Raw genomic sequence first — 144,179 nt, 5'->3', positions numbered from 1 at the left:
GAGGACCTTCTTGGGGTCACCTGCTTAGAAGTAGAAGAATTGAGGATAAGACCACAAGTCTGAGGTCAAGGTGTCAGCAGGGTTAGTTTATTCTGAGGCCTTGCTTCTTGGTTTGTAGGGGGATGTCTTCTGCCCACGTCTTCACATGGTCTTCCTTCTGTGAATGTCTCTGTCCTAATCTCTTCTTATAAGGACACCAGTCATATTGGATTAGGGCCCACCCTCATGACCTCATGTTAACTTAATTACTTCTTTATAGATTCCATCTCCAAATAGTCACACTCTGAGGTACTGGGGGTTATTACTTCAACATATGAATTTTGGGGGACACAATTCAGCCTATAACATATGGTCTCAGTGACATGAGGGCAATTGGCATGAGAGGCATCAAAGACCAAGAGGTCCTGTGAGGGAGCCTTGAATGCTGAGGCAATGGAATGAAGATGGGTCAGTGGAGGTGAGACAGCAGAAAGGATGTCTCTGGGTTAAGGGGTGCCCTCCTTATGCACATATTTCCTCACAGAGACAGGCAGAGTTGGGAGTTTAGGGAAATCTAAGACTCACTAGTACTGGGAAAGGGTAGGCCCTGTCACAAGGGGGCAGCAAACACCCCATTCAGCCAGGTCAGTTCACCCCTTTCTCAAGACAACCCTCCTATCAGAATTGGAATGACCTCAAAGACACACAGACATCCTCCCTCATTTAATCGATGTGGATCCATTTTACTGATGTGGAAACTTAGGCCTGGATTGGGAAGTGGACCACTCAACTCTCCCAGCAAGTGGATAAAGAGTCAGGCTGGGCCTGGGTCTCCTCCCTTCTAGTTCATTTATTCAATTAATATTTATTCAACACCCACTGCACCCTATGTGCTGTTCTAGGCACTGTTGAATAAAACAGGCAAAGATCTCTGCCCTCATGAGGTTACAATCTAACGAGGCGAGATAGGTATTAACACAATAAAAAATATACAGTGTATGAGATGGCAGAAACTGCTACGGTAAAAAGAAAATGCAGAGAAAGGAGGGTGGGAATATGAGAAGGAGGACTTTTACAATTTTATATCTTTTATATTGGGTGGTCACAGAAGCCTTCACTGAAAAGATACTATTTGAGCGAAGATCTGAAGGACATGAAGGAGCAAGCCAGGGGCATAGCTAGGGGAAGAGTGTTCTAGAAAGAGAGAATAGCAAATGCAAAGTCCCTGAGCTGAGACTGTCCCTGCCATGCCTGAAGGACAGCAAGGAGGCCAGAGTGGCTGAGGTAGAGTGAGTGTGGAAAAGAGCAGTAAATGGGGTCAGAGAGGTAATGGGTAGGGCTTGCAGATGGCGTAGGGTCTCTCAAAAACTGTAATGAGGATTTGGGCTTTTCCTTGGATGACCTGGGGAAACATGGGAGGATTTGGAATGGAGGAGGGATAAATCCGATGTAAGTTTAAGGGTTCTACTGGCTGCTGTATTGATCGACTGTGGAAGGGAGTGGTGACTAGGAGGAAGGGCGCTTAACTGGGGTTGTGGATTCCTAGGACACTATTCTAGGCCCTAGAGAGGGGAGGGCGGAGACAGGAAAACTGCACCACTCAGATCCTCCTTCAGGGTCTTTTTAGGGGATCTGGAATACGGACACACACAGGAAACATGTGAGGGCGGCTTGAAAAAGAAATATACCACAGGGGCAGCATTGGGATGGGGTTTGTTGGGTTTAGGCCAGCCAAAGAGGCCAAATCACCTCTATAGAATAGAGTGGGGCGAGTGTGAACCCAGAGGGGGCAGAGAGCCTCATGGGGTTGGTAAGGAGTGAAGGCTTCCTGGGAGAAGAGAGGTGATCCATAGGCTCCGTGCAATTCCTGTCAAGTTCCCAATGTTTTGGTGTGTGGAAGTTGACAAGCTGTTTCTCAAATTTATATGGAAAAGCAAAGGCCTAAGAAGTCTTAGAGAGGAGAAATAAAATGAGAAGCCCTGTTCCACCAGATGTGTAGTCCTGTTAGAAAGCTGAGTAGGGCTTCCCTGGTGGCACACTGGTTGAGAATCTGCCTGCCAGTGCAGGAGACACGGGTTCGAGCCCTGGTCTGGGAATATCCCACATGCCGCGGAGCAACTAAGCCCGTGCACCACAACTACTGAGCCTGCACTCTAGAGCCCACAAGCCACAACTACTGAGCCTGCATGCCACAACTACTGAAGCCTGTGTGCCTAGAGCCCATGCTCCGCAACAAAGAGAAGCCACCACAATGAGAAGCCTGTGCACTGCACGAAGAGTAGCCCCCACTAGCCACAACTAAAGAAAGCCCGCACCCAGCAATGAAGACCCAATGCTGCCAAAAATAAATAAATAAATATATATAAAAAAAAGAAAGCTGAGTAATTGGAACAATGTGGGTATTTGCTCAAGAACACAACATTAGACCATCAGAGAACCCAGAAACAGAACCCACGTCCACTTAATGGACTCTAGAGGTGGTATTGCAAGCCAGTGAGGAAAGGAGGTACTGGTGAATACATGATGCACGTCAGTTGGTCATCCAGAGGAAAAAAATTAAATTGGAGTCTGTTATGGGTTGAATTGTATCACCCCCTGCAAAAGCTATGTCGAAGTCCTGACCCCTAGGGATCTGTGAATGTGACCTTATTTGGAAATAGGGTCTTTACAGATATAATCAAATTAAGATGAGATAATACTGGATTAGGGTGAGCCCTAATCCAATGACTTGTGTCCTTAACAGAAGAAATTCTGCCTCAAGATGGCCATATCAACTCATGCCTGAGTCTCTGACCTGCTGGCCTGTCCTACAAATTTTGGACTTGCCAAACCCCACAATCACCTGAGCCAATTCCTTAAAAATAACTCTGTCTGTCTATCTATGTGTCTCTCTATCAACTATCTGTCTCCTATTGGTTCTGTTTTTCTGGAAAACCCTGACTGATAGAGAGCCTACTCCACACCATATTTCCAGTAGTATTTGAAGTCAGGAGAGCGGTCATCCTTGTGGGTTGGGGGAGAGAAGTGACTGGAAGTGAGGGACACAAGAATAGCTTGTGGGATCTTATGAATATTCTGTCTGTTGATCAATCAGGATGCTAGTTATAGGAGTTTGTTTACTTACTCCTGTAAGAGGTAAATAAACCAAGCTGTACACTTCTCTTTTGCGCATTTTTTGTATATATGTTACAGTTTAATAAAAAAAAAAATGTTAACATGAGAAGATAATTCCAGGTATATTAAGGACCAAAATGAGAAAGATAAATATCTCTAACTTTTAAAAAGTAGATACAGGAGAATATCTTTACAAAGTTGGCTAGGGAAGAATTTCTTAAACAAGCAATAAAAAGCACTAGCCGTGAAGGAAGATCAATAAATTAAATTTCACTTGAGTTAAGAACTTCCGTTGAGCAAAAGACATCATAAAACACAGGAACCAACTTAAGATGCTTCACCTGCCAAATTTGAGACAATTTGAGCATCAAAATAAAATAAGGATAGTAAGAGATTATAACCCATCAAATAAAATAATACATGAATTTATACAGGTTTAAATAAATAATTGTGGGAGAGGACAAAAGCTCTTCTCTACAGTAGAAAGCCAACTACTTGATGTACAAGGGAGGATGAGATTAGAAAACCACTGTTCAGCAACCACGATATTAATAATTCAGGGAAAACCATCAATGGATGTAAAACTAATGGACTTGAGAAGTAAAGTAACAGGTTAATTACAAAGACCCATAGTATCTCCCCACATATACTTATTATTACGAAGGGAAAAATAGTAACTTTATATGGAGAACCTTGAAAGACCTCACCCTAACCTAAGGGATGAAATTTACTATCACCAGCAATGGGATAAACATACATCATGTACCTCCTGGTATGATGCACTGAGAAGGACACAGCATCAAAAATTACCTTAATATAACAGTGAATAAACACTAGACAAACATAAGCTGAGGAACGGTCCAAAAATGTTATGAAACACAATGATATACTGTTCTAGACTAAAGGACACTAAAGAGACCTAACAACTGAAAATAACACATGATATGGGATTTTCTTTTGCTCTAAAGTTCATTACTAACACAGATGATGAAATCTGAATAAGGTCTGTACGTCAGATAATGGTAGTGTATCAGTGTTAATTGCCTGATTTTGAGATTTGTTCAGTGGTTATGATTACATATAAGAGAATGTTCTTGTTTTTAGGAAATATACACTGAAGTATTTAGGCATAAAAAGGCATCATTCTGCCCCCATCCTTTACTCTCAAGTGTCTTGTGGGGAGGGGAGGGGAGGAGGGAGAATATGTGTGTGTGTGTATTTTATATATAATATAATATAACATATATATATATATATATATATATATATATATATATATATATATAAAAGAGAGAGAGAGAAGAGGGGGGAGGGAGAGAGAGAAAAAAAACAGATCTACCAGTCTATTGGGGAGACAGACAAACTAGGACACAACAAATAATAAATTATAAATAGTAATGAATCCTGGATAGGAAACATACAAGGTGCTATTATTAATAAACTTGGAAGAAGCCACCTTGCAAACTCATCAGGTAAAGTGAAAACTTGACAATCAACAATTGGCAATTGATATTGTGTGCGTGTGTGTGTGTGTGTGTGTGTATATATATATATATATATATGAAAAAGAAAGAGAGAAGAAAGGAGGGAAGGAGAGAGAAAAGGAAAACAGGAGGATGGAAATGTGGTAAAATGTTAACATTTGGGGAATTTGAGTAAAGGATATGAAGGAATTCTTTGCACTACTTTTGCAACTTTTCTGTGTAAGTCCAAAATCATGGCAAAAGAAAAAAGTTAAAAGAAAAACACATAAAGAAAGCAGAAAGATAAGACCAAATTGGGAGAAGATATTTGTGAGACATAAGCAAGAAAAGTTTACCATCTAGAATATGTAAAAACTCTCAAGAGTTCTCAAGAAAGACAAACAACTCAATAGAAAAATGGCAACTTGTATGCCAACTTACAGAAACAGCCAAAAATGTTTGGAAAGATGTCAAACCTCATCAGGAACCAGAAAAACCCAAACCCAAACCACAATGAAAGTTCACTTTGTACTCATGGGATGAATGAGTGTACATTAGTCAAAAATAAGTGTTGGTGAGGACATGGAGCAACAGGAACTCTCATCCTCTGCAGATGGGATGTAAATTGGTGCCACCACTTTGGAAAACTGGCATTATTTAGTCGTGTTGACACTGTGAACAAAGAATGTCACCTGCCAATTCAGTAAACAAAGGATGTTGTGGCCATAAAGCCATCAGCCACTGCAGCCCCCAACTGTGTGCCCTGAGGGGATTCAGGATGGAGAAAAACAGGATACTGGCCCTGGATGATTAAGGTGCCTATCAAAGGAATGATTTCAATAAGCCCAGACTTTTGCATCTTCCCATACTTAGAGAAGCCCTGAAATCATTAACTTGAGATGTGTTTTTGTGACTAGCAGTAATCCTTGGATGTCCTACTGCATGTTTTTTCCTCAGCAAAAACTCCTATGTATTCTGGCTTCTCTCTGGAACAGTCCCTCAGAACCGAGAGGCTGTATCCCAGGCGTAAGTCCTCAATAAGTCTGCTGAATAAAACATAATTCTCAACTTATAGGTTGTGCTTTTTCTTTCTTTCAGTCGGCAACTCTATACGGCCTTTGTGTCCCAGCAATTCCATTGCTGGGTGTCTGTATAGCCTGGAAAGACTCCTGCCCACAAACACCAGGAGGCATGTCCAGAAAGAAGGGTCATAGCCACCCAAACAGGAAACATGGAGCTCTCTCCCGCTGCCACCTTTCTGGGATGCGAATCCAGAATCACTGCATTACAGGTGGGGAAACTGAGGCATGGAGAGGGGAAAGAGGCTGCCCCAAACACCATGTAGCCTCTGAGGGAAGGTCAGAGGAGAAGTCTGGTGTGGCCGGGGAAGGGAGTTGGGGAGAAGAGTAAAGGGGAAGAGGGGAACTCACCTGGTCTCAGACCTGGTCAGCTGGAGGCCAGAGCTGGAAGAATTCCACTGTATCCCTTCCATCTCAGCCAACATCCATGTTCCTGGAGCTTGGGGAGGGAACTCTGGGGTGGCCCCCCCTCCCTTGGTTCAGAAAGAGGCTTCTATGGGAGCAGCAAAGAAGCAGCTGCTCCTCCCTCCAGAGGGTCCTGGGCCCTCCAGGAACCCTTGGAGCATTGCTTACTTTCTCCCTAGAAAAGGCTCCAACAAGACAGGTTCGCAAATATGAAGAAGGTTGGGGATCTCTGAGGCCCATTCACAAAACCAGCACCCCTCCCTAGCTCCCAAGTCACTTGGCCAGCAGGTGGCACCAAGGCCACAGGGTTGTCACAGCACGGCTGCGATCCTGGGGGTCATTGGCTGAACAAAAGCCCAGCAGATTTGAAATTATGGGTTTTTTTGTTTGATTTTGCTCAGAACCAGGTTTAATTCTTGGGGGAAGGGGGCCCTCCTGTCCCAGTGTCTGTGAGCAGAAAGAGAGCAACGGGGGATTTATTCCTCCCCTGCCTAGGACAGACACCCTCATTCAGGCCTTGATAGGGAGGGCCTCCAGGGTAAATGGTGCCTTCGAGATTTCCCACATACACCCTCCTGATTGCATGGTGCCAGGAAGTGAGCAGTAGCACAGCCATATGTGGCAGAACTTTGAGACGTTCTGGCCTTTGCAGTGAAAGCCTGGAGGCTGGGAAGCACCCTAGTTGGGGGTGGGGTGGTGACAAACCTGATGGGTCAGGGCTGAGGTCAGCTTGTGGGAATTTCCGAGGCCAGGGTCTTCCCAGCTGAGGTCTCTGTGTCTATGGGTAGTGTGGGCAACTTGTGTCCACACTGCTGGTTCTAGAACATCAGGTGTGTGTCCCCAGGGACCAATGTGGCCACAGCCGCTTTCTCCACACCCTCGACTTGCACAGGCCACTTGGGCAAGGGGCTAAGGGTTTCTGAAATCTGTGCGCCCCCTCCTGACCACCCCATTATAGCAAGGAGGAAGCCAAGGCCCGAGAAGGGCAGAGCTTGCCCAAGGGCCCACCAGGCTTCTTTCTTCATCATTCTCCAGACCTTATGAAAGCTTTTTGTTCCAACCATCTTTTCAAGGAGGTGTGGGAGCTGTGGGGTCATTCAGGAGAAGTCAAGGGCCCCAGCTACCTGGGGTGCTGGCTGAGCAGGTAATTGCAGAGTGGAAATGCTCACCTGAATGGGATCTCTTGCCTCCTTCAAGACATTTCCCTGGAGTGTCCACTTCCTGCTCCTCTACCCCCCAGCCACCCTCCGGAGCTTTACCCACACCCTGCTCCAACCTCAGGCCCCAGGGTCGAGTCACAGGCTGGGTGGAGAAACCTCCTGCTGGACACCTGGAATCCTGCCCTCACCCTCTGCAGCTCAGCTCCCAGCAGCTGGGGGACCAGACACAGCCCCCACGCTGAAGGCAGAGCAGCACGGTGGATGACGCTACCTTGGGCTAGAATCCCAGAACCTCCACTTACCAGCTCTGGGTCGGGGCCCAGTTCGTAACATCCCAGTGCCTGAGTCTCCTCATCTGCAAAATCAGGTCTCCCGGTCAGAGCCTGGAGGGGTAAGAGCTCTGTGTTTCCTAATGGTCTCAGCTGCATCTCTGAGCCATCACTGCCCTAGATAAAAGCCACCACACCTGAGCTTCCTCCACCCACATTAGCTTTAATCCTCTCACCACTCTTACAAGGTAAGAATTGTTATCTCCGATTTACAGATGAGGCACACAGAATCCCAGAGAGACTGGCCAAGAACCAGTGGGGAAGTGGCAGCGGTGGGATTTGAACCCAGGTCTGTGGAGCCCTGAAGCTGAGGCAGGGCTCACAGAGCTGTATTCTGAAGATGCTCTGGGTCAATTATCAAGCACAAGTTATTGATTTTTATGTGGCTATAACAGAGTTTGACCTTTGGAACTCATACTCTGTAAGGTCCACCGGTCAAAAAAAAAAATCCCACCAGAGCCCCCAACCCAAGTTCCCGGGCCTGATTACTGCCATCCAACCTCAAACCTTTGGACATGTCATAGAGTCTTATGGTTTGATGAGATTATAAAGGCTAAATAGTCTGTCCCCACACCTCTCTATCAGATGCCTGAACCCTACATTTGTTGCGACATCATGTTGCAAGTAACAGAAAAGCCCATTCAAACTAGCTTAAATAGTAACATCCGGAGGCCCTCCACCTTCAGGCAAGGTGTGACCCAGAAGCTCAGTGATGTCATAAGGATCTGTTTTTCTCTCTTTCCTCTCTGCCTTCTGTGGTGCTGATCTCATCCTAAGGGGCCCACCTCACATCCTAAGATGTTTTCTTTGTCACATCTAGCCATGCTTCCTTGTTTACTTCCAGGAGGAAAGAAAGTGCCTAGTATTCCCACCAAAAGTTCTGAGATGTATTCTAAGTGGACCAGCTTAATCAATCACCAGTGGTGGTGGAGAGATGGAAGGCATTGCTTGACTTAGACCAAGTCGAGTTTTCCTCTCCCAGAGCCATGCAGATCCTCAAAGGGGAATTGGGGCCTCATTGGAAGGGAGAAGGGGTAGGGCAAATGGATGCTGGAGAAGCCAGGCATCAAATGGCCCCTATAGTCTCCTACAATTTCCCTGCCAAGTGATCTTCTAGACTCCCAGGCCACCTCTGCCATGCTGGACTCCAGCTATTATCAAGAGACCTTTCTTGGTTTTGTTTGTTTTGTTTTGAGAACTTTCTTGTTGACATGCCTCCCCCTGGGAAGAACAATCTGGTCCTCTTGTTCGTGGCAGCCTTTCGGAGACAGCGCAGGGAATCAAGGTCTCCTGGTCAGTCCTCTCCTCCAGGGAAAGCTTCCCAGTTTCCCATCATTCTACACAGGACTCAGCTGTGTAACTTGGACACCCTTCCTAACTTTTCCAGGCCTCATTTTCCTCATCTATCAATGCTGGGGACAAGCTGAGCTTCTCAAACTGATGGGGAGCCATGTGGTGGGGGTCTACAAAGTCCCTGAAAAACTACTTTACACATCTAAAGCCTTGATTTTACTGGAGGCTTTTTGTCCTCCAATGGAAATCTAAAACATTTTAATGTTAAAACAGTGTTTACAACTCAACAATATAAGGACAAATAACCCAAAGGACTTGAATAGACATTTCTCCAAAGAAGATATACAAATGGACAATAAGCACAACATCACTAGCTCTTAGGGAAATACAAATCAAAACCACAATGAAATATCACTTCATACCCACTAGGATGGCTATAATAAAAAAGAGAGGCAATAAAAATCATTAAGATGTGGAATACCACAGATTGCTGGAGGGAATGTAAAATGGTACAGGCTCTTTGGAAAATACTTCGGCAATTCCTCACAAAATTTAAAACACAGAGTTACCATATGACCCAGAAATTCCATTCCTACATATAAGCCCAAGGTAACTGAAAATATACGTCCACATAAAAACTTGTATGTGAATAGTCATAGTGGTATGATTCATAATAGCAAAAACGTGAAAACAACCCAAATGTCTATCAACTGATGAATGGATAAACAAATGTGATATATCCATATGATGAAATCTTATTCAGTCATAAAAAGGAATTAATCCATAACATGGATGAACATGAAAACATCATGCTAAGTGAACAAAGCCAGACACCAAAGACCACATATTGTATGATTTCATTTATATGAATATCCAGAATAGCAGACCCATAAAGACAGAAAGTAGATTATTGGTTGCCAGGGGCAAAGGGGAGGGGAAAATGGGGAGTGACTGCTAATTGGCACAAGGTTTATTTTTGGGATGATGAAAATGTTGCGAATTGTACACTTTGAAAGGGTAAATTTTATGATATGTGAATTTTATCTCAATAAAAAGAGTTCCATTGAACTTAAAAAAGTAGTTGCAGATGTGGAATAAAATGTAGAGTCCATGTGGGTATTTAAAAAATATTTTTGCTGTTTTTGTAAAACAAAGTTGTTTATTGTAATTTTTTTTCAAATAATAAAGAAAAGTTGAAAGAAGGAATCAAAATCCTTTGCCAGCTCCATACAGAGAAAAACTGTATGGATACATATTCATTATATTCATTATTAATATTTTAGTGAACATCTTTTCAGGCACCTTGCTAGTGATACTGTTATGGATATTGATCAGTGTACAATTTTCTGTACAAGGAATCCAACCTTACACTGCAGGCTGCATTGGTGAGTTTTCTTTGGTCTGTGCAAGCCCTCTCTCTGCTTTTTTTTTTCCCCCAATCTCATTTCCTGCCCTCTCAACCATCATTCATTCTTACCTTTGCCTTGTGGGTGTTATAAGATGTTTATCAGTTTGAAGGATGTATTCTGATGTATTCTCCATACATATAAATGGAGAGAGAGAGAGAGGGAGGGAGAGTTGTTACACATCTCATTCTGTTTCTTTCCTTTGTAACCAAGCACCATGTGTTTAAGATTGATCCATCTGGTTGCTCTGTCACAGGACTTCTCAACCTCAGCACTAGTGACATTTGGGGCTGGACCATTCTTCCTTGTTGGGGCTGTCCTGTGCATTGCAGGGTGATTAGCAGCATCCAGTGGCCTTTATCCACTAGATGTCAGTTGCGCCCTCTCCCCAGTTGTGACAATCAAAACTGTCTCCAGACATTGACAATTGTCCTGGGGGGGGGTCAAGGGGCAAAGTCACCCCAGTGGAGAACCACTGCTTAACTGCTGCATAGAGTTCTACAGTGAGCACCCACCATCCTTCCTTATTCACACTTCCTATGATGGACACAAGACCTGCTGCAGCAGAACCCTCATTCTTCAGCTAAGAACCTGTGATGAACATAATCACCCACCAATAACTGGACCTGTATTCCAATAAGTAGTAGCAGTATTCCATAGGTGGACATATCACAACTGCTCTAATAATCTGCTCTTGAAGCACATTTATTTATTTATTTATTTTTATTTTTTGCTGGGTTGGGTCTTTGTTGCTGCGTGCGGGCTTTCTCTAGTTGCAGAGAGCAGGTGCTACTCTTTTTTGCTGTGCACGGGCTTCTCATTGCGGTGGCTTCTCTTTGTTGCAGAGCACAGGCTCTAGACACGCGGGCTTCAGTAGTTGTGGTTCGTGGGCTCTAGAGCGCAGGTTCAGTAGTTGTGGCGCATAGGCTTAGTTGCTCCGCAGCACGTGGAATCTTCCCGGACCAGGGCTCAAACCCGTGTCCCCTGCACTGGCAGGCAGATTCTTAACCACTGTGCCACCAGGAAATCCCTTGAAGCACGTTTAGGTTTTTTCTAAGTTTTCACCATTATATGCCATGGCTGCATGGATTTTATGAGACTTGGGCCTTTGAAGACCTGTTGGGCCTGCGGAGGACTGTTCTGTGCTCTGCCTTCTCTCCTCACTTCTGGCTCCGACCTTCTCAGCTCTACCCTTAGCTTTTGGGGAAAGTCATGATCTGCTCTGTGCCTTGGTTTCCCCACTGGTGGACTTCAGTGGAAACACCCGGTAGTTGCTCTCCTCCTCCCCAGTTTCTGAGTCTCCTGCAGAACAGGAGCCCCGCAGCCAAGGAAGGGCTGGGAAGTTAACATGCAGACCCCAGTAACTGAGGGAGTCAAGGAAAATGGGAGCCCTCAGAGGAAGGGGAGGCCCTTGCTCTTCCTCTTGTGAGCTGCTGCCTGGGGTTGGCCGTGTCAGCAGCCAGGAATCCCTGCCCTGATCCTGTTGGGGACAGCCTCCCTGCAGCAGGGAATGGCCTGGGGGAAGTGGACAGCGAGGCTTTCCCTGGAGAAGTTGCTGACGTCACATCCATGAGGGGCTGTGAGCCACGCATTGTCAGATCTCATGATTTTTTCAAAGTCAGGCATCCAGAGTTTTAAGGGTTGACAATCAGTATTTTAAAACGTACGTAACATGGTAGGTGTCAGCTTGAGTACAGCCTCAGATTGGACTGTCTCCTTGTGCTCTCAGCTGAGGAACTGTCACATAGAGTTCATGGATCCCAGACAGTTGTTTCAGAATCAAACCAGAACAGCCAGGCAGAGACGGCACAGAGTCCTGGACTGTCAGAGGTGGCCTCCTCGTGGCACAGGTAGGGACACTGAGGCCAGAGTGAAGGGACTTGCCCAGCATCACACACATCTCCTGCCCCCAGCTCAGGGCTGCCTCACTCCTAGGCCCTGGACTATAACCCAATCCTACTTGCCTCTTAGTCATTGGTATTTTGGAACATTGGCTAATACTGGGTGCCTAGCGAAGGAAAGGAGAGGCCCCTTTCAGGAAGACCCCAGCCCTGCATGTCATCAGCAGCCCTTGGGCAAGGCTGCCCGAGTAGCACCTAAAAGGGGCTGCAAGTGGCAGTGGATCAAAGAAGGGACAATGGCAGGGGCTTGGAGGGCACTGGTGCTGGTGGCAGGCTTGGCAGCAATGGCCTGTGTGGCCCAGCGCAGTCTGAGCTATGAAGAGATAGTCATCCAGGCCCTGCGGTTCTTCAACCAGGGGCGACAAGAACAGCGACTCTTTGGCCTGCTGGAAGCCATCCCACCACTGCCTAGCTTGGTGAGTGTTGGGGGCTCAGGCCCAGGAAGCGGGTAACACTCTGCCTTATAGCAGCCTGTGAGGACAGCAGGCAGGAGAGAATGCCTCGCACAGGCACAAAGTGCTTGGTTGACATTAGCTGCTGTTCTTATTATTATAATGTTTCTCCCCTCAGAAGATAAGACAAAGACCGTAATTTCTCTTGGGCCTGACAGCTGGCTAGCTGGTCAATTCCAGGCTTTGCCCAAGGATGAAATGTGGTTTCTGGGAGTCCAGCCTGCACCCAGGCCCTGGGCTTGTAGGAGCAAGCAGGGCTGTTTCAAAGGACAGACAGGAGCTGGACTGGTCTCACCGGCGCCTCATCAGGGCCTTCCAGTGTCCCCTTCCCACCCCATTATCTCTCTCCTGGCAGCTGAGCATGCGAGGCAAGTATTCTAGTTCCTTTGTCACAGAAGAGGAAACTGAGGGGCAAAGATGGGAAGTGACCCCTCAAGGTGGTACAGCCATGAGGTGTTAGCCTCGGCTAGTTTCCAGAAGCCCTGCACACCTTAAATCTCTGCTCAGGCCACTTGAAGAGGCTGCCTCCTTTGGGTGGAAAGTGCAGACCTCGGCTAAGCCCCTTCCAACTTGGAACTGTGAACTCTCTCCTCCTTGCCTTTGTTCCCTCCTCTGTAAAAGGGAGACAGATGATCATGAGTCTTCTCTTGATTTTTTAGAACTCCAACACCATGATCCCGCTCAACTTCAGGATTAAAGAGACGGTGTGCTTTTTGCTCTGGCACCGCCGACAGCCCCGAGAATGTCCCTTCAGGCCGGGCGGGGCGAGTCTCCCATCCCCTGGCTCCCTGCCCCCATGAGCAAGAGAAGGACCTCCCCTCTCTCCCTTCTCCCGGAGGCTGTATTTGCTTCCACCCTCCTCACCTTGCCAGGTGAAGTTTGATTATGGAAGGCATTTAAAAAAAAATAATAAATTTACTTATTTATTTTTGGCTGCGATGGGTCTTCGTCAGTGTGTGCTGGCTTGCGGGGGCTACTCTTCGCCGCAGTGCGCAGGCTTCTCATTGCAGTGGCTTCTCTTGTGGCGGAGCACGGGCTCTAGGCGCGCAGGCTTCAGTAGTTGTGGCACATGGGCTTAGTTGCTCCGCGGCATGTGGGATCTTCCCGGACCAGGGCTCAAACCTTTGTCCCCTGCATTGGCAGGCGGATTCTTAACCACTGCACCACCAGGGAAGCCCAGAAGCCATTTTTAAAATTGGGTTTTTCCTTACTGGTTTTTCTTACTACATGTAAATTATCAATTCTTATTAGAAAAACAATACATGCTAAAGAAATGACTAAATATTAAGAGAAAGAGGAAGGGGACCGTAATGCACCTAGTGATAACTGTTTTTCTAAAATTAGGAAAATAATATTTTGTTATAGCAAATTAACAAAATGTGGAGAAGCAAACTAAAAAACAAACAAAAACCCCCTGCAACCCCACTACCCAGGAGGAGACAACATTAACCATTGGTGAATCATCTTCTGTATCTTTTTTATGTACACACGAGTGTTTTAAACAAATATAGCTTCCTCTGAGGCTAATTTTGGAGGCCTTTTCCCGTTTAATATAACTTGCATGAGAGTCCTTAATTTTACTGGGTGTTCACGGAGCCCGCCCGGGTCCCCCCAGCGTTCGCCGCTCCCGCCTGGCTCTGGGGGGAGGATTAGGGAGGGCGCCGGCTTCGGGAGCCTGGGTACCTGGGCAAGAACGTCAGCCACCGCGCTCCTGTGCTCACTGACCCGCAGGAAGAGCGGAACTGCACGGGCATCTTCTTCATGCTGCAGCACATCCTTCCGTCCCTCAACCATCCCTCAACTGCCCTGGGGACCCGGACCACAAGCGCGAGCTCAAGCCGGAGATGAGCCCCTATGCCCGCGCTGGCCCCAGTCTGTTTCCGTCGCGGGCGGTGCTCTGCCCGGTGACCGCCGATGACCGAGGGGCCCTCACCCGGGCCACTGACTTCGGCGCGTGGGGCCTCAGTTTCCTCCTCTGGAAACCGGGCCGATCGAGCCCTTCTAAACGCAAGTCGTCGGGAGGGGAAAGGCTTGTGGAGTGTGAGGCGAGGTTGGACCTTGATGACTGCTAGTCGTTTGGCAGGAGGGGTGGGGAGGAGAGACTGGTGGTTGAGGCTAAGGGGCGTCCTGGGGGTGAGAGGGAGCTCAGACTTCACAGGACACTGGCTCTGCTCTGGGCCCTGAGCTCTGGGAACCCTCCTCCACATCCCACATTCGGAAAAACTGAAGCCGGAGGTGCAGCCTCCCAGCAAGTGAGTGGAATAGCCAGAGAGGAAGTGAGCGGCAGAGTTCAGGCCTTCCCAGGCCCTCTGGGCTCCGAATGGAAGGGCCTCACTGGGGACCACCTCCAGCCCCATCACCAACATCACTTTCGGTGCCTCACATTCATCCCCACCTGGAGAGAGGGGCCACAGGCAGGACAGGAAAGGGGGCCAATCAATGAGGGTGATCACGTCTGCATCACTTCTGCAGGTCTACCAGGTGAGGCGTTCTGCTGGGTCCCCTGGAGCGGACACTCCAGGAACTGAGAGCTCCCAACTGCCACCTGCAGTCAGGGACCTGTACGAGAAAGCCAAGCACGACATCATCACCAACATACTGAGGAATTTCTAGGGCTGCGGAAGGGAAGGGATGCCCTGCAACCCCACCACAACCTCTTATTCCCACCCATTCTCTTCCTCTGCTACCCTCAGCACTCCCTTTCCTGCAGTCTGAGCCCACCCATACTCCTCTGCATTCGCATACCTGCTTCCCTCTGTCTGGAATTCCTGCCCATCCTGTGTCTGTAAATCCTGCTCATCTTTTAAGGCACAGCTCCAAAGTCACCTCCTCCAGGAAGCCTCTCTGTTCTTCCCTGGGCAGCAGAAGTGTCCTTCCCTCATCTGTGCATTCATGATCCCCAAACCATTACCTGGCATTACCTGCTGTGTCCCAGGCTCCGTAGCACTGTATTTACTCACAGCTGAGCCCTCCTCAGCCAGCTGCAGGTGGCTGGGGAATGACTATCTCAGCAAAGTGCTCCTGAATCCTGGGAGGGCAGTTCCTTCTGTGCAGGACCCTGAGCGCCCTTGTTCCCTGCCCAGTCACTGTGACAACTAAATGTCCCTTCATATATCCAGGTACCTCCAAGAGGGGGTCAGTCCACTCTCTGGTGAGAGCCACAGGAGAGAAACTCAATGAAACGTTTCTAAAATAAATGATTACATGAATGTGAATGAATAAGGTGTTAGAGCTGGGCCAGCTGGACTTGGGGTGAGGAGACAAATGAGACAGGTCCTGGGGGTGATTCCACTGTGCACCATGGGAACACAGACTCCCTGAGGTCAGGGCAGGGACAAAAGAGAAACACGGGTTGGGGGGGCATCCAAGGGCTTTCCTGGAAGCTCAAGAAGGCAGAGTAATCTGCCCCCAGCCTCCTCAACCACCTTTCATTCCTTTATGCTTCCTTCTTTTATCTAAGCTCCAGCCAGAACCTCTCCCTGAACCCCAGACTCGCATTTCAGATTGCCTCCTGGACGCCTCCCCATGGATGTCCAAGGTGTGCCACACACTCAGTATCTTCCCTCCAAACCATCCTTCCTACAGCCCACCCTAGCCCAGCTGATGGCAGCCTCCATCCAAGCACCTGAGCATCTGGCTCTCTGCTGTCTTTCACAGCCACATCTGGTCCACCAGCAAACCTTGGCCTTGGTTCCTGATGCATCCAGCCCTGACAACAGGGCCTGACACACTGCAGTTGCTCAGTAAATACTTGTTGAATGGATGAATGCCCTTTTCTTCTCACTAGTAGGCTCCTTTTTCAAGTCTTTGCTACAGAAATATCTGTGGGAAACTCTCATTTGAGGGGCCATGGTGTAGAGCCCCTTGGGGAAATGGGTTTTTTAGTAATTATCCCAGGAAAGCCAAGGACTCCTCTCCATTAATGATAATAATAGCCACGATTTATGAATGCCACTTCCCATACAGTGAATGGGAATACACTTCTCAGGTCTCAGAATTGCGTTGCAAGCTGCATGCATCACCTGCAACTTTTAGTGAGAAAACTAAGCCTCAAGGAAATAGGTTAACTTGCCCATAGTCCACACTCCAATTCCCTTGCCACCTAAATCTCAGGTAGCCCCACTGGTGGGCAAGAGGGGGTGGGGGATGCTGCAGGGAGCAACCCTGGGGTGGGAAAGGGGCAGGTTTGGGCTGAGCAGGATAAACTAGACCCCAGACCCTCTCCCCATGGTGGGACAATGATGTTCAGCTGGAGAAGGTCACTTCTAGCTCCTGCAGAGAGCAGAAGGCACCAGCACCGCAGGCACACCACCACATATCACTCCCTTGCCTGACCCCCACCCCGAAAGAGTACTTCCAGGTCTCATCCAGGTCTTCTGGGGGGTCCTGGACACTAATGGGCTGAGCAATTTCTCTCAGGAAGCTCAAGGCTCATCTATGGTGGTCAATGCCACATTACACAAGGCCCATCATGTCGTACCCCGCAAGAGGGCAGGCCTGTAGGATCAGCCACAAGACTCTGCTGGGGCCACTCTGCTGTATTCTCATAGCCCAGACACTATCAGGCCCTGAAATAGTATCAAGGCTCCAAATACAGCTCAGCCTCTTGGCCTTGGCAGCTTCTGAAAGTCTTCAGGCCCACAGAAGCAAGACCAAGAAGGAAAAATTCACTGGGGGTTGGGGGTGGGAACACAATGGGTGAATAGACCTCTAGGGCAACATCTAAATGGCTGCAGGAATCAAATTTCATTCCTCATACATACAGGTACAATGTGAGTTTTATTTTTAAAAGAAAAAATGACTTCACAGTCATTTTACGGCCCATTTTACAACCAGCTTATTCTCATTTAACCTGTCAGCTAACACACTTCAGTCACTATTGACTCACCCCATGTTTTTTTCTGTGTAATTCTCCATTGGGTGGTTAGACCTCCATTTATTTAAGTCACTCCTGCTGTCGAAGTTGTTTCCATTTTGTTTTGCTTTGAAATTGCTGTAAACAATGGTGAGATGAAAATAAGTTCCTAGAATGGAAATGACGTCAAAGTGTATGACCATATTAAGAATTTAGGGGCTTCCCTGGTGGCACAGTGGTTAAGAATCCGCCTGCCAATGCAGGGGACACGGGTTCAAGCCCTGGTCCGGGAAGATCCCACATGCCGCAGAGCAACTAAGCCCGTGCGCCACAACTACTGAGCCTGCACCATAGAGCCCGCGTGCCACAACTACTGAGCCCGTGTGCCACAACTACTGAAGCCCGTGAGCCTAGAGCCCGTGCTCCGCAACAAGAGAAACCACTGCAATGAGAAGCCCACGCAGTGCAACGAAGAGTATTCCCCACTCACCACAACTAGAGAAAGCCCGTGTGCAGCAATGAAGACCCAAGTCAGCCAAAAATAAATAAATTACTTAATTAAAAAAAAAGAATTTATCGTATTGCTAAATTACTATCTAGAATTATAGACAGTAGTTTAGCAATATTGCTCTTCTGGCAGTTTTATTTATGCTGCTGGGAAATAGGGAATTGCCTGAGTACCGAATAGGGGAATGGTTAAGTAATTTGTATTATATTCACTGAATATTGTACAGGCTTTAAGATAATTTGAAGACAATATTATATCAAAGAAAATGCTTGTGTTAGACTGCAGAAAGCCTGATTAAAGAAAACAGGGACAGAAGGCAAAAAGAGCTCAAGTTACATGAAAGGGGATAGCCATGGATACAGGAGTGACAGAATTTAAGAGCTTATGACTACTTACAACCACAGAGAATATGAAAACCTGGAGGAAATGAATGCTTTCTTAGCTAAACATGATTGATCAACATTGACTCAGGACCTGAAGGGGAATATGTGAAAAGGCCCATTTTCTCAGAAGAGTCTGGAGAGGTGATTAGAGTTCCAGGACCAGATGGTCCACAGCTGAGATTTATCTAGTCTTTAGAGTGGGGCTTCTCAATGTACATAACAGTCATCTGAGGAGTCTCATTAAACTATAGACTCCAGCCCAGTAGGCCTGGGGTGGGCCCCAGGAATCTGTTTTTGTAACTACGTTCCAGGTGATGCTGACACTGCTGATCCATGAACCACACTTGGAACAGGGAGGCTTTAAAGGACATATAATTCCAAAGTTATTTAAACTTTGTTAATAGTTTATATAAAATAGACATAAAATTATATATCTATGTATAAATTATTTAATTCAAAATCAAGGAAAAAGATGGAAAGCTCCTCAATTCATTTTCCTTGTCTCAGAATACACTTAATAGTAGAACCTAAAGATAGTATAGGGGGTGTGGCCAAGATGGTAGCTTAGGAAGACCCTGAGCTCACATCCTCCCACAGGTGCACCAAAACTACAACCATTTATAGAACAGCTATCTATGAGAATGTCCTGAAGACCAGCAGAAAATATTTTCCACAACTAAAGATACAAAGAAGGAACCACAATGAGATGGGGAGGAGGGGTGGAGATGTGATATAAGTCAAGACCCACACCCTCAGATAGGCAACCAACAAACAGGAGGATAATCACCACTGCAAAGTTTCTCCCCAAGAAGCAAGGGGTCTAAGCCCCACATCAGGCTCCTGAGCCTAGGGGTCCTGCACCAGAAAGGTGAGCCCCCAAAACATCTGGCTTTGAAGGCCAGCAAGGCTTGCATTCAGAAGAGCTGGGGGGCTGTAGGAAACAGACTGTTCTTAAAGGGCATGTGCAAAATCTCACATGATCCAGTGTAGAGGCAGTAATTTGAAAGGAGCCTGAGTCAGACCTACGTGCTACTTGCTCATATTTTTTTTTTTTTTGGCCATGCCACGCAGCTTGTGGGGATCTTAGTTCCCCAACCAGGGGTCGAACCCAGGCCCTCGGTAGTGAAAGCCTGAAATCCTAACCACTGGACCACCAGGGAATTCCCACTTGCTTATCTTAGAAAGTCTCCTGGAGAGGCAGGAGGCAACTGGGACTCCCCCTGGGGACACAGATGCTGGCTGGAACCATTTTTGGGAGCTCATTCTACCATGAGAACACTGGTGCTGGCAAGTACCATTTTGGAGTCCTCCCTCTAGTTTACTAGTTCCAGGGCTAACCTGCCCACCAGTAGGCTGGCACCAGCCCCAGGTTCCCCTGGGCTATGCAGCCAGCCACACCAGGACCTGGCCTTGTCCACAAAAGATTGGTAGCCACCACACAAGGCAAGGTCTGGCAGCCAGTGGGGGTAGGGGCCAGCCTGACCTACCAGCATGCCCATAGTAGTCAGGTCAACCACAACAGAACAGCCCACATAGGGGGCATCCCTAGAGTATACAGATCTGGTGACCAAAGGTAAGTGTGTTGCTGGGCCCCTTAGGATGTCTCCTACACAAGGCCACTTCTTCAAGATCAAAAACAAAACCAACCTACCTAATACATAGAAATAAATACAAAGAATTAGGCAAAATTAGGAGACAGAGGAATATATTCCAGATGAAGGAACAAGACAAAACACTAGAAGAAAAACACAGTGAAGAAGAGTTCAAGGTAATGATCATAAAGATGCAGAAGAGATCTTCGGGAGAAGAATGGATGAACACAGTGAGAAGTTTAGTAAAGTTTAGTAAAGAATTAGAAAAGTTTAGTAAAGAATTAGAAAATATAGAGAAAAGTTTAGTAAAGAATTAGAAAATATAGAGAAGAACCGAACAGAGCTGAAGAATATAATAAGTGAAATAAAAAATACACTAGAAGGAATCAACAGTAAATTAGATGTTACAGAGGAATCAATCAGTTAACTGGAAGACACCCAAGTTACCAAATCACCCAAGCCAAACAGAAAAAAGAAAAAAAGATTTTAAAAAATGAGGATAGTTTAAGAGACTTCTGGGACAACATCAAGCATACTAACATTTGCATTACAGGGGTCCTGGAAAGAGAAAAGAGAAAGGGGCAGAGAACTTATTTGAAGAAATAATAGCTGAAAACTTTCCTAACCTGGGGAAAAAAAAAGACATCCAAGTCAAGGAAGCACAGAGAGTCCCAAACAAGATGAACCCAAAGAGGTCCACACCAAGCACATTATAATTAAAATTGCAAAAATTGAAGATAGAGAATCTTAAAAGCAGCAAGGGAAAAGCAACTAGTTACCTACAAGGGAACTCCTGTATGACTATGAGCTGACATTTCAGCAGAAACTTTGCAGGCCAGAGGTAGTGGCATGATATATTCAAAGCAATGAAAGGAAAAAAACCTACAACCACTCTACTCAACAAGGCTATCATTCACATTTGAGAGATACAGTTTTACAGAGAAGCAAAAGCCAAAAGAATTCAGCACCACTAAACAGGCTTTACAAGAAATGTTAAAAGGACTTTGCTAAATGGAAAAGACCACAGCTAGAAATATGAAAATTAGGAAAGGAAAAATCTTATTGGTAAAGGCAAACATACAGTAAAGGTAGTAGATCAACCACTCATAAAGCTAGTAGGAAGCTTGAAAGACAAAAGTAGTAAAATCATCTATATGTGCAATGAACAGTTAAGGGATACACAAAAATATGTAAAATATGATGTCGAAAACATTGATGTGTGGGGTGGGTAGTAAAAACTGCATTTTTAGGTTGTTAGAATGCATTTGAACTTAAGAGATCATCAACTTAAAACAGCTATATATATATAAAATAACCACATATATAAAATAACCATATATATGTCATTACATATGAACCTCATGGTAACCACAAACCAAAATTTGTAATAAATACGCACATACAAAAAGAGAAAGGAATCCAAACATAACACTAAAGACAGTCATCTAATCACAAGGGAAGAGAGCAAAAGAAAAAGAAACAAAAAGAACTACAAAAACAACCAGAAAACAATGAACAAATTGCAGTAAGTACATGCCTATTGATAATTACTTTATATGGCATATATGGCCTTCAATAAATAAATGCAAATGATGTAATTGAAAAAAATTACTATAAATGTGAATGGACTAAGTGCTCCAATCAAAAGACAAAGAGTGGCTGAATGGATACAAAAACAAGACCCATATATATGCTGCCTACAAGAGACTCATTTCAGATATAAAGACACACATAAACTGAAATTTAGAGGACAGAAAAAGGTATTTTATGCAAATGGAAATCAAAAGAAAGCCTGGGTAGCAATACTTATATCAGACACAACAGACTTTAAAACAAAGACTGTAACAAGAGATAAAGGATATTATATAATGATAAAGAAATTGATCCAACAAGAAGATATAACAATTATAAATATATATGCACCCAATCAAGGAGCACCTAAATACATAAAGCAAATATTAACATAAAGGGTGAAATTGACATTAATACAATAATAGTAGGGAACTTTAATACCCCATTTACATCAATGGACAGATCATCCAGATGGGAAATCAGTAAGGAAATACTGGCCTTAAATGACACAATAGATCAGGTGAACTTGATAGACATATATAGAATATTCCATCAAAAGCAGCAGAATACACATTCTTTTCAAGTGCACATGGAACACTCTCCAGGACAGATCACATGCAAGGCCACAAAACAAGTCTAAATAAATTTAAGAAGACTGAAATCATATCAAGCATCTTTCCTGATCACAACAGTATGAGACTAGAAATAACTACAAGAAAAAAACTGCAAAAAAACACAAAAACGTGGAGGCTAACCAATATGCTATTAAACAACCAATGCGTCACTGAAGAAATCAAAGAGGAAATTTAAAAAAGTACCTGGAGATAAATGAAAATGGAAACACATGATCTACAATCTATGGGATGCAGCAAAAGAGGTTCTAAGAGGGAAGTTTAATAGCAATACAAGCCTACTTCAGGAAACAAGAAAAACCTCAAATAAACAATCTAACCTTACACCTAAAGGAACTATAAAAAGAAGAACAAACAAAACCCAAAGTTAGTAGAAGGAAAGAAATAATAAATATCAGATCAGAAATAAATGAAATAGAGACTGAAAAAAACAATAGAAAAGATCAATGAAACTAAGAGCCGGTTCTTTGAAAAGATAAGCAAAATTGATAAACCTTTAGCAAGACTCATCAAGAGAAGGCCTAGATAAATAAAATCAGAAATGAAAGAGGCAAAGTTACAACTGACACCACAGAAATACAAAGGATTATAAGAGATTACTATGAACAATTATATGCCAATAAAATGGATAACATAGAAGAAATGGATAAATTCTTAGAAATGTACACTCTCCTAAGACTGAGGAAGAAATAGAAATATAGGGACTTCCCTGGCCCTGGTGGTCCAGTGGTAAAGAATCTGCCTTACAACACAGGGGACACGGGTTTGATCCCTGGTCAGGGAACTAAGATCCCACATGCCGCAGAGCAACTAAGCACGCACACCACAACTACGTGCGCCTCAACTAGAGCCTGTGTGCTGCAAACTACAGAGCCCACGCATTCTGGAACCCACACACCACAACTAGAGAGAGAAAACCCACACGTCACAACGAGAAGCCCGTGCACCACAAAAAAGATCCTGCATGCCTCAGCGAAGATCCCGTGTGCCGCAACTAAGACCTGACACAGCCAAATAAAATAAATAAATAAATCTTTTAAAAAAAGAAATAGAAATATGAATAGACCAATTAATTATCAGTAGTGAAATTGAATAATAAGAATAAAAAAAAACCTCCCAACAAACAAAAGTCCAAGACCAGATGGCTTCATAGGTGAATTCTACAAAACATTAAAAAAAAAAATTTGGCTGCACCATGCAGCATGCAGGATCTTAGTTCCCCAACCAGGGGTCAAACCTGGGCCCCGGCAGTGAAAGCACCAAGTCCTAACCACTGGACCACCAGGGAATTCCCTACAAAACATTTAAAGAAGATTAACACCTATTCTTCTCAAACTATTCCAAAAAATTAAAGAATGCTTCTGAACTCATTCTAAAAAGGCTGATGTCAAAACCAAAGACATCACAAAAAAAGAAAATTACAGGCCAGTATCACTGATGAACACTGATGCAAAAATCCTCAACAAAATATTAGCAAACAGAATCCAACAATAAAATATCATACATCATGATCAAGTGGGACATATCCCAGAGATTCAAAGATGATTCAATATCAACAAATCAATCAATATGATACACAACATTAATGAACTGAAGAAAAAATCATATGATCATCTCAATAGATGCAGAAAAAGCTTTTGACAAGTTCAACATCCATTTATGATTAAAAGAACTCAGGGGTTTGGGATTAGCAGATGCAAACTATTATATATAGGGTAGATAAACAACAAGATCCTACTGTATAGAACAGGGAACTGTAATTAATATCCTGTGATAAACCATAATGGAAAAGAATATATATGTGTATAACTGAATTGCTTTGCTGTACAGCATAAATTAACACAACACTGTAAGTCAACTGTACTTCAATAACATTAAAAAGAAAAAAAGAAAAAACCTCTCAACAAACTGGGTATAGAGGGACTATACCTCAACATAATAAAGGCTGTATATGACAAACCTACAGGCAACATCATATTCAATGTTGAAAGTCTGAAAGCATTTCCTCCAAGATCAAGAACAAGACAAAGATGCCCACTCTTGCCACTTTTATTCAATATAGTGCTGGAGGGAAGGAGGGAGGGAAGGAAGGAGGGAAGGAGGGAGGGAAGGAAGGAGGGAAGGAGGGAGGGAAGGAAGGAGGGAAGGAGGGAGGGAAGGAAGGAGGGAAGGAGGGAGGGAAGGAAGGAGGGAGGCAGGAAAAAGAAAAGAAAAAGGAAAGAGGAAGGGAGGAAGGAAGGAAGGAAGGAAGGAAGGAAGGAAGGAATGGAGAGGGGTAGGGAAGGAAAGAATGGAGAGGGGTAGGGAAGGAAGGAGGGAGGCAGGAAAAAGAAAAGAAAAAGGAAAGAGGAAGGGAGGAAGGAAGGAAGGAAGGAAGGAAGGGAGGGAGGGAGGGAGGGAGGAAGAAAAGGAATCCAAATTGGAAAGAAAGAAGTGAAACTGTCACTGGATGCAGATGACAACATTTTCTGTACTTCATATAGAAAATCCTGAAGATGCCACCAAGAAACTATTAGAACTAATAACTGATTTCAGTAAAGTGCAGGGTACAGAATTAATATACAGTAATCTGTTGCATTTCTATACACTAACAGTGAACTATCAGAAAGAGAAGAAAACAATCCCATTTACAATTGCATCAAAAATAATATTATACCATGCTCATGGATTAGAAGAATTAATATTGTTAAAATGAACATACCCAAGGCAATCTACAGATTCAATGCAATCCCTATCAAAATACCAAAGGCGTTTTTCACAGAACTAGAACAAATGATTCTAAAATTTGTATTGAAACACAAAGGACCCCAAATAGCCAAAACAGTCTTGAGAAAGAAGAATAAAGCTGAAGGTATCACACATTTCAAACTATACTATACTACAGAGCTACAGTAATCAAAACTGTATGGTACTGGCATAAAAACAGACATATAGATCAATGGAACAGAACAGAGATCCCAGAAATGAACCTACACTTATTTGGTCAATTAATCTATGACAAAAGAGGCAAGAATATACAATGGTGAAAAGACAGCTTCTTCAATAAACGGTGTTGCGAAAACTGGACAGCTACCTGCAAAACAATTGAACTAGACAACTTTCCACACCATATACAAAAAATAAACTCAAAATGAATTAAATACTTAAATGGAAGACTTGAAACCATAAAACTCCTAGAAGAAAACATAGGCAGTAAGTTCTAAACTGGCAGTTCAATTCAGTGGGGAAAGGGTGGATATTTTAATAAATGAGGCAGGCCTAACTGGTTCACCATCTGGAGGAAAAAATACAGTATCTGCTAAAAATTCTAGCTGGATTAAAGACACACATGTAAAAAAATTAACATCTTTCAAGAAAACCCAATGGCCAACATATGGAAACAAAGAAACAACCAGCTGAGAAATGACTGAATAAATGATGGGACAAATACACCCTGGGACATGACACAGCCTTTAAAAATGGATTAGAGCTTCAGCAGAAGGTGTGGGGAAAAGAAGGCTCCAAAAATTATGTACAATGGAATCCATCTTCTGTAAAACAGAAACTCCCAAATATGGACCTGCAGATACATACAGATGCTTTATATTGGTGTAGCGAAAACAGAGAAGAAAATACCCCAGGGTATTATACCGTGGGTTATTCTGGGGGAGCTACTGATACAAGAGGTAGGAGAATGAAGTCAGCAAAAAAGGAAAAGAAAAAAGTGGGAGCTGCACTTTAGCAAGGATGACTATGAGGCACACTTCTGCATTTATATGAAATAGGAGGGGTATGTATGAGGTGAGCATATGCATAAAGGAATTAAACATTTCAAAACCGTGATAATCTTGAAGCCCATGTAACATCGAGGAAAGTGTTTGTGTCAAAAGACAAAAGCAAGGCCTTCCCCGGTGGCGCAGTGGTTGAGAGTCCGCCTCTTGCCACAACCAGAGAATGCCACAACAGGCGGACTCTCCTGTAGAGAACGCCTCCACAACAAGAGAAGCCCCCACTTGCCACAACTAGTCCGCCTGTTGCTGTTGCACAGCAACAAAGACCCAATGCAGTCAAAAACAAATACATTAAAAAAAAAAAGAACCAAGGAGAGCTCTGTTTGGGATGGAGGGGGCCACACCTCTTATCTGCTAAGGCAACTGTGTCTGAACTTCTCCCCAAACCATCCCAAGCAGAGAACAGGCCCTGAAGCCCTGGAGAGCCACTGGAGGGTTATGAACAGGAGAGTGACACAATTTTGGTTTACAACTTTACAATTTCACTCTGGCTGCTCTGCTGCCTATAGACTGCAGAGTGCACAAGGGTGGAAGCGGGGGCACAAGGGTGGAAGCAGGGACACCACTTAGGAGGCCACTGTAGTGATCCAGGTTCTAAGGGATATGCTGACTAGGATGGAAGTAGAGGATAGAACTGGATTGGAAATAGAGTCAACAGAACTAGGTCATGGCTTAGCTAATGGAGATGATGATGATGAGTAACTTTCATCCCTTCCCCCCTCTAAAACCCAGCACTGGGTTCCTAACTAAACCACTGGGAAGATGAGAGATACACTATGAGGATGGGGAAAACTAAGGGCTGACCAGGTTTGAGGTTCCACTTTGGACATGGTCATACTGGGACATATTCAAGTGCATATGTGAATCTGTGCTGGCCCAGAGATAAGACTCCAGATGCCTTCCTCACATATGGGAAAGGGCAGTATCAGCTAGGGAGAGCTCACTCTGAGCTCTGAGGCCTCTTTATATTTGGAAGTTAGAAAGAGGTGGAAGTGGGCAGTACCGGAGTGGAGAGAAGAGATGATCATGATCTCTGAGACAAGAAGAGGTGAGCATCTCCACACAAGGGAGAGAGGGAAAGTGAGGGGCTTGTAAGGGCACAGACCAGGTCCACTCTGGTAATATCAATCTCTGTTAATGGTGCAAGAATATCCCTAACCACAAGAATCCAACCTTCTAAGAAAAGTGGGTACCCACCCTCAGGAGGCCCCCAGGCAAGTGAAAAAATTGAATTAGAAATTTAAAATCATCCTTCAAATAACAGGCCCAGATGGCTTCACTGGTGAATTGTATCAAATATTTTAAAAAATAATACTAATTCTTCACAAACTCTTAGAGAAATAAGTAGGAAACACTTCATTTATTCTATAAGGCCAGTATCAAAGGCCGAAGACATCACAAGAAAAGAGAACTACAGAAAATAGCTCTCTAGTGAACACAGATGCAGAAACTACTCTTAAAAAATCAGCAAACCATCCAGCAACATAAAAAGGATTACACACCATTACTAAGTGAGATTTATCCCAGGAACTCAATGTTGGGTCAACATCTTGAAAATCAATTAATATTATATACATATTAACAGCTTCAAGGACAAAAACCACATGATGATCTCAATAGGTACAGGAAAAGCATTTGAAAACCTAACACCCATTCATGACAAAAACTTCTTCAGGGCTTCCCTGGTGGTGCAGTGGTTGAGAGTCCACCTGCAGATGTAGGGGACACGGGTTCGCGCCCTGGTCCGGGAAGATCCCACATGCCGCGGAGCGGCTGGGCCCATGAGCCATGGCCGCTGAGCCTGCGCATCTGGAGCCTGTGCTCCGCAACGGGAGAGGCCACAACAGTGAGAGGCCTGCGTACCGCAAACAAACAAACAAAAAAAACTTCTTCAACTTGAAAAAAGACATTGATAAAAAATCCACAGCTTAACATATTTAATGGTGAAGGACTAAATGTTTAATGTTTTCCTCCCTCAGACTGAGAACAAGGCAAGAATGTCCACTTGTGCAACTTCTACACAACATCGTACTGGAGGTTCTTTTTTTTTTTTGGCCAGGCCACGCAGCTTTCAGGATCTCAGTTCTGCAACCAGGGACTGAACCTGGGCCACGGCAAGTCCTAACCACTAGGTCACCAAGGAACTCCCTGTACTGGAGATTCTAGCCAGTGCAAGAAAGCAGGAAAAAATTAAAGGCTTCCCGATTAGAAAGAAAAAAAGTGAAACTGTCTTTATTCACAGATGACATATCATGCATGTAGAAAATCCCAAGGAATACACATATACAATTTTTGATTTTAAAAGATAAAATCTAATAGGGAGTTTCCTGGGAGTCTAGTGGTTAGGTTTCGGCACTTTCACTGCTATGGCCCGGGTTCAATCCCTGGTTGGGGAACATCTCTCAAGCCACGTGGCGCAGCCACAAAAAAAGAAAAGAAAAACTAATAGATAAGTTTAGCAAGGTCACAGGATATAAGATCAATATACAAAAAAACAACGGTATTTCTATATACTAGCACCAAGAAAAACCCCAAATTAAAATTAAGCAAGCACTTCCATCCACAACAGCATAAAAACAAAAATACTTAGGATCAATTTAACAGAAGGAAGTGCAACACTCATACAACAAAAATGGCAAAATATTGCTAAGAGAAACAGAGGAAGATCTAAACAAATGACATTCCATGTTCATGGATTGGAAGACTTTGTATTGTCAGTATGGTAATTCTCCCCAAATGAACTATAAATTCAACACAATATCTATGAAAAACCCAGAAAACTTTTTGTAGAAATTGACAAGCTGACCTATAAAAGCTATATGGGAATGCAAAGTACCTAAAATATTCAACAGAATTTTTAAAAAGAACAAAGTTGGAGAACTTACATTATCTAATTTTAAGACTTACTTTAAAGCTGGAAAACTCAGTAGCTTACTATCAGTGTGGTATTGGCTCATGGACAGGCATAGAGATCAATGAAACAGAATTGAGAGTCTAGAAGTAGAAGTAAACACTTATATTTATGGTTAACTGATTTCAACAAAGGTACCAAAGCAATTCAATGGAGGAAGAGATAGCCTTTACAACAAACGTGCTGGGACAAATGGATATCCACGCACAAAAAAAGATGAATTCTAAAATTAACTCAAATGGATTATACACCTACACAAGAGCTAAAATTATAAAACTTCTAGAAGAATTTCTTCATGACCTTGGGTTGGGCAAAAGCTCTTAAGATATGACACCAAAAAGCACAATTCCTAAAAGAAATAACTGATAAAACTAAACTTAATCAAAATTAAAAACATCTACAACATTATTAAGACACTATTAGGAAAATAAAAAGACAAGCCACAGACTGGGAGAAAATATTTGCAAATCATTTATCTGGTAAAGAATTTGTATCCAGAATATGTGAAGAATTCTTTAACTCAATAAGACATATGACCCAATTTAAAAATAGGGAAGTTTTCAGTAGATATTTTACTACAGATAGACAAATGGCTAACAAGAACATGAAAAGATGCTCAAAAACCATTAGTTGTTAGAGAAATGCAAATTGTCAGTTTCTTAAAAGGTTAAACATAAACTTACCATACGTATGACCCAGTAATTCCACTCCTAGGAATATATTCGAGGAATGAAAATATATGTCACACAAAAACTTGTACATAATAGCAGTACTATTCATAAAAGCCCTAAACTGGAAACAATCTAAATATTCACCAACTGATAAAAAAAAAAAAAAAAAAGAATAAATAAAATGTGGTATATCCATACAGTGGAATACTATTCAGGAACAATAAAATAAAAAGAACAAACTACTGATATATTCTATGACATGAATGAATTTCAAAAACTATTCTAAGGAAAGAAGCCAGACACAGAAGAACACATATTGTATGATTCCATTTATATGAAACATCTAGAACAGGGAAATCTATAGAGACAGAAAGCAAAATGGTGGTTGCCCAAGGACAGGGGTGAGAATGGGGACTGTGTATGGGCACGAGGAAACTTTATGGATTGATGAAAATAGTATAAAATGGGGTAGTGGTAATGGTTGCACAACTCTGCACATTTACTACAAACTACTGAACTGCACTTACAATGAGTGAATGTTAAGGTATGTAAATTATACCTCAATAAAATTGTAAAAAAAAAAAAAAACCAACAGTGATGCAAAACAAAGGGAAACTAGGAAGCATGATTAGGTGAACTTTGAATCTGGCTATACCTGACCTCAAGTTCGTCAAGAAACATAATGGTTGTGTCTCTTCCATGTGTCTGGTGATGGTACACAATAGTGGAGACTCTTAAGGAGCTCACCATGTAGTGGGTGAGACAAGCAAACAGGCCACTGCCCTGCCAGGATACAGTCAGGGACAAGCATGGAGGAGAAGTACTAGGCTGACCAGAGATGCCAGACCACAGCAGCCTTCTATGCCATGCTACGTAGTTTGGGTTTTTATCCTGAACTGCAAACCTAGAAAAAGAGAACTAAATAGGGAACTGAGCTCCGTTAGAGGAAAACATTTGTGTATCACTAGAGATGAAATAGGAAACAGTAAGCCTGGGATAATTTCTGTAAGAACTGTGAGATTCCCTTGCCATTTTTCCATTGGGTAATGTTATGTTATTGTGAGCAGCAGTAAAAACCAGTACTGTTGATCTTTGGGGTGAAGAGGAGTGTGCTCTGCTGCTAGTTGGGAAAGCAGAGTTCAAAGAAGAACGACAACGAAGAAATGGAAAGTCAAGCAGATGAGTCTAGCTGAAGTTCACTGGTCCACTCTCTACCCATGAGCTCTTTGGTTCTGAGCAAAGGGGTGTAGGTTACATGGAAAGGGCTGTTAATACTTTAGAGGCATTTGACCTTTCTGCCACAGTAGAGCCCAAAGATAATCTGGTTTCCTTTTTTTCAACACAAAGGTACCTGTTTCCATAATCCAAACAGGGTTCTTCTCTTTCTCTCGCTGCTCAGTCTGCTTCTCGAAGGCCATCATAGTACTGGGCAGCAGACCTCCACACTCGGGGCATGGAGGCTGGATGAATCAGCTGCTCCAGAGGACGAAGACACTGCTTTCCTCAGGTGAACTGGACTGTGAATGTGGAGATCTGGTCTCAATTCTTGACGATACTACCAGTTAGTTGATGAATCAGGTCAGTTACTCAGCCCTTCTGAGAAAATGTATGTTAAAATGAGCTATGTCACCTATTGCACAGAGGTTACTAAGAGGACCAAGTGAGAATCAAGTGTTTATATGTGAAACATGCTGAGGGGGTGTATGTGGGAGTGACATACCCTTCCAAAAACGTTTTTAAAAAGTTATCATCCAGGGCTTCCCTGGTGGCGCAGGGGATAGGAATCTGCCTGCCAATGCAGCGGACATGGGTTTGATCCCTGGTCTGGGAAGATCCCACATGCCGCGGAGCAACTAAGCCCGTGAGCCACAACTACTGAGCCTGCGCTCTAGAGCCCGTGTGCCACAACTAACTGAAGCCCGTGTGCCTACAGCCCATGCTCCGCAACAAGAGAAGCCACCGCAACGCGAAGCCCGCGCACTGCAACGAAGAGTAGCCCCCGCTCGCCGCAACTAAAGAAAGGCCATGTGCAGTGACGAAGACCCAACACAGCCACACAAACAAAAAAAGTTGTCATCCAAGAGTACAATCATTACCCACTGGATGAGGCTGACCATAAACTGACTTTTGGAAAAGTGTGCATGAAGAGTTTCCTAAAATCCACCACCACAGTAACCAGGATGCAATCTCAGGAAGGCAGATCTGGAATGTGGCTATATCTGGGAAAGAGGAAACTAAACACTGGAGTCTGGTTCTCACACTGGGATGAGCATACCAACCATGGTGGAAACTTGCCTGAACAGGGGCCTGAGCTGCACCCCAGCCCTAGGGAATTGGTCTCTGGGGAGGGTTCTACAAGTCAATCTGTGGTTTAAAAAATTTTCAGTGACTTCTATGTGCACCAAAGCTAAGCACCTCTGGCTTGGAGGTATAAAAAAGGAGCTGGGGGTTTTGGCTCCAGGTGGTCACAGGCAGTCACATTCCACTTAGGAACTCTAGGAGTTTTATGGCAGGGATTGAAGAAAGGGGGAAATCCAAGAGAAGTGGTGATCTGGACAGGAGCAAATATGCAACACGCTCATGAAGTCTTTTGCATATATTTTTCATCAGAACCCATTCTCATAAAATATACACGTCTCTCCAAAGACTACTTTTGCCATGCTGTTGGGCTTTTTCCTTATTTTCACAGAAATATTTTCACTTTGTCCAATATTTTTTCACTGAATTACGATAAAAATATGATTTACCTCTAATTTAAAAAAAATAAAATCAGGAAAGGGCAAGAAGATATTAGGAGTGTACTCTTTATTTCTCTTTGGTTTCTTAACACAAAAGACATGCGTTCTATAAATAAAAGGAATTAAGATTTTTCTGGGAAACAATAAATTGGGGGGAGGGGGAATCGGAATTCCTACCTACTCACATCTTTGTGGCCAAGTCAAAAGGCTGGACTTCAGCTCCCATCCTGGCTTTGCTCTTGGATGAAACCCAGAAGAGAAGGTTACTTGTGTTATCTAAGGGGAAATACCCTAGGACAGCGAATGCCACAGTCCTCTGCTCAGAGCTGGGCCGGACCCCAAGGTTCACTGTCCACAGTATCTGCCCTATACCCTTTTCACAATACCTATGGGTGGCATCTCTTCTTTTCATGGTTTTACTGGAAAGGCTCCAACACCAAAGGGTCAGACCAGCCACCTGTAAACAGTCATCACCGTCAGACTGAGAACCAACTGTGGAGAGTGTGAAAATGTTAGTGTTTGCTCACTTGAGCTCAGAGCCCAGATCAAGGCACTGGCTTCACCTTACTTGGAAACACTGACCCCAGGTGGAGCAGTGTAACTTCTACACCAGGAGGTGGGAGTAGATGTAGGAAGGCTATCACAAGAGCAGCAGATCATGGGAAAATGATCTCTCAACCCCAATGGCAAAATCTGGGTCAGCATCCTAAGGACCTGGTGAGGTCCACTGGTTGATTCTTAACACATTCACAACCCAGGTTTGTCAGTGCTGTTGCAAATTCACAAAAGAAAGGGGCTTATAATAAGAAGACAAGCACTGGTAACTCCTCTCTAACAGGAATAACAGACCCCACCCTCCTTCCAAGTCTACCTCTAACAGGCAAACCGACAGGGAGCGAGAAATGCCAGAGCTCTACCACAAGCCCAGGCTCAACTATATCAGATTGTTAAGTCTTTTAAAATAAAAACATCATTTTCAAGTGCTTTTAGCAGAGGCCCAGCTCCTAAGTGGCAGGTAACGAAGGTACTTCCCTCTGGAAACATGGCGATTGCACACACTGGTAAACCTCACAGTCCCAGGGTAGGAGAGACGTCTCAGGTGTCACATGGTGCCTTTCTGAACAGGCTTCCAGGACACCCAGGCAGGCAGCGATGGGCAGGAGACCAACCAAGTAGAGATTGGGACCCTGAGACCCAATCTTGCATTGGAAATGTATCCTCCTTTAGTCTCTACTGGAAGAATTTTGGAAAACCAAATTTTGGCAGCAGCAGTTGAAGGACAGCTCCACTGCCCAGTGCACTGGTAAGAGAAGAGTCCTCCTGTTGGGGTCCCACTGTGCAGCATCAAGGTCCCATCCAGGGAGGAGGAAGGAGGAGCATGGAGTCTCTTCAAGAGGTCATTAGCTAAGATCATAGGAAGAAATATAAAATCTGTTCTTTGCAGCAGCAACAGATTCTTTCGGCTTTTAGTTCTTTATGTCATAAAGCCAGCTTTGCTAGAATATAAAGGTCCACCTTGCTGGTCAGTCTGCCAAGGGCTGGAGGGGAGACCAGACCCCTGGAATTGGCGAGTGGATAGAGGAGCAGCGGACTGGCAGGGTAGATATGGTTACTGGACCAAGCCAGCCGTGGCTGGTGGAAGGACCAAGTCTCTGGTTAGGTTCTAGAGGTACAAATGGTCAATGTACCTCAGAAGCATCACGATGAAGAAAACTATCCAAGAATGATAGATGGGCAAATGAGAATCTGGCCAGACCTGCTGTTTCCTGCTGGTCAAACAAGGAAGGAATGAAAGTGGGGTGGGAATCTGCATGAGTGCCATGGTGGCAGTGGGAGATAACCACAGGGGCATCTGGAGCCTCCAGCGACAAGCTGGGAGCTCCCACCTAGAAGAGTGGCAATAACTTAGCCAACTCGCTAAGCCTACGATTAAAAAAGTCCTCTGATAGTGGGTGTGAAGACAAACCCCACGAGCACCTTGCTACAGGACTGGTCAAGTGCGCACTGATTCTGGACACACAGGGGCTCAGAGGGAACCCCGAGTGCCATGCGAGGCCTTAGGACCCTGGGATCCGAATGTGGGAGCGGATACCACCCTTTTCACGTTGGGTGGTTTTCCATTTAAACATATATTTGCCTCTAGTGTCTTTTATGTTTTCTTCTTGCAAAAAAATGTTCACTTTAAAAAATTATTTTTCTTTTCAGTTTCTTTCAAGTGTTTCTTTAACTTTCCTTCAGTTTCTTTCAAGTATCTTTTATCCTCTCCCTCTGTTTCTCCTGAACAAGATGAAAAAGACCTCGCTGAAATCCCAAAATTAGACACAGGAAAAGCTTCTGTTCTTCGTGCTTACTCAGCAATGCAGACAAAATTCTCGGTGCGCTCGGATGGAAGGAGGAGGTGCGTGTGTGCAACCAGCACTGCCATGGCTGCAGCCTCGCAGTGAGGACAACCCGGCCTGTGTCCCTCCTCTCCCACCTACACCCCACAGTTTCCAACACGCTTGGCCACTGAAGCCACCCCATCGCAAACTGGCCACAACACAGCTGGCAAGCAGTAGGCAAGGAGTGTCAGATGGAAGACACTCTGCAGATGGGCGACCCACAGAGCTGTGGCAGGTGGGAGCTGGGCTTGGATGGAGCCTGTGGACATGCGGACCAGCAAAGCAGTCCTGTGTCACCAGCTGCGGGACCCAGAGGGGCTTCTGTCCCATGCTGTGCATCTTGATGACCTAGGCCTGAAGGTCACAAGGGCTGCACAGGGAGGGAGGACTTAAGCACCTGGAAAACTGTACCTCTGGCGAGCTCACATTTCACCCTGTCTTCTGGTCCACTACCTCTTCCGAGGGGGACTAACCCTGGAAGGAAGTGCCTGTGTTTGTACCAGATCCCTACTCCGCCACATCCCACCCTTCGCCTTAGATGGTGAGGAGAGGGATGCAGCCCACACCGACCCCTCCCTCGTGACATGCCATGGGGGCCATAAACGTCCAGCGGTCCGTGTCTGGGTCGTACATCTCCACCGAGCTCAGGTTCGACTGTCCGTCGTAGCCCCCCACAGCGTAGAGCCGCCCACAGCTGGCCACCAGGGAGACCCGGCTCCGGCGTGTGTGCATGGGGACTATCAGGCACCACTGGTCCGCCACAGAGCTATACACCTCGGCGCTGCTGAGGAAGCCCGAGCCGTCGTAGCCCCCGCACACAAACATCTTGCTTCCCAGGGATGCAGCTCCGTGCCGGCAGCGCTTGTTGAGCATGCCAGCCGCCGGGTGCCAGGTGGCTGTGTGGTGGTTGTAGTGCTCCACCTGCAGCGGGGAGACAGGTGCAGGCTCAGTCAAAGCCAAAGCTTGGTCACTGGTGGCCCACCTGGCATCAGGCCCCAGGGGGAGGCCTGGGGACAAGGAGCTCTGCCAGTGTGTGCTCTGCCCCTGATGCCCAGTTTCCTCAGCTGCGCACCTGCTCGTGGGCTTATAGGGACAGGTGAGAGAGAGATGGCCTAACCTGACCAATTTTGTTTACACCTGAGGAAACAAATCAAGGAGTTGCCCAGGATGCACTGCTATGTAGTGACAGAGCTGGGATGAGAGTAGGGTCTCCTGAGATCCGTGCACAGTGTGTTCCCTCACAGCATTGACTGACTTTGGAGTGACCAGCAAGTGGCTCTCGAGATTTTTTTAAAAGAATAAATGCAATTTCAAACAAATTATCCAGAAGAATGCAACCATTTGAAAATTCACCCTCTGTAATATGGGCTTACTTTGGGCAGGAATTTCACTGGGTCTCACGCAGCATCCGCTGGGGAACTGAACAGGGTGGGGGTGTGGGTGGTATGGCCACACCCTACCTCTCTCCTTTGCGCACACTGGTTCCCATTCTTGGAAGCATTTCGGAGCACGCGGCAGATGGCCTGAGGCCTCTAGATGACACCTTACCTAGCAATGGCAAGGCTGAGGCTTTTCCCAAAGAATATCCTTTCAAAATAACTCGCAAAGATAACAAGAGTGGGTGCCCTTAGCCCAGGAGGAGCCCAGACTCACACTATTGAAGATCTGCAAACCGTCATGGCCGCCTGACACGTATATCCTGCCCTCAAAGACTGTAACCCCTGCAGCACTGCGATTGGAGCTCATCGGGGTCACCACAGTCCACCTTCAGGAAAGAGGCAAAGTAGAAGGAGAGCCATGAGATTTGGTGTTCCTGTCCTCCCAAGACAGCTTAGAAGGATTCAGGGGAACTGTGCTGTGCTCCGTCTCACCCTGGACAATCTCCCCACTTCTTATCGTCTCCCACACCACCTCTGCTAAGGGCTCACTCTGGCTGCCGCCTCTCACTTTAAGCTTCGGGCCCATAGCTGGTCATCTCTGCCGGCACTCAAAATTAGCATTGCCCAAGCAAGACGTCTCTGACAGATCTGCTCCTCCATCACACTCCCTGGTCTTGATAATGGGACCACTAGCTACCTAGCTGCTATACTTATAATCTCAGCATTTTTATGACCTCTTCTCCGTCATCCTCAACATTCTGTGGTCACCACGACCCCCCTGGTTTGCTTCCTAGTCACTGCTTGTCCCCATCCCACTACTGCTGCCCTAGCTCTGGCCTCTCACTGGACCACTGCAACAGTCCCCTTACAGGTGGCCTGGCTTTCAGAACATCCCCATTCCGATCCTGCACAGCACGTCCTCTAGTGAGGACTCCTGTTTCCTCTAAGCAGAGTCCAAGTTCCTTAATGTGGTTCTTTACCACTTGGTCCTCATCCACTTTCCAGCTTCGCCTCCTGCCATGCGCCACCCACACCTGCTCCTCAACCACACACAGCTCTTTCTTATCTCCAAGGCTCTCTTCCTGCTGTCCCCCCACCTGGGATGCACGTCTCCCACTATCCACGATGGGTCTCCCCTTAGAAGACATCTCTGCAACCTGACTCTCCCCCCAAGCTGTGGGGAAGATGAGAGCCCTCCCCACTCTGTGCCCAAGAGCTCTAGACATAGGCACCCAAGGGAGGACAATCACCTTGTGCTGTGGCCCCAACAGACTAGGTGCTACTTAAGGATCTGAGACACCCTGCTCGCTGCCCGATACATAGTAAGTTGGTTAAGTGAATGGAATATTGGCTTAAAAGCACTGTGATGAATCCATTCTACTAATGTGCTTATATTGTTATAGTAAAAGCAGATTCAAATACTGAAATGAAGAACTCGGGCTAACCTTGCCAGTGTTTTCCAAAGAGTGTTCCGCAAAATAAGTCCACCAGATGGTGATAGGTGTTAGATAAAATGAAGTTAAAGAGGTTTCTCTGCCGCATAATTTTTCAGTCTTTAAAATAGTAATATGTATTATGGGAAGATGAGGCCTCTGGTGGTACAGACATGGATGTTTCCCAAGCTTATTTGAGTATCTGAAATGTAACTTTTTTTCCCCAAATCCTATCTTACCCACTTTGGAAAGGCTGTTCATCTGTTTCTCATCCCTTTTCACCTGCATTTCTAATAAAATGCGCTGATTTAGTTAAGAGGTACAGAGCATTAATAACTGTTTCCAAGCATCTAAGCAGACTGTTTTCAGAATTTAGTTAATCATTCATTCATTTAACCAAAGGTTATTAAATGCCTATTATATGCAAGGTACTACAGGGGCTAAATAGGTGAGATATTCCCTATCCTTAGAAGCATGATTAAAAGACTGCAGTTCTGATTTTTCATACTCTGTTTAGCAAGCTTCAGTTGCCCCAGGGGAGCTGGAGTCCTTACTTGTCCGTCTCAGGTGAGTAGGTCTCCACAGAGTTGAGAGAAGAGTTGCCATCATAGCCACCACAGACGTAGATCTGCCCGTCCAGCACGACCGTCCCCATGGCACTGAAACAGAGGTGTCATCCCGATGGGTCTCAGATTTCTTGGGGCAACCTCTCACGCTCACTGAGAAGTAAACCTAGCCCCCAACTGCCTCTTTCTAGAACAGACCTAAATCCCAGGAATGTGACTAAGCAAAGTGTAACACTGAGGGGAAAGGAGCTGCCCTGTGGTTCCTCTTGCCTCCAGCCCCCCTGCCTGGGGTTACTTCTTCTCCCTCCTCCTCAGTCCCTGATATGCTCATCTTCCGCCCTGCCATGCTCAGGGTCTGATTTACCTTTAAGACCCAGGCCAAATTCCTCCTCCAAAAGCCATCCTGCATCGCCCAGCAAGAATTACTCCCTCCCAACCCCACACTCCCAAAACAGCTCCTTTATCACAGCTCCTGTCAGTCATCCATTCGTTCAGCACGTTTTCATCAGGCCCTTGAGGCACACCGTCCCACGCACCAGGTTTGGAGAACTGAGCAAGCCAGACTCCTGCCCACAGGGTACCAGGAATTGACCTGCCACCTCTTAACAAGTGGGGACCTCCTGGAAGACTGGGGTCTCTAACAGTGTGACCCTGACAGTACTTAATGTGGTGCTTCGTACGTAACAAGCCCTCAACATACGTTTGTTGTGTTACCTTGATTTTCCCACGCAATTCACTATAAAGTTTGACAGACATCTTTTCATTACATACACGGCCCTGCATGTCCCCTAATTTGTCTTAGTGGGTGAGGCAACAGCTTCTGTTTGTTTCGTACTTACTACACACATCAGGTGCTCCACACTTGCTATTTTCCACTCTCACCACATCCTGCATGAAGCATCACCATCACCACTGTATAGATGAGTAGCTGTGGCTTGGGGAGTCTGGGCTATCCTCTCAGGGCTGCCCAGAGAGGCATGCCTTAGATTTCAATGACACAAGTCTGATTCCCACACTGTTCATCATGCCAGGCTCTCCCGAGAATCTTCTACATAAAGCCTCATGAAAAATTAAACATGAATGCCAAGCTGCCCGATTCACTGTTTTCAAACCTGATGCTGGAGAAGATTAAAAATAAATCTGGGTGCCTAACAAATAGGAAGATAAACTACACCAGGCTTTATAGCCCCCTTTCAAATGTACACAGCAAATCAAAGTGATACACACGATGTCCCTGAACCAGCCTGAAAGAGGAAGAGGACCTGCCTTGGGAGAGGACTGTGGGAAGGTCACAAACTCACTAGACATGTCACTATCCTTCTAGAAGTGGACAAAAGTAACAATTTAGGAGTTCAACAAAAATGTGAGGAAGAATTGAGAGGTGCCACAAAACTGTGTGAGATTAACTATCAACGAAACAGTAAAGACAGTGTGAAGAGACAAGGGGAAGAAATGCTGACCAGTGTGGACTGGATAAGGCATGGGAGAAAGCTCCACGCAAGCAGCCTGGAAGACTGGAGAAGGACAGGGAATGACGGCAGAAAGGAGGCTGTCACCAACTGGCAGGACAGAGGGTGTGTGGTTCATCAGGGGAGAAGTGACTATGAACATTTTAAGGTAGCCTGTAATTTAAAGGGGACGAAATGGAGCTGGGCCCACACTACTAATACAGGGCATTAACCACAGTGAGGGAAAGGGCTACCCGGAGGGCTCCTCCCAGACAGCACTCCAAACCCTGTGACATCACAGCTAGCAAGTGGCCCAGAGCAGACACACAATGAAGAACAACTGATTGACATCAAAGTGAAAAAGGCCCTCCTGGTTGGGGATATATACGGAGCAGTGAGTCATTCGAGGCCACAGAAAGCTGCAAAGTATCCAAGGAGCAAGAAGGGGAAGCACGGAAGCAGAGGTGGGGGGTGGGGGGAGGAAGGAACCATGAGAGTGTAGCTTATGGCTTCGGGAGGAGTAGATCTTATATACATATTTTTTCTTCCAGAAACAAAGCTACTTTGGCCTTTTGTGAATCTTACTGGTACAAAGGCAGATTCCCCCCTGCTCAAGGCCACAAACAAACACTACTGAACGTGATATACCATGTGTATCACGGACCATGTGTGACAGTTTCATGTGGCAAAGGACTTCCACACTGCAACATGACTCTTCTTCCTGACCACATGCAGTGACTTGATCTTTTTTTTTGGCGGTCACGTGATCTTAAAAGTAGAAAACCCAAATCATGGCCAGACAAAGGGGTCTGTAACCAAATACACAGATGAGAGAATTACAAAGCAGAAAGGCCTTTAAAGGGCAACTGGTCCAGTGGTTTTCAAACTGCCCCTTTCAAAAAAAAAATTTCATTTAACTTTTTCCTCCTAAAGTTGGGCATATGTCAAGGAAACTCAATACATAAAAGGGATAAACGCAGAGCCGTTCTGGTTAAACAGGTAGGGGGCCTTGGATGGCTGTCCTATCTTCCGTTAGTTTCGGAAGAGAAACATCAGAGCGTCATCTGAAACCATGATCTGGGGGCTTCCCTGGTGGTGTAGTGGTTAAGAATCTGCCTGCCAATGCAGGGGACACAGGTTTGAGCCCTGGTCCAGGAAGATTCCACATGCCATGGAGCAACTAAGCCCGTGCGCCACAACTACTGAAGCCCGTGCGCCACAACTACTGAAGCCCGTGCACCTAGAGCCCGTGCTCCATAACAAGAGAAGCCACCGCAATGAGAAGCCCACGCACCGCAACGAAGAGAAGCCCTGGCTCGCCGCGACTAGAGAAAGCCCATGTGCCGCGACTAGAGAAAGCCCACGTACAGCAACGAAGACCCAACGCAGCCAAAAACAAACAAACAAACAAACAAAACACCACAATCTGGGGCGGCTACCCCAAGGGTAGGAGAACACAGAGCCTGTCCAGTTACACTCTCCCCCTCCAAAGCTCCTGCCGTCCAACCATGACAATACCCCACACACGGCTGACATAAGGAAGGATGCTGCCAGTCACTTTGGCACTAAGAAGACTAAATAGAGGCACTATGTTTTCTTACTCAGGAAATGTGAGCAGGAGGAGACAAGTGGCTGGAAGGCGTTAAGAGAAATAAATTCGGGACTTCCCTGGTGGTGCAGTGGTTAAGAATCCGCCTGCCAATGCAGGGGACACGGGTTTGAGCCCTGGTCCAGGAGGATCCCACATGCCACGGAGCAACTCAGCCCGTGTGCCACAACTACTGAGCCTGCGCTCTAGAGCCCGCACGCCTAGAGCCTGCGCTCTGCAACAAGAGAAGCCACCGCAATGAGAAGCCCGCGCACCGCAAGGAAAAGTAAGGCTGGCCGCAACTAGAGAAAGCCTGCGCACAGCAACGAAGACCCAATGCAGCCCAAAATAAATAAGTAAATAAAGTAATTAATTAAAAAATTTATTTTAAAAAAAAGACATACATTCGGTCCACCTCACAACTAGCTGTGTGCTCATGCCTGGGGGACGTGTGGCACCCAGAAGTAAAGAGCATTGTTGTAGTGTGTACACACTCCCTGGTAGTGAAAGCACATGTGGGACAGGGATCCTGGGGGAAAGAAAGTATAAAGAGGAACACCTCGGATTCCCTTTTATGACTAATAAAGTTAAATCCTCCTTATTCTTCAGGTTTCAACTTTAATCTCACCTCTTCCCTGAAATCTTCCAGATGTTCCAGAGTCCAGCTTCTCTCCTGCCTCGCGTCTTCCATAATACAAACCTTTAGTTCTTACCTGGCACTTAAATAATAATACAACTTCCACACGTCCCTGTCTTCCCTGTCTTGTCTCCCCAAGTTCCTCAAAGGACAAGGCAGGGGTTTTACTTTTAAGCAGATGGGGGCTGGCTTCCAGGAGGTACGGGCAGTGGCTGGCCTGGCTGCAGGGGATCCCCAGGCTGAAGCTAGCGTCTACTTTATAATGTGCCCTGCTTGTCTAGCGTGGTGTCCCCCGGATGCCTGGTGTGTATGCTCAGGACGTACAGACCGGCTCCCAGAATACCTTCTCTTGCTATTCATGCTCCCCACACGGGTCCACGTGTCCGTCTCTGGGTTGTAGACCTCCACAGTGCTCAACCGCAGCTGGCCGTCATATCCCCCGATGGCATAGAGGAGTCCGTTCACCACGGCCACACCGACACGGCTGCGGGCTGTGGTCATGGGATGGCACTTCTCCCAGCGATTGGCGATGGGGTCGAACACTTCCACCACATTCAGGGAATCACCTGCATAAAAATTTGCTACTCAAATTAAAACAAATGAGACCGCTCATTTAGATCACAGCTGCTGCGCAATGATTATACGGAATGTTCAACTTCGTCCTATCAGCTCTTCCCGCAGAAATTACTCAAGCCAGGAGGGCCCACTAAGAAACTGTAGCCATGACAACCTCAAACTTAATTCTTTAAGGAAAATCAGAATCAGACAGGAGGCACTTATTTACTTTCTAGAGAGGGCAGTTTTAAGTTGCAAGGAGGTTCTTCACCTGCTTAAAGGCAGAGGTGAAGGCAAATGGAACCACTATTTCCCCGACACAGAGCAGGAGATGGCTTCCAATGCGACTCTCACTTCCTAGCGGTGACCCTGGGCAAGCTGCTTTGTGTCCCCATCTTCTGTTCTCACATGTGAAATAATCTCCATAGCAGTTCCCATGAGGATTAAATGATATAATATGTAAAACACCTAGCACAGTTCTAGAATATACCAAGTGCTCAATACATAGTAGTCACAGAAGCAAGGAATAATAACTCCAACCCTACCGTTTTCATAGTTTTTTAAAATCAAATAAAATAACCCCCTCCCTGTTTTATTCTGCTTTGGGACACTCAGCACCTGCCATGCTCTAGCATTTACTAGTTGAGGACTTACCTTTTCCAGGTCATATGGTTAACAAGTAGCGTAGGCCAGTACCCATCTCCCATTAACTTTCAATTAAAAACGAAACTGCCCAGGACTGCCCACCAGCTCCCCACCTCCCACCAGCTCCCCACCTCCCACAAGCTTGGGCTGACTCTGAAAAGGCCTGGCCTTCACATCCGAGGTGACGACTCCCTGTGCCACTGCACTGCAAGGATTCAGGTGTCTCCCCTACCCTCTCCTAGATTGCTACTGCCCTGCAGTGGTGCCTGGGGTGGGCAGGAGTGGGGGTGCCCCATGGAGGTTTCCTGAAAACTTGACTGTATGATACAAGAACTGCCAATAATACACGGACCACAAGGCATGTGGGTTTCACTGGAGGTAAGAGGTGAAGAGCAAAAAGTATTGATAGTGCAGACCGTGCGTATTTGGAGAATCTTCCTTCTTACGGTGACACTCTCACAGTCTAAGCCCAGAGATCCACATGACCGAATGTGATTAGCCTGGTAACAGAATTGGGTCTCTGATTATATCCTATCCAAAGCTGAGTAAATCCCATAGGTGACGTGATATTAGGGGAAGAGTGCAGGCTCAGGAACCAGGACCTGAGTTCCAGTCCTTGCTCAGAAAAAAGACTTGTGTGAACATAGCTGAAGTTCTCTGGGCCTCGATGTCCCCATTGTGAAGGAAGGGGGCCAGGCCTCTGGGGTTTCTAAAGGTCCCTTTTGCGTTGATATTCTGCTTCAATGGTATTAATATCTGACATGCGCTAACTGCAGAACAATTATATAAAATCAAGAGGGATAAAGGTGGTGACATCAAGGGGAGGAAGCAGAGGGCCAGGCTAGGTTGTTTCGTGCTTCTTCAACCACGGCATCCAAGACAGGGTTCTACAGAGGGGAGCTGCAAGATACCTGCTGAGTTGAGGCCCCCCACGGCATAGATGAGCCCAGCGATAGATGTGCAACAGCGAGGCCGAGTTCTGAAAGCTGGCAGGTGGGGCCGGCGCTCTGGCATGAGGTGATAGTCCTTTGCTTCATCCACCAGGTCCCTGGAATAAAGTGCAAGATGCTAGGACAGGAGGTATTCTCTCCACTTGGCCCACATTTGTAGGTCTGAGCCTGGCTCCCCCAACCACAACTGCAGGGGAAACACAGGAGGAGAAGCCTTCTGGAAGGTTTGGTCTCAGAGAACCCAGGTGAGTCCAGGGGAAACTATACACAGCTATTGGGACATGCTCAGCATTGGAGGGGCAAGATGAGCAGAGCCCATCTCTGTTAGTTTAACAGAAGAAAAACAGGGTGTTCCCTAAAATAGCTAGCCTTGGGGAGGTTCAACAAGCTGCTCGCATCCTGCTGCCACTCAGACCCAGCTCTTCCTTTCCATCCCTATGGCTCACACCCAGCAATTAACCATCTCACCCGGACTGTGGCAGCAGAAGCCAACTGCTCCTGAGACCTCCCTGCCTCCAGCCCCACCCCTCCATTCCAGCCTCCACACTGGGGTCCAAGCTGGTTTTCTAAGACCCTTCGAAAACTGCCCACTGCCTACAAAACAAAGCTCAAACTCCCCCAACAGCACCCTTGAGACTGCTCCTCACAGGGTCTCAGCTACCTCCAGCCACACCTCCACCCCTCCCTGACACACACACTTTCACGCTGCGTGGACCACGCCACTGACTCCCTACTGAACCAGCTGTGAATATGAGGAGCAGCTTGAAGGAAGATGCATATTTTCCTCTGCTGCTCTACTTTTATAACAATCCTTCTACAGGGCTGCGGTCTCCTGAGCTGTTTTGGTGGCTCTGCTGCACCCTATTGTTTTTGATTTACTCTGGGTAACAGTTTTGCATGCTGCTAAACATGCCCCACCCCTGCCCATCACTGTAGCTGGGCAGACCCTCCTGAGGCCAGCACACTGACTAATGTTTACTGAAGAGGATGAGGAGCCCCAGGAAGTCACCAATAAGTCAGCTGCTGGTGTGGACAGGGTCCGGGCAGGCGGTATAGACGCCTGTAGGTCCACAAACAGCTCAATGGAAGGAGATGCCAGAAAATCCTCAAATAACTTAGGGGAGGAAGCCCCTTTTGCCCTGATGCTCCCATGCGGCACATTTCTTTGCCCAAAGGTGAGAGACTCAGGCTCTTCCAGGTTCTAGACAGAAGGCAGATCAATCTGTGTGCTGTGAATTAAGAACGACCACTCCTGGGGCTTCCCTGGTGGCGCAGTGGTTGCGAGTCCGCCTGCCGATGCAGGGGACACGGGTTCATGCCCTGGTCCAGGAAGATCCCACATGCCGCGGAGTGGCTGGGTCCATGAGCCATGGCCGCTGAGCCTGCACTCCGCAACGGGAGAGGCCACAACAGTGAGAGGCCCTCGTACCGCAAAAAAAAAAAAAGAACGACCATTCCAAATCCTTCCTCCCCCGAGCTAAGTGGCCAAGTTCTCTTCTCCGTCCAGACCCTCGGCATCATCCTCGTGCAGGCCCACCTCTGCTCACCTGCATTTGTGGCAGCAACGCACCAGGTCATCCTGCTGCACTCGGTCTGACAGGAACTGGGGCCGGCAGAGAGGCAGGCGGATACTGGACAGCAGCTCAGGCAGGCAGGGTCCCCTCTGCTCCCGGTTGTATCTGACCCAGGCCAACACGGCCTCAAAGACCTGCCACAATAGAGAGGGGAAGCTCTGGCGGCAACTCCTCCACCCAGAGGCCACACCCCTGTACCCCCCAATCTCAAACCCTCTGCTCCCTACACTGGGCCCACCAATCTTTCCTCCTACTTGTCTCCTGAATCCACTGTTTTCTCTCCACGTCCCCAGCTACCCCATTCAGCCCACTCTCTTGAAAGACAAGCCTAGGTTACTGCAACACCTTCCTGGCTTTCATTATGACTTCCTAACGAAAACCTGTCAAAGCTTCCTTCTTCCTTCCTGTACTGTAACAAAGTGCTGTTGACCTTCCCTCCCACTGCTCCTGCACCCTCTTCTCTAGCCAGGCCGGCTGTCCCCTTTCCCTCGAATGCCCCCATCTCTTCCTTTCCATCTAAACCCATTCCCATTTCTTTTAAGGCCTGGATCCAGATCCGTGTTCTCCAAGGAGGCTTCCCTAATGGCTCTGGTCACAAGGATATCTCCCTCTAAAGCCCCACAGCCCTTGTAGAATGCATCACTGCAATAGATGTGAGCTGCCGTGGGTCATATTACCTAGTGGAAGAGCCAGGGACAGAACCCCTTGCTCTTGGGATGGGGTTCTTTCCTACAAATCTCAGGGCCCACACTGCTGAGCTCAGAGTTCACTTTTCTAACGGTCACTAATACGGAGGGGTGAGGACTCTTCAGACATTAAGGAAATAAGCTGAGTTGGGACTAACAACCCAACGGCTTGCCTCCTGGAGCCTGGGGCTCCTTCTGCCGAGGCCCAGCTTCATGATAGGCCAGGACTCATGACCAACTGACCAGCTGAGCAGAGGCCTTGCCGCAGTGGTGCTCTGGGTGCCTGCAAGGCCAGGTCCAATTCCCCCCACATCCGACGCCCTTCACCACCCAGTCCTCGTCACCCTCTGCTCAAAGAAACGTTGACTCACTGTCCTCTTAAGACACCTTGTACCACACTTTTGTTGAACAGAAAGGATGTCCTTCACTCCTCTCCGGCTACTAACACCCTACACTCTCATTTAATCTTTTCTTGACCGCTCCAAGAAGATGTCTTCTTTGTCCTCAGAGGACCCTGTGATCACCCACACCTCACCTTGCCAATAGCTTCACCTCCCCTTCCATGCAACCAACTCCACTCAGCCTTGGGCATGGCTCCCTCTCAGGTCCCCTGAAGCCTATTTCCTCACCTTTCTCTCACCCGACACGGACTCCAAGGGTCATTATTCCCATGCTAGTCTCCTATCTCTCTTAATCACACTTACCTGGAAAAAAATCTGTACCCTGGTGAAGTCCAGCTCTTTATATCCAATTCACCCCCTACCCTGCACCAGTATATGCCGCTGATAGAAAACACACAACAGGGCTGACCAGCTCATACTGAACTTGTGACTGAAAATCTCATCTGGCCCTGCTTCCTATCCAGCCCTCTCCATTTCCCGAGCTTCGTCCATTTACTCTCCCCCTTTCCTAGAGGACTGGTTCATACCTTTTCATCTCTCCTCAAATGTCTAACATTCCTCCCTCATCCTCACTCTCAGCTGAGAACACAGAAACAAACAAGAAGAGAGTGTGAATAAAAACTCCTGGCATCTCCCTTCCCACCCATCCTCCCCCTGCGCTGGGCATGTGCTCTCCTTCTCCCTCTTGTGGCCGTGGATGTGAACAGCCTAAGCTCCTCTCAAACACACACCCTGTGCCCTACACTCTGTCTCTTCTCACTTACCCCAGGACACCATTCTCCCTTTTCTCCTACATTACCAATTCTTCCCTCTCTTCCAGAAAATTCCCATCAGCACTCCAACTGTACTGTAATTTCTCTCATCTTAAAAAAAACAAAAGCCTCTTGACTTCATGTCCCCTGCCCAGCAACTGCCCCCAGGCTCTACTCTCCTTTAGAGTAAGATTCTTTCAGAAAGTTATCTATGCTCATTTCTGGTTCACAGAAACATTATTTCTAGTAGTAAATTTTGGAAATAACCTGAACATTGAAGATTGAGGGTCACAGGGTTGATAAAAATCAGCTGAATATTATTTAGACACTAAAATGTATAAAAAGTTTTCAAGAAAAATGCATACAGTATGATAAAGCAAACCCATAATAAACAAGAGCTGCACACACACCATGATCTACATTTTGAAAAAAGTAAAATAGAAAACAAAGGTTAGAAAGAGCAGCAGCCCCCATGTCACCTCTGGACTGCTCTACAGACCTGCTCCTCTGATTTCACATTCAGCTCATCCCGAGACACCAGCTCAAGCACATCTTCCAGGGGCAGGGCCAGGAACTCTTCCGACATGGACACCTCCACAAAGTGCTGGTGGATGAAGCTGTTGGCCGCGTCGTATAGCACGGCACACATCATGGTCTCAGCAAACTGGCGTACACCCAGGCAGTTTTTGGGGTGAAGCCTTTTGGCGTAAGAGAAGATAAAAAGAAAAAAGTTAGAGGAAGAATGTTATCTTTGATCATTCTCAAGTTGGTCTGGGTAGAGTTACAGAATGGAAAAAAAAAACAAGCTCTGTCCTCAGCTTTAGTGGAAACCCCCTGTGTGACATCAGGTGAGCTTCTCTGGGACTCAACTTGTAAAGGTATAAAAATAAGGCAGGGGCTTTCCTGGTGGCGCAGTGGTTAAGAATCCGCCTGCCAACGCAGGGGACACGGGTTCAAGCCCTGGTCCGGGAAGATCCCACATGCTGCAGAGCAGCTAAGTCCGTGCGCCACAACTACTGAGTCTGTACTCTATAGCCTGCAAGCCAGAACTACTGAAGCCCACCCACCACAACTATTGAAGCCCGCATGCCTAGAGCCTGTGCTCCTCAACAAGAGAAGCCACCACAATGAGAAGTCCGCGCACCACCACGAAGAGTAGCCCCTGCTCGCCGCAACTAGAGAAAGCCTGCACGCAGCAACAAAGACCCAACGCTGCGAAAAAAAAGCCAAAAAACAAAAAAACCGGCAGATTATCCTCAAAGGAGCCTGCCTCTTGGGCCTAGTGCTCCGTGTGTCTATGTGAAGTGAGTTCTCTGGGAAGTCCTGGGAAGCAGCTCTCAGGAGAGAAGAATAGAGCACATACTGGAAAACTTTGCTTTCTTTCAGTGGTTGACATTCTTGATTGAATGTCCGCCTCTGGTCACCAGGAAGGCCCTGAAGATGTAGAATCAGAGTTTAAACCACATGGAGAGATGACTTCTTTAATATCAGAACCCTTACACTTTTTTCTTTCCTTTTTTTTTCTTTAAACAAAAGGAGGCTCTATGGGCCTGACTGTTCAGTCAAAAGCGGCAGCTATCACTTATATGGCACCATCAGTGAGTCAAGTACTTTGCCAGGGTTTCTAGACACATTCTCCAGGATCTTTTAAACAACACTCCACAATAGTAATTGCTCTCATTTTTAGATGTAAAACTGAGGCTCGGAGAAACCAAGAAATGTGCTCATCGTCCCTCTACAAGCAAGTGGTGGTGCTGAGATTGAACTCTGGCCTTTTGTGCACATTCCCACAGTCCCGAGACAGAGCTGCACTCATCAGGGCCAGGGAAACCCAGGGTAAATTGACCCTGCCACACTGGGCAACTTGGGTGGATTCCTTAGGCTCCTCAAGTGTCAGTAATAGCCTCGTCTAGAAAAAGGTGATGACAACAGCTACTCATCTCCTAGGGCTGTGGCCATGACTAAGTAGGAATGTAGGAAATGCATCCGACATGGTGCTTGGTATGAAGTTAGCTTCTGGTTTAATTTATATTATGTTTGTTTTTCTTACTACTATTACACCTGAGAAAATTCCAAATGAGCCCAATGTGGTTCCAAAACCTTGGTGACAGCAGTGGACCATGGGGGATATGGCTTTTCTTATTTTGATTTTGGGACTGACAATCTTGTGATGGGAGATGGTACATGTTAGATTAAAATTGCCCAGGTTTACTCTTCTTTGTGAGAACGCTTTCTCTTCCCCCTCTCCCCCATATTGATTTAAGGGTTACAGTAAGCTATACTTACTAATCAATATTCACCATTGCCCACTGCCAGTAGCAGACCTGTCAGGGACTGAAAGGGCAGAGCATCTCAGGAGCCTGGCTTTATGACTACTCTAAATTATGCATAGCTGTTGTTTCATTCCAGCCTAAACTGGCTCTGTCCGTTGCTTTGGAAACCTAGGCCATTTCCAAAGGCCAAGGACACATAAGCATTGAGCACCCCTGGGCAAGCAGCATGGCTCAGGGAGAAATATGGGACTCAGGGTCAGAATGTCAGCTCAGTCATCTGTCAAGTAATGTTAGCCTTTCTCCTGATTGAGATTCATTAAAAGCACGTATGGCAGATCAGATACGAGGACAGACCCTCCCTGGGCCTCTATAGCATGTGCTTCACTCATTCCTACTACTCTGACATCAAGTCAAGAGGAGGGTTCAAGGAACTGGATAGAGTCCAAAGACGCGGGAAAGGATGATCCACTTTGCTGACTGGCACACATTTCCACCCTTTCCCTCCCAGGATAGGATTCCTGCGCCTCACCTTCGGTTGTCTTTGACTGGCTTGGAATAACTGAGCACAAAACACACTTTCCACTGAAGTGGGCTTTCACATCTAAGAGGGTAGGATGTGGGGAGCCTGTCTGTAAGCCAACTGGTGGGGAAAAAGGAGGGAGAGCTGCCATGCAGGAGAGGGGACCATTCAGGAGAAGGAGGAAGACAAGAGGGACAATAACCCAAAGGGCAGATAGAGACCCATATCTGTCAACAGCCACTTCACAACCTCCTTCCTTGCTGACGTAGCTTGACCATGATAAGATGTAATGCTTTATCGGAGGTAGGAAGCAGTGACTTGAATTAAATAAGTTATTGGCTTGGTTCATTGACGCATCTGATGTTCTGATCCAGTTCTGAGAGAAGAATTTTGGAAAATACACACCTCCAATCCTCACCTAAAAACAAGGAGGTCCATTCATCTGAAGGCTGGAAAAGGAGCCACAGAAAAAAATCAACCCCAACCTCATGGGAAAAAAAAAAAAAAAAATCAGCAGGCTGAATATCTAACTGGCAAAATGGCCTCAGGAACTACTGTTCTAAGAACTCTGACGGCTTTGCAGCTTTTCTGTGCTCAGTCATGCCCTGTCCTTTTCACAACCGCTCAGGATGGTTTCCCTCAAGTCTTTAGTAATCAAACCTTGAAACTGAAGGGCCCACATGCTTGTCTTCAAGAACACACAGGAAGGGGGCAGCTGGGAGACTCCATCACACTCTGCACCAAGGCTCAGGGAGAACCACCCCCAGGAACACAGGCAGTGATGGTAGCTATTGAAAAGAAAACAGAAAGGCCAAACCTCTGGGGCCTGTGGCAGAGAATAGAAACAGGAATAAGGTGTGAGTTTAGGCTTCAGAAGGGGGCTCCCAGTGCTGAATAGAAAAATGTCAAGGACAGACTCGAAACATCAGGCTTTGTGCTTTAAGTACCTTTTCCTAATATGTCACTGGTGCATGTAAAAACTGCACTGGTCTAAAAATCACTTTTCTAAGCATCTTTTTACATGACACTACTTTATAACAGAGCCTGGATCCAGTGTTGACAGTGAGGAACTCAAAAGCCCCTAGGTGGAGCTGTTGTCCCCTTGTGAGAATGGCCAACTTCATCCTTTCCACAGGGCCTTACTTAGTCATTCTCCAAATTCTGTGGGAATACAGAGATGAACCACGTCCAGTCTGTGTCCTTAAGCTCGCAAATGAGTAGGACAGACAGTGTGTGCCCTACAGCCCATCACACGCAGCTCTCTAGGCTGACCCAGAAGGCATCCTAGGGCAGGTCAAGCCAGGCTCTGGGGCTGCACTCACTATGTGGTCTCCAGCTGCAAAACCCGAAGAGGACCACCTACCTCCCAACGAAACCAGCACAGAGTGCCCCTGCGTGTTAGCATCATTACCACGGTCGTTAAGACCATCTGCACACACAGCAGTGCTCACTGATGCCCGTGAGCACCACATAGGCAGGATGTGGACCTCAGGCAGGGTCCACAGAGCTGCTAAGTGAGTTGAGCTGGTGGAACAGAAATGGGAGATGGAGAGGTTGGCTCTAAGAGGCGATGAGGTTCAGGAGGCCAGGTCTGAGGCAGAGGAATGCTGGTCTTCAGGCCAGGGGCCTTGTGATCAGTGGAGATCAGGCAGAGCCAGGCTTTGGAGAGACCACAGACAGAGGGGCACTGTTCTGGTTTCTCCCTGCCTGTGTGTAGCCCAGCACTAACCCTCACCTCCAAGCCTCTAGTGGTTAAAGGCGGCTTTTACCTTGTGACTAAGAGCTCTGCCTCTTGACGGGGAGAAGAGCCTTCTTACCTGCTCAGTCCTCAAAAGGTCATGGCCAAGTACTGGACATAGGTAGGGGTATAATCCATGGTCCTTACTCTAAAGGAGCATATAATGATTGCTCCCAGGGGACTGAAGGGGACAGAGAATTCCCGGAGGTGAAATTTGGGTGGGCTCTTGTAGAGCAGAAGGAAAAAGGAAGGCCAAGAAATTCAAGGAGGGAGAAGGATCTAAACAAAGAGGGAGACAGCTATGGAACAGTTAGGGAGCACTGAATAAATCTGCTGGTGGCTGGTTAGATTGGACAGAGAGGACCAGAAGAAGAGGTGCATGTCAGACCAAAGGAGAGTGCAGGCAAGGCTCCATAATCATGTTCCTGAAAGGTTCATCCCAAAGAGCTGGGTACTGCTTGATATTGATTTCAAGAAAGGTCATTTCCGCAGTTATCTTCCCATCTCACTCCCTTCATGAGACTCTCCATGCCCCCAAAGACTCAGCAAACTGGCAGGGGATCCCAGAAATGACACGGTCTGCTCCCCGGCACAGGCCAGGCCCATCACATCACCTCACCGTTCTCGGAGGAATGTGCAGCAGGCGTCTTTGATGCTCTGCAGCTGCAGGAAACTCGCCCCCATCAGCAACGACTGGACGTTTTGCTGGTCAATGGCAAGGTGACCGTTGTAGGCAAAGTTGATCAGAGCTTCCAGGGCGCTAGAGGAAAGAGGACAGATGCTCTTCAGAGATGGTGTTCGGCCCACAGGATACTCAGGCCCTAAGTAAGCTGACATTGTTACTTGAGGAACGGATGGGCCCCGCTCTCAAATACATTTAGACCATGCCCTTTGAGAATCTACCTGAATGGAATAATTACTTCACCATAGCTATCATTCTACTTCTTAGATTTTCTTTACTGCCCAAATGATTTTATTATAGAAGGTTCTGAAAAGACAAAGCAATGACCCAGAATCTCACTACTGAGTCAATTGTAGTCATTTTTCTAGATTAATTTCCATTTCCTATTTGCCTGCATGCTTAAGTTGTATGGATATAATCATGTAATACTTATGAAGCCCTTTCCCATGTTTGTTTCTACACTGACTTCATGTTCAACTTTCTTTTTTTTTTGGCCATGCCACGCGGTTTGTGGGATTTCAGTTCCCCCCGACAGGGGATTGAATGTGGGCCATGGCAGTGGGAACGCTGAGTCCTAACCACTAGATCGCCAGGGAACTCCCCATGTTTGACATTTTCAATGGCTGCTATACAGTAATCCAACATGTAAATGTGCTAAAATTTATTTCCTTTATTGGTAAGCATAATAGCTTTTATAAATAACATTTTTGGATTATTTCTTTGGGATAAGTTTCCAGCCTGAGGTTTCCAACATTTTTTCCTGCCTTCCAATTCACAGCAAGAATGAAATCCAAATTCTGTCTATAGGGCTGTATGTGGTCTGGCCCCTTTCCATCTCTCTGACCTCATCACCTTCCACTCTTTCCCCCTCACTCTATTCCAATATGCTGAACACACTCTCACTTCAGGGCCTTTGCACTGCGTACTCCCTGTTTGAATGGCTCCTCCCCCAGATGTCTTGCTCCCTCACTCCGACTAAGGTCTTGGCTCAAATATCACCTCATCACAGAGGGCTTTCCTGATCACCCTGAAATAGCACAGACCCTCACCATCATTCGCTAGCCTTTATTCTGCTTTACTTTTTTCACATCACTTTCACTTCCCAGCCATATCATGTATGTATTTGTTTACTGCCAGATGGCCACTACTAGCAAGTTGGAATAATAAGAGGTGCTTTCTATTTCCTCTGCTATACCTCAGTACCTACAGCAGCACAGATCACAGGTTCTCAGTCTATCTGTTAAATGAAGCACTTGGACGGTGCATCGTGATTAGCATGGCTCTGTCAGACACAGACCTCAGAGATGAGAGTGTACAACTGCCCTTGGATATAGACACACTTCTATGTCTTTCATTACAAGTAGCTGGCCTGAGATTGCACCCTTGCAGTGGGTATACAGATCCTCTCCATGTACTGGAGCAAAATCACCTTCAATCAACCGGAAGGTACCATACAGTTTCCTAGCTCCTTTCCTTCAAGTTTTTACCACGGGGAGATTAAGACGTTAGGCAACAAATGACAGCTTACTGGCTAATATTTTGGAGTCATTGGTTTATTTATTGTCTCTCTCCCAACAAGAATCATCTTGCGTGTCCTGTTTGCTCTGCATGCCCAGATCCCAGAACAATGCCAGGTACATAGTAGGTGCACAGTGGACCCCTGGATGTAGCCTAGGTTATAAACACACAGCCTCAGTTCACAGACTTGCAGTAAAATCTTTTAAGTCATATAAATATGCCTTTTTCTTTTCAAGGCCCCAAAAGGCATAATGTAGAATATGTTTATATAAAGCCTTCATAGAGAAGTCAGGAAAGTATTTCTGTAAAGAGGGTCTAGATGTAAGGATAACTTTAAGTAAGTGCGTAAATGATGCAATTTCAGGGTTTATAGTACTGCCTCCTGACCCTAAAACTCATCTAGGGCAGAATTGCTCAACCTCAGCACTACTGACATTTGGAGCCAATGATTCCATTATGGAGGGCTTTCTGGGACACTGAAAGACGTTTAGAGGGATAAACTCTGGGCTTGACCTCCTTGGACTTCAGTTTTCTTCTTTTTTAAATTTTACTTATTTACTTTTTTCGCTGCATTGGGTCTTCATAGCTGCGTGTAGGATTTTTCTAGTTGCAGCATGTGGGGGTTACTCTTCGTTGTGGTGCGCAGCCTTCTCATTGCCGCGGTTTCTCTTGTTGCGGAGCATGGGCCCTAGAGCGCACGGGTTTCAGCAGTTGTGGCACGCGAGCTCAGCAGTTGTGGCTTGTGGGCTCTAGAGTGCAGGCTCAGTAGATGTGGGGCACAGGGGCTTAGTTGCTCTGCGGCATGTGGGATCTTCCCAGACCAGGGCTCAAACCCGTGTCCCCTGCATTGGCAGGCGGATTCTTGACCACTGCTCCACCAGGGAAGTCCCGGGCTTCAGTTTTCTCACCCATCAAATAACCATGATTTCTGCTACCTTCTCAACCTGCGTCATCACATTAACAGCCAGTAGACACACGTGGGTAATTAAAACTAAATTTATTATTATGTATTGCTTACTTATTTATTTATTTATTGGCCACACTGCGTGGCTTACAGGATCTTAGTTCTCTGACCAGGGATTGAACCCAGGCCCTCGGCAGTGAAAGCATGGAGTCCTAACAACTGGACTGCCAGGGAATTCCCCTAAAATTAAATTGAAATGAATTAAAATTAAATAATATTTAAAATTCAGTCCCTCAGTCCCACTAGTCACATTTCAAGTGCTCAACAGCTACATGTGCTAGTGGCTACCAATTTGGAGAGGACAAACAGAACATCTCCATCGAGGCAGGAAGTTGGACAACAGTGGACAACACTGTTCTGGACTGATGGGAAGGGTAATGAATGAAGACACTTATTTGAAAGACTAGTCTGCCAGCTAGAAAGGTTAGCACAGAAAAGTGAAGAGAATAATATACCACCAACTTTGTACCCAGTCCTAGTTTTAAAAACATATCTTGGACTCTAGTTCCTATGAGACGTGTCACTCTCATTGAGTTAAAACACATCAAAACTCTCCTTATTTTAACCCTGTCTCAGGCCACTGGCTGAGGTTCTAGCTTGTTTACTGGTCACCTACTGTGTGTGTGTAGCTGTGCTCGATACTGGGTCCTGCTGGAAGGCCCTCAAAGGGCACCAAACACAAGGCTGAAACTGCACCTAGAAAGCAGGTTGTGAAACCTGATGGAGGAATTTAGTACCTTGGGTCCATTCCTTGCATTACAATCTCATCCTGCTTGCACTCCATCATGTCATTTGTAAACATAGCGTGGAAATACGGGATTGAGGCTGCTAAGACGATCCGGTGAGCACTGAATTTGTGGTCCCCAATCTGCGGGCAAAGTAAAATACAAAGACAGATATTGAGGAATGCAAGTACAAAAACCCACCCTGCCCCTTCCACAGCTCAACTCTCTGCCCACTGGAGTGGTACTGAAGGCATCCCAGAACGTGATAGCTGAGGCTTTTCATGGAGACCTTGAAGTATTTTAAACTCAACATACACGGTTATAGTAGGAGAATGTAGACAACACATTTTCATAAGGCATTAAAATGGTTAAAAGTCTTTATTTATATGGCAATCTTCACTGCACCCCTCCAAACTCCCCCCACCAACTCAAAGACCTGATTTCTTGAACACTTTATCCTGATTCCAATTTTATTAGATGGCAGATGGAAGAGACAAAGTGGCCAAGAACGCTGAAGCACCTAACAGTAGGCTCCTCCAGAAGAGTAAACAGTGACAGGAAGAGATGAGGAGAAACAAGACCAAGCTTGAATAGGGGGTGCATGTGGGGATCAAGGACAGAGGAGGCATTGTGGGCACAGATGTTAGGGGGTCCCTGGGCACCAACCAGGCTGTGGTAGACCACAAGGAGCCCAGAGTCCTCTAAGAAACATGACCCTGGCAGCAGCAGCTGGAAGGACTGGGGCTGTGGACTGGCCAGTGCTCTGCATGGCCTGCAGGGCTCATGTGGACAGAGGCAGACTCTCTCTAACTTGTACCAAACGCTCAGGAACACATCCTTAGCCTGGGGAGTTCCGTAAAGTGCTTTCCAACTATCTGCCAAAAGGATACTCCCTTTAACTTTGCCATTTATAGCTCCAAGACACATAAACATTTCCACTTCAGAATTTTCTACTCTTCAGAAAGAGCAAACAGTCTTTTTTTTCCTCCCCTTCACCTAAGTTCCACATTAGTGAAATGCCAGAGCCATCTCACTATCTGATGCTCATCTCTTTGTCGTATTTATTCAAGGATTCTAGCTCAGGTTCTGTCACTATGTCCTCTTTTTCACTGAACTTTAGGTTTATTATCTGTAAACTGTCCTTCAAGATCAAGCACACAACCATCCAAATACCAAAGGATCCTTACTAGATTCAGATTCTAGGAGTTCCTCATATAATCCACGTGTTGTCCTACTACCAGTGTTGGGGACATTAAATGGCAGCATGCTTTGAGGGTTTTTCATAATTAAAAAAAAAATCACAGTAATAAATGCAAATATTTCTTAAAGTTGTTCTACAAGGCTTATAATGAAAACCAGAAGTTTCTGGTTCCCTGATTTCTGCTCCCGGGGCAGCCACTTTCTTCTGGTATTTATCTCTATCTTTCTAAGTAATATGCCTCTAATATTATTTCTTGAATTTTCACTTTTAGTTATTACTTGTGGTAGTCAGCCTCCAAACAGCTCCCAACTCATCCCTGCCTTCTGGTATTCATGTTGTGCAGGTCCCTCCCACAATGTCTCAGGGTTGGTCTCTGTAACTGATGGAACGTAGCAGAAGTGATGATGGGATGTCACGTTAAGGCTAGGTCATAAAACACACTGCAAATTCCTCTAATTGTCTCTCCTGGATCACATGCTCTCAGGGAAGCCAGATAACAACATATCCTGAGAGGCCCAGATGACTGCAGCCCAAGGTGACACCTGGACTGTAACCTCATGAGAGCTTCTCAAATCCTGCTTCTGAATTCCTGACCCACAGAAACTGTGAGATAATAAATATCTGTTATTTTAAGTCACTAAGTTTTGGGGTAATTTGTTATGTGGCAAAATATAACTATTACGTTACATATTTAATTCTTATGATGGAAGATTAGGATTTTGCTCTGACAAGCTCTCTTCACATACTATCTCCATTTTCCCATAGAATTATGCCAAATTTTGGTCAAATTAACATTAAGAATTGCATTATTAGATCTATGTGAATACTATTTGTAGACAAGCCAGGATGTATACTATGATTACATTTCTTTGTTGGTATAATTTCTGTTTTCTCTGAAGATAATAATAAAGTGTAAAACTCCCTTTAATATGTTCCATCAGGTACCCTATCAGTTTGTTCTTGTGACATCCATACTGGAACTCTGTCTTTCTGGGAATTCCTTTCCCCTTGCCTATATTGGAACTCCTGTTTCCTGGATCCCATTTAGTCCTCTTCTTTATTATTCCCTTGTTCTGGTGAAAAGTGTCTTCTAGCAGAGCTTCCTAAGAAAGGGTGTACTATAAACTGTTTTTAACTCACAGCACTTCTTTCACGATATGTGTGGGCTTTGTTCTCACACCAACCAATTCTCCAACTTTCCAGACACCAATTGGTATCCTACAATTTAATTCAAATCTGACACTAACTACATAGAGTTAGTGCAGACCCCACAGGTTAGGGACTCAGTCCCACCAGACTGCCCCTGCTTCAGATGCTAACTGGGCCACTCATACTTCTGACCCATCAGCTATAAGGTCAGGGTGGGGGAGGTGTCCCCAAAACTTCCTCTTCAGGTTTGATAATTTGCTAGAATGGGATTTTTCTGTAGGCATGACTGATTAACTCATTGGTGATCAACTCAATCTCCAGCCCCTCTCCCCTCCCCAGAGGCAGAGAGGTGGTGCTGAAAGTTCCAACCCTCTGATTACATGGTTGGTTCTTCTGGCAACCAGCTCCCAACCTGAAGCTACCTAGGGGCCCACAAAGAGTTACCTCATTAGTGTAAACTTAGCTGACTTCTCCTCTTACCCGTATCACTCAGAAAATTCCAAGGTTTTTAGAAGCTCTTGTGTCAGGAACTGAGAACAAAGGGCAAATATTACAACAAAAGATGGTCTTATTACCCCTACTACTCAGGAAGTTATAATGATTTTAGGAGCTCTGTGCCAGGAACCAGGGACAAAGACCAAAAACATATTTTTTATTATATCATAATATCAGAGGGCATATGCACAAAATGACTGAAAATGTCTTTATTATCCTTAAACTTGGATGATAGTTTAGCTGGCTATAAAATTCTAGGTTGAGAATATTTTTTTCTATCAGAATTTTTTGGTTTTTTGCCATGCCATGTGGCTTGTGGGATCTTAGTTCCCCAACCAGGAATTGAACCCACGCTCTCGGCAGTGAAAGCAAGGAGTCCTAACCACTGGACCACCAGGGAATTCACCTCTGTCAGAATTTTGAAGGTATTGTTCCATTGTCTTCTAGTTTGTGGCTTTTTTTTTTTTGCCATACGCGGGCCTCTCACTGTTGTGGCCTCTCCCGTGGTGGAGCACAGGCTCCGGACGCACAGGCTCAGCGGCCATGGCTCACAGGCCCAGCCACTCCACGGCATGTGGGATCTTCCCGGACCGGGGCACGAACCCGTGTTCCCTGCATCGGCAGGCAGACTCTCAACCGCTGCACCACCAGGGAAGCCCTAGTTTGTGGCTTTTGAGCAAGCTAATGTCATTTTGAATACTAACATTATATGACTATTCTCTCTAGAGGCTTTTGGGACTTTCTCTTTATCCTCAGAGATCTGTAGTTTCACAGGGCTTGAAGTTGGTTTTCTTTCATTTCTTTCATCTTTCATTCACTGTGCTGTATCAATCTATAGATATGATTTTAGTTCTGAAAACATCTTTTCATACCATTTCTTTGATAATTTCCTCCTCTCTACTGTTTATTTCTTCTCAAATTTCCATTCGTCAGGTGTTAGACCTCTTGGAATGATCTTCTATAATTTATTTTATCTGTTCTCCCCAATTTTCCATCTCTTTCATTTGGTTTATCTTCTGGGAATTGCCTTTAACATTACCTTTCAATATTTCTGTGTTGTATTTTTCATACTTGCTATCATATTTTTAATTCCTTTTTTTGGGGGGGGTGGCATGACATGTGGGATCCTAGTTCCTCGACCAGGGGTCAAACCCGTGCCCCCAACATTGGGAGTGCAGAGTCTCACCACTGGACTGCCGGGGAAGTCATCATATTTTTAATTTCTAAGAGGTCTTGTTTTCTGGAGGTTCTTTTTTTTTTTTTTTTTTAAAGAATCTAGTTCATCTTTTATGCATGCAATATTTTCTCTAATCTCTCTCAAGATATTATAGTTAAAATCTTTCCTTCTTCTCCTCCCTGATTTTACTGTTTCCTGAGTTTTTTTTTCACCTCCATTTGATTTGGACTTTTTTCCCCTAAGGAACTGTTTTCGGTTTCAGAACAGTACTTTTTATTTTATTTTATTTTTTGGCCATGCGGCATGTGGGATCCCAGTTCCCCAAACAGGGATGGAACCCGCGCCCTCTGCATTGGAAGTGCAGTCTTAACCACTGGACCACCAGAGAGGTCCCCTGGACTCTATCTTTTATGTTCTTTAAATGTTTCATGACACTTGGCTATCTGCTCATACTTTTAGAAGCTGGTTGAAAGCTCTGTGTAGGGGAGCTAAGCTTGCCAACTTGTGGGCTTCACGTTAGGGTGATCAGGCAGGAAGAATCTGTCATTTTATTGAGGATCCCCAAAAGTAGACAGTATCGCTAAGACTTTTTCTCTGGGATTAAATTTATCAGAGGAGGATCTTTCAGTCTCTTGCATGACAGCACCTGCCTGCAGATATTCTGAAAACTGAGGAAGGGGAATGGTCCTATTAATCACTATATAGAACTTTGTCTTAAAGCCCCTATTTTCAGTTTTGCTCCATATTCCATCTCATCTTCTGTGCTTGGTGTGCCTCTGGTTCAATATCTAAGACTAAAATATCTGTCTCCTGAGAGAGTAGAGGAGGGGTTGTAGGCATAGACTTTCGACTAATCTTCCTGTTTTCAATATTTGGTTTCTCTGATTCTGGAGCTATTCCAGGACTCTGCATTACAAATCCTCTTTGTTAGTTCCCCCCCACCCCTCCCTGCCAAAGCAGGCACCTTCAGTTCCTCTGGCCCACTAAGTTAATCACACTTGCTTCCTGGCTTCAACATTCCGTTGACCTCTCATTTGCCGATCTCTCTTTTCCCTCTTACTATCATTTTAATGGGATTACAGGAGGAAATGAGGGCAAAATGTGCATTCAGTTTGCTGTGTTACACTGCTATGCATTTATTTTCCATCTACAAAGTAAACAGAAGACAAAAGAACAAGCTGTATGTGCACGAACTAGGTGACCTGATTTCCCAAAAAAGCTCAGCTAAAGAGAAGACAGGCCTATCTTGGGATATGCTAGGCAGATTACATCTGAATTCTCTGTTCAGTTAAGGGGAACAACTAATTTGTCTTTATCTAGAAGAGGGAGACCAAGATGGGAAAGGGTCTGGAAGCTACATCTTACGAGGAATGGCTACAGGATAGGTAATTTAGGGATGACTATAGCTGTCCTCAAAGACTAGAAGGGCTATCACATGGATGAGGGCAGATCTGCAAGGTACAAGGAGGCACATTTTAGTTTATCACAAAGAAAAACAGCTTATTACCTAAGAACGTTTAGGGAAGTCCTTCACTGATTCTAAAACTATTAAGGGACCTTCCAATTCTACAATCCTAGGATAATACACTTTTGTGAAAAGCTTAAAAAAAAAAACCCAAATACTCTCACTGTACTCTTAGTTAAAAAAAAAAATGAGGGCTTCCCTGGTGGCGCAGTGGTTGAGAGTCCGCCTGCCGATGCAGGGGACACGGGTTCGTGCCCCGGTCCAGGAAGATCCCACATGCCGTGGAGCAGCTGGGCCCGTGAGCCATGGCCGCTGAGCCTGTGCATCCGGAGCCTGTGCTCCTCAACGGGAGAGGCCACAACAGTGAGAGGCCCGCGTACCGCAAAAAAAAAAAAAAAAAAAAATGAGATGATCATTTATGAAGTTCCTTTTGCTAAGTACCCATTACACATACGTTCTCATTTTAGTCCTCACAGCAACCCTCTGCATTAAGTAGCTATTGTGAATTCCATTTTATAGATGAGGAAACCAAGATTTAGAATTAACTTGCCCCAGTTAAGTAGCTATTATGTGAAAGAAAATTATACTTGAGTTGTTTACTGGTGGAGTTTGAGAGGGACCCAGTAAATAACACACCCCTCCCAGCTCAAGTTCTCAGCCAACTGGGAAATTTTTAGAATTAAAAAATAAACTAACACACATAATAAAAGTATTCAGAATTAAATACAGGTGAATGAAAGTAAAACTGGGCAAATCTGAATAAGAGTAGCTGATTGTGTCAATGTCAATATTCTGCTTGTGATGCTGTACTATAATTTTGCAAGATATTACAACTGAGGGAAACTGGGCAAAGGGTACACGGGAATCTCACTGTTAATATTTCTTAACTGCATGTGAATCTACAATTATCTCAAAATAAAAAGTTCCCTAAAAAAAAAAAGGGACAAATGGGAAATCCAAATGATAAACCTAATATTGTAAACTACAGCTTATACAGGAGTACAGTGTGTTCCCTATTTTAACATCTTGAATTACACAGGTCCATGCAAAGGCTACTTTCTCCACTGATCTTCAATTACACACTGTTACTGCAAATCTCCTCCCTTTTCCATCCCTAAGGTGGCAAAGAAATGTCAACTGTTGCTACAGAATTTAGGAAAAAATAATCAATAAGCAACATATAATTGATTGGTCAGAAAAGTTAAGGCTATTTGGCATATATCTCTACCTTTAATCACATTTTGCTACACCTACCTTTAAATAAACAATATTACAAATATTAATAAAACAATATTATAATCATAAAGTATTAGCAATGCAATTGAATCAGACAGTAAATTAAATGAATTTAATTAAATGTTAGTGAATTAAATGGAATCAGATAGTAAAGTATTGGGAAGACCCAGGTTCAAAGTACAAGATAGGAGGGAAGGAAAGAAACAAATCTATGGTGTCATGAAACACTCTGAACTGAAAGAGCTAAACTCATGAACACACATGTGGAAGTTACCCAGGTGGGATCAAGATATCAGGTACACAACACACCTCTACTGCCCGTGCTCACAGGACCACTTACTACGTGTGTATCAGCGCCAGCCACTTAATCACTGTGGGATGATTTGCAATGACCAGCATCTGTGGAGCAAATTAGGGGCAATCACAAGACTTCCTAGGTATATACAATACTGCCAAATTTGCTTCTAAGAAAAAAAAATTCAATTCAAACTGGAAAGCCCAAACCACTTCCACTAAAACTGCAGCAAAGACTGAGCATTCTTGCCACTTAGCTTCTACAAAGAGTGGACACAGAGCCTTTTCCTGAGCAGTGGTGGTCCACCAGACAGGTGGTGTGGCATCAACATTGGAGTTAGAAGGCCCTCACCAGTTATGTTACCTCAGACGCGTCCCCTCCAAGTTTGGCTTCCCAACTAAAAAAGTGAGACCATTCCTATTCATCTGACTTCTCAAGTGTACTTGAGAAGATCTAATTTAAGAATGGTTGATATGAACATCATTTGACCAAATGACCAGGGACACTCCAAATTCCTGAAGCTCCAATGGGAAAAAAGTATTGTCCTGTGCAGACCAAGCTAATGTTGCTGTCAATCCTGGGTCTTGTTTGGAGGGATGGATCTGTGCTGATTTGTCCTAGCCTGGGCACCAATGGGAATAATTCAAGGGCACTTTTGCAAACAACAGAAGTGCTCCATAATGGTGAACAGATAAATAAATAAATGCCTGGATGGATGGGCTTTGGAGCAGAGTGCTACTTAGCTTGTTCTGAGAGGGGCCTCAGCATTGCAACTTTGGTCTCGTTAAATTGTTATATACAATACATGTGAAAACACCCAGCACAGCGTCAGGCACTTAACAGAGATTTAAAAGTTTTTTGTTGCACGCAGCTGAGAGCAACAGCCATGAAAGACCAAGATATAAATATCTGAAATCCTCTCAAGTTCAGTCTGATTAATAGAACCCTGGTAGAGAGATTAAATCTCTGAGTTTTAGGGCCAGCTCTACTACAGATACAAGCAAGCTGCCTAATTTTACCATACCTCAGGTTTCCAGATTGGAATATAGGATTATTACTTACATGCGCACAGAAAGGAATATACTAGTTTAAAAAAACTTCTTAAAAGCAGCACCAAAAATACTGGAAAAAATATCACAATCAACCACTCTGTTAGGCATTATTAGAAAGTTCAGCATGGCGTCAAAGGTCAAAATACTTGCCAGTCTCTACCTGTGCCCATGCCAGAGGAGACAGAGAGCACAAGCCATATGATACATATAAACTGCACCGATTTCAAGGCCAGCTGTTCCTTTTCTGTATGACCCAGGCAAATCTCGTCCCTTTACCCCTGAGCCTCAGTGTCTTCATCTGTAAATAAAGGGCTTTAACTGGATCAGGGTTCTCAAAAGGTAGTAGTTGTGTTAACAGTAGCCTATCACGAATTCAGTAAAGCTTTCTTTTTAATCATGATGGAATCTACATGCATTTGAAAAGTAACTGTACATACACCTAAACGATATAATTTATCTGGCCCCCAGACTGGTGCACATATAGATTTGAGGGCCCCCTGCAATAATTCTGCAGAATCCCTGTAGCACAGAAACCCCTGCACCAGAGGTTCTTGGAGGTCCCTTCTAGTTAGTAGTGTCTGAGACCTTGACTGAGCAAAAGGAACCAGAAATCCTGAGCACCTGTCTACCTAAGTTTTGACTTGGTTTAAAACACACACACACACACACACACACACACACACACACACACACACACCCCTCCTCCTCCTCCTCCTCCTCCCATTTTCTTCCTTGGAAAGACTGGGAAATCTTCCATTCCTGACCCTGCCCTGGTGGTATCTTTGGATCAACAGGGATAGTGTAGCGTGACACCACAAATTCTGTTCCCTATCACAGGCAGGTGAGGCGCAAGATTCAACCAGTTGCTTATTCAAGCAGGAAAAGCAGCAGGACAAAATCTGAGTTGGAAGTAATCTGAGACAGGTGTTCCCAAAGAAAGCAAAAGATATACCCAGAACTGATTTCTCTTTTTTTTTTTTTTTTTTTTTTTTTTTTTTTGCTGTACGTGGGCCTCTCACTGTTGTGGCCTCTCCCGTTGCGGAGCACAGGCTCCGGATGAGCCATGGCTCACAGGCCCAGCTGCTCCGTGGCATGTGGGATCTTCCTGGACCGGGGCATGAACCCGTGTCCCCTGCATCAGCAGGCGGACTCTCAACCACTGCGCCACCGGGGAAGCCCTGATTTCTCTTTGATGGAAAACATTTTGATACTATTGCTCCTACCTTCAAGGAGCCCACAATGAACATAAATTAAACAATAAATGAACAGTTAAGTGCCCTGCCTGCGCAGACAGAATACCCTTGGGATCAGTGGGGTTTAAGACTAAGCATTTAGGCAGTCACGAGATGCTGAAAGTGCATAAATAGTAATCCATAATTTTACTAAGGCACACATTTGAATCATAAAGGCTATGAATCTTGTGTGTAAGAATGAGTCTGTAAAAATGAGTAGCGATGGGTTAATCTCTAAAATTCCTTTGGGCTATAAAGTCGATAATTAAGAGAGACAGTATATCATGGTAGATAAGAACATACTCTGGAACTAAATTGCCTGGGTTCAAATCTAGGTTTTGCCATTTACTAGCAGTGTAACTCTGGGCTACTTAGCTTCACTATGCCTCAATTCATGAAATCTGCAAAAACGGGGTAAACAGTACCTCCCTCATGGGGTTACTGTGAAGATTAAATTAGCATTTAAGGCATGGCATTTAAAACAGTGCGTAGCACATATTAAGTGCTAAATAAGTGCTTGTTAAATTAAAAAAATGTCCTTAAATTGAGAACTTTACAGAATTCATTTTTAAGACCTTTAGAGAAAGGGTCGGCAAACCATGGTTATGGGCCAAAATCTGGCCTTCCTGCCTCTTGGTTTTTTGTGTGACCCATGAGCTAAGTGTAGTTTTTACATTTTTAAATGGTTGAAAAAAATCAACCCTAATATTTCATGACATGCGAAAATTGTATAAAATCCAAATTTCAGTGTCCATATATAAAGTTTAATTGGAACACAGACATGCCCATACAATGGCAAAACTGAGCAGCTGTGATAGTGACCAACGGCCTGCAAAGCCAAAAATATTTACTATCTGCTTCTTTATACAAAAAGTTTGCTGACCTCTGCTCTAGAGTCACAGGGAAGAAATATTATGAAGAGGGATGTGAACACATTCTCTAGAAAGAAGAAGATGCTGATCACTTATCTAAGACCCCCCCACCCCCATTCTCCACCCACGTCACACCTGATTTTCTGCTGGTATTCACAGACTCCCCTGCCAAACCAGTATGATCTGTCTGCACTTTGTGGAATCCAACACTGAGATAAAGTGTCTTATACAACACTTGCTCCTTTTCAAAAGGAAGTGAGCTAAGGCATTCACTCTGGAGTCATGAATAGCCTGTAACCATCAAATACCTTTTTTTTAAAACTTCGGTTTCTTTCTTTTTTTTAAAAAATTATTATTTATTTTATTTTTTTGGCTGCATTGGATCTTAGTTGCAACATGCGGGATCTATCGTTGAGGCATGCAGGATCTTTTGCTGCAGCATGTGGTCTCTTCGTTGCGGCACATGGGCTTCTCTCTAGTTGTGGCCTGCGGGTTTTCTCTCTCTCCTTGAGGCGTGCGATGGTGTGCAGGCTGAGTTGCCCCAGGGCATGTGGGATCTTAGCTCCCGGACCAGGTATCGAACCCGAGGTCCCCTGCATTGGAAGGCGGATTCTTTACCACTGGACCACCAGGGAAGTCCCTAAAACTTGAGTTTCTTTTTTTTTTTCTTTTTTTGGTACGTGGGCCTCTCACTGTTATGGCCTCTCCCGTTGCGGAGCACAGGCTCTGGACGCGCAGGCTCAGCGGCCATGGCTCACGGGCCCAGCTGCTCCGCGGCATGTGGGATCTTCCCGGACCGGGGCACGAACCCGTGTCCCCTGCATCGGCAGAGGGACTCTCAGCCACTGCGCCACCAGGGAAACCCAAAACTTCAGTTTCTTAATCATAGTTATACAATTATTCTTTCTCCAACCCCCCACCCCCATGGAGTTTCAATGCTGATTAGCCTCAGCAAATAATGCAGCCTTGTCCATCAGATACATAGGAGGTGGACTGCATGGAGATGCCTTGAAGCACCTGTCTTCCAACCTCAGGTATCAACCAATCCTCCACGTTATTCAGCGACCACCCAGCACAAAGCCAGCTCAGCCCACCTCTCCACGGCAACCAAAATCTTAACATGTGAGACATGTAAGGCTACTCCATGTTAGAGATGGGAAGCTTCAGTCTCAAGAACTGTACTTTTCTGTTCTTACCTACTCCAGTGGACTTCAAACTCTTTGAGGTAATAAGGGTCTTGTACATCCCCTAAACAGTTCAGTAAATATATTTATTGAAATTAAAATACCAACTCTACCTTAATAGCTGCCCAGAAAAATCAACAATTCCCTGTGAAAATAAATTAACCCTGTAGACAAAAAGGCAGTTTCACTAAAAGTTATAGTCAAAATGGACTGCAGGTTCTTTCAGTTAAGTTTAGAAAAGGATATGGAAGACTGAGAAGGAGGCACTGTGATTTTTTTTCTACTCATTTCCTTCAAAATTTTCTTACATATATAAGTAGGCACAGTAAATCTTCAAATAACCACAACACTTGAGGGCTAGTACAACAATCTATTATTATTATTTACTATCAACTAGATATCATATGATCTCTATATAGCTATGTAGTATAAATATAGCTATTAATTATGTATTAATACTGCTATAATAATATATAAACCATGAATGATCTATAATAGTACGATGATGATGATCTATCAACACTTTTAGGTTACTTGAAGGTTAACAGAAAACACCTGTAGCTTCAATACATGCCACTAAAAACCTTCCAAACAAACATGACTAGCTATGGACTCTATCTCATGTCAGCTCTATTCAGTGTGCCTTACTTTCTTCTGGGAACGTCTTCTATCTTCATTTCCACCACACTATACAAAATATGACCTAAGCCCTACCAATTAGACCCTTCCTCAGGATTTTTCAAATAAGGAAGAAGGAAGAGGGACAATCCCTCCAGGTAACAAGGAGCTATCAGATGCTCCATCCCCTTCCATGTGTGATGAAGCAGTCTGCAGTGGGAGAAGGATGCTGACCACAGAGGGGACGAGTCTTAGCAGCATTTCAGCCCCCCAGGCACATCATCAACCCTATCTGTTCTCCTGTTTGATTACATGAGCCAATAAATGATTGGTCTAGACTACTGAGGCTAGTTCTGCCATTAAGAGCCAGAGCTCTGAGCACTGTGGTCTGGAGAAAGCCCTGGGGAAATGCAGGAAAGGGGGACATTCCTTCCTGATCTTAATAGATGGGCTCTAACTAAAGGTGGTTTCGGCTCTGATTGCACCCCGGTGGTGCCTCAAGGCCCCCACTCTGCTCCACAGTTAGGTCTTAAAGGACCCCATGTGTGAAAACACCAGGGTGACAGCATCTGCTACAAGCATCATAGGCATAAAGCAAACACAGTGTTTTACTGACTGGGAACACTGCGGGGGATGCAGAAATGGGCAACAGATACCTGTTGCATGGATGACTCATTTTTCGAATTCCTAGCAGTTATCTTCTGAGAAAAATATCATAACGTTAGATAGGGATAGCCAAACCCAGCATCTGAATCCCCATCATAACTGGGGTATGTGACCTGCCTGAGGTCAGATGGACAGGAGCTAGGGCTACTTAGTGTCCTCCTCTGTAAGTGTGAACAGTAGATTCTAAAGAAATGTTACTCGTAGCTCACACTCCCCCTCCCCTTCCCCCTCCAAAACGAGACCCTGGTCATTTTAATAGCCCTATAGCTAATAAAGAAATCGATTTTGTAATTTTAAAACCCCCGAAAAGAAGGTCTCCAGGCTCAGATGGTTTCACTAGAGAATTCCACCAAACATTTAAAAAAGAACTAATACCAATTCTAAACAATCTCTTCCAGAAAATAGAAGAGGAGGGGACAACTCAAATTTATTTTATGAAGCCAGTATTAGCCTAATACCCAAACTAGACAAAGACCGTACAAAAAAAGAGAAAACTACAGACCAATATCCCTCATGAATATAGATGCTGAAACCCTTAACAAAATATTAGCAAATAGAATTCAGCAATATATGAAAAGAACTATATACTGTGACCAAGTAGGGTTTATTTCAGGGATCCAAGGCAGGTTCAATATTCAAAAATTAATCAATATAACCCACCATAATAACAGGTTAAAAGAAAAAGAAGTCACATGATCCTCTCAATCAACGCAGAAAAAGCATATTACAAAATTCAACACCTATTCATGATAAACACTAGGAGTAGAGGGTAATTTCCTCAACTTGATAAAGAATGTCTACAAAAAAACTTTAGCTAACTTCATACTTACTGGTAAAAGACTGAATGCCCTCCCCTAAGATGAAGAAAAAGGCAAGAATGTCTACTCCTACCACTGCTATTTAACATAGTCCTGGAAGTTCCAGCCAGTGCAGTAAGGTAACAAAATGAAATAAAAGGAATACACATCAGAAAATAAGAAATAATACTATCCCTATCTGCCAGTGACACGACAGTTTACGTCCAAAATCCAAAGCAATCTACCAACCCCCACCCCACACAGAAACACCAAACCCCACACAGAACTAACCTAGAACTAATGAGTGAGTTCAGCAAGGTCACAGTACATAAGGCTACAGGACACAATATTGACATAGAAAGTCAACTGCATTTCCACATACTATCTATTAACGCGTGTAAACCAGAATTTGAAATATAATTATATAATTGTTCAAAAAATTAAATACTTCAGTGTAAATCCAACAAGCTGATTTAGAGGACTTACATGCTACAAAATACTGATGAAAGACATCAAAGATCTAAATAAATGGAGAGACATACTATGTCCAAGGATTACAAGACTCAACGCAAAAAAGATGTCAATTCTCCCCAAACTGGTGTACAGATTTAATGCAATTCCTATCAAAATTCCAGCAAGATTATTTTTATAGATATAAAGATTATTCTCAAATTTATATGGAGAGGCAAAGGAACTAAAACAGCTAAAACAATTTTTAACAAAAATTAAGTTCAAATGGCCAATAAGCACATGAAAAGATGTTTAACATCATTGATCATCTGGGAAATACAAATCAAAACCACAATGAGACACCACTTCACACCACACTCAAGAGGATAGCTATTATCAAGAAAAAAAAAAAAGAAAAACCAAACAAAATAACAAGTGCTGGTGAAGATGTGGCGATACTGGAACCCTTGTGCACTGCTGGTGAGATGCAAAATGGTGTAGCCACTGTGCAAAGCAGTTTGGTGGTTTCTCGAAAAGTTAAACACAGAATAACAATATGACACAGCAATTCCACTCCTAGGTATGTATCCAAAAGAACTGAAAGCAGAGTCTCAAAGAGGTATTTGTACACACATGTTCATAGCACCATTATTCACAGTAGCGAAAAGATGGAAACAACCCAAGTGCCCATCAACAGATGAATGGATAAACAAAACATGGTATATACATACAACAGATTATCATTCAGCCTTAAAAAGAATGAAATCAAGAAAGAAGCCACAGATTGGAAGAAAATATTTGTAAAACAAATGTCTGATAAAGGACTGTTATTCAAAATATGCAAAAAATTCTTAAAATCCAACAATAAGAAAACATCTGAATTTAAAAATGGGCAAAACACTAACAGAAATCTCACCAAAGAAGATACACAGTTGACAAATAAGCATATTAAAGAAGCATATTAAGATACTCCACACCACGTCATCAGGGAAACGCAAATTAAAACAAAGAGGTAAAAATACACATCTACTAGAATGGCCGAAATCCAGAGCACTGACAACACCAAATGCTGACAAGGATGTGGAGCAACAGAAACTCTCATTCATCGCTGATGGGAATGTAAAATGGTACAGCCACTTTGGAAGACAGTTTGGCACCTTCTGACAAAACTCAACATATTCTTATCATATAATCCAGCAATCACACTCTCTGGGATTTTCCCAAAGGAGTTAAAAATGTATGTCCACATAAAAATCTGCACATAAATGTTTATAGCAACTTTATTCATAACTGCTAAAACCTGGAATCAAACAAGATGTCCTTCAGTAGGTGAGTGGATAAATAAACTGTGGCACATCAGGTCAATGGAATATTTTTCAGCATTAAAAAGAAATGAGCTGGGACTTCCCTGGTGGCGCAGTGGTTGAGAATCCGCCTGCCAATGCAGGGGACACGGGTTCGAGCCCTACTCCAGGAAGATCCCACATGCCGCAGAGCAACGAAGCCCATGTGCCACAACTACTGAGCCTGCGCTCTAGAGCCCACGAGCCACAACTACTGAGCCCACGCACCTAGACCCCGTGCTCTGAAACAAAAGAAGCCACTGCAATGAGAAGCCCACGCACCACAATGAAGAGTAGCCCCTGCTCGCTGCAACTAGAGAAAGCCTGCGCGCAGCAACAAAGACCCAATGCAGCCAAAAATAAATAAATAAATAAATTTTGAAAAAAAGGAAATGAGCTATCAAGCCATGAAAAGACAGGGAGGAACCTTAAATGCGTATGTAAGTGAAAGTGGCCAATCTTAAAAAGTTACATACTGTATGATTCCAACTACATGACATTCTGGAAAAGGAACAAGTATGGCGATAGTACAAGGATCACTGGTTGCCAGGGGTTAGGGAGGGATTAATAGGTGGAGCACAGATGACATTTAGGGCAGATTTTTAGGGCACAGAATATGGTTTTTGATAAATGTATGACACATTTATCACAAAAGTGCGCCCTAATGTAAACTATGGACTTTGGGTGATAATGATGTCTCGACATAGGTTTATCGATTGTAACAAATGTACGACTCCGGTGCAGGATACTGATAGTGGGGGAGGCTGTGTGTGCAGTGGGAATAGGGAGTGTACGGGAAATCTCTGTGTTCTGTTCATTTTTACTGTGAACCTAAAGCTGCTCTAACAAAACAAAAGACTATTTTTTAAAAAAGGAATGATATTCTAATACATACTACAACATAGATGAACCCTGAAAACATTATACTAAGCCAAATAAACCAGGGACAAAAGGACAATATTTTATGATTCCAGTTATATGAAGGGTCTAGAATAGGGAAAATCATAGGGACAAAAAATAAAACAAAGGCTACCAGGGGCTGGGATAAGGGGCATTATTGCTTAATGTTTATAGAGTTCTGCTTTGGGTGATGAAAAAGTTTTTATAAATAGATAGCAGTGATGGCTATACAACATTGTAAATACATTTAATGCCACTGAATTGTACAACTGAAAACAGTTACAATGGGGGAAAAGGTAAAATAAAATAGTACAGTGGGAGGAGTAACTACCCATTTCACGATTTATTACACAGATGGCTAGAATAAGCAAAACCGTGCTGTACTAGTGCAGGAATAGGGACACTGACCAATGAAACAGAACAGAGAACCCAGAAGTAGCCCCACACAGGTACAGCCAACTGGTTTTCGACAAAGGTACACAACCATTTGTGTACCTTGAATGGAGGAAAGACAGTCTTTTCAGCAAATAAGACTGGAGCAATTGGACGTCTTTAGGCAAAAAAAGGAACTTTGACATAAACCTCAGTTTATACAAAAATTCACTGAAATCTGCCAGCAAGTGGGAAATAAAGGCAGGGTTTCTATGTTGCAACCTGGAACAACTGTTTCTTCTTTGGGAAACCTCAGTTTTTGCTCTTAAGACCTTAGACTGATTGGATGAGGCCCATCACATTATGGAAGGTCACTTGCTTTACTCTAAGTCTACTATTTAAATGTTAATCACATCTAAAAAATATGTTCACAGCAACATCTAGACTGGTGCTTGATCAAACAACTGGGCACCAAAGCCTAGTCAAGCTGACACACAAAACTAACCATTGCACTCACATATGCTGGTAGGAATGTAAAATGGTACAGCTACTCTGGAAAGCAGTTTGGTGACTTCTTCTAAAACTGAAAATGAATTTACCATGTGGCACAGTAGTTGTAGTCTTGGGCATTTATCCCAGAGAAATGAATACCTACATTCATACAAAATCCTGTAAATGAATGTTCACAGCACCTTTATTCGTAATACACCCAAACTGGAAAGAACCTAAATGCTCTTCAATGGGTGAGTGGTTAAACAAAACGTGGTGCATCCATACCATGGACCACTACTCAGAACTATAAAGGAAAAAACTATCGACACAACAACTTGGATGGCCCTCAAATGCATTACGCTGAGTGAAAAAAGCCAATCTCAAAGGTCAAATACTCTGTTTCCATTTATATAACACTCTTGAAATCAGAGATGGAGAACATATTAGTGGTTGCTAGCGATTAGAGATGGTGGGTGGGAGGGAGATGGGCCTGATGATAAAGGGGTAGCACAAGAGAGATCTCTGTGGTCATGGAATAGCTCTACATTGTGGAAGTGGAGGTCACTGGTAACCTTGACAAGAGCAAATGGTGGTTGCCTGACAAAACGAACTTACCTATCCTCCTAAAACACGAGTCCCACCAAGGGAGCAATCTTTCATGTTTCCTGGAATAGTCTAGCAATGAACACTCAGTATATGTTGAATGAATGAAGTTTCTGAATGAATCCACTCGATTTAAAATTGAGTCTGGTCGTGTCAGTCTCCATTTTGTTGAGCTCCCTACTGCCTGAGTCAGATCCAAATTCTAAACTGGCGCCAATTGACCCTAACCAGTTTTATTCCCCACCATGCCTCTCTTCCAAGCCTCTGCCAATTCCCTTACATCGCTCTATTCCCTCTACTTGGATCCTTATCCCTTACTTTTCTGCCTGGTGAACTATTCCTCATCCTTGAAGATCGAGCTCAAATGCTCCCTCCTGAGGGGCTAACCTGACTTCCAGGCAGTCAGCTCTCCCCTTCCTGTAGCACCTGGTACAAGCCTCTAGCACACAAGATACCACACTATGTTGTCCCTAATGAAAGTCTCCGCATCAAGGCTGAATATTCTTCCCATGGAAAGGAAGGATTGTATCCTAGCACTTAGTGCCTCATTCTCGCGTCTTCTTAATGAATCCTAAAATGATTTCATCTAAAAGGTAGCTCTCAGTCCTTCATCTGAGATAAAAATAACAAAACTTCTATGAGTTTCACCTCTTCTTTTTAATCCTGGTCTTCTGGCTCAGGGCTGGTAGAACTAGTGGGAGGAAGGCACTGGCCCTTAACTACAGAAAGCATAAGGAGTGTTACTCTCTAACCTTATCTGAAAATTTATTAGTTGAAGTAAAAGCCTCAAGAAAAAGATGATAAGGCTTGGGGCCAACTGGCGGAGGGCCTGCCTTCCAAACTAACAGTGCATTCTCAACTCTGGAAGAAATAAGCCACTCCACAGCTGTCTAGTTCAGGTGCATGTCTAACAAGGTGGCATGTAATGAAATGGGGTGTGGGGGGGTGTCACTTCATCTTGAATGCTGGTTAGCTTACCTGCCAGCCCAGAACACGGTCAGAGGGATGCTCATCCATCCTACTCTACACAGAAATGTTTAGTCCTCACAAACCCATGGGGCCAGGAAACAAATGACAAGTACAATGAAACATACGGAATTGGTTTGGTCTGGGGTTTTGATGACATTTAAAGCACACTGTGTGAAACCCTCTGCGATGGAGCTTGTGTGTCTCTGCTTTAGGGGGCCCCACGGGGTAAGTGATTCAGAAAGGGGGTGAGGGAGGAAGTGGCTGACCAGCTAGCACTAAAAAAAGACCTGGGGCTATGGTCCCACGGAAAGAGCCAGTAAAGAGCTGGGCTAAACACTCAGTCCTGTCCCCACATCTTCCAAACCCTCCCCTGGCTCACCCACGTCCAGCAAGGTAGAATAGGAGGTAAGTAGGAGACAGGAGGGAGGAGTCATCAGAAACCACTCAACATCTAACTGTACCAACCACATGTGATTTGCAAATGTTTCTTACCAGTTCAGACTCCTGACCATGAGAATTCAAGAAGTTCAGTCTGCATTCAACCCACCTCCCCAATCACACCTTCCACCTTGCTCCTCCATGTCTTACCTGTTCAAGAAACATCCTGCATATGCACTTTCATGCCTGGGCCCTTGAACAGGCTCTCCCCAGCACGGAATGCCTCTTCCTACCATATCTGTCTGTCAAAGTCCTATTCATCTTGCAAGGTACCAATCAGACACCATCCTCTCCATGAAACCATCACAAACCCTCTAAACTGGAAACAACTGCCATCTCTCTGGTGTTCCCTCAGGCCTCTGGTGATACCGGGGCAGTTACAGAATTTATCACACTCTGCCTTGTCTCATAGTTAACTGATGGGTAGCTCTCTCTCTTACCAATCTTTAAATGCCAAAGATTGGGGCTGACGCCTACTCACAGCAGGGTGCCTCACGTACCTAGCAAAGCACCATGCACAGCTAAATGCACTTCAACAATATGTTGACTGAAGGAGCATCTCGAACATAATGCCAGGGGCCCTTGAGGGTAATTCAGCAAACACTTTTCAACACCTGAAACATGCCAAGTACTGTGTTAACTAATGGATGCTTCACATGCTTCCAAAGCTCAACATCTAGAGGTAGAGAAAGACTCTCTAACACACCTACATTCTGCTCAGTATGCTAAGGGGGGTAGGTGCAAAGTGTTAAGGCAATGTTTCTCAAACTTTCAGGTACACAGGACGTAAGAATCACCAGATTCTAGCTTAGTAGGTCCAACAACCTACATTTCTCACGGGCTCTCAGGCAATGCTGATGCAATGACAATACTCTGAGTAACGAGGGGTTAAAGTGGGAGAGGGAGAGATTAACTGCACCTGGAGGAATATGAGCAAACTGTCTTCAGAGAGATGGGATTTCACACAACAACTCTCCACTGTGATAGGGCAAAAGAAAGAAGATGGCACAGGTCTCTGCCCAACAGAAACACAGGTTGGCAGGGAGTCAGGCAAGCAAACTTTCAACCACAAGACAATGCTGAACAGACACAAATGCAAAGTGCTTTAGGAGAACAGAGGAAGGAGTGTTTGGCCGCTTCTCTCCCCTTAAGAAGAGAAAACTACAAAAGGAGCTTTGAAGCATGGGTAGGACTCTGCTGGCCGAGGTGAGTGGGTACTCCAAGCCAAAGGAATACTAGAGCAGAGCCCCAGAAGTTGGAGAACTTAGGTCCTTAGAGACAGCCAGCAGGCGGAGACTGTGGGCAACTAGGGGAGAAAGGCAGAGAGGGGCCAAGTCTGAAGGAACTGGACTATCAAGAACACAGGTGGAGGGCTTCCCTGGTGGTGCAGTGGTTAAGAATCCACCTGCCAATTCAGGGGACATGGGTTCGGGCTCTGTTCTGGGAAGATCCCACATGCCGCGGAGCAACTAAGCTCGTGTGCCACAACTACTGAGCCCACATGCCACAGCTACTGAAGCCCGCGCACCTAGAGCCCATGCTCCACAACAAGAGAAGCCACCGCAATGAGAAACCCACACACTGCAACAAAGAGTAACCCCCGCTAATCACAACTAGAGAAAGCCCGCGCACAGCAACGAAGACCTAACACAGCCAAAAATAAATTAATTAATTTATAAAAAAGAACACAGGTGGAGATCCTAGAAAATTCATCCAGAGTGGCAGTCGACACCAAAAGAACATCCTTAAGCTTCTCCATCTTATATCTCACAGGAGGCAGTGACAGATTTCTGTGAGCAGCTTAGAATAATCAGAGATTCAGTTAAATCAGCAGTCCTTCCATTAATCCTAGAGAAAACCAGCCAGTGGCTGCTGCTCCTGCACTGCCACTACCCCATGGCTCTTCCCAGATGTCTTGCTGACTTAAAGTGATAGCCTATGGACATGTGGAAAAAAAGGCAAGCTTGGGCTTCCCTGGTGGTGCAGTGGTTGGGAGTCCGCCTGCCGACGCAGGGGACATGGGTTCGTGCCCCGGTCCAGGAAGATCCCACATGCCGCGGAGCAGCTGGGCCCGTAAGCCATGACCGCTGAGCCTGCGCGTCCAGAGCCTGTGCTCTGCAATGGGAGAGGCCACAACAGTGAGAGGCCCGCATAACGCAAAAAAAAAAAAAAAAAAAAAAAAAGGCAAGCTTTACCCAACATGGGTAGGACCACCTTTGAAAACCACCAAGAGCTGAGCAGCTCTGTTCTACTTCCTGCTCCCCTGACAAGTTTCTAACCTCTGATTTTCTCTGTGGTGTGGAAGAACAGACGTTCCTTCAACAAGCCAGAATTGGTCTCTCTTGCTCTGGCCATTACCATTATCTCTCCTGAACAGACAAGAAGGGGAGAGTGGAAATGATATTCTGTGCTTGCTTCATGAACTATGGAAAATGCATCCTACCTCTCTTAGCTACACCTCTAAGACTCACCCTGCCCTGCCCTGATTCTTCATTTACTCACTCATAAATAAATAAACACTGTCTAGCTTCATTCAGTCATTCATTCACTCACTCATTCAACAAGTATCTACTGAGCTGTACTGTACTGTGCAAGGAATTATGCTGGGCCTGGGGGCTACCTCTCCGACCTTGTGTCCTTCCACTTTTCTCCTGGGTCATGCTATTCTTATTACACCAGCTGCCTGCTATTTCCCCAAAATGCCAACTATGCTCCTGCTTCAGCTGTGCTGATTATTCCCTCTGCCTAGAATACTCTTCCCTCAGATACACTCATGGATCCCTCCTTCCCTTCCTTCAGGTCTCTACTTAGAGAGACTGGCTCTGGTCCCTCTGAGAAAACAGCACTGTCCCCTTATTATCCTTTATTTTTCTCCATAGTACGCATCACCACTGGACATTTTATATCTATTCATTTGTTTATTGTGTCGTCCTGTCCCTGACACCCCCAGGCTGGAAGGTAAGCTCACACTCACAGAGGTTCTGCCTACTCTGCTCGCTGCTGCAGCCCCAGCACTTAGGACAGTACTTGGTTCATGGAAGGCACTGACATATCTGCTGATACACTGCTGAATGAGAATGAAAGGGAAGTCACTCAGAGCAGGAGAACGACATGATCAGAGCTGAAAAACAATCCCTTAGCTATACCAGGATCATCCCCTAAAGGGTTTATAAGAATTCTCAGCAAGTTGCTAGAGTTAAAGAAACCCCAGGTTAGGTAAAAGGTGAAGAGGGTCTGAATTAGGACAGTGGGTTACTGAGCATCTGTTATGCAGACACCTCAGTAAATGATTCAGTCACAGCCCCTGCTCTCACAGAGTTACAATACTGTAAATAATTATGTAACTGTCATTATGATAAATGCCACAAATACACCTAAAAGAGAGGGGACAAGCCAAAGCCAATCCTAGAGTTTCAGTCCTACACGACTAGATGGATGGTGTGCCATCCTTACACAAAGGGAACAAAAGAAGAGATTGTTGAGAAGGGAAAGAGGCTTCATTTTAGACTTAATGAGCATAAGGATCAATAGGACAAATGGAAATGCAGGTCTAATGTTTAGGACCAAAATCAGCAGTTGGAGCAAAGATCTGAAAGTCATTTTTAACTTGTAAACTATGCCAACAAACCTTCAGTGGAAGACAGGATGGCACAGTATGTTTCGCTGACCCTCAGGATAGCTCTGTTAAAGGTTATATGACATTTAGATTTTACAAATCAGTACAGGAAAAATAAGCTTAGAACATGTGTGCGTCACTTAAATGTGTATCTCTTAGAAGTCAATTCCTTTTAAGTGACCACTTGAAGTGCAGCCACAGGGCTGAGCTAATAAAATGTGGCTCTTAACAGCTGAAGCAGCTTACTGCAAAACCTAAAGAAGAAAGATTTAGTATGAAATGTTTTTGATCAGTGGATCTGGATAGAGACAAATTCTGTTTTTAGTGTCTCTCCAATCACAAAGCACTATGAGCAATCTCATCTGCCCACTTGCTAACAAGTCTTCTTCAGCTTCTCCTTTTTTAATTGTAGTAAAATATACATAAAATTTACCATTTAAACCATTTTTAAGTGTACAGTTCAGTGGCATTAAGTACATTCAGGCTGTTGTACAACCATTACCACCATCCATCTCCAGAACTTCTTCATCTTCCTAAACTGAGATTCTGTACCCGTTAAACACTAACTCCCGATTCCCTTCTTCTCCCAAGCACTGCGAAATCTCCATTCTACTTTTTATTTTTATGAATTTGACTTCTCTAGTTACCTCATTTAAGAAGAATCATATGATATTTGTCCTTTTGTGACTGGCTTATTTCAAAACTTAGAACAATGTCTTTAAGGTTCATCCATGTTGCAGTATGTGTCAGAATTTCCTTCCTTTTTAAGGCTGAATAATATTCCAGTGTATATATGGAACAGTATTCCATTGTATGTATGGAACAAAATGTACCACATTTTAACCATTCAACCACTGATGCAGTCTACCATTGGGCTGCTTCCGTCTTCTGCATATTGTGAACAATGCTGTGAACATGCTTGCACAAATATCTGTTCTTGAGCTTATTTTCTAAAAAGCATTTTTGTGTTCTCATCAGATATGCAGCACACTGGCCAGACATGTTGGGCCATACCTGAACTACTGATCTACTTTGCCTGCCAAAAGCCCAAACCCTGGCCCTTACCTTCACGGCCCTGCACACAGCCGCTCAGGTCCACTGGAACACAGGAGCCATCACGGTCTCCTCTGGCCTGCCATTGTGCAAGCAGCTAAGCATCCTCAGCTTCAACTAAGACAGAAAGGGAGCACGGTGTCTTTAGTTAATGCTTTGGAATAGTCTGCTTCAAGCTTCAGCAGAGCTACAAGACTTTAAAGATGAGATGCAAAATGTAACAGTGACTTCTCCTATGTCAGTTATTCAGTCACCGACCAGGACAGTCCCATGATCACCTGCAGTAAGCTGGAAAAAGAAAGTTTTTCACTTCTGGTTCACCTGTACTCTTTAACAAGAGATGCTTCCGATTTCTGAAGTACACGCTGGGGCAATAAAGCAAGTGTAATCTACTCCAAAAACCTTAAACTTTACCAAGGCCATATCAGTATACACTATGGGTAAGGCAACGGGTCTGGCCCACACCTGTTTTTGTAAATAAAATTTTACTGGAACACAGCCAGACCCATTCGTTTATGTACTGTGTACAGCTGCTCTAGTGCTATAACACCAGAGTTGAGTAGCTGCAACTGAAACTGTATGACCCACAAATCCTAAAATATTTACTATCTGGCTCTTTACAGAAAATGCTTGCCAACTCCTGGTTCACACATCTTGGTTCATTCTCTCTTCTCCCCACCTAGAAACAAGTAATGATGTGATCAGCTGTTTGGGTAGAAAAGGCCTAAACTGATGGTGGGGAAGCTGGCTGGTTTCTATGCCAAGGAGGCAATGTGAGTGCCAACAGTCAACAAACCAAAAGTAGGAAGGTAGATGCCATACTTGTAATTCAGGAGGGGCTACAGGAACACATCTTCAGAAAAACAATGTGGTCTCATTTTCCATCAACCAGCCCACAAGCTGAACCAGGCACGGCCAAGGGGCAAACAATGGAATCTCAAGCACAAAACAATAGAGGAACCACCTGCGGTTAAGAAGCATCCCCAAACACAGGCTTCTTAAATTCACCCAACTGGCCGGCCAAGCTCCAGAAGCCTCAGGATGAATGCCATGAATGTTGCTCAGCTAGTAACTGATTTTCCAAGATACCTCTGTTGGGCTGCACACAGCAGGAAACATGGCCTGCTCTTGTCCAGCTTTAAGACCAAAGAAAGAGCCCGGAGTCTGCAGCAACAGAGACATCAATGGTGTAATGGATGGGGGCCTTACATGTCTGAAGCAAGGTCCTGGAGCGACACCCCACTGTGTGCGGCAGACAGCGGGCAGGACAGGGTGGCAGTCTTCACTCCCACATGGAAGGGGAGATTACTAGTTATAGGGGAATTGACGTCTGGTGGGCTCATTAGTTACCACAGAAACCAGCAGAGGGGCACACCCCTCCCGGCTCCTTTGATAAGAACAATCACCAGCTGGGGTGGGGAAAAGAGTGTAGGAAGGTCAGTCATACGAGTAGGGTACAGGTGAAGCAGGCACTGGCCGGGCAGGGGATATACAGAGAGCAAGAGAACAGCCATCTTGAGTGCCCTAACCATACAATCTCCAACCCTCTTTCCCCACCTACGTGTCAGGAAGCATCAAACTCTCTCATTCATCTAATTGGTGTCCAAATTTAACAGCATCACCTACAACATAACTCACAGAAAAAAGAGCAAAACTGACGTTTTGATGAATATGAATTCATATCACAAGTGCACATTGTGATATGTGCACATGTGCTCTAAAGGAGCACATTCTTGCCCTTAGTTTTAATTACTCATTAAAAAGAGGCAAGGTGGGCTTCCCTGGTGGCGCAGTAGTTGAGAGTCCACCTGCCTATGCAGGGGACGCAAGTTCGTGCCCCGGTCCAGGAAGATCCCACATGCCGCAGAGCGGCTAGGCCCGTGAGCCATGGCTGCTGAGCCTGCGCGTCCGGAACGTGTGCTCCGCAACAGGAAAGGCCACACAGTGAGAGGCCCGTGTACCGCAAAAAAAAGAAAAAGAGGCAAGGCTGAAAATGAAACACAATTACCTGAAAAAAGACAGTAGAAAGCCCCGGGAATGAGCAATATTCAGAGGCACAATATCTCCCAATACAGTGTCATTTCCAAATCGAAACAGTCAAAAATTCATATGTCCAGAAAACTAGCAGAAAAAGCCTGCAGCTGTCTTCTCTCCTGAAATAGAACAGTGGTGTCGCATCTGGCCATACACATCACTGTCCTCCATGCTCACAGATGACACTGCAGATGGTGTTTGTTCCCTGCTCTGCTTTATACCATTAGCAGGGCAGGTGGGTAAGCTGACAGAGGATGTAAAAGCAACGCTTCCACCAAACAGCTGTGTTGGATCTCAGATAATATAGCTTTGTGCCTTGGGCAATCCCTTAATATCACTAAGCCTCAGGGTTTTTTCACCTGTAAGATGGATGGCTTTGATAGAAGACCTCTATGGCTCCTTTTAATATGATTATTCTAGCTCTATAAGTACACCTGTGTAACTCACCACACTACACATAACATAAAAATGGCATGCATCAACAAGTCCTTGCCTCACTTCCTGATATCCTTCTCCACCTACTCTTTCATCACAAAATCAGCATGATAGCAAATTAAGCAAGATTCCACACTCAAATGTGAGGCTCTTGAAGTCAGTTTCAGTGAAAATTGTGTACCTGGATTCAGTGGGGCAAAAGGAAATATTCTAATACTGTGCCTTTCACCCATGGAAAAGATATTTCCTTCTGAAGGCTAAATTCTCAGATCTGGGTTCAAAACTTTAGCAAGGGCCTTGGGAAAATGCTGGCAAGACTGATGCCAGCAAATCTTTGAGGAACCCTTTATTAGTGGTTGCAAAAAAGAGAGAGGCTGAGAGACAGGGAGAGAGAGAGAGAGAGAGAGACAGAGAGACAGAGAGACAGAGAGACAGAGAGAGAGAGAGAGAGAGTGTGTGTGTGTGTGTGTAGAGGAGGTTCTTGTCTCTTCTAAGCTTATGGGTCAGCGAATAGTATGTATATGTGGTGATCCCATTCTGCTCTCACAAATAAAGAAAAAGAAAGGAGTATGTGAGGAAAGAATAGAAATATAGGAATCTGGTGAGTCTAAATCTCATCAATAAGAGATTGTGGAGAACACGCATTGCATCTGGGGAGTCTGCCCAATTTGCTGGACCCAGATGAACATGACAGATGCGGCCTGAGCACTGGGCTCCTGGTAGCCCAGAGGAAAGGGGATGAAACCAACTGTTGGGAAGAGGAGATAAGAGCCTCTGTGACTGCAAACCTCTCTACCCAGACTAAGTCTTATGTTACAGACTGCCAAGAAGTCTTGCACTACTATCCTTCTAACCTTTAAGATAAAATGATTTGCCAAGGAGAAAGACATGGGCTTTTCCTGATAAAAGAATAATACTCCGTTCTATTCATAACCCAAGATCCAAAGATGGGCTCCAGGGGAACTGCTCTTATGACTGAATGTAAAGGTTTGCACATATGTAAGTATGTGCATTTTTCTGGGGAGAGAGTTCAGTGCTTTCAGTTTCTCAAAGAAGTTCGAGTCATCATAGATATAAAATGTGATTTTAAAAAATCCAATATATCAATATTACTCTTTTCTGTTATGCCTCTACTTAACTATCCAACAGGCACCTAAGGAATTTAAACTTCAAATATTTCCAAAAAGAAAATTAAGCAAGGTTCAAGAGTTGGCAGTGAATTTTGAGAAAGTGGCATGCTTGCTAATGCTGTCACACTCTCCCTAAAACTTGGAAAGACAGAAAAGGTGACATGTTAAGGATGAGTACAATTGACCTGAGGTAGATTAATTCAAATGGTAGCAGCTGAAATCAGTTCAGTCACTGTCACTGATAGAAGAGGCAACAGGAGAGCAGGAAGGAACACCTGACCTGGAGTCTGGACACCAGGAGTCTAGTCTCTAGTTCTAGCTCTGCCCAATTTAATCTGTGACCTTGGATGAGTCCCCTCTTCCTCTAGACTTGGTCCTCATCTGTAAAATGCAAGCTATGGAAGTAGATCAGTGCTTTACAAATGCTTTTAAGGCGATGAACATAATGTTTAGATAAAACCATCTAGAATTAAACCGAGTCTAAAACGAATTCAAAATGGCAGGCAGAACACATGCATTTATCTCCACTTCCCCTTAATAGGAAATCCCATTAAGTTATTATTCATAAATATCTTCTACTTACTGAATATTTACTACATGATTGTTTTAAGTGCATGAACTAGTGGAATCCTCAACACTCTCACTAGGTAGGTGATGATCTCCATTTTATAGATAAAGGAACTGAATCACCAGCATTTAAGGAAATTGTCCAAGTTTTCACTGGTAGTAAGTGGCAGAGCCAGTATTCAAACCCAGGCGATCTAGCTCGAGTCTGTGTTGTGCTACCTCTCAGACTGACAATCAAGGAATAGCAAAGCTCCCAAGTACAAAGAAGCTGAGAGAGCAGATTAGAAATGTCGCCATATTTTGGAAGATGAAAAGCAGACAAATGGATAGTAACGGACTTATATGGAGAATACTGAGTGCTCTAGATGGCAAGGCACTCCAGAACACCCTCCAAAACTCAACTGTTGAAGATACAGGTTTCCTCTGAAGGTGTGAACATAAGGAAGGCTGTAAACAGGCAGTACTGGTTCCCTGCCCCAGGCAAGTGCCCCGTCACTGCCCCAGCAGAAGTCTGGAGGTTTATCCTCTGGACAGGATGAACCAGAGACTCCAGACTTGAGTAACCAGAGCACCAAGGAAGACATGAAGTGGTACTATTCAGGGGGATTAAGGGAAAGTCTGCATACAGAAGCAAGAGTTCCCAGTCCCCTCCCACCATCAGCTCCTAGAATGATAACAGCCAGGCTTACTCCATGTAGGCAGAAGCCTGAAGGAAGATCCATGGACTCTGAACATATCCCATAGAAAAGGACAGGTCCACCACCTTACAGGTGTGGCTCTCAGAATGTGGCCCGAGACCAGGAATAGTATCACTGCGGAAGTTATCAGAAATGTGAATTCTCAGGTCCATTCCAGACCTACTGAATAAGAAATTCTGGGGTGAACAATGTCTGAACAACTGTTTTTTAACAAGGCTGCCAGGTGATTCTAATGTCTGCTAAAGTTTGAGAACCACTGCCCCACTGGGAGGCCCACTAATCAATAAACCCATCCTACGCCAAAAAGCTTCCAACCAGCTTTTCAGTTTCTATTTATTTGGAAGAAAGTCTGGAATCACCAGAAGTTTCAGGAAAGACTCTATCTTGAAAAAGAGAAACCGAGGGACTTCCTTGATGGTCCAGTGGTTGAGACTCTGCACTGCCAGTGCAGAGGGCCCAGGTTCCATCCCTGGTCAGGGAACTAGATCCCGCATGCCGCAACTAAGACCTGGCGCAGCCAAATATTAATTAATTAATTAAAGAAAAAAAAGAGAGAGAGACTGAAACAGATTTCACAGAGCAGCTCTAGGGAAGGGGAGTGAAATGAGGCAGAGCTTGGTTTACTTGGCCTCTCTCTGGGCCCTACCATCACAGGGCATTGAACTACTCCTCAGGCTCCACAGAATAGTCAGAAAACCAATGAAGCAGAGCTTTCTACAGTCCTGTCCAGCTCTAGCCTATGCCTTTATACTGGTCCTTATGTCCCAGATCCTTGAAACTAATATAGCAATTTAGACAGACATTCTCAGCTGGAATCACTTCTGATAATTTACTTGTCCCTTTGAGTGAACAAAAAGTATTTCAATGGAAAAAAACACACAAGCATTTTTATGCTATGGGGTTGCTATACTCGAGATGTGCATTAAGTGCAGAGGCAAAATGCAATGCTTTAACTTACATAGTGTGACCATCTCACTCTATCATTCCCTATTTGCTTCTCTGTGTCTTATAAGCTTTCCCTGGCTTACCCTTACAGCCTAAATCTTAATCCGAAAATTCACCCCATTACTGCTTTTCACTAGTCTCTACTCACCCCAAGTGTTACTGCCACAACCAGATAATTCTTTTGTTTACAAATCTCTAGTAGCCTCGACATCTACTACCATGTAATCACCGTGGACAAAAATCTCTCATTTTTATTTACTTTCTCTGCTTCCTTCCAGCTCATTTTTCTCAAACCCTTTGGTTCCCCACTAAAGATGCTCTCCCCCCTCAGTCCACTTCACTCCTCTACTGGAAAACTAATCTCCTTCAGGAGGGGTTTAGAGTGATGAAAACCTTAGGCCAGGCATTATGCAAAGAATACCACAAATTTTCTCATTTAATCCTCATATGAATACTAAGAATTAGGAATCATCCATTTTTACATTGGGAAAGCTGATGCTTAGACTGATTAAGTAACTTTCCCAAGGATTTTAATCCAAATCCTTCTGTCTCCAAAGCCACGCTTTTTTTTTTTTAGTCTTTGGTTGAACTATATACCATTCTCAAAGCCACACTCTTAACCATTCTACTTTACTGTCTCCAGAGGTCTGACTCAAATATGTGGAAGAGGAAGTTTCCTTAACGCTGTCGAAAATAAGAAGAGCAAACAGATCTCTGCATAGTTTTATTTTTTAAACAGGGTCCTTCACAGATGCTGACAGCCTTCTAGCCAAAGCCCAACAGGGAACAGGGTTTGCAGCAGCATCTCCCCGCCTGGAGAGCCCCACCTGGCTCAACAGCTTGGCCAAGGAGCAGCACAGCATGCCTCTCTAGCAGGAATGGATGCAAAGCACGGGAGGAAGCCTGGCTCTTGCGCCCAGAATGCCAATAGGGAACAGGTGGTTAAGAGAGCCCTCTCCCCACGCAGCCCATCAGCCCATTCTCCGAGACCTTTGTGGTGCTGCTGGTGGTGGTAGTGTGCCTTCTAGTGCGAGGCAGAGTGGTTGCCCACCTCAAAAGACTTCCAGATGCGATTTTAAAAGCTCTTAAGAGACAAGGTAGTAATCTATCAGTCAAGGGCAAGCAATGACTCCTCAGGAAAAGCCCACGCCTCTACCACAGCGCAGCTAACTTCGAGGGGCACAAAGAAACGTCTGTAGTGGCAAGAAAAGGCGCTTCCGTAGTGCCCATCAAAATGTAGGGAGAGCCACAGCCCCTTCGTCCTTAGAGGAGCTGCAAGTCCATTTTCTCTCGTCTGAGTGACAGAAAAGGGAGGCGGGCAACCCAATGTCTCCACTCTGAGGGCCTCAGCGGCGCACCTCTCAGCCTTTCTTTCTAAGGGCTAAGAGGCTGTCCCTGTCCGTCTCCCCACTCAGCCCCAATCCCCCTCTCCCAGTCAGCACCCCTCTCTCCCCTACTCGCTCTCCCTCCAACCTCCTTTCCCCACCCCGCTGAGCTCTAGACCTCTCTTCCCTTATCCCCCGCCTCTCTTCCCTCCCCATTCGGTCCTCTGGCCCTCAGCCCCGCGCCGCCCAGCACCCGGGACCTTGAGCGTCACGTCGCACAGCTTGCCCTGCCGCCGGATCTCCTCCATGACGCCGTAGCCGCGACTAGGCAACTCGGACACGGAGAAGTGCACCAGGTCCTCCAGCTCCTCTGCGCCGTCCTCCACCATCTTCCCCGGCCGCCGCGACTGCGCAGGCCTGGCCGGCTGGGTCGAAGCTAAGCTGGGCGGGGCGAGGGCGCCTGTGGACGGCAGCTCGGAGCGCAAGGCTGGAGCTAGCCAGAGCTGCGCGGCCGCCGTAGTCTCAAACTGCTGTGCGCCGGAAGCCCGGCTGCCCCGTTTCCTGGTTCTTGCGCATCCTTCGTTCCCCCGCTACCCCTACCCTGGCTTCGCGCCTGCAGCTGCCGCAGTCTTTTTAGATTAATCGGTCCCATCTCCCGTCCTCCTAATTCGGCCCTGGCCTTACTTGTATCTCAACAGAGGACCGCGGACTTCATTTCCGCCACCACCCCCTACTTCCGGAATCTCCGGAAGCAGCCTGTTGCCACGGCGACTGTGTACACAGCCCGGCAGCCGAGCTTGCCGGGTTTCTTCTGTAGCTGCTAATGCAGTGGTCTGGCTGCGGAAGGGCTCCAGCCTCCGGAGCGGTAAACAGGGCTCACGCGCGGTCCGGGTGGGGAGAAGGAAGGCCGGAAAGGGGGTGTCCGCCCGGTAGGCGGGCAGCTGCTGGAATCTGAACACCGCTCCACCCGGGAGTCCCCCAGCTTTGGCTCGCTGATCTGTGAAACCCGGGCGGAGGAGAGTGAGGCGTCGAGGAGACCCTTTAAGCCTTGCTGCGGCTTAGGGTTTTCGGATCTAACGTTCCCTCGCCCCACGAGGGTCCTACGTCGCCCCCTGAGGTTCGGAGATCTCTGGTCTTCTGGACTCTTCTGTATTCAGTTTTCTAACTGGAGGGGGCTTCGGGATTGCCATCCCGGCCCTTCGCTTTACAAATGCGGAAATCGCTCCAGAGAGGCACAGGAATGGTTCCAAGGCCCACTGCCTCCCAGACACCACACAGGGGTCCAGCATGTTGGGTTAGAAAAAGGAGAAAGACCAGTTTGGCCTGGGTCCGAGTCTTTTGTTTAGTCCAAGGCCAGGTGCGTTTGGACCCTCTTTTGGAGGGTTCAGATGCTGCTACCTTGCTGGTGGCTATGAGTGTTCTCCTTGAGAGCCTCTGTTCTGGACAGGAACGCTGGAAGATAGGGACCCACCTGGTCCTCTCCTTTTGTTGAGCTTTCAGGGGTGCTTGGTGGCAACCTGTTCATTCCCACCCCTAAAACAAATGAGGAAACTGTGAGCCTTTCAGCAGAGAGGGCTCTTGGCGGCCACTCAAAGGTTCACTTATTTACACCAGAAATATCTAAGGGTGGTGTCCACGAGGGAGAGGCATTCCCCACAAGGTCCTGAGAGAGAAGGACCCTACTAAAAGGGAGAGCGTGGTGAGGGGCTGAAGTTGGCTTCTTACAAGTGGGCCTGGAAACCCAGTGTCCTCCTGGAAGGGCTGTGGGCTCAGGGTTGGAGGTGGTGAGGGAGGCAAGTGACATCATGTGCCCTTTGGGACTCTCTCAGTTGTGACCGAAGATGGACCCACATATGGAGATTCCGCCACCCTCTGACTTCCAGTCATGACCATCACCACCAATCACCATTTCTTAAGCACCTACTCTGTGCTGGGCACTGTTCCGGACTTTGAGGGGGGATTCAAAAGAAATAAAAGGCACAGTCCTGTCCCTCAAACAGCTTGTAATTTCATTTGGGATCTGAAACCCACTCAAATGATGTGGTGTAAGAACGGTAACAAGGATTATTTCAGTAAGTGCAAGTTGGCATGGGGTCTCCAAATGACTGGGTGTTGAGGGGCTGCTGGGTAGTGGATTTGCAGGAGGGATGTAGTTAATAGAGAAGGCTTGTGTCAGGTGGATATGGCTCCTGGCGTGCCTGGAGCCATGGGCGTGAGCATGGGGAGAATTGGGAAGCACAGATACAATGACTACTTGTGCATGTTGGCAAATTGCTGGGCAGAAAAGGGGCAGGCTCTGAGGGGAGGGTAATGCTTGAAGCTGGCCTGTGCTTCCCTTGGGCTGTCTGTGGGTAGGGGCTGCCAGGAGGGAGGCTTGAGCAACCCCCTACTTTTTCATGGTCCCTTTCACAGGGCACCCTGGGCAGCATCTTAACTTTCCTGGGCAGGAGGATGGGCCATTGGGCTGGTATGGGGAATGGTTCCCAGAACTTTAGAAATTGAGTGTAAGTGTTTGCTTGAGTCAGCACACCTCTCTCCACTCTCCACTTCCCAAAAGCCTAGATCAAAGTGAACTTGGAGATGAGATCATCTCTTAAGTTTCCTCAGTTTGGGAGTCCTGTTAGAGCTATTTGTGGCTTTTTATTTCTAGAGGTCAATTTTGCAAACAAAAATCTTAGACCTGAAATTGGACAAGTCATTATCCTTACTCACCTGAATACCTTACAGATTCACTTTCTAAAAATTAAAAGATCTGAGGGATCCCACAGTGGCCAGGAAAAGACTTCCATGAAATAATTACTTGAGGAATGTGGAAAGTGGACTCACACTCTACAGTAGGCAGGTGTGAAAGTAGTTGCTTATTTAATGTGACATCTGAAGGGTTTGTAATAGGGGTTAGGGTTTTATTTTACCCACTTCATTGAAACTGTAAACTGAAAAAGCAGGGCCTGTCTCTATTTAATTTGCTTCTATAGAGATACTTAATGCCACTTGATGATAGCTAAGATAATTGTATGAGGAAATCAAGTGGTCACCACAAGTTGTGTCTAGAAATGTGGAGGGTCATTAATTTTTTAACAGTCAAGGTCTTGAAAATTAGCTTTTTAAAAATATTGACCATCTGATCAGTTTATTTGTTAGAACACTTTGCAGTAGCACAAACAAACTATTTTTTCCTGAGCAACGGTGATGATATTGCTATTTACCAATTTGAAGATGAAATTGAGTCAGCTCCCTATCCCTCATGTTTTCCCACCTCTTCATAAATTCAGCAATTCCTTTGCTGGTTGTCTTTTTCAGAAGTATCCAGGAGTTTTCTTTAGCCTCAACTCCTCTGTCCTACCCCATGAAAGTACAGGTTATTTTAGGGGCAAATGCCTCATTTTTTATGGAACTGGCCCAACCCTGTCAGGGACATCAAAAGAGAAGTGCAAGATGCAGCACACATCCTGACCCTCAGGTATTGTCTCTATTCAAAGTCTGTTTTTTACTTTGTGGAGCATTAACTCTAAATGAGTTTTGGGGTTTTTTTGTTTTGTTTTGTTTTGTTTTTGTGGTATGCAGGCCTCTCACTGTTGTGGCCTCTCCCGTTGCGGAGCACGGGCTCTGGACACGCAGGCTCAGCGGCCATGGCTAACGGGCCTAGCCGCTCCGCGGCATGTGGGATCTTCCCAGACCGGGGCACGAACCCGTGTCCCCTGCATCGGCAGGCGGACTCTCAACCACTGCGCCACAGGGAAGCCCAGTATTGGTTTTTTAAAAAATAAATTTATTTATTTATTATTTTTGGCTGCGTTGGGTCTTCATTGCTGCGCGCGGGCTTTCTCTCGTCGCGGCGAGAAGGGCTACTCTTTTGTTGCGGTGTGCGGGCTTCTCATTGCAGTGGCTTCTCTTGTGGAGCACGGGCTCTAGGCGCACAGGCTTAAGTAGTTGTGGCACACAGGCTCAGTAGTTGTGGCGCATGGCTTAGTTGCTCTGGGGCATGTGGGATCTTTCCGGACCAGGGATTGAACCCATGTCCCCTGCGTTGGCAGGTGGATTCTTAACCACTGCACCACCAGGGAATTCCTGTACAATTCAATTTTTAAAAATGTTTATGAAATACTTTAGTTGGACAGGATATTAGAGATCAATTAACTCTCCCTGTAATACAAACAGTCCCTTTTGTAGCATCTCTGCTAGTTGGCATCTTGCTTGACTGTTTGTAGTGTTTATGGTCCTTACTTTGAGAAAGTCTTTCCCACTATAGGAAAACTCCACATAATAAGAAGTTAATTTACCTAAATCTCCTTCTCTGTCATTTGTAACTATAAGCTTTCAACCTATTCGATGAAGCTACATTCAATGTTTATTTTAACATTTTATTATACATGGTAATTACTTGTGATAGTATAAATGAAGGAATACAAATATATGTGTGCCTGCCTGAAAGAAAATGATGAGAATATACATAATTACATTTTAGGAGAGGCAGAGGAGGTAGGGGACTGAGATTTTTCTCTCAATGGAGTGGCAGAGAAGAAAGAATATTAGACTATGGGCTAGATTAAATGTACTTCCAGGGAATCTTTTTCTGATCTAAGTTAGTCTAATGGAGGTAGAGAAGGAGGTGCTACATCTGAAGTTAGGTATATTAATGAAAAAAAGAAAATTAGTTCTAATGCATTTCATAGTCAGTATTTTAGAGGAAAATATCATGAATAAGGCAAAGTGTAGGTAAACTCTGATACGGAGCATTTGTAGAAACCACATCTAAAATTAGGCCACTAGGGACTTCCCTGGTGGTGCAGTGGTTAAGAACTACCTGCCAATGCAGAGGACACAGATTCAATCCCTTGTCCAGGAAAATCCCACATGCTGCAGAGCAACTAGGCCCGTGGGCCACAACTACTGAGCCTGCGCTCTAGAGCCTGTGAGCCATAACTACTGAGCCCATGTGCCACAACTACTGAAGCCCACGCACCTAGAGCCCATGCTCTGCAAGAGAAGCCACCGCAATGAGAAGCCCGCACCCCACAATGAAAACTAGCCCCCGCTTGATGCAACTAGAGAAAGCCCATGCACAGCAATGAAGACCCAATGCAACCAACCAAATAAATAAATAAAAATAAAAAATAAAAATAAAATAAAATTAGGCCACTAAAGGGAGCATTCTTTTTGCTTTGTATTTCGGTCTCTTAGGGGGTTGTTGGTGGAGAGTGGTGAGGCACCCTGTAAAGTAGGAAGTACACGGACTTGTTGAACAGCATCCTGTGGACAGATCACTGAAATGCTGGGGGGCAAAAGGAAGACTGGCTCTCAGTGGGAGAGGAAAACATGGACTGCACATCATGTTTTCTGATCTTGATGAATGACACCTCCATTCTAATGGTTGTTGGAGGATGACTACTGAAAATTTTGCTATTTTCTTCTTTTTAGCTAGAATGGGTACTAGGAAAAAAGTTCATGCGTTTGTCCGTGTCAAACCTACTGATGACTTTGCTCATGAAATGATCAAATATGGAGATGACAACAAAGTAAGTACAGTGTGTTTGCCTTCACCTGCCTGGGCATCTCTCTGTCCCTCCTCACTACAACCTCTAAGGTTTCCAAGCAACCTTTTAAGGACCAAGACAGAATTGGTAAAAGTTCAGATGGAATCTAGAGTCATTCAACGCCAAAGCACTCCCCCACAATGCTGTTGATGAGGAAACTCATGAAACTCCCATTTTTAATGGGAGTAGGTCCTTGTTGGTTATCCATTTTAGATACAGCAGTGTATACATGTCAATCTCAAAATGGGAAAAGAATTTGAAAAAGAATAGATAGATGTATAACTGAATCACTTTGCTGTACACCTGAAACTAACACAACATTGTTAATCAACTATACTCCAATATAAAATAAAAAGTTAAAAAAAAAAGTTTACCTTTGTCCTTATATCTGACACAGGAAGCTGACATTTGTCCACACTCATAAAACTTTCTGGTGATCAGATCTCCCAGGAAGTACAATAGGAATGTCTTCAGATGATTATTATTAAACTTACCAAAGGGAGGGAGAAACTCTTATGGAGAGAACTGGAAAGATCTATCCATCCCCCTGTCCCCACCACTGTCCTGACAACTCTTCTGAAGGCTGTGACAGGCTTAGGACACCTCGAGACTATGGGATGTTTTCATTCAGCAAACATTTGTGGATCTACTATGGGCAGCATGGAGATATTAAGAGAGGAATTCAAAGGCCAACTTCTCAAGGTTCGAAAGTCCTAGCAGTCAGAAAGAAACTCACATGCAGCTCTGTGAAGTGCACACTGATGGACACGGATTCAGTGGCGACTGAAGCACAGAGCATTTAATGTATGAATAGACCAAGCCTTTCTCTGTTGATCTTAGTTTTTCTGCATGTGGCTATGTCTCGGCTTCCGGACTAGGGCAGCCAGTATAAGATTCCAGTGAGAGTCTGTTTACATTAGAAGTCCCCATTTCGAAGTTTGGAATCTACCATTGACCTAACCCAATATGTTTCTAAACTGGCTGCTGCCACAGTGGCTTGCTATGGAGGGATCTAAAACTTGAAAAAATTTTTTTAGAAATCTTTGCATCTAAAAATCTGCTGATTACAAGTAGGTAGTGACCCTTAATTTAATACCAGTGAGTAACTGTGTCTGAGGAGTCCAGAGCCTTTCCTGTGGCTATCATTTCATCATTGCTCACATTAGCCCATAGCGTGTGTGTGGAAGTAAGTGCTCACCACAGTGCTGAGGGAGGCCTCACCGCCAGTCACCAGGGAGATGGGGCTCAAGCCCAGGCCTCCGTCACCAAGCCCGCTCTTCTCTCTGGCCTAATTCAAGGCCTCCCTGTGCTTATTGAATTTATCTAAAGCTTGTTTAATGTGATAAATATTGGTGTGTGATAAATATGCTTGACCCCATATCAGAAATGGGGGAACCAAGACAGACAGCACCCTGAACGCTAGGGTGAGATGTGCTGAAACCAGCAAGTGCTCCAGTCTCCTGATCCTTCCACCTTGAGGATGTGTGGCCTCCCTGCAGTGCCTTCCTTCCCACCTCCCAAAGGTCGTCCAGAATATGTGCAAGTCCCTGTTCTTCCTAAAGTTCACCTCCTCTGTTTCCTCCAGGTCAGGCCTTGGCTATCAGTGACTTTTTTATACCAGTTTCTTAACAACTATCTCTCTCTCTCTTCCTAGACCATTGATATTCACTTAAAAAAAGATACTCGGAGAGGAGTTGTCAATAACCAGCAGACAGACTGGTCATTCAAGCTGGATGGAGTTCTCCATGATGCCTCCCAGGACTTGGTTTATGAGACAGTCGCAAAGGATGTGGTTTCTCAAGCCCTCAATGGCTATAATGGTAATTTAGTTAATTAACTGTTGTTTTACATAAGAACCTGTGGAACCCCCGCTCACCCAGGAAGAGGTACAAGTATTTTGTGGTGAATAAAATACAACTTCACTTACTAACTTTTGTTTGATTCTTTGTCTGTCTCCATGTTCTTATGGTGGGAAACTTACTTGCTTGGTGATACTGTGGCCATGGCTTGATCCGTGGTCCTGGGATCCTGCCTTCATAGGAAGATTAAATGACCCTGACTCTCTATAGGTCATGGGGATTCAACTATTATCCTGTTTCAAATCCCCTGAATATTAGTTTTGAACATGTCTTTATGATAAATTTGATGGAGTCAAAACATTTTTCTCTTGGCTACCTGCGAGGAGATATTTCCATTCATTCTATCAGCACAATCAATCTATTCTATTGTAGTATAGTATTATTTACATATATCACTAAAGACGAGTACAGTTTGACTTTCTTAAAAGCTTAACTAAAAAGCTTTTTTAACAAATTAAAATTTATTGGGAAATTTTTACAAACTAGTTCACTCTAAGACTGTTTCAAAATCTTTTTTAAAAAATATTTATTTATTTATTTATTTATTTATTTGGCTGCGCCAGGTCTTAGTTGCGGCATGTGGGATCTAGTTCCCCGACCAGGCATCAAACCTGCCCCCCCCTGCATTGGGAGCACAGAGTCTTAGCCACTGGACCACCAGGGAAGTCCCTTAAAATCTTAAAAAGATTAAAAAATCCATAGAGGGACTTCCCTGGCGGTCCAGTGGTTAAGACTCCGTGCTTCCACTGTAGGGAGGGCGGGTTTGATCCTTGGTCGGGGAACTAAGATCCCATATGCCACGCGGCGTGACCAAAAAAAGAAAAAAAATCCATAGAAAAAAATATATCAGTCTGTAGACTTTGCCCATCTGGTGGCTCCTGACTAGAATGTTCCCTGTTTGCAAGTTTTAGGTCTTCTGCTTAAAAGTCCGTTAAGTATAGATGCCTAAACATTGTAATGTATCCTGTGTGTGATATATAGCTATGGTCCCCATTGGTCCTGAGGGGATGTGGCCCTGAGGAAGTAGAGACAAAGGAGCTAAGGCCCGGGGAGGCTAAGAGTCGTGGGCTCTGAGTGCTGTGGAGCCACAAATGGGCTCTGAGTCCCAGCTGAACTGACTCCTTCCTGCACATTTCTGCAGGATTAACAGACACTGCTTCTGACTCCAGCTTAGATGCTGAATTAAGACCCCTTGTGTAAAACCTACCAATCCCAGGAACTAGAGCATTCACGTGGCAAAGGCAAACACTGATTTCCACGGCCCAGCATTGTCCGGGCAGATCTGCTTTGTAAATGCCCAGAAGCAGCCTTTGGGTTGGGTCTGGCTCAGGCTGCTCAAGCCAGGAAGAAGAGCAGATGGGAACCAGAGCCCAGGGTGACTGGTTTGTGTCCCAGAGCCTGGTGATGGTAGACCTAAAGCACGAGAGAGGTGCAAGTGAAAGTCTTCCCAGAGAGGGCAATGTGACAGATCAGGGCTTGGTCATGGTGTTCCATTTCTGAAAGTGCCCTGGGACCAACTAGCAGCCCTTAAGCAGTGGGAATTTGCAGTCTACAAAGAATTCCCACCACTAACAGAAAATGCCCTTCTGACTCCCATCTCTTCCTGGGGATTTTGAAAGCCCTTCTTTCCTCCTGCCTGGGCTGTCCTGCAGGGAGGCCAAGCCCTGAGAGCCTGCCTGTTCATGATCTTGCTAAAGAAGGGCTGAGTTCAATGCTCTTATCTCCCTCATCTTTCTAGGAAAATTCCCAGTTCCTCTGTTCCCTGGAATTCCCTGCTCTCCTCAGAAGCCCTAGGATCAGATCCCCTCTTGGGAGAGGAAGCAGTAGAGCACTACATGGACCACAGATTCAGAGCAGCTGTCTGTGTTTTGACCATTTATATCCCTGTTTCCCTGCTCACCCACCCTCCATGGCAGGAATTCCTGCTGTCCTTGGCTGCTCCTGATGGCCACCTTCACACTAGGGTTCTGGCTGGCACTGGGCATGCTGGGGGATGGGAGAGCTATCCTTGGAGCTGTTTTTCTGGGTGTCACCAAGACGTGTTTTGAAATGTTTGCAGGCACCATCATGTGTTATGGGCAGACGGGAGCTGGCAAGACATACACCATGACGGGGGCAACTGAGAATTACAAGCACCGGGGGATCCTCCCTCGTGTCCTACAACAGGTAGAGAGTGGGCCCGTGGGTGGGATGCCACATAGGTCCCCTCTTTCTACCATACATGCTGCCCATCCCAGGCGAGCTCCTGGAGACAGTGGGGTCCAGCCTCAAAGGAGTTGCAGCCTGTAGGGGAGACAGCCTGTAGGGGAGACAGCCTGTAGGGGAGACAGGTGGGGTGTGTGTGTGTGTGTGTGTGTGTGTGTGTGTGTGTGTGTGTGTGTAAACCAAGAGTTTAGGTTCCAGGCTCTGACCTACGCCCATGCTGAGCCTGTTTCCTCATTTGTTAAAGAGGGAGTCAGATGTGCTGACTGGCTTCTTGCTGCTCTGATGGTCTGTGACCCTGTAATTGAGGATTCAGAGGTCCTAATCCTGTTCCTTCCTGGTTTTAATGAGGGAGATATGAACCCTTGCAGAGCTTCCTTACTGGCCTGCTCTGGTTTCTTGCACCACCACAGCCCCAGAAAGAGCGAAGGGAAGAAGCAGGGCATGACATGAGCTTTCAGGACCGAGTCAGCCTTGGGGGTCTGGGAAGTGTGACTGAAGACAGGATGGGCCTTCCTTCAGAGTCCGCTAGCCTGCGTTCTGTGAGGACCCTCTTTTTGAAGGTGGGAGGCAAAGGACTTTTCCCTAAAAAGCATCTTGAGGTTTTATAGCCCTGTGCTGTAAGAAGTGTAGATGTTCCTCTAGTGTATGACCATCCATGCGATAATTTCTTGAAGCAATATCCTTAACATCCCACTGTCAGCGCTTCAGTATCTCAGCATCTTAGACTTTATAGTCTAGCCCAGCGCTGCCCAATAGAAATATAATGTAAGTCACATATGCAATTTTAGGTTTTCCAATAGCCACATTTAAAAAAGTAAAACAAGTGAAATTATTTTTAAATAATATATAATAATATATTTTATTTAACTCAATATAGCCAAAATAGCATTTCCACATGTAATCAATATGAAAATTATTGGGATAGTTTAAATTATTTTTCTTTATACTGAGTCTTTGAAATCTGGTATGTATTTTACATTTACAACCCATTTCTATTTAAGACACTAAATATTCATCACAAAGAGTTGCTCTGTATTTACAGTTCATGAAATTTACAATTGAAAAGGTAGATTTATAAACCCAAGTTGTTCCAAACATACTTAAAAGTTTACCAATAACTGAATTTAGTATCAGTGTTAAATTTTTAGTTAAAATTAAATAAAATTTAAAATCCAATTCCTCATTTGCACGAGCCAGATTTCAAGCACTCAGCAGCCACCTGTGGCTAGTGTCTAGCATATTGGACAGCACAAATCTAGCCTGTTAGAGCAAGGCGGGGACTTCAGGGATCATCCAGCCCAACTCCCCATTTAACAGATAAGAAAGTTAAGGTCTAGAGAGGGGAAAAGACCAGCCCAAAGTCACCTGCTGATAAGCACTGGGGAGGATATTAGGAGTCGAGAAGGCTGAGTTCTGGCTTGACTTCTTCCCTTAGTAGCTGAGCCACCATAGATGGGTATTGCCCCTGCCCTGCTTCAGTCGTAGTGGCATCATGAGGGTAGAATTAAAAAATGGATGTGAAAGAAGCTTATATGTGGTGAAACCCCACAAAACAAGAGATCTTCACTCCAGAGTCCTTTCTGTTCATCATGCCTCTACTTCTTGAGACTGTACAAGTATTAGCCAATCTATAAGTCAGGCCTCAAAAAAACTACAAGATGATAATAAATACTGCCCAATAGACTGCAACTACTGATACTTGTTGTTGCTGATGACCATCACACCAACTAGACTGTAAATTCTTCTAGGGCAAGGATTCCCTCCTAAGGTAAGAACTCCCCTAGCACTGGCTGGCTGTTGGAGTTCTGCTCTCAGTGACTGCTGTCCAATCTCCCATCTAGGTTTTTAAGATGATCGAAGAACGCCCCACACAGGCCATCACTGTGCGTGTTTCCTACCTGGAAATCTATAATGAGAGCCTGTTTGATCTCCTGTCCACTCTGCCTTACGTTGGACCCTCGGTCACACCTATGACCATTGTGGAAAGTCCTCAGGGGGTCTTCATTAAGGGCTTGTCAGTCCACCTCACAAGTCAGGAGGAGGATGCGTTCAGCCTCCTTTTTGAGGTGAGATGATCAAGTCTACGGGTTCCTTCCTCCTTACCTTTCCTCCCTCCTTTCCTTTTTTTTTTCTTTTCCTCCCTCCTTGGTTTTTTACTTACTTTGATAACCAGAATGAAAATTAATATATGCTTGTTTAGCAAGTTCAGATAGTAATGAAATATACAGAAGCAGAAGAAAAATTCACTCATCTGTTTTCTACATATGGCAACAGTAATGTATATTTTGGCTTATTTCCTTCTAGTCTTTTTTCTTGTGAAGTTTTTTCTTTACTTAGTTGAAATTGTCCTTTTTTTTTAGTTAACATTAGATCACAGGCATTTGTGGTATAGAAAAGATAAGAATTAATGTCCTTGGTATATAAAAGCTCTTACAAATCAATGAAAAAATATGATTTTTTCCGGGATATGTTATTCTTTTAAAAATCATGTAGATTAAAACTCTGTGCATTGCTGGTGAAATGTAAAATGGTGCAACCATTTTGGCAGTTTCCTAGAAAGTTAAACATTGATTTTATCATAGGACCTAGCACTTCTACTCCTAGAAATCTACCCAAGAGAAATGAAATGTGCACACAAAAACTTGAACACAAATATTCATATTAAGACTATTCATAATAGCCAAAGACCGGAAATAACCAAAATATTCATCAATGGAGAATGCATGAACAAATTGTGGTACATCCATACAACAGAAAACTGTTTAGCAATAAAAAGAAATGGAGCACTGATACATGCTACAGCTTGGATGAATCTCAAAAAAAATGCTAAGTAAAAGAAATTAAAAAGTTACCTGTTGTATGATTCCATTCATTTGAAATGTCCAGATAACCACATCTATAGAGACAGAAAGCAGATTAGTAGTTGCCTGGGGGAGGGGACAGGAAGTGACTGCAAATGGGCCTGAGAGAACTTTTTGGAGTGATACAACATTTTAAAAATAGAATTGTGGTGATGGTTGCACAACCCTGTAATTTTACTGATTTTAAAAATCATTGAGGGCTTCCCTGGTGGCGCAGTGGTTGAGAGTCTGCCTGCCGTCCCAAAAAAAAAAAAAAAAAAAAAAAAAATCATTGAATTGTATACTTAAAACAATGAGTCTTTTTTTTTTTTTTTAAACAGTGAGTCTTATGGTATTTAAAATATATGTCGGGGACTTCCCTGGTGGTCCAGTGGCTAAGCCTCCACACTCCCAATGCAGGGGGCACGGATTCAATCCCTGGTTGGGGAACTAAGATCCCGCATGCCACGCGGTACAGCCTAAAAAAAAAATATATATATATATATATATATGTATGTATGTATATTCATGTCAAATAAAACTTCTTTTTAAAACGTCATTTAGGTGTCCTCAGGGGTGATATAAACCTGGATCCCTTGCATGTACACAGAAGAAAGAGCCTCCCAGGTGGCAGCAATGAAGCATTCTCGTCTTATTGTTGCTCCTGACATTTCACCATGAAGAATGATGTTTGCCGTAGGTTTTTGGTGGCTTAAGTTGAAAGAACGTCCAAGTTTGTGAAGAGGTTTTTTTTTTTTTTGCGGTACGCAGTCCTCTCACTGCTGTGGCCTCTCCCGCTGCGGAGCACAGGCTCCGGACGCGCAGGCTCAGTGGCCATGGAACACGGGCCCAGCCGCTCCGCGGCATGTAGGATCTTCCCAGACCGGGGTACGAACCCGTGTCCCCTGCATCGGCAGGCGGACTCTCAACCACTGCGCCACCAGGGAAGCCCACGAGTTTTTTTAATCATGAATAATTATTTATTCATACCCTTAGAAGTAAGCACTCTCCTGACTTGTATGGTAATCATTTCCTTGGTCTTCTTTATAGCTTTACCACCTGGAGCATCCTACCTATGTATTCTCAAGCAGCATAAGTTACTTTTTTGGAAATGTATATACAAGGAATCATGTAGGATGAATTCTGTCTTATTTCTTTTACCTTTTATCTACTTTTTATGTCTGATGTTACTGTATATTTTTCACTTTCATCATATGACATTGTGTGAATATACTACAATTTAGTTATCCATTCTACTTCTGATGGACAGTTGGGTTTTCCTAGATTAGGTGTATTTCAGACACGGCCACTAGGAACGAGAACTAGCAACATTCTTGTATGTATATCTGGGGCACATAAGCATGAATTTCTCTAGGTAAACTCAAGAACTGTAATTGCTGAGTCATACAGAGTGTGTCTTAAGCTTTCTTAAATGATACCAACTATTTTCCATAATGGTATACTCCCATAACACGTTATCAGAATTCCCATTATTCTGACCCTAAAATCTTGACCAGTCTGGCTGGTGTATAGTGTTTCCCACTGTGGTCCCACTCATTGGTTTACATTTCCCTGATTACCAGTGAGATTAAGGACCTTACTTTGTGTTTATTGACCATTTGGATTTCCCTGTTCATGTCTTTTGTTTATTTTCTTTACAGATGTCTTTTTTCTCTCTTATTTGTTTGTATAAATCCTTTATATATTCTGAAAACTAGTTCTTTTTTCAGTTGTGTGTATTACAATGTTTTCTATTTCCTGTGACTATTTTTTCTCTTGATGTGTTATTTGATGAACAAAAATTCTTACGTTTAGGTTAGTTGAATGTGTATAAATTTCTTGTTTTGGCTTTTCGTGTAAAGAGCATATGAGAGGATTTTTTAAAATGTACTCTGACAGTCTTTATCTTTTTTTTTTTTTTTTTTTGCGGTACGCGGGCCTCTCACTGTTGTGGCCTCTCCCGTGGCGGAGCACAGGCTCCGGACGCACAGGCTCAGCAGCCATGGCTCACGGGCCCAGCCGCTCTGCGGCATGTGTGATCTTCTTGGACGGGGGCATGAACCCGTGTCCCCTGCATCGGCAGGTGGACTCTCAACCACTGTGCCACCAGGGAAGCCCCAGTCTTTATCTTTTAACTGAAGCATTTCATTCCATTTGCACTTAATGTAGTTTCTGAAATATTTAGGTTTAAATCTGTCGTTTGACTGTGTGTTCTTTTTCCCATTTATTTTTCTTAACTTTTTTGCCTTCTTTTTCATTGGATATTTTTTTATTATATTTGTTTCCCTCTTTACTAGTTTGGAAGTTATATATTCCTTCATATTTATATTTTCTCTCTCATTTTTCCTAGAAATAACAACTTGTATAGTTAGTTAATGCACACACATACAGACATACCAATAAGTTGTATAAGTTGTATAGCTTACACAAATAAGTTGTATAATTGGTGAAGTCTGAATAAGCTCTGTGGATTATACCAGTGTCAATTTCTTGGTTTTGACATTGTACTACCGTTTTACAAGATGTTAATCATAGGGAGAGGCTGAGTAGAAGGTAGAGAGGACCTCCCTGTATATTTCTTCCAAACGTTCTATGAATCAAAATAAAATGTTACCTTACCATAACAAGTATATTTTGTAATTTGATTATAAGCTCTACTCCCTTGGCCCTTTATCAGTGGGTCTTTTTTGAGGCTTGGGTTGAGACTATATTACTTCAGAGAATAGTTTTTTTCTTTCAGAAGCCTAGGGAACATTACCAATACAGGGTCTCTTTAAATCAGATTAAAAAATTTTTTTTAATTTATTTAATTTATTTATTTTTGGCTGCGTTGGGTCTTCGTTGCTGCACGCAGCCTTTCTCTAGTTGCAGCGAGTGGGGGCTACTTTTCGTTGTGGTGTGCAGGCTTCTCATTGCACTGGCTTCTCTTGTTGTGGAGCAGGGGCTGTAGGCATGCAGGCTTCAGTAGTTGTGGCACGCGGGCTCAGTAGTTGTGACTCGCGGGCTCTAGAGCTCAGGGTCAGTAATTGTGGCGCACGGGCTTAGTTGCTCGGCAGCATGTGGGATCTTCCTGGACTAGAGCTCGAACCCGTGTTCCCTGCATTGGCAGGTGGATTCCTAACCCCTGCACCACCAGGGAAGCCCTACAGAGGGGAGAGGGTGTCTGTACTATTGGAGAGGGATTCCAAAGTTACGAATCTCAGAGCTTATATAGGAGCTGGTACATTTACTCCTCTTCCCCTCTGTTAGGATAGAGAGAGATTGAAGCGCGGGGTGGGGCAGAGGTGTGGGGGGTGCAGCTAGAGACAGAAAGGGAGGATGAGAGAGAGCATGTGCTTTTATTTTGAAATGTAAGTAAATCCTCTCTTAGGAAAGGAGGGCAAGGTCTCTACCTGGAAGTTAAGCTTTTGGTTCTGAAGGAGAAAGATCTTATCACCCTTTGAATGTAACAGATGGCTTGGGTGGGGGGATGGGAGTGGAGGGAGGTGAGGGAAGATACAAGTGGCTCTAGGTCTACCACCCTCAGAATGTGAAGAGCAAATGGCTTTGGGAGCAAAAGGAGATATTCTCTATCTTTATAACATGTCAATTTCATTGCTCACAGAATCACCAAGAAATCCAGCAAGGGCTATCTTACAGCACATCCGTCTGCAGGTGCCTTGGGGCAATAAGAGCATTGGTTCTAGCTTGCAGTTCCTGGATTCCTGCTCCTGCTTTGTGTCTGGCCCTGGGTACTGGCCTTACTTTCTTGCAGTCTCAGCCATGCATTCAGAAGGAATTTTTAAATATCCTATCATCTTTAGGTGTTTTGCAGTAGGAAGTTTTCTGAATATTTAGTCCATTGTGTTCCTGGAAGGCCCCCTTGATGTTTTGGGCTGTGATACAGTGCAAAAGGTGTAGAACTTAGAATTGGGGACTTGAGCTGAAATTCAGGTTTCTTTCAATCTATGAAGCCTTAATGTCGAGCAAATCATTAATCTCTTCAAGCTGCAGTTTGCTAATCTATAAAAGTGGAGACACTGTTTTTAAACCTACCCCAAAACATTGTTATGAGAATCAGATGGGATCAGGCGTTTTTTTAAATTGAGGTATAATTGGCTTGTAACATTATATTAGTTTCAGGTGTACAACATAATAATTCAATATTTGTATATATTGCAAAATGATCACCATAATAACTCTAGTTAACATCCATCACCGTATATAGTTACACATTTTTTCTGTGTGCTGAGAACTTCTAAGATCTACTCTCTTTGCAACTTTCAAACTTTCAAATATGCAATACAGTATTATTAATAGTCACCATGCTGTACATTACATCCCCGTGATTTATTTTATAAATATTCTGAAGTGGGATTGCTGGATCATATGGTAATTCTATTTTTAAATTTTTGAAGAGGGCTCCCCTGGTGGAGCAGTGTTTAAGAATCCGCCTGCGAAGGCAGGGGACACGGGTTCGATCCCTGGTCTGGGAAGATCCCACATGCCGTGGAGCAACTAAGCCCGTGCGCCACAACTACTGAGCCTGCGCTCTAGAGCCTGCGAGCCACAACTGCTGAAGCCCACTTCCCCTAGGGCCCATGTTCTGCAACAAGAGAAGCCACCGCAATGAGAAGTCTGCACACCACAAAGAAGAGTAGCCCGCACTCACCACAACTAGAGAAAGCCTGTGTGCAGCAACGAAAACCCAACACAGCTGAAAATAAATAAATAAATTTATTAAAAACAACAACAAACTATTTGTCAGCATTCTCCTGGCTGCATAACATTCCATTGTACAGCTAGACCATTCCCTAATTGTTGGATATGTAGGTTGGTTATGATTCAATATTCATGAACATTTTTAAGGCTTTTAATTCTTTTATGGTACGCGGGCCTTTCACTGTTGTGGCCTCTCCTGCTGCGGAGCACAGGCTCCGGACATGCAGGCTCAGCGGCCATGGCTCACGGGCCCAGCTGCTCCGCGGCATGTAGGATCTTCCTGGACCGGGGCACGAACCCGTGTCCCCTGCATCAGCAGGCGGACTCTCAACCACTGCGTCACCAGGGAAGCCCCTAAGGCTCTTAATTCTTATTGCTGCTTTGCTTTTCAGAAAGCTATTATACAGGGAATTCCCTGGTGGTCCAGTGGTGAGGACTTGGAGCTTTCACTCACAAGGGCGCGGGTTCAGTCCCTGGTCTGGGAACTAAGATCCCGCAAGCTGCATGGCGTGGCGAAAAAAAAAAGGAAAGAAAACTATTATACAAATTCACACATCTCTAGCAGTGAGTGAAAGTATAGGTCTGGACTCCAATTTGTCTTCTATTCTCCTAGTTTATAAATGAGATTTCCCTGAAAGGCCTGGCTGACTGCAGTGATATAAATATCATTTCTGCGTAATTGAAAAATGATCCAAATGCCGTGTTATTTTAATATTTCAAAACGTTGTCTGTGTTTTCCGTCTTCTTCAGGGAGAGACCAACAGGATTATAGCCTCCCACACAATGAACAAGAACTCATCTAGGTCACACTGCATTTTCACAATCTACGTGGAGGTAAGTGCAAGCTCTTTGAAGAGCCGAGAGGGGCGGTCGATTCCCATGGGGCCTGCTCAGTAAGAACCTTCTCCCTGTGACAGTTTAACCTCTTTTTGGGTGTTTCATAGGCCCATTCGCGGACCTTATCAGATGAAAAGTACATCACTTCCAAAATTAACTTGGTGGATCTAGCAGGCTCGGAGAGGCTGGGGAAGTCTAGGGTAAGTGGGGGAGCAGGAAGTTCTTCCTCAAGAAGCCACAGCTCTATTTCCGGCTTAGTTTCTGTGCACCTGGGCCGTCCCTCATTGGGCATTCGTGAGCACCATCCCAAGCTAAGCGCAGTGGAGCTGGAGGGACAGAACTAGCAGAGGTGAAACAGAGAGGCAGTTCCTACCTGGCAGGATTTTTGTAAACATTAAATGAGATGATGGCTCCTAAATTCTTAGCAAAGTACCTGGCACTCCGTCAGTGCTCAGTCAATGCTCCATGCTCGTAGTAGCGTCTCTCTATGTATCAGTGTGAGTGTTCACCCAATGAATATTTGCATGAAGTTTTCATCTCACATAAATATTCATGTGAGGGTATTAACATAAGTATTCACAAGAGCATTCAGATGAGCATTCCTACCTGCGTTCGTATGAATGTTTGTATCTGTGTATTGAATGGATGTATATTCCCAGGATTATTTGCTCAAGTATCTGCACAGATATTCCCATGTGTATTCATAATAGTGTGACTCTTAAGAGAGTATTCATATAAATATTCACATAAGTATTCATATTCACATGAGCATTCATTCATAAGAATATTTGCACGAGTGTTCCTGTGAGTGTTCCCATTAGCCCAAGGCGGATACAATACAATCCCATGACAGGGAGAGAAGACCTGGTTCTGGGAAGGAGGCTCTGGCCTGGCCACAGACCTGCAGTGTTCTTTGTGGGGCAGCCTCTCCACTTGGTCTGATGAGGAACTGACCTTTGGTTTGTAGTCTGAGGGCCGAGTCCTGAAGGAAGCCACCTACATCAACAAGTCGCTGTCATTCCTGGAGCAGGCCATCATTGCCCTCGGGGACCAGAAGCGAGACCACATCCCCTTCCGGCAGTGCAAGCTCACCCACGCCCTGAAGGATTCCTTAGGTGAGGGTATGGTTGGTGCACAGCGGGGATGGATAGGCCTGGTATATCTGTTACTGGTGATAATGGAATTGCTCCCTCCTGGTGGCATGGACTTACCTGCAGCCTTTTCACAGTGACCTCAGGCACACCTGGAAAGGCAGAATCAAGCACAGTGACCTCTCATGTCCCCCATGTCATTCTCTTCACTCCTCAAAACCTTTGCTTAAGCTTTTGCCTCTACCGGAAGTACCTTCTCATTTCCCCTATCCCTGAACCAGCTGGCAGAATCCTTCACCACCTTGAAGACCAAGGTGGAGGGCTTCTCCGGTGACGTCTTCCCTTCCCTGACTGAGGAGCTGGGGCTGTGTCTTGTCATCCTTGTGTTCCCAGGCTTTTGCATTGGGCCCAATGGCACAGTGGTTGGTGTGTGATTATTAACTGAGCGCTCCCCCTCACCCCCGCCATAAGCAAAGCCCTGGCCTAGAGGCCTCTGCCCTACTCCAGGTCTTCTCTCCTCTGCTTTTCCCCCAGCTCCTCTTTTAGGTACATTTGACAGCCTCTCCTGCTTCTCTTCTTCTTCCCCTTGCCTCCCAGCCTCATGCATGCTTGAATGTGTCCTCTCTGACCCTGTCTCAGTCAGCTCAGGCTGCTAGAACAAAATATCACGGACTGGGTGGCTTAAACAACAGACACCTATTTCTCACAGTCCTGGAACCTGGAAGTCCCAGGTCAAGGTCTGGCAGGAATGGCTCCTGGTGAAAACTCTCTTCCTGGCCTGTAGATGGCCACTTTCTCGTTGTGTCTTCACATGGCAAAGAGAGAGAGAGATAAAGAAAAGAAAGAGATCAGAAAGGGAGACAGGGCTCTGGTCTCTTTTTCCTTTCTTACAAGGGCACTAATCCCATCATGGGGCTCCACCCTCATGACCTCATGTACTTAATTACTTCCTGCAGGCGCCACCTCCAAATACCATCACATTGAGGGTTAGGACTTCAATATATGAATTTTGAAGGGACACAAATGTTCAGAGCCCTCCCGCCCCTGCCACCCACCACCCTCAAAGGAATCTCTTGGCAGAAAACCCACATGGTTCATGGCCCTTCTGTGTCCTGGTTTCTGCAGGGGGAAATTGCAATATGGTCCTTGTGACAAACATCTATGGAGAAGCTTCCCAGTTAGAAGAGACGGTATGTAAAGACAGCCAGTGCAACCGGGATGGAATCCCTCCTCATGCATGCCAGGGCTGGGTAAACTGACACAGTAGCTATAGACATGGTCAAGGGTGGAGGGGTCCAGGGATGAGTCTGAGCCAAAATTGCTGAAGGGGGCCCAGCCAGGATCCAAATACCAAGTACCAAGGGGCAGAAGCCATGTCAAGGAAGAGGCAAGGCAGGTGGCAAGCTCAGTGTGGGGGCCTATGTGAGAAGAGAAGGCTGAGAGCCAGCTTTGTGGGGCAAGGACTGTGTTTTCTGGCCCATGCCAGGAGTATTTTGCCACTGCAGCGAGGAGCTCGGGAAGGAGAGGAAGAAGAAGAAGGTGCAGCGGCTGGATGGGCCCTGGCGGCCATGCTGAGGCCTTGGCTATTCTGCTCCAGGTGGCAGGGACTGTCACAGGGTTTTAGTAGGAGCGGGCTGTGGCCAGAGTTGTGACTCGGGGAGATTAATCCAGCAGCAGGAAACAGGTGACCCGGGGAGGTGAGAAGCTTATGAGAACCAGAGGCAGGAATACGAAGTGAGCCAGTGACACAGGTGAGTCCACATAGCTAGGCACCCAGGCTGGGGCTCCCCGCCTCTCCTCCCTACCCATCCTAAATAAGATAGGTTTGGAAATCTCTCCCTAGACATTTTGGTCAAATGTGGATGTTTGGGGCAAGCTTCAGTCATCTGGAGAATCCACTAGGTGAAACAGGTTATTTCCAGGGACATTGCAGGGCAAGATGCTTCTGCAGGGCCTCCCAGCTTGGTGCATTAGGGACCATCCCAGCTTCCACGGGGAGTTCTCCGGCCACATACCCAGTGCCCTGGGACTTGGGAGGCCAGGGAGGGGAGCTCCAGCTGATGTGCAGACAGCATCCCCAGAGGAAGGCTTCAGGCACCTACTGGTCTCACAGCATAACAAAGCATGAGTGACCCCAAGAGGAGTCATATGAATATTGGGCCTCCTGGCTGCCTGGTTAAGAAATACGTCCTCCAAGACCGTGGAAGACCCTTTCTCCCCTTATCCCCACCCCTGAGATGGTCACACAGGAAGCAGCTCTCCTGGTACCTGCTGTCCCCCGAGGCTTGTGCCCACACCACCTGGGATCTCTGATTAGGACTGAGCCCGCAGGAGCCCTAACGAGCTGCTGGAAGAGTATCGGGGGTTGGGACAAAGGCATATTGGGGGTGCAGAAGCTCATGATTCTCTTCTCCAAATGCTTTAAAACTTTAAAACTGTTCCTGTCATGATTCGTGTTGCTTAATGCATTGACCACGCATGTGTGTATGAGGGAGTCGTGGCCACGCTTGCTGCTGTGCTTACAGCAGGAGAGTCTGATTTCACCCTCACACAGAAGCAACTCCAACTAAAATGACAGGGGTCTCTTCCTGAGGGCTCTCTGTGAACCAGTTCTGTCCAGAGCACATTACATACCTCAGCACTAAGTCTCCCAGTGACCCTGTGAGGCAGGTCTTCCCAACTTTACAGAGAAGTTACAAGACCTGTCTGAGGTTGTGCAGTCAGTTGGTCGGTGGCAGATCTCTTAACTACTAGGCAAGACTGTCCAATGGAAGAGCCCTTTCAGGCCTTCCTCAGGCTACTTCTGGGTTACCCATCCCCCCCCCAAGCTGGCTTCCCTGTTTCAGGGCTTTGAGTCAGCCCAGCACAGTATGAAGCTGGGATGTCAGGGCTCACTGGCAGCTCATGTGCCACTGGCTGCTCCTCACTGCCACGGAGCAGCCCTCCACTCCTCATGGAACATCAGCACAGTGGGGCTGTTTCCCAAGTGCCCGCTTCTGTGGCCACCCCATGGGCCCCCAGCCATAATTACCCCTGGCTGGCTGTGCCCCCAGAGGGACTCGGGCAGGACCCCCAGACATCACTCCATGGGCCCATGGAGCATTCCTCTCTGCAGGGAGACTTGTTTTCTAGTGGAATCCTTTAACCTGTTTTGCACATATCTCTACTCACAAGTAATTGACCAAGAACATAGAGGTCTGTCTGATCTGTTTTTCAGCTGTCTTCACTGCGGTTTGCCAGCAGGATGAAGCTGGTCACCACTGAGCCTGCCATCAACGAAAAGTATGACGCTGAGGTACTAAGGGGCTTGTAGGCAGGTATCTCGCTGTGGGGAAGGTGTATGGGTTTGCTGCCTGGGTCACAAGAGCCTGGCTTCCCTTCCTGCCTTGACCAAAGATACGCATGTGATCCTGGGTCAGTCCCTTTCTGCTCTGGGATAGGCCAGTGTTTAGAGTCCCTTGGGGGCTGCCACAAAGGTGAAAGGGCTAGGTCAGGCCCCCCACCCAATTCATATGTGGGGCTTCAAGGCCTCTGAGTACCCCTGGGCTTCTGCATGAGAGTCCTTAGAGCTAATTGTTTCTGAGCTAAATCAGTGTAGACCATCTCTCAGACTCATCTGGTTAGGTCACTACAGAACCTCTTTCTTCCCAGCCTGAGTGATCCCTCTCAGCAAACAGCTGACCAATCAGAAGAATGATCAGCCTCACCATTAGCCAGGGAAATGCAAGTTAAAACCTTAGCGGAATTCCACCCTCAGACTAGCAAAAATTAGAAATTTTCTGACAATGTAGAGACAATGGTGAGTATGTGCAGAAACAGCAATGCTTATTTACTTCTGGTCTAAGTGTAATGGACAACCACTTTGGAGAGCATTTTGGCAACATCTAGTAAAGTAAAAACACATTTACCAATAATTTGGTTTTCGTTTAAGATGCTTATGCAATCGTAGTTACTGGAGACAGGAGCATATACAGGCCCTAAACCCATGACAAACCAGCTAAACTTTCTAGATTCTAAATCCTGAAGGAAAGTAACAGTCCGGGGGCTCTGTGGATCTAACCCATGGTTTGGAGGTTGAGGAGGAAGTAGAGCTTAGAGCAGTGGTTCTCAAAACTTGAGTGGGTATCAGAATCACCCTGCGGGCTCATTGAACAACAGGTCACTGCACCAGTTCCCAGAGTTCCTGATTCCATCGGTCTGGGGTGGGGGCTGAGGATTCAAATTTCTCATGAGTGTCCCCGGTGCTGCTGCTGCTGCTGTTCTGGGACCACACTTGGAGAATGACGGGCACAGTAGTTAAGAGCGCTGGCCCCTGCGTTGGGCTATCCTGGTTCAGCAGCCTGCTCTTTCCTTCGTCAGCTGTATAACCTCAGCAAGATACTTATTCTTTCTAAGGCAGGAGTAACAGAGTTCACTCTCAAAGAGATGTGAAGAACAAGATAATGCGTAGGAATCTTTTAGCACAGTGCTGTCATGGAGTAAATGCTCAGGAAATGTTAGCTAGCACTACAGTCACTTCTGCAGACCAGCAGTATCACTTCTAGGTATATAGTCTAGCAGCATTCTCACATATGCACATAAAGAGACTTATAGAAGATGGTGCTGCACTGCTTGTTGTAATGGTGAAAAGTTAGGAACATGATGAATAGCCTTTAACAGAAGAGTAGCTAAGTAGGTTGCACAGGGAGGGAGTCAGTGAGCTGCGAGCATGGATAATCTCTAGTGAGAAAACAACTTGGGGATTGAATGGTGGCATCTCTCATTTATACCAAGTATAAGAACATACAAAGCAATGCTGATCATCATTAGTGGACAGATGTGTGTACAAAGAAAAAATGTATGGGAGTGAAAAGACCAAACTGAGCAGAGGTTCCTTCTGGATGTCAGGGTGGGGAATGGATTTGGAGTGGGGTAGCCAGGGGCTTCACATTTATCTGAAATGTTTTATTTCTTAAAAAAACAAAAACAAAAACACCTAAAGCCAATATGGTGGCATGCTGTTAAAGTCAGATTTTAGGGTGGTCTTCCCAAGGATTCATGGCATTATTTTCTATGCTTTTCTGTAGCTTGGAGCTTTTCTTATTTATTTTTCTTATTTTCTTACTTGGTGCTCTCTTAGCTTAGGACTACCACATTACCACCTGTGAACCTGGCTGAGTGGGCATTGCACCTGGCAGCGAGGACTTTCATTTTAATGTAATTCCTATTCTGAAATCTGCACTGTTGTTCCTGGACAGCCAAGTTGCCATGTCACCAAATGCAAATGTGTTTATAATCTTCATGATAAACATTTTCCTTTATCTGTATGAGTTCTCGAGAGAGACCTGGAAAATTATTTTGGTTGTTGCCTTTCCTAGACTGTAGCCAGTATTCCCAGGTTGTTTCCAGCACCACTTTCAGTACTGATACCTGTTTCCAAGGGTAGCGTTTCCTGGGTTGGTGGGGCTGGCTGGAAGGTGGGAGACTGAGTTCCTGGTCCACCTCTACTACCGGCTCTCTGTGGTGAGTTGCTCAGGCTCTGAGCCTCAGGATATTCATCTGTGAACTAGGAGGTTGGACTGATGACTTCCAGCAACCCTCCCACTATGTCATTCTATGATTCCGTGAGGTGGTGTAACGGTTGTGAGCCACGGGCATAAACAGACAGCAGAGAGACTTGGGGTACCCTACTCTGCCAAGAGGAAGCACACCCGCACGCTGCCGTGGGGTCAAAATAGGGAAACTTCTTAGGCTGATAGCTGCTCACAACCTGGCGTGGACTTAAGCAGAACTCTCTGAATTATCCTCATTACATTTATGATGGAAACACCTAACCAGCAAGGAACTTACATGGGTCTGTGCTGTCTCTGAGTCATTTTTTTTCCATCCAGAAAATGCCCCTGTTTCTTATAAGGGAGTTGGTCAGCCAGGAGGTGCTGTCAGACCCTATTCTGTGGAGTCTTCTGCTTCAGCCCTATTTCCAAGCAGCTTCTTTCCAGTCAGTAGAAGAGGGCAAGTTAGAGGCCACTAAGCCTGACAGGCAGTAGGAGAAGTGGCTTCCATACTCTCAGGGTGCAGCATAGAGGCTGGTGACCCATGGGAGCAGATGGCTCATTTCCACCATCACCGGATTGGCCCAGAAGTCTAACCTGGCTCCTCATGCCACACTGGACAGAGTCATCCAGCTGGAGGTCCCCAGCAGCTCAGCCAGACTTTTCCTAGCTGGGCATAGTGCATTTTCTAGAGCTGAGATCCCTCAGCTGAGAGGAGGGGATGGAGATGAGTAGGGGCCAGGCACCAGTCCTCTCCCGTTCACCTCACAGGGAGTCCACCTGAAGGACCATCTTGAGGATGCCCAGAGGGGCAGAGTCAGAATCTGGACCCTGGTCATGTGTCTTGAGTTCAGGCTTTGTGCCCTGATTTGCCACTGAGCCACCAGGACACCAGGACCCCTTGCTACAGACTGATCACAGCTTTGGTCACCAGTCCTGAGAACCAGCTGTCAGGGGCTCCCTCCAGTGGCCGTTTTTTGACAACTAAAGGAAGCCCTGTTGTTCACAGTGAAGGTTCTCAGCGTGAAGTCCCTTGTGCTTCTTATATGAAAAACACTAGGACAGTATCTATCAAATGTAAAATGACTAAGCAATTCTGCTTCTAGAAATGTATCATTTATTCACTCAGCTAAAATTTCTGGAGTACTTACTATGTGCCAGGCACTTTTTGAAGCACTTGGGACGTATCAGTGTACCAACAGAAACACAAATCTCTGTCTTTGAAGAGCTGACAGTCTGCCGGGGGTGGGAGAGATAGAGATACTAAACATAAGAAATCAGTCATTTCTAGATTTGCTATTTAAGACAACATGGATGCACCTAGAGGACATTATGCTAAGTGAAATAAGCCAGACACAGAAAGAAAAATACTGCATGATCTCATTTATATGTGGAACCTAACAAAGTCAAATTCGTAGAAGCAGAAAGTAGAGCAGTGATTACCAGGAGTGGGGTGGAGGCAGGCTGAAAAATGGAGAGATGTTGGTCAAAGGGTACATATTTTTAGTTCTAAGATGAATTAGTTCTGGGGACCTAATGTACAGCATGGTGACTATAATTAATAGTAGTGTGTTGTGTACTGAAAATTTGCTAGGAAAGTAGATCTCAGATGCTCATACCACACACACAAAAAATGGTAACTAGTGGATATGTTAATTAGCTTGACTGTAGTAATCATTTCACTGTGTACATGTATATCAAAACATCATGTTGGGCTTCCCTGGTGGCGCAGTGGTTGTAACCCCAAAAAAAAAAAAAAAAACAGAAACATCTTGTTGTACACCTTAAATATATATAATTTTTCTTAAAACCAAAATAGGTAAGTTGTAGAGCTTCACTGTCCAATACAGTAGCCACTACTCACATGTGGCTACTGAAATCAGTAAAAAAAATTTTTTTTTTGGCTGTGCTACACGGCATGCGGGATCCTAATTCCCCAACCAGGGATCGAACTCGTGCCCACTGCAGTGGAAGTGCGGAGTCTTAACCACCGGACCACCAGGGAAGTCCCCTGAAATCAGTAAAATTAAATAAAATTAAAATTTCACTTCCTTGGTCCCACCAGTCACATTTTAAGTGTTCAATAGCTTTATGTGGCTTGCAGCACAAACACAGGACATTTTCATCATTACAGCAAGTTCTATTAGACAACACTGCTCTAGGGTATGTTCTATGAAAGAAAAGTAGAGCAAGATTTTAAAAAAGAGTGGTGTGAGGGTGGGGAGGGGATTGCAGTTTTACAGGAGGTGATAGAGATGCGCCTAATTTAGAAGCTTTTGAACAAAGACTTGAGGGAGGTGAGCCATGGAAATACCTGGGAGAAGAGTGTCCCAGGCAGAGGGGACAGACAATGCAGAGGCAGGAATGTGCCCATTTGGTGGGAATGGAGTGAGCAGGAGGAAAAGAGGAGGAAAGAAGTAATGGGACAGATCACATAGAGCTCATACATCACTGTGTTCTCGAACACAAAGATGTAAGTGCAAAGATGTTTTGCAGCATTTTCTGTAGCAGCAATAAATTGGAGGTGGCATACCTGATTATCAGTGGGGAATGGTAATGCTTTGTGTAGTGGTTGGGAAGGATGAGGGTCAATGCATCCTGGAGGCATGGGCTGCACTGAGAGGGCCATTACCCTGTTGGACTGGAGCTGCTGGGAGTCAGGGTTTGAGGTGGCCCTAGGGGTGCCTGTGCTCACTCTGTTCTCAGTCTCCTCTGCAGTAAGAGGCAGAGGCCAGAGGACTGCTGAGACCCCCTCAAACCCTAAAGTTACCCAGTTGGGGAAAAGTCACCAGTGGGGAGGGAATCATCCAGATGCTGAGATCACACCCCATGGATTACCTGGAAGAGCCAGGATGTCCAGGCACGGGTGGGGAATTATAGGCTTGATATGGAAGAGGCAGGGTGGCTTCTCTGACTGTCCTCCCTGCTTTCCCCCTCACCCCACCCCCACCCCACAATATGTTTCCCTGGCAGCGAATGGTCAAGAACCTGGAGAAGGAGCTGGCACTGCTCAAGCAGGAACTAGCCATCCATGACAGCCTGGTAAGGGGCTAGAGGTGGTGGTGGGGCATGGTTGCCAGAATGCTAGAGGGACTAGGGTCAGGGTACCAGGTGGGCAGAACGGCTAGGTTGGGAGGGGGCAAAGGGTCAGGGCAGGGATGCTGGATGAGCAGAGCCAGTTCGGTGGGCAGAGGGACTGGGTGGACAGGGGGCCAGATGCGTCAGGGGCCGAGTAGAGAGACTCCAGGGTGGGGCAGAAGTGCTGGGGGACCAGGAATGTCTGGTAGGCAGGGACACTGGACAAACAAGAAGATGTGGACAGGGGTGTCAGATGGTCAGGCAGTAGGCAGGGGGGATGAGGGGCAGGGGCCAGAGGCCTGGCAGGGGTACAGGGGCAGACAGCATGATGGGTCAAGGTCAGGAGAGGTGGCCCCTGACCAAGGCTGGATGGTCGGGTGAGGACAGCAGCAGGGAGCCGTGAAGGTAGGGGGCGGGGGCAGGAGTCCTCCAGTAGCCTGTCTGAGCTAATGCTCATGGTCCAGAGGAGCCTCAAGGCAGAGGCTGCCCCCTCCGTCCTGTGGCCCTCATCCTACAGAGTCTGCTGAGACTCAGTCAGCAGAACTCCCTTGTTTGGAGTAGCAGGCCCCCTGTTGGGCAGCCTTTCCTTCCCCGCCCTACCTGGTTGTCCCTTGATGACCTGAACACCTGGCCTGTGAGTCAGGCCCTCCTCGCCAGGACGTGGTGATGAAGGGAATGGAGCTGGCTTGGGCGGCCAGGGTCTGTGCCCAACCTCCCCACTATGGTTCTCAGAATGGTCCCTGCCACCCCGCTTGGGCTTGGGTGCTTGGAGCTTAACAATATGTTCCTTTTCCTCCTCCAAGGCCAACCGTACCCTTGTTAACTATGACCCCATGGATGAAATTCAAATTGCCGAGATCAACTCCCAGGTGCGGAGGTACCTGGAGGGAACGCTGGACGAGATTGACGTAAGGAGCCCCTCAGGACCACCGTGTCCAGCTGGCCTGGGCCTCCATCTCCTGGCCACAGCCCGATGCGTGCTGTGCTAGCCTCGGAACCTCACACTGAGAGGGTACAGGGGGTGTAGGGTAGGTGGTGCTGGACTCCCAGCCTCAGGGCCCTTTAGCCCACCTCAGGGCCTTGGCATCCATGTTTAGGGTTGCAGGGCTGTGGGTGACCCACAGAGTGGCTGACAGCCTTAAACAGCCTTGAATACACAGGAGGTGGTCCATTGCTGGGGGCACAAGTGTGGACCCTGGAGCTAGGCTACCCTGGATCGAATCTCAGCTCAGCTATCTCCTTGCTGAGTGACCTCAGGAAAATGCTCAAGCTTGTGTACTCTGGTGGCCTCACCTGTACGGTGTGGTGGGGAGGGAAACTGAGCTGGGGTGAACTGAGATGCAGCACCTCAGGGGCTTCACTGTGCCAGGCAGAGTGAGGGCATTAAAGGATGATGGTCATGCTTGTTGTCTACAAGGCAGACCCCCCAGGGCCCATGCTGGAGTGGGCCAAGGAGGAGGAGACAGCAGCCACACAGGGAAAGATGCATTGTTTTTATAGCACAGGCTGGCAGACCTCTCATCAGGGAGCTCATGGGCAGAACCTCGCCCGACCTGTTACTGTGAGCAGCTGCCAGAGGCAAGCCTGGGACAACTGAGAGGCAGGCTGCTCTGGTCTTCCTAGTAAGGGCAGCCCCAGACTGACCAAGGCGTCGAGGGGTAATGCTGGTGGGCTGTAGGCTCAAGAGGGAGGCTGATGGCCTTTCTCCAGCCACAGGTGAGTGTGTCTGTGCCCACACAGAAAGGTTCGTAATGGAACCTTTTGGAAGCAGGAGAGAGCTGAGGACAATAAATCGTATTTAAATGTTTTCTTAGTATTCTCAAGAACTAGAGTCATTTTAATTTTATAGAGGTCTTCACTCAGAAAAGGTGATTATTATAGTCGCAGTAAATAGTTTTAAAACTACTAATCAGGTGTTTCTCTGTTCTTGAGGAGGGCTGGACTGCCACTTTCCTGAGAGGGTGCTGGCAGATGTCCAAGTCTTTTTTGTTGTTGTTGTTTTTATTTTTCGCTGCGTTGGGTCTCTGTTGCTGTGCACAGGCTTTCTCTAGTTGTGGTGAGCGGGGGCTACTCTTCATCATGGTGTGCGGGCTTCTCACTGCGGTGGCTTCTCTTGTTGAGGAGCACGGGCTCTAGGTGCGTGGGCTTCAGCAGTTGTGGCTCGCAGGCTCTAGAGTGTAGGCTCAGTAGTTGTGGCACACAGGCTTCAATAGTTGTGGCTCGCAGGCTCTAGAGTGCAGGCTCAGTAGTTGTGGCGCACAGGCCTAGTTGCTCCGTGGCATGTGGGATCTTCCCGGACCAGGGATCAAACCCGTGTCCCCTGCATTGGCAGGCAGATTCTTAACCGCTGTGCTACCAGGGAAGTCCCAGATGTCCCATTCTTGAGACAGATGGTCCACGGGTTAGCCAAGGGGTCCTGGTTTCTCTACTAACACAGACACAGCCTTGGTCCCGTGGTGCCCTTGGTCTAACCTCTGCCTTGTTCTCTTCCCTCCAGATAATCAACCTCAGACAGATCCAGGAGGTGTTCAACCAGTTCCGGGTGGTTCTGAGGTAAGGGGCCCACCCCATCCACCCCACTGCTACGTCAGGCTGCCATTTTCATTTCCCATGGTATGGATGCCGGTCTCCAAGTGCACTGCCTTCTCTCTGGTGTGTGAGGAGCCAGATCAGAGGCCTCTGGGTATGGCAGGCCCTGGGTGTACCCGACAGCCTCTGCCCCTGAGCTCTTATATCCTCCTGCCCTTCCCTTCCCCTGGGGGATGTGGGGAGGACAACCCTCCATTCAAGGGCTACTCAGAGACGAGGTGGTCCCTGGTTTCCTGAGTTTATTAATTGGACAGGAGGTCCTTATGGAGTGCCAGCCCTGAAGATGGCCGGAGCAGGACTTTGATACTCCCCACACCCGCCTCCCCACCTCAGGAGGGATTTGTGGTTTATTTGGGTACAGACATACCTGTAGCCTGACTGCCTGATGCTGGATGGTATCACAGAAGCTGGGTATGTGATTTTGAAGGGACTGTTAGAGACAGACAGGTGGGGAAGCATGGTGCCGAGGTAGGCTTACAGTCCTTGTTAAAGGTCATCTTAGAGCAGTTGTGCTTGGCACATAAGATGGCCCCTGCAGATTTGGGGGCTGGACAATGGGTACACGCACTGGGGAGTGGAGGGCAGGGGAATGAACGTTTTTGGTCTGGTCTGGTTCATGATGAGGATGTGGCTCTGCCGCAGGGGCCACACACAAACAACTTCTAACTCCAGTAGTTGGTGCTTGCCCCAGTGGGTTCAGCATGGCCCCAGCTGTGATGGGTTCTTTCACGCTCTCTCCCAAGCCAACAGGAACAGGAAGTGGAATCCACTTTGCGCAGGAAGTACACCCTCATAGACAAGAATGACTTCGCAACCATCTCTGCTGTCCAGAAGGTAAGCACAATTGCCTCTTGCCGATAAGACTCACATCAGATTTTTCCATCCCCAGATCTTTCCAGAGACAGTGAGTGTCTTGCATTAAAGCAGATCTAGGGTTGCGACAGATAAAGGTAACACCAGCATGAGCATGGGGTGACCCAGGCAGGAGTAAACCGCATAGGAGTTCAAAATGTCCTCCATAAAATGGAGATGTGGCTAGTAGTAAACAAGACCAATTCCCAGAGTTAGGTTGGAAACGGGCCCCAAGAGCCTCAGCGTATGGAATGAGACATCAGACCATGAGAGGAGTTGATGTAGGAAGTGGACATTGGGTAGGGTGGTCAAAGACAGCTCTGCTGGGGACAGCCTGAAGTGACATCAGCAGGAGCCACATCTCGGTGTGTGGGATGAACGTGTCCACCTTTGGTCCATATACACCTGGTTCCCCAGGGAGCCTGAACCCTTAATCTAACCATAGACCTGCAACTGGCCTCTGTCCAGGCAGGGCTCGTGGATGATGACGGCCACCTAGTGGGCGAGCCTGATGGACAAGGCTTCGGACTCGGAGTCGCCCCTTTCTCTACCAGACCCGGGAAGAAATCCAAGTCCAAGAAGATGTTCAAAGAGCAGCTCAGGTGAGTGACCTTTCTGCTGCTCCAGCTGATCAGCACCTGGCCCTCCTTGGCTGGTGAAAGGGAGGACATAAGCTGTCCCTCCCTTCCCCCGGTATCTTAGTTATGGGGTGGTCACAATGGATACCTCTCCTGCCAATACTAGCAGCATCTGTGGGGCCCAGGCTGGGGCTGGTCACCTGTCATCCTCACAGCAGTTCCACGAGGTGGGAGTTCATGTCTCCATTTTAACTAATGAGGAAACCAAGGCTCAGAGAGGGGAATTCATTCCAAGGTCACATTGCTAAGGTGTGGTAGAGTGGAAGTGAGAAGCCAGGCTGGCACTCGCCCTCCGGTACTTCATGTGGAGACCCAGCTCCCACCACCAGGTTCCTTCTGTGACCCGGCTAATTGGCACCCACATCACCTAAAAACTCCAGCTCACCTTTCAGGCAAGACTCGTTTGTAGATGCTGGGTGTCAAGTTCCCTTAAAGAACCAGCCTTCCTGGGGAGCGCTGTGTCGTGGTGGACAAAGCACACGCTCTGGAGGTAACGCCTGGGCTCACCTCCCTGCTCAGTAGTTCTTTCACCCACGGGGGTCACCCCAGTGAGGTGTAAGAGCCTCTCTGCCTCTGTTTCCTCATCCCTAAAATGGGTATAATAATAATAATAGCATCAGTCACTGGGGTGGTTTTGAGGATAAGTGAGTAAATGCAATCCCTGTCCCTGGAAGACCTCAATACAAATATGTTGTTACCATTATCACTTGTAAAAGGACACGGGCCAGAGCTGATTGTAGAAAACTGTCACATGCAGTACTGGAGTTGGGTAGGAGGATGCCCTGGCCTCCTCCTGCCTCTTCAGGAAGGGAGGTCACACCCCCACCCTCTCTGTTCTGCCGTTGGGTAATTAGTGCAGTAACAAATGGATTGAGGCTTGGTTCCCCCAAGCCACACCTGTTGCAAGAAGAAGAAAAGAGAAGGAAACAGTGGAAGGAGCCATGTATATCCTCCCTTTAGTTCAGTCCTGCTCACATGTACCTCTCTGGGAGGGAGGACCCCGGGTGCCATCAGTTGGAGAGGGAGGATAGCTACTTTCCGGGGAGCTGGTGTGGGCATTGACAGAGGTGGGAGAGCAAGTCGTGGACTGATCAGAGCAGCGGGTCAGACGTGTCTCTCTTTACTGTTGGTCTGCAGACAGACGCACCCTGGGTGGGGGCTCTGCTACTCCTTCCCAGGGATGCCTGTGTGACTAATACCTCAGCAGCCATGATGCTCCTTAGAGCCTGTGGCCCACCCCAAATGTCCATATGCTTCCAAACTGGAGACTGCCCATTTTTCCCAGGTGTCTCCTGCTGAGACTGCTGGAAGGAGGACTTCTTGTTCTGATAAAAGGGAGAGAAATTCTCTCCTCTTCCTCCCCATCTGCATGGCTTAGGGTTGTACTCTTTGCCCTTTGGCCTGGTTTATGTTCAAGATAGGAGCTGAGCGGGCTGGGGCTTCTGGTGTATGAGTGCTGAGCAAGATTACTCCCCTCAGCATCAGAGACACTAAGCCTTGGGTCTTCCTGCCTTCTCCTTCCAGCTCCTTGGCAAGAAAGGAGGGCGCCAGCAGCCCTGTGAGTGGCAAGGACTTAGATGCTTCCACCTCCAAGATCCAGTTGACCCCATCCTCCAAGGATGGAGATGTCAAAGACATGCTTCTGCAGGACCGGGAGACCTCCAGTATTGAGCCCCTTGCCTCGGAATCCCCAAAGGAGGAATTACGCCCACCCAGGTGACCATCTAACAGTAACTCCTGCACCAGATCATACAAAATCAGCGTATGACAAGGAAAGAGCACCTGCAGATAGAAGAGAAATAAAATGGGGGTAATAGGCAAAGACTAGGAGCACAGTCCAAAAAAGAAGAAATATGATGGCTTATACACGTGCAAAATGGTTCAACCTCAGGAGTCATCCAAGATACACAATTATACACGGAATCCTTTTAGACCCTCCAAATAGCAATTATTTGAATAATTAAATTTGCATATTTTGAATAAGTAATATATTCAAAAGATACAAAATTCTCAGGCATGAGACCATTCCTCCAGCCACCCAGTTCCTCTCTGTGGTGAGTCAGTGATTGAGTTTTTAGGAATCTATCCTGAGGAAGTAATTAGAGATGTAGACAAAGATTTATACAAAAAGATTGTGTCATTAATTTAAAAAGCAAAAGAAAAAAAATTTGGTAACACCTTCAATAATTGACATTAGGGAAAGGGCACTAAGTGAATTATTTTCTCTGCCCTTGAAATGTACAAAGATGTACATGAAGAATTTTTCCCCAGCCTGTGAACACTTCCAAAGATTCAGAGAAGTTGGAAGAATTGTATAGTGAACACCCTCTTGATTCTATCATTAATGTTACTATAGTATTTCATCATGTGTGTTTCTCTCCATTCTTCCATCCATCTTTTTTCAAAAAATGGATTTCAAAGTAAGTTGCAGACAATCTACTTTCCCCTGCCCAGCACTTCATCTTATATCTTATTAACTAGAGTTCTCAAAGAGTTTTTAATAGCATGAAAGAATGCTTCTGTGAAAAAAGTAAGATGTAAAATTATACATTTTGCATGACTCCAAATATTAAAACAGTTATCAAAGAAATGAAGGAGATACACCAAAGTGTGGTTGCCAATAGGTAATGAGTGGTATTTTGGGGGTTTTCTTTGGTAACTTTTCCTTACTTTCCTCATTTTCTGCAATAGTCACGTGCCCTTGTGTGCTCAGTAAAACAGAGATGAGAGAATGATTCCTACACAGTTTAGCTCCCATCTGGGGTAGGTGGTGCCCAGGAATTCTGACCTGCTTACGGAAGCCCCAGGGAAGAAAGGTGAAGTGCCCGGTGGCTCCAAGACAGCTGCCCCATTTCTCCCTCCTCCTTCCCCTCCATCTTCAGGCCCAGCACCCCACCCACCAAGCCTGTGGCCTTTGAGGACTTTAAGAACGAACGGGGTAGTGAAATCAACCGCATCTTCAAAGAAAACAAATCCATTTTGAATGAGCGGAGGAAAAGGGCCAGCGAGACCACACAGCGCATCAATGCCATCAAGCGGGAGATTGACATGACCAAGGAGGCACTAAATTTCCACAAGTCACTGCGAGAGAAGCAAGGTAAAGGTGATGGGAAGATAGTTGGGGGACAGTGGGATCTGAGTCATCCTGCTCGGGATGGGGCAGCCTTGGGTACTGGAGGACTGAGTTGGAAGGGGGCCAGCAGGGGATGTTGGGGTGCAGGCTTCATCCCTGGGTCATCACTTGGCTCTAGTCAGCCCTGGGGAACCACAGAGTCCTTCCCTGTCAGCTAGCTTCTGCCTGCAAGTCCCCTTTCTTGCATTATCTCAGATCTAAGTGCTGGACCTTCCATCTGATATGTGCTTCTGCCCATGGAGGGACAGAATGTTGGTCTTGTAGACACTTCCCCAGGGAGATGGGTGGCTGGCGACCGCCACAAGGTCCATGGGTCCTGGTGTTGTCTCCTCACTGACCACAGTGGTCTGATTGGGGTAGGGGTGCTGGTCAAGACATGAGAAACTGAGGAGGGAATGAGAATGTGGATACCAGGGGCCAAGTGATTCACTGTCACTAAGACCATTCCTCATGCCAACCCTGCAACAAACTGGCCTAGCAAAGTCTTGTCTCTTAAGGCAGGTGGTGTGGGAAGCCCTCAGGCTCAACGAGCAGGGACCCCTGTGTAGGGAGTGGGGAGAGTGCTCGCCTGGTTACCCTGACCTGGTGCCCTTGTCCCAGTGGCAGACACTGCCCATACCTTCAATGGGCACCAAGAACCCTCAAGCTTGAGTAAGCAGAGGACTCATTTGGAAGGGCTGGTCAAGTACAGATTCCTAGGCTGCAATCAGTGGCTCTGACTCAGGAAATCTGGAGCAGGGCCCAGAACCTGCATTTTAAAGAGTAACCATCCCAACACTGAGGCTGGTGGTTCAGAGGCCACACTCTTGTTCACAGGCAGGGCACACCACCGGTTACTGGGCTTTCCCTTGCTAAATCGCAACCCTATGCTAGGCCGGCCTTCTTGAATGATCTCACTGATCACCTGGGCATCTCCAGGTGGCACTTGGTTTTCTGCAGGTCAGGGGGATCATCTCACTCACAGAGGTTGCATTTTACTCACTTATTTCTCAGAGGGCAACTTTATTTCCAAATTCTTGGGGCTACTTTGCTCATACCCTATGGACCAAGCGTTAACACACTGTTCCAGAGGGCAAAGCCCTCCATGGGTTTGGGAAGTAGGGGAAGGTGGGTGATGATGGCTCCAGACATGCCCCCACCCAGAACCTCTAGAGTGAAGGCCTTGCAGGACAAACAGGCACTTCTTTGTGCCTTCTACTTACACCTTTTTTTTTTTTTTAATATTTATTTATTTGGTCACACCAGTTTTTAGCTGTGGAAGGTGGGCTCCTTAGTTGCAGCTCCAGGGCTCCTTAGTTGTGGCACGTGGGCTCCTTAGTTGTGGCATGCGAACTCTTAGTTGCAGCATGCATTTGGGATCTAGTTCCCTGACCAGGGATGGAACCCGGGTTCCCTGCATTGGGAGCATGAAGTCTTAACCACTGTGCCACCAGGGAAGTCCCCCCACACCTCCTTTGAATATGCAACCCCTTATTATATATTTACATATTTTAAATAATATATATGCATGCTATGCTGATATATCACTTACTCCTCAATATACCTGAAAATGGACATTTTTAAAGGATGGGTTGAAGAAGAAATAAACAATATTTTAAAATATTTAAACTTTTATCAGTATCAAAAAACATTTTTGCTCTTTCCTCCCGAAAGCAGTTGTTTTCCCATTGGTTGTTAAAATAGCAAGTAAAATACCTTTATCTTAAGGGAACAGATCGAGTAAATTCATTTTTAAAAATATTTTCTAGGTACCTTGACTGACAGCCACTTATCAGCCCAGAACAGTCACTGAATTTGAGACATTAATTAGTCTTTTGTGAAAAAAAAAAAAAAGAAAAATCATCTTAAGTTCAGCTCTCATAAGTGTTTTCTGTGGAGATAATCAGAGAACCTCTGGGTAGTACAAAAGATGTTGTCACTCCCCATGTCAACAGAGTACTGTAAAGACTCTACTCTGTGACTGACGGATTTGTCTGTATCAAAGTGACCACATCAGGCCCACAGCATGCAAACCAGGTTGCTCTGCACTGAAGGTGAGGGCTACCCTGGACACCACTCCCCCCCCAACCCCACTGCAAACACCTTGAATTGGAACCCTTGCCTCTCCATGAATGGTGTCAGTGACACTTAATGTGCCTCACTTCTCCCCTGTAAACATCAGCGGAAGTGCTAATGCTTTCCTCCGGTACCTGGGGACTGCCTCGTGCACCCTGGCCACACACCTCAGTCACAAACAGGACTCACTCTCCAAGGGTCCTCGGGCTGGGTGTTGACATGACGCCTTTGCTGAACTTTCAAGGTGCTGTGAGCAGTAGACAGCCAGGCGAGTGGCTCCACAGATATCGTTATTTTGTCTTAACCTAACAACCTTTATCAAACTGACAGACCTGAAAAGGTCCATACCAAGAGACAGCGAGTAGAGGAGATGACTAATAGCACAACTGACCCCTCTCCTCCTGGAGCCCTCTGACAGCCATCCGACAAGATGTCTGATGTTCTCTGACAAGAGGGTAGCTGGCGAATGCTGAAATCGTCAAGAAGACAATTTGAAATGTGGGTTTACATCTACTGTAATTAATAAGGAACCCTGCCCAACTGCCTCGTGGTACTAGCCAGTGGCGGCAGCTTGTTTACATAATTTATAAAAAAGGTAAACACCTGTATAATAGAGGTATTTACTGGATATCTTTGGCTAGTGGGGTTTAAGATCAAAAGAATCGTGGAACGTGGGCCATCTCTACCCTTTCCTCTGCCTACCCCTCCTGTTTGTCCTAAAAATGCCAGTGTGGTCCTCTGACCTGAGCCCCCTCTCCCTGTGAGACATATCCTAGTAGTCTGGCCTTCTCATGCCTTGTCCACCTCCATGCTGCACCCCAGCCCTTCCCAGGTCCTGTCTTCATGCTTTGCCAGCACTCTCCCCTCTTTCTGACCACCTCAGGTGGGCACCTCATTCCCTAACCTCCTCCTTCCCCCTGCAGGCGAGTATGAGAACAAGGGGCTGATGATCATTGATGAGGAGGAATTCCTGCTGATCTTGAAGCTTAAAGACCTCAAGAAGCAGTACCGGACAGAGTATCAGGACCTACAGGACCTCAGGGCTGAGATCCAGTACTGCCAGCACCTGGTGGATCAGTGTCGACATCGCCTGCTCATGGGTGTGCCGTTTGGGAAGGTTGGCTGGCCACCTGGGGTTCCAGGAGGCACAGGGCAGGGCTACTGTCTGAGTTCTAGAAGTGGCTTCAGAACTTTTCTCTTGCAGAGGCAGGGGCTGGACAGGACTTTTTTTTGGCTATGCCCTGGGCCATGCGGGATCCTAGTTCCCCTAGTTCCCGCTGCAGGGATCAAAGCCTGCAGTGGAGTCTTAACCACTGGACTGCCAGGGAAGTCCCTGGACGGGGCTTTAGATGTGTGTTTCCAGGATTCTGAGGGCAGGAGATGGAGATGGGAAAGGGTGAGGCCCTGGAGCAGGAAGTGAAGAGAGGGTGAGCTGTGACAAGCACAAGACAGACAGACACACACAGCCTTGACCTGCTTCCTCAGGGACTCCCCACCCTCACAGTGCCATCTCCCTGTCTCCCTGCAGAATTTGACATCTGGTACAATGAGTCCTTCTTTGTCCCTGAGGACCTGCAGGCGGCACTGAAGCCAGGTGGCAGCATCCGGCCAGGCATGATGCCTCTCAGCAGGATTGTGTCTCTGGTGAGTGGCACAGGGCAGGGGTGGGGATGGTGACGAGCACAGGGCAGTGGGCAGTGCCCCTTGTCCTCTGTTCTCTCCAAAGCTTGGCAGTGTACCGGCTGCTCCCAGCCTCTCCTACAGCTGGCCCAGGCAGGTGGGCAGGTACAGGTCTCTCCCCTGTTATCAAGGATGAGGACACAGAAACCGCCACATGCTGCTGCACCCCTTCTTGAGTGGCTCATCTTGCCCTGGTGGCGGTTACAGGGTGTCCGCGATGACACTGGAAAACATGAGTCTGGGGGATTGTGAGCTATCCTGGGTGGAGGTCTGCAGACCCAGCGAGAGGCTGCCCTAATGCCCGCCACAGGCCCTGTCAGAGTGGATCCTGACAACGCCAGGCTAAGGGACTGTGCTGTGTTGGGACTCTTGTAGGGAGAAGATGACCAGGACAGGTTCAGCCGGCTGCAGCAGACGATGCTGCCAGAGGGCCCTGATTCTGTCTCCTTCTACAATGCCAAAGTCAAGACAGAACAGAAGGTAACTTGGGGGATTCATGTCTCCAGGAAGGCAAGGCCTCAGGGACCTCATTACTAGGACACCCAGGATTACACTCCCCACTGTAGAGAGGCAGAGGAGGAATACGCCAGCCCAGGGAAATCCAGAGTCACCCAGAGTCAGTGGGTATCTTCTGCCAACTCCAGAGTCCTGGGGCTGGGCTGGAACCAATAGGGGCCCCACAGACTTTGGCCAGGCCTGGACATGGCTGGTGAGTGCTAAGACAGCCCATGTGTGAATAACATGCCAGGACAGGGCCTAGGGCTCCCCTGAGGCCACTTCCTTTTGGGGAGAACCTCTCCTGTGGAGGCCGCTGTGCACAGGTGGCAGGGGACCAGAGGACCACAGGCAGCCAAGGCAAAGCTAGACATGACCTGGTACTCTCCTCACTGAGCGGGCTGGAACAAAGGGTCTCCGCTCTGCTGAGGCTCAGCCTGGAGCCAGAACACAGGTGGCCTGTATACTGTGTGCTTTTCTGTGCCCAGAGGCAGTTCTTATACGGCAGGTGGCAGCTGCACATGGGGTGACTGCCCAAGTGAGCTCATTGTTTTAAAAATATTTTTGTGGTACTCATTTACATTTTCAATAGGATGATACAATTGAAGCATTAAAAAGCATGAAAATACTAATACCCAGTCCCCCATCAGTCCAGCTCCCACCAGTCCCCTCTGACAAGGAACCGCTGTCACTTATTTCTAGTGTTCCTCCTGCACATTGTTCTGCGTCTCGCTTTTTCCACTTAACAGTCTATCCTGAAGATCGTCCCCTTTCAACCTGTTGGTGCTGCTGTGTTCTTTTTCACAGCTGCATAGTAGTACTCCGTTGCAAGGATCTATCAGAATTCATTTAATGCATCTCATATTGAGGGATTTTAGGAAGTTCCATTTCTTTACTATGACAAACATTGCTGTGATAATTAACCTTGTACAAATGTGAATTCACACAGGAGTGAAAGGCAAGTTTGTAGGAGTGAATTTCTTGGCCAGAAGGACATGTGTACTTTTGATATACGGTGCCGAATTGCCTGCCTAGAGCTGAATCCATCACCCACCCCCCACCCCCCAGCAGCATATACAGGATGCTAGTTCCCCACAGGCTCCCCGCAAGATGCAGTATCCTGCTTTTTGGGTTTTTCCAATCTGAAAGGTGAAAAATGGTCTCTCAGTCTAGCCTTGATTTGTATTTCTCTTATTATCAGTAAAGTCAAGCTTCTTTTCATATGTTTAAGGGCCATTTTAATTTCTTTTCCTATAAACTGCCTGTTGATATTTTTGCCCATTTTTCTATTGGTTGTTGGTCTTTTTCTTATTAATTTATAGGAACTCTTGATACATTGGGGAGATTAGCTCTTTATGATATGAGTTGCAAATATTTCCCCCTATTTGTCTTTGGCTTTACTTACGGTTTTTTTGTAGTTGTTTTGCTGATTTTTATGAAATCAAGGGTATCAGTCTTCTCTTTCTTGGCTTCTGGATTTTGTGTTATAGTTAGAAAGCCCTTCTCCTGATTGAGTTCATTCTTTACACTTATAGTTAAACTGATACCTTCACTGACCTTTGATGGCTGTGAGGAGCTAAAGTCCACTCAAAGAAGCTTGAGTGAAGGGGTTTGTTAACACAGATTCTGAAGGTTCCATAGTAGCACCTCTCACCCTGTGCTGTGTACATACATCACCAGGAGTCTTGTTAGAATGCAGCTTCTGATGCAGCAGGTCCAGGGTGAATCTGAGAGTCTGCACTTTTAATAAGTACCCATATGGTGTTCATGCAGCTAGTCCAAGACCACACTTTGATTAGCAGGCCATAGAACTCACCTGTAGGAAGCAGGGCCCAGGCTCCTCTCCCTCCAGGCCTTTCTCCTTCCAGATCTGACCTTAGCTTCTCCCTGAGGTTTGATCCTTCATCTATCTGTTCTCCCCTCCCCACCTCTCAATTTCTAGCTCCAGCCTTGGCCCTGGCATGCCCTTATTTTCCAAGACTTCACAGCCCCAGTGCCCAATATCACCTGACTACTTACTTTGAGCCTCTCTGGAGGGAGAAGCCTAACTGACTCTTCTTGGGTTAAGTGTGCATTCTTGGTTCAATCAGCTGTGGCTTGGGGCAGGGTCACCTGCCCATCCCAGTTGCCTGGGCCCACTCTTTCAGCAGGAGAGAGAATGGCTTTATCCAGGTATCCATTTAGCCTTATGCTGTGAGCATCAAGCTTTATTAACTCTGGCCCCTGAAGGGAAACCCACATCAGCCCTGGATCAAGGAAGTCCAGACCTGTAGGAGGGCAGGGCTCTATGGGAGAAAATGGAGTGGGGTCAAGTAGGCATAAGCAGCCCAGCCTCGGACATTGTTTGACTGTGACCACTATGCAGGAGCTTCCTTGTCTGACCACAGAGAGGCCTACCCCTTCTGGGCTCAGAGGAGGGGGCATATGATGTGAGGCAGGGGTCCAACTTTATTCTTTTCCATGTGGATATCCAGTTTTCCCAGTACCAATTGTTGAAAAATTGATTCTTTCTCCGTTGAATTGTCTGGCACCCTTGCTGAAATTCAATTGACCATAAATATGATTGAACTTAAGCACTAAGAGTCCTGAATGTATAAGCTGAAATTACTTTCCTCCTGAAAGAGTTTGCAACTGCTTTTGCCATGCGGCATTACCAACCCAGGACCATTTTGAACTCCTTCAAGAATTCCAGCCTGATAAGGGATTAATATCCAGAATATACAGAGAATTCCTAAAACTCAACAACCAGAAAACAAAATCCAATTCAAAAATGGGCAAAGGATTTGAACAGACATTTCTCCAAAGAAGATATACAGATGGACAGTAAACACATGAAAAGATGCTCAACATTACTAATCATAGAGAAATGCAAATCAAAACGACAATGAGATACCACCTTACATGCATTAGGATGGCTAATAAAAAAAAAGAAAATAACAAGTGTTGGCAAGGATGTGGAGTAACTGGAACCCTCGTGTGCTGTTGGTGGGAATGTAAAATGGTACAGCCACTATGTGAAACAAACCAGTCACAGAAAGACAAATAACTGTATGGTTCCACTTACATGAGGTACTTAGAGTAGTCAGAAATCATAAAGATAGACTATACATAGAAAATCCTGAAGGTGCTACCAGAAAACTACTAGAGTTCATCAATGAATCTGGTAAAGTTGCAGGATACAAAATTAATACACAGAAATCTGTTGCATTTCTATACAGTAACAACAAAAGATCAGAAAGAGTAATTAAGGAACCAATCCCATTTACCACTACAACAAAAAGAATAAAATACCTAGGAATAAACCTACCTAAGGAGGCAAAAGACCTGTACTCAGAAAATGATACGATACTGATGAAAGAAATCAAACATGACACAAACAGATGGAGGGATATACCATGTTCTTGGATTGGAAGAGTCAATATTGTGAAAATGACTATACTACCCAAAGCATTCTACAGATTCAGTGCAATCCCTATTGAATTACCAATGGCATTTTTCACAGATTTAGAACAAAAAATTTTTGTACAGCTACATGTGAAAGAATGAAATTAGAACACTCTCTAACACCATACACAAAAATAAACTCAAAATGGATTGGAGACCTAAATGTAAGGCTGGACACTATAAAACTCTTAGAGGAAAACATAGGAAGAGCACTCTTTGACATAAATTGCAGCAAGATCTTTTTTGACCCACCTCCTAGAGTAATGAAAATAAACACAAAAATAAACAAATGGGATCTAATTAAACTTAAAAGCTTTTGCACAGAAACGGAAACCATAAACAAAGCAAAAAGACAACCCTCAGAATGAGAGAAAATATTTGCAAGTCAAGCAACCAACAAGGGATTAATCTCCAAAATACACAACCAGCTCATGCAGCTCAATATCAAAAAAACAGACAACCCAATACAAAAATGGGCAGAAGATCTAAATAGACGTTTCTCCAAAGAAGACATACAGATGGCCAAAAAGACCATGAAAAGATGCTCAGCATAACTAATTATTAGAGAAATGTAAATCAAAACCTCAATGAGGGGACTCCCGTGGCGCTGGTTAGGACTCCCTGCTTCCAACACAGGGGATGCAGGTTCGATCCTTGGCCAGGGAACTAAGATCCCACATGCTGCACTGCTTGGGCAAAATAACTAACTAAATAAAACAAACAAACAAAAAACTATCAGTACAATGAGGTATCCCCTCACACTGGTGAGAATGGCGATGATCAGAAAGTCCACAAACAAAATGCTGAACTCATAGAAACAGAGATTAGAATGGTGGTTACCAGGGGCTGGGGGTGGGGGTGGGGAATGGGGAGATGTTGGTCAAAGGACACAAACTTCCAGTTATAAGATGAATAAGTTCTGGGGGTCTAATGTATAGCATGGTAATTATAGTTAATAATGCTGTAGTATATACTTGAAAGTTGCTATGAGAGTAGATCTTAAATGTTCTCACCACAGAAAAGAAATAGTACTTATATGATATAATGGAGGTGTTAGCTAATGCTATGGTTGCAGTCACTCTACAATATATAAGTGTGTCAAATCAACACACTGTACACCTTAAACTTATGCAATATTGTATTATATGGCAATTCCATCTCAATAAATCTGGGGGGAAGAAAAGTCCACAAAAAATAAATGCTGGTGGACATATACATACTACCAAATGTAAAACAGATAGCTAGTGGGAAGCAGCTGCATAGCACAGGGAGATCAGCTCGGTGCTTTGTGACCACCTAGAGGGGTGGGATAGGAAATGGGAGGGAAACGCAAGAGGGAGGAGATATGGGGATATATGTATATGTATAGCTGATTCACTTTGTCATAAAGCAGAAACTAACACACCAAAAAAATATAAATAAATAAAAATGAATAAATAAATAAATGCTGGAGAGGGTGTGGAGAAATCGGAACCCTCCTACACTGTTGGTGGGAATGTAAATTGGTACAACCACTATACAGAACAGTATGGCGGTTCCTTAAAAAACTAAAAATAGAACTACTATATGACCCAGCAATCCCACTCCTGGGCATATACCCAGAGAAAACCAAAATCCGAAAAGAGGGCTTCCCTGGTGGTGCAGTGGTTGAGAGTCTGCCTGCCGATGCAGGGGACACGGGTTCGTGCCCCGGTCTGGGAAGATCCCACATGCTGCGGAGCGGCTGGGCCCGTGAGCCATGGCCGCTGGGCCTGCGTGTCCGGAGCCTGTGCTCCGCCACGGGAGAGGCCACAACAGTAAGAGGCCGGCATACCGCAAAAAAAAAAAAAAAAAAAATCCGAAAAGATACATGCACCTCAATGTTCATTGCAGCACTATTTACAATAGCCAAGATATGGAAGCAACCTAAATGTACATCGACAGAGGAATGGATAAAGATGTGGTACATATATACAATGGAATACTACTCAGCCATAAAAAAGAATGAAATAATGCCATTTGCAGCAACATGGTGTGACCTAGAGATTATCATACTAAGTGAAGTAAGTCAGACAGAGAAAGACAAATATGATATGATGTCACTCATATGTGGAATCTAATTTTTTAAAATGATACAAATGAACTTATTTACAAAATAGAAACAGACTTACAGATATTGAAAACAAACTTATGGTTATCAAAGGGGAAATGTGGCAGGGAGGGATAAATAAGGAGCTTGGGATTAACAGACAACACACTACAATGTATAAGATAGATAACCAACAGAGACCTACTATATAGCACAGGGAACTCTACGCAATATTCTGGGACAACCTATATTCTGGGATAACCTATATGTGAAAAGAATCTAAAAAGAATGAATATATGTATATGTATAATTAAATTACTTTGCTGTACACCTGAAACTAACACAACATTGTAAATCAACTACACTCCAATAAAACTTAAAAAAAAAATTTTTAAATTAAATGACTGACTTGAAAAAATCATAAAGATTGAAAGTATAGTGGTGATTTTCAGGGTCTGCGGGGAGAGGGGAATGGGGAGTTATTGTTCAAGGCATATGGAATTTCAGTTTGGGATGATGAAAAGAGTTATGGAGATAGATGGTAGTGATGGTTGCACAACATTATCAATGTATTTAATACCACTAAACTGTACACTTAAACACAGTTAAGATGGAAATTTGTATGTTGTGTGTATTTTACCACAATAAAAAATTGGGGTAAAATAATTCCAGCTTCATGTGGGAGCTTCAGTTTCAGTTCAGATTCACCATGTGGGGAATCTAGGATTCACCTCCAAATTCCATGTTGGTTTTAGCATTTGCTTGTTCACTGCCCTGCCCACTGATTCTGTTTCAGCTTACTTTTTCCACTTGCTTTCCAAGAGGCTAGCAGTTCATTAAAAGGGTAGGATTCACGAACACCTAGTTGATTTGCAGAGGGAAGGCCCTTTGGAATACGTGGGCCCCCACCCCTCTGGAGAGAGAGCCCTTTTCTTTTCTTTTCTGTTTTTGAACCTACTTCTTGTCAGAAACTTTCAAGTGGGCCCTTGAAACATGCCTGTCTCCTTTTAAACATTTAAAAACAGTTTTACACACTTTCTTTAGGATGAAAGAATGAGAGGGATTGAATGGAACATTATTTCTCACAGAACTGGGGCTAGTCAAAGGGAATCCTTGTCCTCAAACAGTGATATTTGCAGGAAGAATGATGGGGTGGATATAAAGTGGTGTGGCTTCTGAGTCCTTGTTAGGTCCGCATGTCCTAATCAACTTCTGTTTTCTCCCCTTTTCTGTGTCTAGCACAATTATTTGAAAACCATGATGGGCCTCCAGCAGACACATAGAAAATAGGGACTCACTGCCAGTGCGTTGAAGGACGAAACCCCCAGCTACTCCTGCCTGTTCTAGAGGCACTGCCAAAGCACCTGCCCAGACTCCAATCCCTCTGCTCCAAGGCTGGGCGCAGCCCAGAGAACACACAATGGCCTACCTGCCAGGAGGAACAGCCTTCAAAGGACACCTTTGAATATCTTCACAGAACACTTTTGGTTTCGATTCACTGTCTTATATGCAGGGACAGGATAAAATAACTTTCTGGTTCGGCTTTCAGTGCTCATCCAAGAACTTTATTTTATTTCCTATCTGGGAGGATGTCTTCCCTATGTACAGGTGGGGTCCTAACTGAGTCTCCAGTAAGAAAGTGAAGAAGTAGCTCAGCCAGTCTCCCTCTGGCAAGCCTTTGTCCCACTGGTCAGCCTCCTTCCTTTCCTGGATGGCCATCCTGGGGATGAGCTGGGTCCGAGGAGCCCTGGTTCTCATGGGTGAGACTGTAGGTTCTCGCAGGGAATCCTCTCTGTGTTCCTGAGCCAGTGAAGGCAGGAGGTGCTTCTTCTTCAGCAACCAGGAGAGGATGGGGTGTAGGTGGAAATGACTGAAAGGCAGATTTTTACCTCAAAATAAGAAGAGGCTTAAAATGAGATCATTCCTACCGTGAAGTTAGCAGTGAGAATCCCATGGTGGGAGGCTGTCTGGCAAGGAGATTGCAGAACCTGCACTAGCTGGAAGGTTGAACTAAATGGCATCTTTCCAATCAAAGACCCTATGGTTCTGTTCTTCAGCCCATCAATGAGCAGCCAGATGGGGGTTTTGTTGAAGAGAGAAAGCTGAAGGCTTTCCTTAAGGTCTCTGCCCTCTCTCCTATCCACCCCCTTTCTCCTTCACTGACTGGCAGATACACAACGGTCCTGAAACAGCTTTCAGAGACTCCTTCTATGCCAAGGCTTCCCGGAGCAGCTTTGAAGTCCCCTGACTTCATTCCCTTGGATGACACACCGGGGGGCTGTCACTGATCAGCACTTATGGTGTACACACAGCCTTGTTGGTCAGTCCTCATGTTTCCTTTAAATGTGGCCAAACAGGCAGATATGTCCAGGCTCTGCTCATCATCCCAGCTGATGAGTTGGAGGCCCTAGAGAGTTCAGATTCTTTCCCTTCTTGGCTGCCCTTGCCCTTACCAGCACTTGTTTGGGGTTCCCGTGTCTTTGGAGTAGCTCAGGAAATAGAACATAGTAAACAGGAGTACATCATCCTGCTGGAGCCACAGGAAGCAGCCATTTGTGGTATAACCAGTCCTCCTTCCCTTCATTCCCTGTCACTGGCTAGAATGGCATGTGGCATGCTGGTCATCCCTGCACAGATTTCCTGGACAGCCAGTCCTGGGGCCTGCAGGCCAGGGCAGGCTGGGACTCTGTCATGGCAGTTGGTCCCATGTGTCTCTAGCTCATTCGTCACCACATACGCCTCGGTCAGTTCTGGCACAAACTGAAACAAGTAATCGTCAGCGTGGGCAGAGCCACAGGAATAAGCCAAATGGTGCTCTGTAGATCACCCTCCATGCAAACTCCTCACAGGAGCAGATGCTTCCAACATGACAGGGAGCTAGGGGGCATGATATCCACCCAAATATGCCTGTTGTTCTAGAAAATAGTTCCTGCTGAGCTAATCTGACCATCACAATCACCCCTAAAGGGACTTCCAATTCCATCAATGTGACAGATAAGGTAACCTGAAAACACTCTGGCTACAAACAGAGATACTGTCTAAAGTATAACATTCTTTTAAATGCAAAGCTAAATTTGCAGGAAAGAAAGGAAACTGCCAGGAGCTGGAGAATTGAAAACCAGAGTGGTCAGTGTGTGAACCGGCTATGGCTGATAGAAGGTGTGTGAGTGGACGGTTGCTCTTGAGTGTTAATGCCCACATAAGTGTGAGAAATAAGACTATGGCCCATGCCTCATAGGAAGATGGAAATGGGACCCCTTGCGTAAAGGTAGCACCAGATGAAGAGGTGAGCTAAAAAAATTTCCCCACTGACATGGAGAAATAACAAGGAAACTATCCCCAGGGATGAGGGAGAACAGGTCCTGTGAGAATTTGCAACCATGCACAGGTTTGGGATTCAAATTTACACTGTGTGGTCCAGGAACCACCAGGCTGAAGAATTAGCATAAAAATTAGCCCAAGGCTTCAATAAAACTGGAGATCTAAATGTTTGTTTTTAGACAGAAAAAAATTTTTTTCCCAAGGTTGAAACACCTAGTAGAATTTTAAAATCTAGTGTTCAGGCCCTTTATCCAGCTACACAGCATTCCCGCAAAGCCCTAGTAAACATGAGCTCCAAAGATTAAACACACACACAGACACACACATGCACATGCATGCACATGTGCACATGTGGCATACATGGAAACAATGTATCATGATGGAGGCACAGTGTAAAGAGAATCAGTTTCAGAGTCATTAGAACTTCAGATAACAAATTACTGGATAAAGATTATACAATATATATGTTTTAAATAGAGACAAAGTATGTGTCAAACATACGATAAAGGCTATTAAAATAGAGTGCATATTTTTTTAAAAAGAATTTCTAGGAATGAAGAAAATGTAGTTCTAAAAGTTAAAATGACAGACTAGAAACAGTGAAAGAGAGAATTAATGACCTGGATGTTGGATCTGAAGAAACTGCTGGGACTTGTAGCGTAAAGGGAGGAAGAGAAAGAAAATTGAAAGCACGATGAGTCATGGTGGAGAGAATGAAAAGATTTAGGAAACATCTAATCACAGATCCAGAGGAGATAATAGGGAGATGACTCTCTTGGTGATCTCATCCAGCCTTGTGGCTTTAAACATCATCCATGTGCCAACTCTCAATTTTATATATCTAGCTTAGGCTGCTCTCCTGATCTCCAAAACTGTACAGGCGTACCTTGGAGATACTGTGGGTTTGATTCCAGACCACTGCAATAAAGTGAATATCTCAATGAAGTGAGTCATATGAATTTTTTAGTTTCCCAGTGAATATAAAAGTTATGTTTACACTGTAGTCTGATAAGTGTATAATAGCATTATGTCTATCAAATGTACATACTTTAATTAAAAAATATTTTATTACTAAAAAATGCAAACCATCATCTGAGCCTTCAGTGAGTTATAATCTTTCACAACAGTAACATCAAAGATCACTGATCACAGATCACCATAACAAGTATAATAATAACGAAAAATTTTTAAATATTGTGAGAATTACCAAAATGTGACACAGAAAAGCAAGTTGAGCAAATGCTGTTAGAAAAATTACACCAATAGATTTGCTCAATGCAGCGTTGCCATAAATCTTTAATTTGTAAAAAGCTCAGTATCTGCAAAGTGCAAAAAGCAAAATGTAATAAAACAAGATATACCTGTATAGCTAACTGCTAACTTGGCATCTCCACTTGAGTGTCTATTAAGATATTTACAAATCAGCATGTTTAAAACTAAATGCTCGGACTTCCCTGGTGGCACAGTGGTTAAGAATCCGCCTGCCAATGCAGGGGACGCGGGTTCGAGCCCTGGTCCAGGAAGATTCCACATGCTGTGGAGCAACTAAGCCCACGAGCCACAACTACTGAGCCCATGTGCCACAACTACTGAAGCCCACGCACCTAGAGCCCATGCTCCTCAACAAGAGAAGCCACCGCAATGAGAAGCCCGCACACCGCAACGAAGAGTAGCCCCCGTTCGCTCCAGCTGGAGAAAAGCCCACACGCAGCTACGACCCAACACAGCCAAAATTAATAAATAAATTTATTTATTTTTTAAAAAAACAAAAAAAACCCTAAATGCTCAAATGCCACCCCAAAACATGCTCCACCCACAGCCTTCTTTATCTCAGCCCTATTGCTCAGGCTAAAATCCTTAGTTTTGTATTTCACTCCTCTTACACCCCACATTGAATCTGTCAAGAAATTCAGTGGACTTTAACCTTTGAACTATATTAAAAATCTGATCATTTATCAGCTTGCAGGATCTCCGCAGTGAAAGCACATAGTCTTTAGCCACTGCACTGCCAGGGAATTCCCGGGAGTCTCACTCTGAACTTGACTGTTGATCAGTGGTTGCACTTTTCTGAGGCAATACGATATAGGGGTAGAACATGGGCGTAAACATCTTACTGGTGTGGGATCTTGGAACAAGTTGTCCAATTTCCCTGCCTTCCTTTCCTCATGTGTAAAACAACAATTAATTATCCTGGGGCTCTGTGAAATGAAATTAACGTATGCCTAGTGCACAGTAGGACCTCAACCAACTGAGACTGCCATGACAGTAACAATAATAATAATAAAGATATGAATGTGTTCAGCATTACATCTGATAGATGGTGAACAAACACACATGTGCGTGCACACACACACACAGACACACCAACCAATGTTAGGCTCCCTTTCCACTCCCCAAAATAGATTTTGTTTGTTTGTTTGTTTGTTTTTTTATTTTTCTGGTACGCGGGCCTCTCACTGTTGTGGCCTCTCCCGTTGCGGAGCACAGGCTCCGGATGCGCAGGCTCAGCGGCCATGGCTCACGGGCCCAGCCGCTCCGCGGCATGTGGGATCTTCCCGGACCGGGGCACGAACCTGCGTCCCCTGCATTGGCAGGCGGACTCTCAGCCACTGCGCCACCAGGGAAGCCCCCCAAAATAGATTTTGAATTTGAAAAGGCAGCATTCTGACTGGCATTATCTTTCTCCAATTAATCCTGACTGATGGCTTTTTAAGACCAACCCAAAAGCTTACAGTAAAAGTAGCTGCTAAAAATATAGTGCCATCCTGAGCAGTGTTACTGGAGGTCAAGTGTCTGGGCTTAGGGAAGCAGCAGCCCCACTGCACACCACATCTGCCAGGTTGCACTTGGGACTTCATGTCAGGGACTGGAGGCAGTGTTATAAGTGAACAGACTCCCCTGGGGAGGGTGACCAGCATCATGAGTGGCTCTGAAAGTTCTGTCAAGCAAGGAATAATCATGGAAACCAGGGATATTCAATCTGAGAAGAGAAATCCAAATAGGACATATTCATATTCATATTCTGTCATTTCAGGAGACAAAAACGGAATGAGAATTTTCCAACCCAGAAATGGATTTTCTTAGTACAAACTGGGCTTCCAGTCCCTGGAGGATACAAGCAGTGTCTAGGCAGACCCAATCAAAGCCCTCAAACCAGGAAGAAAGATCTTGAAGGCCTCGAGTTTTCTTCTAAATCTAGATTCTGTGATTCTATAAAAGCAGTTGTGGAAAAGTTACTTAACATATCAGTTGAAAATTATATCATATACAGAGATATTCACACATATATATGAATAAAAAAAGACTAAAATGTCAAAAGTGGTTATTTCTGGATGAAACTGGAAGTGATTTTTCCCCTTAAATTTTAAAATATTTTTAAATTTTTCTGTTAAATATAATTTGCTTTTCTTAACAAAAATAACATTTAATTTAGAAAGATATTTTTATATGAGCAGATGAAAGACATTTTTACCAGCTCAGCTTTCCAACAATAAAGGGAGAGGCACCCTATTTGCAGAAATGTATCAGCAATGGCTGGAAGAAAAAAGAGGGAGTATTGCATGCAGGGAAGGGGCTTACCTCAAAGGCCAGCCATGATTGTGTGATCTGATAACTAAAGGGCTTTTAAGAAACAAGTGGGATTTTCCTATTATATACCCCTTGAAGGAGAATCTGCTCTGTCCAGAAAAGCTGTAAAAAGCATTAGGATGCTAGAGTTGAGTGTGTGTGGAGTAGACAAGTATTGTTCTTTTATTATTATTATTATTTATTATTTTGGCTGCACCGGGTCTTAGTTGAGGCACGCGGGATCTTCGTTGCAGCATGAGGGATCTTTTAGTTGCAGCATGTGGACTTCTTAGTTGTGGCATGCATGCAGGATCTAGTTCCATGACCAGGGATTGAACCCAGGCCCTCTGCATTGGGAGCATGGAGTCTTACCCACTGGACCACCAGGGTAGTCCCAAGTGGACAAGAATTGTTCTTAAATTTGGGAATGATGGCAAGGGCGGAGATGGCAAGGGTGGAAGAAACTGTCTTTGCTATAGGGCTGTGCCTGGCCTTCTCCTGCAGAAGGTGAGAGGGTCTGAAGGAGGAACTGGAAGGCTCCCAAAGACACTGAGAGCATAGAGAATGTGGTCACATATGTGGCCAGGTACATGAAAATGGAACACAGGGTCTGAGAACCCCATGCCAAGTCCACATGCTACCACTCAGAGTCTGTGACCTTAGGTGCCACTTCTCTGAGGCTCAATCTCTGCATTTGTAAAATGGAGGCAGCAGCTGTTACTGCCCGCCCTACTACGTGGATGCTAAAAGGACCAGGCAAGTTAATGTCTGTGAAGACTTTGCAATTCATAAATGCCCATTATTTATTCCTGTTCACGATTATAACTTTTTTGAAAAATTCTCCTTTAACAACAGATAAATGGACATTCTTCTTCAGTGTTGCAGAATCAACTGGCTCATGTTTTCTGGAGGACAATTAGGTAGTCCATCTCCAGAGCCTTAAAAATGTATATTGGTACATGCTTTTTACATTCGTACAAACTTCTTGGATAAAAATTTGGTGATACCTTTAACAATTTTAATTGTGTATAACAGAGGTATACCATAAACACATTTTGTTCAAATACAAATTTTAATTAGAATTATTTAAAAATTATTTTAAAATTATTATTATATAGTAATTATTATTTATTTTAATAAATAATTATAATTATTTTATTTTAGTACCCAAATTTTTTAAGTTTTACATTTTAATACTTATGGGCACCATAATTTCCAAGTAACATGGGCTGCTCGATTGTTACGTGTCCTTCTGTGATACTAAACAGTCATTCATTTTCAGTATAGTCAGCAAAGGTGAGTGGAGGAGCCAGATTTATTTCCGTAGGTTCTGCAGTAAAGTGTTCAACTGACAGTGATGTTGTCATCAAGTTATTAAAGTTTCCTTCCTCTCTAATAGCGAGCTGACTGGGTAAAGATTTATCTCCTTCTTCTTCAATTCCTGGACTTGAGGCTAAGTTGATGATACAATTTCACCGAAGCAAACACACATACTGAAGAGTTTTGCTTTACTTGAAGAAAACACCTACTAAGTAGTAGATGTAACATTGCTACATATTTTTATTTCTAATAAATAGATTCCTTTGACTTTGGACCTAGAACTGTTGCTGTGGAGCAAGGTGACTTGCGTTTAAGGAAATAAAACTGTTTATGAATATCCATGTGATACTCAGCTTCCACTGCATACACACCAACTTCAGTATCTTCCCTGGAGTGAGAATATAGGAGAATCTTTAGAGTAGGGTTCATGGAAAGTATACTAGCACTCTCAAGGTTACTTCTATCGGGAAAAGACTCTCCAAAAGACCCCCTGAAAACCTGTTCAAGTTAAGTTAAATTTAATAAACTTACAGCATTAAAGAGAATGCCAAATTGACAAACTCATAAACATTTCTCAGAAGGGGAAAGTCAGGGAAGGATGTTTACAGGGCTTTAGGGCCCAAACTGGGTAGTTTAAAGGAGGGTCTTGCAAAGCAGGAAACTGATCGAGATTAGGCAGAATTTATAACAATAATTTTGGATTGGTAGGCACAGTGAGTCAGCAGTCTTTAAGCAAGTGTCGATGAGTAAAATGCTAGTTTTGATAAGTAAGCTCTTTTTGTTAGTTCATAGTCTTCTAGGAGCAAGTATTTGTTGGAACAAATAGCTAAGTTATTTTTGCTTGTTCTCAGTGTGTAATGACAGGAAAGTATGCCTGGACCCAGTACTTTTTTTAATCCAGAGAGAGGAAATAAAATTGGTTTCAGTTCTCTTTATCAGGTTCCTGCAAACTATTTTTATTGTAAGCAAAAACTGGTTGTTAGTAAGTCCTACTGTGTTGGTATTATTATTGAAAAATAGTGATAAGTCTTCTTGTTATAGTTGTACTTAAACACCTAATGGCTGCCATTTCAACTTGTATATGTGTGACAAGACAGTTCCCAAATCTCTGACAGGTCAGGTAATGTCTTTGCCTGAAGAAAAATGATGAAAGCAGCCCATTCTCTGTCTTTGACCAACACATCCTGCTGCACTAAAGGGACTGTCTGAAGAAACATCTGAAAGGTATAGACAAAGCACTGTATGCCTCTGATTCCAAAACCACTCACAAGCTTTACCATGTGTGTTCCATTGTCAAGGACACTCATGAAACATTTTCTTCATTGATTTTCCATCCCATAAATACTTACTTAACCAGATTAGCTCTGTTAGACCAGAAATCTCTTGATCATGGTATTAGTTTTCTATTGCTGCTGTAACAAATTACCACGAATTTAGTAGCTTGAAACAATACAGATTTATTATTTTATAGTTTGAAGTCTGATGTTGGGCTAAAATCAAGGTGACAATAGGGAAGAATCCATTTCCTTGCCTTTTCCAGTTTCTAGAAGCTGCCTACATTCCTTGGCTCATGGCCCCTTTCCTCCATCTACAAAGCCATCTCTCTGACTGTTCTTCCATAGTCTGGTCTCCCTCTGACCCTTCTTTTCAGCTTCCTTCTTTCACTTTTAAGGACCTTCGTGATTATCTTGTACCCATCTGGATAATCCAGGATAATCTATTTTAAAATCAGTTGATTAGTAAACTTGATTCTGTCTGCACCTTTGATCCCCCCTTGGCCATGTAACCTAACATATTCACTGTTTCAGGTATTAGAAATGGACATCTTGGACTTCCCTGGTGGCACAGTGGCTAAGAATCTGCCTGCCAATGCAGGGGACAGGGGTTCGAGCCCTGGTCCGGGAAGATCCCACATGCCGCGGAGCAACTAAGTTCGTGTGCCACAACTAATGAGCCTGTGCTATAGAACCCACGAGCCACAACTACTGAAGCTCGAGCACCTAGAGCCCATGCTCTGCAACAAGAGAAGCCACTGCAATGAGAACTCCTCGCACTGCAATGAAGAGTAGCCCCCGCTCGTCACAACTAGAGAAAGCCAGTGCACAGCAATGAAGACCCAATGCAGCCAAAAATAAATAAGTAAAATAAATAAATAAATAAAATAAATTTTTTAAAAAAGAGAGAAATGGACATCTTTGGGGGAGGGGCATTATTCTACCTACCACAGTCAATAAGCGAAGCAGGAACTTGGTTGACTAGATGGACTTGTTGATGTCCAGGGCTACCATGTGATCACTGATGACGAGGTCAGGAAAGTCAGAAGTGATCACAAGATAGGCATTTTGCTATTTGGCTAAAACCAAACGCAAATATCAAATTTTGGTAGAATACCAAGGCTGAGACTGAACTTCAGTATGTTCCTAACACATTTTGACCCAGAAATCCACTTCTAGAAATTTATCCTAAAGAATCACTCACACAATGTGCAAAGTTATACAAACAAGAATATTTACTGCCACACAATTTATAAGAGAGAAAAACTGTAAGCAACTTAAATGTCTGTCCACTGGGGAATGGCTTACAAAATATACCTTTATTCTGGAATACTCTGCAACTTAAAATGAGGTAAACTTATAGACTAGGAGGATGTTCATGATCTACTCTAGTTCTTATAAAAGAGCAAGTTGTGGAACAATATGCATAGTATGATACCATTTTACCTTTTATAAATGTGTGTCTGTGTGTGCGCACACATATGTGTGTGGACTTGCAGAGAAAAAAGGCTGAAAGTGTATACACCTATTAGCAATATAAACTTCTGTATTGTTTGAATTTTTACAGTGAGCATGCATCACTTTAGTTTATCCCTTGACCCAGAAATTCTAATTCTAGGAAATTTACTAATGAAAACATCGTGGTGATGAACAGAGATTTCTCTGCAAAGATATACACCACTGTTTATATAAGAGTGAACAATTGTTAGCACCCAAAATGAATAGGGAATTGATTAAATGAGTTGTACATTTATACTATGGAAGCGTATACAGCCATTAAAAATAAAGATAATTTACAAAACAGAAATAGACTCACAAACATAGAAAACAAATGCTACCATGTGATCACTGATGACGAGGTCAGGAAAGTCAGAAGTGATCACAAGATAGGCATTTTGCTATTTGGCTAAAACCAAACGCAAATATCAAATTTTGGTAGAATACCAAGGCTGAGACTGAACTTCAGTATGTTCCTAACACATTTTGACCCAGAAATCCACTTCTAGAAATTTATCCTAAAGAATCACTCACACAATGTGCAAAGTTATACAAACAAGAATATTTACTGCCACACAATTTATAAGAGAGAAAAACTGTAAGCAACTTAAATGTCTGTCCACTGGGGAATGGCTTACAAAATATACCTTTATTCTGGAATACTCTGCAACTTAAAATGAGGTAAACTTATAGACTAGGAGGATGTTCATGATCTACTCTAGTTCTTATAAAAGAGCAAGTTGTGGAACAATATGCATAGTATGATACCATTTTACCTTTTATAAATGTGTGTCTGTGTGTGCGCACACATATGTGTGTGGACTTGCAGAGAAAAAAGGCTGAAAGTGTATACACCTATTAGCAATATAAACTTCTGTATTGTTTGAATTTTTACAGTGAGCATGCATCACTTTAGTTTATCCCTTGACCCAGAAATTCTAATTCTAGGAAATTTACTAATGAAAACATCGTGGTGATGAACAGAGATTTCTCTGCAAAGATATACACCACTGTTTATATAAGAGTGAACAATTGTTAGCACCCAAAATGAATAGGGAATTGATTAAATGAGTTGTACATTTATACTATGGAAGCGTATACAGCCATTAAAAATAAAGATAATTTACAAAACAGAAATAGACTCACAAACATAGAAAACAAACTTATGGTTACCAAAGGGGAAAGGCAGGGGAGGGATAAATTTGGAGTTTGGGATTAAAATATACACACCAGGAGGCTTCCGCAGTGGTTGAGAGTCCGCATGCCGATGCAGGGGACACGGGTTCGTGCCCCAGTCTGGAAAGATCTCACATGCCGCGGAGCGGCTGGGCCCGTGAGCCATGGCCGCTGAGCCTACGCGTCCAGAACCTGTGCTCCGCAACGGGAGGGGCCACAACAGTGAGAGGCCCGCGTACTGCAAAAAAAAAAAAGAGTATAAAATATACACACCACTATATGTAAAATAGATAAAAAACAAGGACTGTATGGCACAGGGAACTATACTCAATATCTTGTAATAACCTATAATGAAAAAGAATCTAAAAAAGAATATATATATATATACATATATATATGTGAATCACTTTGCTGTAGACGTGAAACTAACACAACATTGTAAATCAATTATATTTCAAGAAAAATTAAAATAAATAAATCTCACACACACACAGTAAAGACTGTCAAATATACTACTAAATAAAAATATTATAAAACATTATGTATAACATGTACCATTTCATTCAAATGTACACACAAATAAAAATATTATTATGCAAATATCAGCAGCTATCTATGTAGGGTGGAATGATGGGTGATTTTTACTTTCTTTCGATGTTTTGGAAGACAGGAAGAAGTCAGAGATGGGGCTCTAGTTCCACACTTCTCTCAGGATTGAACTTCCAAGGACAGTATGTGTATTAAGGACCCACAGTTTTGGGGTGGGATGAGAAATCCCAGAGTAGACAGCTTGTCCTGGATTTCCTGGAGCAGTCATTTAGAGAGCCCGTGCAGCACTCAGTAATCACAGATGGCCCACCAACATGCCCCCGTCTACTTGGTGCCACTGCCAACATGGGGCTACATCCGACATGGCACTGCTGCCAATGTGGCACTCTATCCAACATGGAATTCCTC

General features: G+C 45.1%; 3 protein-coding genes across 10 annotated transcripts; 2 read left to right on the top strand and 1 right to left on the bottom strand.

Moving 5' to 3' along the window:
• The first annotated feature begins 11,179 nt into the window (after positions 1–11,179).
• Positions 11,180–15,220, top strand: LOC112403812 (uncharacterized). The gene is given in 5 exon segments (XM_024751498.1): positions 11,180–12,545; positions 13,241–13,345; positions 14,313–14,363; positions 14,366–14,443; positions 15,063–15,220. Coding segments are annotated over 5 exon segments (1,011 nt in total). The 5' UTR covers positions 11,180–11,900; the 3' UTR covers positions 15,195–15,220.
• A 16,257-nt stretch (positions 15,221–31,477) lies between these two features.
• On the bottom strand, positions 31,478–87,089 carry KLHL18 (kelch like family member 18). 4 transcript variants are annotated; one of them, XM_024751357.1, is made up of 11 exons: positions 86,717–86,770; positions 79,316–79,420; positions 55,641–55,771; positions 52,359–52,499; positions 47,708–47,906; positions 45,343–45,503; positions 43,757–43,893; positions 41,989–42,226; positions 37,961–38,065; positions 36,248–36,359; positions 31,478–35,515 (listed from the first exon to the last, which is right to left on the bottom strand). In XM_024751357.1, the coding sequence occupies exons 3-11, from the start codon at positions 55,703–55,705 to the stop codon at positions 35,129–35,131; spliced, it is 1,545 nt and encodes a 514-aa protein (XP_024607125.1). In that variant the 5' UTR covers positions 55,706–55,771; positions 79,316–79,420; positions 86,717–86,770; the 3' UTR covers positions 31,478–35,128. The 4 variants fall into 4 exon arrangements, with proteins under 4 accessions (XP_024607125.1, XP_024607124.1, XP_024607126.1 ...); XM_024751356.1 differs by lacking the exon at positions 79,316–79,420 and having other exon boundaries at positions 41,989–42,211; positions 86,698–87,089; XM_024751358.1 differs by lacking the exon at positions 79,316–79,420 and having other exon boundaries at positions 86,717–86,839.
• Positions 87,090–87,266: 177 nt separating this feature from the next.
• Positions 87,267–135,296, top strand: KIF9 (kinesin family member 9). 5 transcript variants are annotated; one of them, XM_024751351.1, is made up of 21 exons: positions 87,267–87,302; positions 91,856–91,953; positions 93,626–93,791; positions 95,890–95,996; positions 97,877–98,101; positions 104,327–104,410; positions 104,521–104,613; positions 105,381–105,528; positions 106,630–106,694; positions 108,722–108,799; positions 114,009–114,077; positions 114,917–115,021; positions 116,611–116,666; positions 117,446–117,536; positions 118,023–118,156; positions 119,717–119,908; positions 121,075–121,289; positions 124,304–124,480; positions 124,909–125,024; positions 125,436–125,540; positions 132,307–135,296. In XM_024751351.1, exons 2-21 carry the CDS (start codon positions 91,861–91,863, stop codon positions 132,355–132,357), a joined length of 2,370 nt encoding a protein of 789 aa, XP_024607119.1. In that variant the 5' UTR covers positions 87,267–87,302; positions 91,856–91,860; the 3' UTR covers positions 132,358–135,296. The 5 variants fall into 5 exon arrangements, 4 of the variants coding, with proteins under 4 accessions (XP_024607119.1, XP_024607120.1, XP_024607118.1 ...); XM_024751352.1 differs by lacking the exon at positions 87,267–87,302 and adding an exon at positions 89,846–89,897; XM_024751350.1 differs by lacking the exon at positions 87,267–87,302 and having other exon boundaries at positions 91,457–91,953.
• Positions 135,297–144,179: the final 8,883 nt, after the last annotated feature.

Source organism: Neophocaena asiaeorientalis, unplaced genomic scaffold, assembly GCF_003031525.2.
Source record: "Neophocaena asiaeorientalis asiaeorientalis breed wild unplaced genomic scaffold, Neophocaena_asiaeorientalis_V1.1 scaffold221, whole genome shotgun sequence".
NCBI classification, from domain to species: domain Eukaryota; kingdom Metazoa; phylum Chordata; class Mammalia; order Artiodactyla; family Phocoenidae; genus Neophocaena; species Neophocaena asiaeorientalis.
The sequence above is the reverse complement of the archived record's forward strand: the minus strand, read 5'-3'. Positions and strand labels throughout refer to the sequence as shown.

Excerpts from the sequence above, each read along its gene's own strand:
- KLHL18 (XM_024751354.1), bottom strand. The coding sequence starts at position 86,826 with ATGGTGGAGGACGGCGCAGAGGAGCTGGAGGACCTGGTGCACTTCTCC. Across the intron at positions 42,227-43,756 it reads GGGGGGCCTCAACTCAGCAG|CAAATTTTTATGCAGGTGAT; the intron begins GTATCTTGCAGC and ends TAATTTGAGTAG. Across the intron at positions 36,360-37,960 it reads TACTCACCTGAGACGGACAA|GTGGACTGTGGTGACCCCGA; the intron begins GTAAGGACTCCA and ends TCTTTCCTGAAG.
- KIF9 (XM_024751350.1), top strand. The coding sequence starts at position 91,819 with ATGACTACTGAAAATTTTGCTATTTTCTTCTTTTTAGCTAGAATGGGT. Across the intron at positions 104,411-104,520 it reads TTTTCACAATCTACGTGGAG|GCCCATTCGCGGACCTTATC; the intron begins GTAAGTGCAAGC and ends GGTGTTTCATAG. Across the intron at positions 116,667-117,445 it reads CAGTTCCGGGTGGTTCTGAG|CCAACAGGAACAGGAAGTGG; the intron begins GTAAGGGGCCCA and ends CTCTCTCCCAAG.